This window comes from Rattus norvegicus, chromosome 3, assembly GCF_021556685.1.
Source record: "Rattus norvegicus strain SHRSP/BbbUtx chromosome 3, alternate assembly SHRSP_T2T, whole genome shotgun sequence".
Taxonomy (NCBI): Eukaryota; Metazoa; Chordata; class Mammalia; order Rodentia; family Muridae; genus Rattus; species Rattus norvegicus.
Window position 1 is genome coordinate 89,115,192 of NC_141536.1, and position 121,896 is coordinate 89,237,087.

At 45.1% G+C, this 121,896-nt stretch overlaps 2 protein-coding genes and 2 long non-coding RNA genes across 7 annotated transcripts; 2 read left to right on the top strand and 2 right to left on the bottom strand.

Annotated features, from left to right (window-relative positions):
• The first annotated feature begins 17,392 nt into the window (after nucleotides 1-17,392).
• Nucleotides 17,393-56,508, top strand: Elf5 (E74 like ETS transcription factor 5). 4 transcript variants are annotated; one of them, XM_087653597.1, is made up of 7 exons: nucleotides 17,393-17,480; nucleotides 35,380-35,504; nucleotides 43,590-43,826; nucleotides 47,179-47,229; nucleotides 53,041-53,103; nucleotides 54,449-54,644; nucleotides 55,096-56,508. In XM_087653597.1, exons 1-7 carry the CDS (start codon nucleotides 17,443-17,445, stop codon nucleotides 55,190-55,192), a joined length of 807 nt encoding a protein of 268 aa, XP_087509723.1. In that variant the 5' UTR covers nucleotides 17,393-17,442; the 3' UTR covers nucleotides 55,193-56,508.
• On the bottom strand, nucleotides 33,891-43,779 carry LOC102548892 (uncharacterized). The gene is made up of 4 exons (XR_015684522.1): nucleotides 43,534-43,779; nucleotides 37,259-37,325; nucleotides 36,208-36,334; nucleotides 33,891-35,639 (listed from the first exon to the last, which is right to left on the bottom strand). It is a non-coding gene; the product is annotated as an uncharacterized LOC102548892 (long non-coding RNA).
• A 5,427-nt stretch (nucleotides 56,509-61,935) lies between the features above and the next one.
• Nucleotides 61,936-94,177, bottom strand: Cat (catalase). Its single transcript, NM_012520.2, is given in 13 exon segments — nucleotides 61,936-62,832; nucleotides 63,090-63,173; nucleotides 65,059-65,166; nucleotides 68,026-68,156; nucleotides 70,929-71,067; nucleotides 75,181-75,333; nucleotides 75,824-76,015; nucleotides 78,464-78,589; nucleotides 79,783-79,887; nucleotides 81,331-81,461; nucleotides 82,556-82,666; nucleotides 84,765-84,936; nucleotides 93,980-94,177. Coding segments are annotated over 13 exon segments (1,584 nt in total). The 5' UTR covers nucleotides 94,046-94,177; the 3' UTR covers nucleotides 61,936-62,766.
• Nucleotides 94,178-96,578: 2,401 nt separating this feature from the next.
• On the top strand, nucleotides 96,579-119,818 carry LOC120101609 (uncharacterized). The gene is made up of 5 exons (XR_015684523.1): nucleotides 96,579-96,923; nucleotides 102,732-102,823; nucleotides 113,587-113,701; nucleotides 115,304-115,800; nucleotides 118,839-119,818. It is a non-coding gene; the product is annotated as an uncharacterized LOC120101609 (long non-coding RNA).
• Nucleotides 119,819-121,896: the final 2,078 nt, after the last annotated feature.

Below are 121,896 nucleotides of genomic sequence, written 5' to 3' on the forward strand. Positions count from 1 at the left end.
AGAAATTTGTAGTTCCAGTATGGGGTTCTTAGAAAGTCTCTTCACATTTTCTTCACAATGTAACACTTAATAAGTTCTTATTATATTACAAGAGACCTAGACTGCCTGCTAAGACCAAAAGTTAGAGAAACACGGGCTCCATCCTCAAGGCACTGCAATTACAAAGACAACTGGAGAGAAATGATGGCACTACTCTTGTTTGATGGCCTTTGGTGATGGTGTCTACCAAGCACACTGCTATGGTTGAAATTTTAGATATCTCCCTAATGCAATAGAGATGCCTTAACAGGAGAGATGCCTACACACATTTATTCCCTAATGTATACTCCATCCCAATAGGGAAACAAAGTAGTGTCCCTGGTTTCTCCTAGCCTTGTGGAGAAGGAGTGGGTAGGAAGGGTTAAGTCCTAGGGCATGAACAACTAAATCACCAAACCAGATGCTTAAATCTTATCAGAGCAATGGAAACATGATGAAAACACACAGAATTCAACTCCACCTTCAGGAGAAGCAATGATCAGCAGAGGAAATAGCACGGGAGCCAGTAATTGAGGCATCTATTAAAGACAGTCCCTTGGCCCTGTCCCCATAATGAAGAAGGTAGACTGGAGAAAGGCATGCCAGCCAAGTGCAAAGGAAAGACACTCAAGAACCCAGAGACTCTGGAGCTGCATACAGGGTTCTGAAAGGCTGCCGTATGTATGTGTTTGTGGGAAGGAATGGGAATGGTAGCTGAATCTGGAAAGAAAATCCAGCACATAAATTACTCGAAATGCTTGTCTTAATTTGCTTTCTACAGCTATGATAAAACGCCATGGTCAAAGGCAGGTTGGGAAGAAAAGGATTTACTTGGCTTATATATTCTGATCACTGTCCATCGTAACCGAAGTCAGGGCAGGAACTGGAGGCAGAAACTGAAGCAGAAACCGCGGAGGCTTCTTATGGCTTATTTCCCCTGACTTGCTCAGCCTACTTTTGTATACACCCTGTAGGACCACCTGCCAAGGAATGACACCACCCATTGTGGACTGGGTCCTTTTACATCTATCATTAATCAAGAAAGTGCCCCTTTAGGCCAATCTGGTAGGGGTATTTTTTATTAAAGTTTCATCTTTTCAGATGATGTCAGATTATATCAAGTTGACCTCATCGACTGCCCACCTCCCCAAAACACTAATCAGCACAAAACTTGAATATGATAATGTGGATTCCTGGTTAGGTTTAATAATGTACTTTGTCACACCCATATGTAGTCAATGAGCCAAATCAACTTGCTACACAGGGAAAGAAATCACTGGCATTGTGCAATTCCCATTTGCCAGACTTCGCTGAAAGTGTCCACATGTTACAGCTCATTTAACAGTCTCAAAAGCTCACACACCTAAGGACACCAAGGCAAGGAGAGAGTACAGAGCTTTCCAAAGGACCTACTATGAGACACACATGAAGATTTGAAACCATCAGAACACCTAGATTTTAATCTTGCTTTTTCTCTTATCAACATTATGCACTGGGGACCATACCTTCAATGCATGAGCTACTGGGGGACATTTAAGATCCAAATTGTAACACAAATAAACAAAGATGAGAAGAGATAGGAAGGGGGCTAGGGAGGTAGTTCGGTGGTAATGTGTGGCTGTCTGACATGTCTATTTGTCATGACAAAATATCTGGCATAAACAACTTCAGGGAAGAGAAGTTTACTTTGGCCTCAATGTTTGAGGTAAACTGTGTCCATCAAGGAAGTCACAGGAGCAGGAGGCAGATGGTCACAAGACCTCTACAGAGAGAGACAAGTGAAGGCTGGTGCTCAGCTCCCTTTCTCCTCTTTATTCATCCTGGGACCCCAGACAATAGAATCACAGCACCTAGGGTGAGTCTTCTCTCTTCAGTGAAACACCATTCAGAGGTGTTTCCGTGTCAACCCCAAAGTTCAGCAAATCGAGGAACTGTTACATTTAGCAAGTGTGAGACTATAAGTTGGTACCAAAAATAAAACAAATAAACAAACAAAAAAACAAATGCCACTTGATGCTTAGCTCTTTGGTGCCCTAGAACGGAACTTGGTGAGTTAGAAAGAACTGGAGCTGAGGGTGGGTAGGAAATAGAAGGGAGAGAAGAGAAGCAGAAATCAGTGAAAGGGGAATGAAGTACAGAGGTGGAAGCCACGGACAAAAATCAGAGTCATTGCTTTGGTTCCTCTGGAAGACTGCCTACGCCGAAGTCCGAGGACAGAGGCCCCATCTCCCAAAATAACCTTTGACTGAAACCATAGGCAAGTGGACCAAGGCCAGGATTCCCTGAGCGAGATACAAAGGTAGCAAGTCAAGGGGTCAGGGAATGAGCTGACCAGAAACCAAGCAGGAAACAGAAGTCAAAAACAAGGGCAAAAATGCCTCCTCCACCAGCCAGAGATGACAGCAAGGAGACAGGACCAGGAAGGAAGAGCTCTGAGAGCAGCCCGTGTTGCCCACTGATTGAGCAGCTAATGGGAGTGGAGGATGCTACGTGAGTTTGTCAAAACATCCATATAATCATCTTATCCCTGTGTCTTGAAGTTTCCTGCAGCCTGCAGAATAGTCACTCTAACATCCAGAAACGCGTCCACTGTTGCCTTACTGGCTGTTAAATTTTTCTTCACGAGGGTCAGTGAGATGACTTAGTAGGTCAAGGTGTCTGCTACCGTGCCTAATGATCCTGGCTTAATCCTCAGAACCCATACAGTAAGAGAGAGCCCACTACTGAAAGTTGACCTCTAGTCTCTAGACTGGCACAGTGGAATGTATATGCCCCACACATAAAATAAAATAAATGTAATAAAATTAAAAATAATGTGACTGTTGATAAATAAATGCTATCTTTTTGCTCCCTGACATCTCCATCCCTGGAGCATCCTAGACTGTCCCATAAGCTAGCAATTAAAGGTTGCAGTTCAAGCAGGAAAAGTTCCCGAATCCTCAGGGTAAGTTCTGATTGCTCAACATTACACAAGTAGCATTTATTAAATATTTTGGATATCATCCCTGCTTACAAAAATAATCCTGCAGTTGGGCTTGACATCATGTGAAATTAATGATATAATTACTATATTAGCTTTCCATCCACCCAGTACAGTGAAAATATCTAAGGAGAGGCCAGAAAGGTCAAACTGTGTCTCAAGAATTGAAACTCAACAGAGCAAAATCTTTAGCATGTGCCTTGGCAGAGTTCATGGCTCTTAGCCTCCTTGGGAAAGTCCCATGCTCTACTTAACACCACCTAGCATGAAGACCTACTAAAGCTATGTTACATTCATTGGGGGCCCCTCAGCTAGAGATGGTAGGGCCTCACAGTGGGCTTCCAGCAATGGGAGAGACACTTGGGGTTGTGTTCATTGGAAGAAGCTACTGGCTTTTAGTGAAAACACAATGGACAGTCCCGTGAAGAGAAAAACAGTCCTATCCAAATGTCTATAGTATCAGCCCCAATAAAGAAACATAAGCAACCAATCCTAACAGACAAGCCATTCTGTGAGCTGAGCCACCACCCGCCTGGGTCTTATGCACTGCTTAGAGTTAAACAATTGGTCAGAATTTATCAGGGAAATACCTAAGAATCTAAGCAAAAGAGCATTTATAAACAGGAAGTTATAGAATTCTACTTGGCTGCCCACATGTAGTATAAAACCAAGGATCCTACAACAGAGTCAAGCAAATGGATTCTGTACTCCAAATGTAATACCTGCTAGAGCTCCCTCCCTCTCCCCACCCCCAAATAAAACATACTTACTAAGCACTACAGTAACCCTAGGCAAATGCTGACGATCATAGAGACTGAACCGGCATGCAAAGAGTTAAGTGTGTTTGCTTGCTCCTGTTTTTGTTTTTTTTGTTTTTTTTTCCAATGTGCAATGTACCTCCTAATCCTCGTGGTTTCATTCCTTACCAGCCAGCAAGTATTGTCTGAACCCATACACTCCTCTCTTAAGCTTCCTTTACAGTCCCTCTGCTTCAGAAATAGCAGAGACTAGAGTATTATGTTCACCCTCAACATTCCCCTAAAGTGAAGCAAAGGATCACTTGTCCCTGACCACAGGGCTGAGAGCTGACAAAGTAAATGCACAGCCTAGAATGCTAATCCATCGTTCAGCCAAAACTATAAAATATTTCCCAGCATTAATCCGGATTCCCACAGTAGGACTGTGGGAGCTGGAGTGGCTTAAATTCTGCAGACAAACGGTAGACGGGAGCTGCATAGCTGCTAGGTGGAAGAAAAAGATGACAGATGAAACAACATACATTGGATAGAGGTGATGTCTGGAGGCCGCCCCAAGTCGCTGAGAGGTCGAATCCATGTGGCACTCAGAAGCTGAATCCTCACTCAGCAGTGTCTCCTTTTAAATGCTTAATTTTTTACTGATTTATATAATAGCAGCCACAGGCAGCCGTCCCTGTGTTTCCCTTGTGTGCCAGCACCTGAGTGGTTTTCTTTATCTGCACAGAAGTGGGGTTTATTATCGCCCTCACAGGGCAGATAAGGAAAGTAAGGTAATAATAGGAAGTTCTGCTCCAGCCCAAGACCACACTGCTAGAAAGTGATGGAACAGGTTTCCAGCTTGACCTCTTGTCCACAGAGATTAGCACTCTGCCCTCTGGGAAGGGAGGAAGGTGAGAATCCCTGACTTCCTGGGAGTCCATTGTATCTTGGTCCATGGTTTTTAGAGGCTGTCCCAGAGATGTGGGGGTTGAAAAAGCTACTCCTGAATTATGGAGCGCCATCAAGTCCTTAAGTTCACTGTATCCCAAAATCGCTAACTGAAGGATTAAAAGAGGTGTTCCAGAATTTCAAAGGTAAATGAAGGAGCGGTTTCTCAGAGAAGGTAGCTACTGACAGCTAGAGAAAGAGAATGGATTTTGGAGAAAGTGAGACAAACTCAGGGAAGAACATTGTAAACAGGAAATTGGGTGAAAAGCCTAGCCTCCAACATCACCACTTCCTGCCCAAAGAAAGGAGAGGAAAGAACCACTCTCCTGCCTCCTTGTTCCTACTGCTAAGACTTAAAGGCCAGGTGTCACTCTCCATATGAGGTTGACCAGTGCAGCTCCACACCAAATCTCTGGAGAAATTCTTGTTTCAATTCTAATGCATTAATATCTGGGATGATAGCATAGGTCAGCCTGGGGCTGACCACCATGCTGTAAAGAATTTGGCTCAGGCCAGGAACCCCAAGGGGCCTCGGTAGATGTGTGCAGGTGCTCTGATCAAAAGAAGCTAGGCCTCTGCACCTTTGAATCTAGGTGGTTATACAATTGAAATGTACATAGCTCTGTAGGGGGTCAGCTTACACAGGATCCTTTAATCGCTCCAAGCTGGCACTCAAACCCAATCCACTTATTCATTCGAATTCTAAAATTTCTCCCATGAGAGAGCTTCCTCAGAAATCTCTAAACAAACCCTAGGCTCTGTTCAAGATGAGTCACTGAGACTCTCCAAGGAGCTCCTTTGAGTTGGGCCTGGCCTGTCCTCAGCCAGGAATGCTGAAAGCAGATACAGGGTGAGTGATTATCCTAGACCTAAAACGAGCTAAGAATTGCAGGGGTCAAAGAGAGAAGAGGGTGGAAGTCACACCTGAGGGCGCGTGGGGCATCAAAGGATGGGGTTTTGGAGGTGATTAATAGTAATCAGCAGACAAAACTCCTCAAGGATATTCTCAAGGGGATACAATTAACAATATCCCTATTTCTTCATAGCCCTGAATGTTTCAAATAGATTTACAGACTTCCAAGATTGGTATCCATTATCTTAGTCATGGCTCTTGTGGACAGTAACAGAGATGCAACTCAAATGAGTTGTGAAAAACTGTATATAGGGGAATTATTGGCTCACTCACTGAAGACTGTAAAGGGATTCAGGCATAGCAGGGTCTAGGATCTCAAACAATCAACAGGACTTGGCGCCAGTCATCAGCTCTGCTTTCCTAAATATGGCCTCACTTCTGAGCAGTCTTCTACCACATGGTTCACCCCCAGGAACCCAGCAAAGTCTGTCTGTCCATCCTGTTGATACGAGGTACAACACTGTCATCTATAAAGGTCATATTGGAGAAGCATGCAAATGAACTATCCATCCCCCAAAAGCATCACATATTAAGTAAGTTTCCAGTTTTTTTTGTTAGGCCGTATTTAAAGCTCTCTTTGGTCGCCCATGGCCCACTGGCTGGGTGTTGGACACTTCTCTACCCTCCCAGCTTCAAATCCAAAAGGAAGAGAAATTCTTTATAATTACACCAAGAAAGAGCCCAAGATTACCCTCCTAGTCTGGTAGCTGAAAATTCAAACATCTAAAAAAGTCACCGTTGTCTTGATACAACCAGGATTTCAGGAGAGAGAAAATAGCTCCCAGATCTCAGTGGAGCATGTGTCACTCTACATTGTAAGAAGAGCACGTTGGGGAGGGGACCCATGTTTGCTGTGCCCTGGGAGTAGTACAGCCTCTGGGTGATCGGCAACCACATTCCAGTCTAAAAAGCCTTGCAGTGCTTGCTACTCATTTGATTGGCTTTCCAGTGTTCCTACTGTGCACGGTGGCCAAAGACACACTACAGAGAGCCCTGCACAGTTCCCAGAGGTATTAACCCTGCCTCCTCTGTTGACACATAGCGAGTAAGAAGGGAAAAGCTGTCCTCCAAGTGTTGTCCTATTTCATTCACATGGTCACTCAAGTCACTGTTTGCAGGATGACAAATGAATGGAAAAGGCACCATCTCCAAGATGGGAACAGAGAACTAGAACTCAAGACACAGACTCAGTTTGCAGAAGCTTCAGTCCAACAGGGCAGAACACTTCCATGGAATGGTCGCATCTATGAGGGCAATGGCAAAGAAAGAAAGAAAAACAGTGACTTCGTGAAATTCTTAGGCAAATGGATGGAACTAGAAAATATCATCCTGAGTGAGGTAACCCAATCACAGGAAAACACACATGGTATGCACTCACTGGTAAGTGGATATTAGCCCAAATGCTCGAATTACCCAAGATACAATCCGCAGACCACATGAAGCTCAAGAAGGTGGATGACCAAGGTGTGGATGCTTCAGTCCTTCTTAGAAGGGGGAACACAAATATTCATGGGGGAGGGGGGATATGGAGGTAGAGTTTGGAGCAGAGACTGGAGGAATGGCCATTCAGATCCTGCCCCATTTGGGATCCAGCCCATATACAGCAACCAAACCCAAACAATATTGCTGATGCCAAGAAGTGCATGCTAACAGGAGCCTGATATAGCTGTCTCCTGAGAGGCTCTGCCAGAGCATGACAAATACAGAGGCTGACACTCACAGCCAACCATTGAACTGAGAACGAGGTCCTCATTGGAGGAGGTAGAGAAAGGATTGAAGGAGATGAAGGGGTTTACAACCCCATAAGAACAACAATACCAACCAACCAGAGCTCCCAGGGACTAAACCACCATCCAAGGAGTGCATCATGGACAGACCCATGGATCCAGCTGCATATGTAGCAGAGGATGGCCTTGCTGGGCACCAAAGGGAAGAGAGGCCCTTGGTCCTGCCAAAGCTGGACCCCCCACCCAGTGTAAGGGAAGGTCAGGGTGGGGAGGTGGGAAGGGATGGGTGGATGGGTGGGGGACACCCTCACAGAAGAAGAGGGGAGGGGAATAGGATAGGAGATTTATGGTCAGGAAACAGGGAACGGGGATAACATTTGAAATGTAAATTTTAAAAATCCAATTAAATAAATTATTTGAACAGGTGAAAAAAAAAAGGAAAGAAAGAAACTGCAAAACCTAAAGCAGGGTCCATTTGCCAAGACCAGGGGTTGGGGAAGTCCTGATAGGTGGAAGTCAGAAGATCTGCTGTCACCTTCCTATTAAAATTCTCAGCAGGAGGTCCCGCCTACCCACATATCCTGCCCCTCCTCCTGGCCTTATTCTTCTCCATAGCTGTTTTTCTTTGTTTGCTATAACATGTTTTATGAACTTGTGTTTCCTCGTTGTTTATTTGCCGCTGTCTGAACGTTAGTCTGTGAGAGCTTGTTATTTGTTCAGTGTATGTCCCACCAACAAGGCAAGTAAGTGTCCAACATGATTAGCACCCAAAACTATTTGTTGGAGGGGGGGATGCTGTTCCAGGTGGGGGACTAGTGTGAGCAAAGAAACTGAGGGAACGAAGTATGGAGAATGCAGGAACCAAAAGAAGCCCTGTGTGCTGGGCACCGTTCTAGACATAAAGCTACCTCTGCTGAGAATGGGAAGGTCAGAACGCATCAACAGTCTCCAATCAGTAGCTACTTTGTATAAAAAGGTAGTCAAAACCAATTTGTAAGTATATAACTATCCTAGTTATTTCTCTAAAGTTATAGATTGTCAATATATGCCTGCTGTGAACTAAACATGCTTCTCAAAAAAAAAAAAATTATGCTGAAGCCCTAGCTGCCAGAGTGGTGATATTTAGATTGGAGACTTGAGGTAACTGTATTTATGGGAAGTCATAAGGATGGGACCCTCGAAATGGGATCAGTGCCCTTACAAACAGAGCTCAGAAAATACTCTCCATGCCTACAGCCCTCTCTCATCCATCCATCCATCCATCCTCATCATTTTACTGCTCTCCGAGTCTCCTATGTCTCTACATTAGCCCCCTGCTTCCATCTAGATGATTGTTTTCTAAAGAAGACCATGCCCAAGAATCACCAGGGCCAATCCTCAACATTATCACAGAGAAAGAGATGTCATTCCCATCTCAAAAAGAGAACTCTCGTGGTCTCTCTTTGAGGTATATGCCCCTCGAGGACACCACCAGTCCAGAAAGCTAGAGGACGCTATTTCCTTAGCCCAGAAAAGGGCAGAAAAGTAGCTAGATCAGGGAAAAACATCTGAATGCATGAGTGCGTGCACGCATGCATGCGTGCGTATGAGCATGTGGAGGTCAGCACTTATGTGGCAGTCTGTGGTAGTCAGTTATCTCTTTCTACTGTGTGGATCCCATCTGAATCAAACTGGAGTTGTCAGTCTTGGAGGCGAGTGGCTTTACATACTGAGCCACCTTGCCTGCCCCAGTGGTAACCTTTGTAACAGGAAAATGAATGGTTCCTATCAAAGGAAGTGGGGGGAGTGCTGGATTCTTCCTCTTTACCAAGGACTACTTGTCTCTGGGTCAAAAGATAGAATTAAGGGTTAAGTCTTTTTTGTTGAAAATGGTGATTCCATGGGAACGTTTTCCTGTTCCCTGTGAAATCCACATGCTTCTCAGCTGTCAAGCTCCCGTGAACATGCTACTGCCACTGGGAGACCTGCCTGACTGCCCAAAGCAGACACACTCGTGCTGTCCGCCACTTCCTGTGCAACAAGAGCAGAGCAGTGTGCCCCACTTGTCTTGTCGCATCTCATCATCACACCTTGAAGAGGTGAGTGCTATTATTACCTCTTACACTAATTTGCTAAGGCAGCCATACCCAAGAACCACAAACTGGGTGTCCTAAATTGTAGTAACTTATCCCTTCACAGGCTGAAGTTTAAAAGTCTAAAGTCAAAGTTCCGGCTGCTTGTTCCTTCTGAGGTTGTGATGAAGACTTTGTGCAGCTCCGGGTGCCTGTGGCTCATGGTGCCCATCTCCTTTGTCATCCCATCCTCTCTCCCCTGTCGATATTCTCTATGTCCAACTATTTCTGTTTTACGAAGACACCAATCATTTTGGCTTGGAACTTTCTGACTTGGTCAAAGACCCTGTGTTAGTTACTTTTCTTGTTACCATGACCAAATATCTGTCAAGAAACAACTTAAAACGAGGCTCGTTCTGGCTTTCAGTTCAAGGGGATACCATGTGCCATGGAGAGGAAGTCGTAAGTTGGAGTGTAAGACGGCTATTCACACTGTCCACCGTCAGAGAACAGAACAGGAGCGGGAAGCAGAACATGGAAATGAGACATCAAAGTTCATCCCCAGTGCCTCGATTCCTCCAGCAAAGCTTCTTCTCCTAAAGGTTTCCCAGTGTTCCAAACCAACACCCCCAAACGGGGACCAAGCACATGAACTTATGGGGGACATTTTACAATCAAACCATAGCAGACCCTACTTCCAAATAAAGTCACATTAATAGGAATCAAAGGCTAGAATTTCAACATGTTTTAGGGGATATCCTCAACCTCTATCATCTCCCTTTATTTCCTCACAAGAATAGACTGAGTCTAAAGGAACTCCTGTAACCTGTCAGGGTCACACAGTCAATAAGCAGCCTGGATACTAAGGCCTGGCTCTAGATAACTTTTCTGCTTTTTCCATTGTCCTTCAGAAAACTCAACTCTCTTTAGGACACTCAACAAGATTTTGGCTTTGTTGTTCATGGAGTTCACATATAATTTTGCATCATTGGTCTATACCACAGCATCATTAAGAATGGATGTGGATCACACTTATTTCTGTATCCCTAGGCCCCCAGCAGGGATTTGGTAAATGAATAGTACTTAGACAAACAGAAAGGAACCAAAGCCAGGCCAAAGCTGACCACTGTTCTCTATAGAAAATATAATCTGCGAACCCGAAAAGGCTCATTCTGAAGAGTTAGAAACACCTCCTTTGTCTCTCTGGCTTATTCATACATTCTTTTTACATGGAATGAGTCCCTCCTAGGAGTAGAGCACAATGCTAAGCGGTAAGTATGCAGAGATAGCTCACAGAGCCCACACCCTCCACTCTGAGAGCTTATAACCTGGTCAGCAAGACAGATGAGTCAGTAAATCATTGCAATACAGCATCACGGGGTGCACTTACTTCTCAGGTAAACTTGTTCTAGTGTCAAGAGTCCTCAGAACCGGGGCATTCTAAGATTTGCATGACCTTAAGAGGCAAAGAGATGCTAAGGGCAGGGTATATGGTAAAGCAGCAACTGCTGTTTAGGGCTAGTGTGTGATACAGCAAACTCTCCCTCCTACCGCACACACAAGGGTCTCTGTCTCTTTCTGTCTGTCTCTGTCTCTGTCTCTGTCTGTCTCTCTGTCTCTGTCTGTCTCTGTCTCTCTGTCTGTCTGTCTCTGTCTCTCTGTCTCTCTCTGTCTCTGTCTCTCTCTGTCTCTCTCTGTCTCTGTCTCTCTCTGTCTCTCTGTCTCTCTGTCTTTCTCTGTCTCTGTCTCTCTGTCTCTCTCTGTCTCTGTCTCTCGGTCTCTCTCTGTCTCTCTGTCTCTCTCTGTCTCTGTCTCTCTCTGTCTCTCTGTCTCTCTCTGTCTCTGTCTCTCTGTTTCTCTCTCTGTCTCTTTCTCTGTCTCTGTTTCTCTCTCTGTCTCTCTGTCTCTCTGTTTCTCTCTCTGTCTCTTTCTCTGTCTCTGTTTCTCTCTCTGTCTCTTTCTCTGTCTCTCTCTTTCTCTGTCTCTGTCTCTCTCTGTCTCTCTCTGTTTCTCTCTGTCTCTGTCTATCTCTGTCTCTCTCTCTGTGTGCTCTGTGTGTGTGCTGTGTGTGTGTGTGTGTGTGTGTGTGTGTGTGTGTGTGTGTGTGTGTTTGAGAAACTGCCCTTAGAGCTTAGGCTAAACCATAATACCTCAATGGGTATTAAATCCAGGCAGACTTGGTCTTGATACAGCCTATGCCACTTATTAGCTCTGTGAAGTTAGACAGATGCCTTAGCCTGTGAGTCTTCGACTCCTTATCTCTCAAATGGGATAATGGCCTATTGAACCAGCTGGTAAGTGGATCAAGTGCTACAAGAAGGCAAAGGAAACAACGGAAGCAGGTGACCAGGAAACGTCATGGAAGGGCATCCTGGACATGTCAGACCTGGGTCTGAATTCCAGCTCTACTTTACAACCATCTTGGGAAGATCCTGTACATCACCAAACCTCAGCTTTCTCCTTGTCTGTCATAATCACAGAGGTAGGACAGGTTTTCAATCACCTGGCCCAGTCCCTGGCACATCAATCTGAGTGTTTTCTATTCTACAGGAACCTTTCACTCTCCTATCACTGTTCCCCATCCCATCTTCTTGCCTAGAATTCCTAGCTTAGCGCTGACCATTTCTTTGTCTTCCTCCAGAGTGAGACGTAAATTTACAAATGTAGGTGTACAACTCAGTGACAGAAAGTATATTCACAAGGCGGCAATCCAGCACTGCCGTCTGCCTCTACAACATTTCTAATATTCCAAAATGAGGGGAGAGCCTGCACCTATGAAAAGAACTTCTCACTGCTCCAGCCCACCAATTATCATCCTGTCTTCTGTTTTATGAATCTGGCCGTTGTCAGTATCTCATGTCCAGGGAATTGCCTTGTTTGTGATTTGTCACTAGTGTTTTTCACTTAGCATGGGTTTGTTCATGTTATAGCAAACATCTTAGCTGTCTGTTCTCTTTTTATGCTCAAGCTCACTCTTCCCTCCTTCCTCCACGGCAGATCACCTTCCCACACATGAAGATGTCCTAAGAGAATAGCCAGTGACGGTATAGAAAAGGAACACAGACTGTTTTCCTGGCTGCACAAACGAATGTATATTCTTTCCTATGGGGCATTTGGTAACATCTGGAAAGCCCTCTGAAGTCCCACATGGTCACCTCAGGTTCCTGGGAAAGGATGTGTTCCATACAGGAAATAACTCTGTTGGTACTTCAGCCCATGGGGAAGGGCAGGGCTGAAAAGACAGGCAGTTTCTAATCAATGTGTATTCCCAGCAGCTCCATCACCGCATAGCCATAAATCTACATTACCCTTTGTCTTCTATCTTTCTCTGGATCCGAACTGAAAACAACCTCCTGCTCTCTCATTTGGAACATAAATCTTTCCTTAATCCTATTCATTTGAAAAAGAAAAAGTGTTGTGGGTTTTAAAGCCACTCCCTCAAGCTAATAAGCTTGGCCAGGCTTCCCCTCACCCCTCAGACTCTTGCCCACTACTTGTGAGGCCACTCAGCTTCTGAGGCTCACACTGTACCCTGCACAGTGATGAGGCGCCCTCTCCTGCTGTACCCCAGGGCACTATTAAAAAGACCACGCAACGATGTCCATGACAGTAGAAAGCTGGAAACAACCAAACATCTAACACAAAGAGTATTCAAACAAGTGGCAGTTACATGCAGAGACAAGATAGGAGGGAAGTGTGTGTGTGTGTGTGTGTGTGTGTGTGTGTGTGTGTGTTCATGTGTGTGTGCATGGGAGCACATACATGTGTGTGCATGTAGTGGTCAGAGGTTGAAGAGGTTGATGTCAGGTGTCCTCCTCCATCCCTCCCACGTTATTTCCAACAAGGATTACTGTGTGCCCCTGGCCATCGTGGAACTGTCTTTAGAGACACAGACTGAACTTGACTTCACAGAGATCAGCCTTCCACTTACGCCCTGGTGCTAAGATTAAAGGCGTGCAGCGCTGTACCCAGATGTCTCCACTTTATTCAGTGAGACTGGCTGGCCAGTAAATCCCAACCTCCTGTCTCCTCCTCCTTGGTGCTAGGATCACAAATGGACTCTGGGCTGGACTTGGTGGTGTACACCTTTAATACTAGTACTCCAGAGGCAGAAGCAGGCAGACCTCAAGGCCAGCCTGATCTCTGTAGTGGGACCGCCAGGGCTATCTAGAGAGATCCTGTCTCAAAACACAAGTAAATAAAAACAAATGTGCTTTGGGGACTACAGATCCGAGTGGCTTCAGCTAGCTTTTGGTCTGCATTGTCTACACTGAATACATATTTATTTCTATATTACATTCCTAACAGTGTTATAACAATCATCACAGATCTGTTGCTTTATGATAGATATTTATTATCTCATAGTCTGGACGCCAGAGATCTCCCTATGGACACGCCCTCTCAGAGGACTGGAGGAAGATTCTATCCATGGCCTCTTTTTAAGAAATATAAATGTAGGGTTGGGGATTTAGCTCAGTGGTAGAGCACTTGCCTAGCAAGCACAAGACCCTGGGTTCGGTCCTCAGCTCCAGGAAAAAAAACAAAAACAAAAACAACAACAACAAAAAAGAAATATAAATGTAATAGTTTTAAATCACAATGGATAACATTTGTTAAGGATTAACTGTCCCACATATGATGCTAAGCACCTCAAAAAGATGGAATGGATGTAAAGTATATGATTGCTATTTTTTTTTTTTAATTTTATTTTTCCACTTATTCACTTTACATCCCACTTACTGCCCCCCTCCTGGTCACCCCCAACCACAGTCCTTCCTCCATCCTCCTCCCTTTCTCCTCTGAGCAGGTGGGTTCCCCCCTGGGTATCCCTTCCACATTGATGCTTCAAGTCTCTGAAAGGCTAGACACTTCCTCTTCCACTAAGGCCAGACAAGGCCGCCCAGCTAGAAGAACATACCCTACACAGGCAACAGCTCTTGGGATAAACCCTGCTCCAGTTATTCAGGATTACACGAAGACCAAGCTACACATCTGCTACATATGTGAATGGAGGCCTAGGTCCAGTCTGGGGCCCTTGGGGCTCTCCGAGACTGAACCACCAACCATTGGTGACCAGAGACAGTGGTGCCTCTGCGCTGCCATTCTCCCTTCATCTTCTCTTTTGTGCACTCTGAAATCCTTCTGCTTATTTTACAGGGAGCCATGCTCTGAATCAGGGCCTGCCCCGACTCTTCCGGTAACTCAGGATGAGCCCTTCTCAAGATCCTTTTAAAGTCATCACTCATTGTGGACCATTCGATGGCTTTGGAGAATTAGAACACAGATGTTTCTTTAGGAGAGTAGGTTTTAGCCTACTATATGCAGTAGCCATCAGAAACACCTTTCTGGTCATTACTCGTAGTCTTGTGCACTACTTTAGTTCCAACGCCCAGTGTCTGGCTCCTGTCAGACCCAAAATAAATACTTATTGGAGAGATAAACAAACTCCTCAGAGAAAACACCATGTTCATGTGACATCGTTTTAATTTGCTAGGTTTGTTACTAGTTTTAGGTGTTATTAAAAGGCATTTCCTTCTTGTCTTCTTTCTACCTCTACTCAAATACTCATCCACAAAGCTAAGAAACTAAAAAATTGCCCACAGTACAATGGTTAGAGTGAAAACAGTTCCTGGTTATGTGTTGTCTACCTGAGGCTGAGTGAAGAAGTGTCCCACTCCTGGCCTCTGCTCTGCTCTGCTCTGCTCTGCCTATGCTCACTCCCAAAGCAATGTCTTCTCATCCTCTCTCTTCTGACCTATGAATGAAGCATGGGTAAGCCACGCCCAGGGGCTGGGTATCCCAGATGAGCTGCATTACCTGGACTTCTGCTTAAAAGTCCTTGCATGAGACACAGCACTTAATCCCATTTGAGTTAACAACACTGAACCTCCCCAGTGGCCAGTGTAGAACAGCAAAGACGTGCTCCAATACCTTATCTGATATGTGCACACACGTGTAAATGCATGCACAAAAAAATTGCTGCTCAGTTGTGGCCTCAACACCCTTCTCAACACAAGTATCTCTGGTGCTCAGTCTGCTTGAGCCCGTGAGAGAGTAGCTAGTTCTTCATTTAGCCTTTGGTGGGGCTATCCAGGAGCACAGAAATGTACTGAGTTCCTAATGTGTGCAGCAGGTTACAATCCAAGTGTGGACTCAAGAAATGAGTAAGAAAGGCACAAGACAAAGCCAGGCAGCCTGAGTAAGGGCTCCAAATGGTAATATGGTCAGCATATTGATTGGCCACCCAATACCTAACACTTGTCTTCTATGAGTGAGTCATGAAGCTATCCTACTGGGCATCTTGTTCAAATCGGAACCAGGGTTTCTTGCGGCACAAGCACTGAGGTAACCAAATCAACAACCCCCTGTGTACACTGAAGAAAGGCAACATTTCGTGTGTGAGTTGTTCTCAACTTTCTAAGATACTCAGCTTGGAAGACAGAGTTCAGGTTAGATTTCTATATTCCTACCCATAGCTAGAGATTTGCAACCAGGTATGAATCCGGGAATGAACCAGACAGGGAACCATACCTAGCCTAGGCCTTTCCAAAAGGGAATACATAATTTACCAATAGCCTGGAGATGATTGATGTACAAAGAAGTAATATATAAGCGGATAAGTATTCAGTAGTGGGAAATGCTATGAGAGAACTAAAGTAAAATAGGGATGCAGAGGAGAGAGGAGGCAACCATATTACATGATTCCTAGCAGTACCACTATGCATGGGACTAACAACATGGTCACCTTGATAGGGGGTGACCAGGAAAGGCTACCTTGTGAAAGAAAGAATAGACATGATATATACATCACAATGGAAGGAGTCACTGCCACGTGCGGTTGGCTTCACTCAAGGGCTCTGGGGAACATACATGACTTCTTATGACCATGCCTGAGAAACTAGGGACATGAGGATATGAGGAATTCTGGCCAGCATGCTAGGCCTGCCACAAGTAGGTGATGTGGGAACCACACCGGTGAAAGAGGCACAGCCCTTGGTCTTGATGATGGCAGTGGTACCTCATGGGATTCCCTGGCGTGGATCTGATAGGAACTCTAGCTGTGTAGTATGCTCACTGATGACACGAGAAAAAAAGCTGCCCAAAGAAATGTAGGACGTACTGGACTGAGTAAATTGAAACAGATTCCTTCTCTGAAAGACTTCTCAGAAGCTTTAATAGGCTAATATGTTTTGTGAGTGCCAAGTAGAAATTGTGGGTGGCAGCTTCTACCCACACAGCTGCCCAAGGAAAGTGTTCTTTGAACAGTAGCTGGGGTTGTTACTCCCTGAGTGGGGAGCAAGGGAGGAAACTAGACAGAACCAGAGCAGAATGCATAGTTAAATAAAGTTGGGAAAGGGACAAAGCTGATTGAGAAAGAGAGGCGTATGGGGCATCCCAAAGGCAAGGAGACTTCCATAACTACCTCAGTCCCAGCTGCTGTAGAGTAAGCCTGCCTATGGCCATCCCCAGAGGCCTGGCTTCACCCAAGCTCCAGTGGTAACCTATGAGTCAGCCTCCCTCAGGGCCAAGTTTAGCCCTGACTGTCTGGCTAAAGTGGTTGTCTGACCTCCCTAAGCCTCCACTTACCCTTCTATAAAAATGGGGATGAAAATATTGCCCTCCCTCTCTAGGTGGCACGAGGCTGGATAATTACTATTTGGCAGGGTGCTGAGGTGCTGACAAGCTCTGTCTGACACATTTCTCCTCTGCTCCTTGGGACGCGGAGCCTCGCCTCCCTGGGAGTCCACGGGCCTGTCACAGGTAGCACGCTCAGGCCATAGCAATGTGCATCAGGGAGCAGGCGTCTGTCTAGGGCGCTCTGTCTCTCCCTCTCTTATGAACCTCCAGTGAGAGTCAGAGTCTTGCCTAACCATCGTGCTGACAGCTGGCCACTGTGGAGGAGCCAGCTGCAGGCTGCCATTCCAGGACCCTGCTACACCTGGGAGGCAGCTTAGGGCCGGGCCACCCAGAGGAGGTGCTACCTGCCTGGAAGCAGTCATGCAGTGTCCCTCTCCCTAAGGAGGAGGGGCCCTTGCCCATCCAGCCAGGGCCTTCACAGGACAGGGACATGACATCAGTCCAGCCTGGTGGGACAAATGAACTGAGGTAAGTGTATGTGTCTGTCTGACTGTGCTAAGAGGGGCCTTGAGGGACTGTCACTCTGTGAGCACAGGCAAACTTGTCCCATTCCTTCCCTAGGGAGGAAAAGAAGGGTTCTCCCAATGAATGCTAAGGGAACTCAGTGGCTCTTACAACTCCATGGCCACCCCTAAAGGCTCCTCCTCAGAGAGAGTGTGTGTGGTGGTCTTCTCTGACTAACTCTTCTCCCTCCGGCCTAACAATGGGATTCATTTTGACTGATGTCAACAGGTTGGGAACCATCATGGGGTTAGCAAAGAGGTATAGTACTCAGGACATGATTGCCATAGGGCTAGAGTCCCTTGGAGACAGCTCTGCCAGTGGTTCAAAAATGGAAGGACAGAAAAAGGATCTCTGTTGGGACTTGTGTGACAGTGAAATCTGGACCCACTCAGGTTATCAATGGGATTTTAGGGCTGCGCTCTGCCATGGGCAGGTACCAGTTTCCGTTCCCACGGTTGGCTTTTCCCTGTGATTCTGTGTCTGTGGACACACACCATGTTTCTTTGTACGTGCGTGCCTCCTGCTTGGCCCCAGAGCAATCGCTTCCATTCAGAGAGTGAGCTTCCAATCGCTTCCAATCAGAGAGTGAGCTTCCATTTCCTTCCGTGGCTAAGTCAATGCCGTAAAATGCACATGACAGAGCTGAGACCTAAAAGGGTGTGGATTCAAATATCCGGGCCCTTGCTGTTGTGGGTCCTTTTAAACCCAAGATCTCTTCATTCCTGGAAACTTTAAGGACCAGGGAATGGATTCAATGAGGACACTAGTCTCGTTTAAAATCGGTGGCTGTCTTCGGCCCTAGCATGCTACCAAGTGACCTGTCCCTGTCAAAGGAGCCATGTGAAGAATCCCCGGCATGTCGTTAACCTCGTTCCAACATGTAATTAGCCCAAAAGGCCTCCCCACTGCCTCCATTCAGCATTACATCATAAAGAATTAGATACTTTACTGTTCAGAGGACACCAAGAAGACTTGAAAGAGTTAATTAGGGCTCACTGGAGTCTGTCCCCAAGATCCCGAGACCCAGACATTAAACTGTTTATTTTCAAATGTCAATCTTCAAGTCAACATGTGAGGCTGCTTCCCCCACCGGATGTCTGAGGCTGTCTCTGGCTGTGGAGGTGGGCTAGAGGAAGTAACTCTACTGCGCCTCCTTTTGGTGGGGGCCGTAATCTTCTCAGGAGTCTTAACTGCACAGCTCTGGAAATAATAGGAAGGCTGGAAATCTACTTGCCCTCTTGGTTCCAGGGAATGAATCCACCTAGAGTCATTTATAATCTCTGAGCTAGAGAGAGCCAGCAGTGTGGCCAGAGTTCAAAGGGAGTTCAGCTGTAATCTGGATGTGACCATCTGAACCAATCTAACCATGTAGGCTCTGAGGACATTATTATCACTCAAGTGTAATTACAGATAAAATAGTTTTATTAATCAGCTTCCTAAGGGGACTGCGTTTATCTGATGGCTGGTGTGAGTAATGTGGGCGCTGGGAGGGGGAGGAGTCTATGCCGGAATGGTTGCGTCTGTGTGGAGGATTCGAGGTGTCGGGAGTGACAGATACAGGAGAGAGTGTGGCTGGAGAGCTATCTAGGTGCTCATGGGTCCAGGTGAGAGGAGTCAGTGTGCTCAGGGTAAAAGTGAGTGTCCGTGTTTGCTCAGGCTGGGACAGCTGGCTGTGAGATCACGCCTGCTTTTCCATTACACCTTGCCATGGTCATGACACCCCCCCCCCCACACACACACACAAGATGTCCATATTAGTATGTAGCTGCAGTTACAGGGCCCCAAATTTGTAAATTACACCGACAGGTATAATCTTGGGCCACAACCTGTCAACCAATTTTTTAAATCTTTTCTCCAGACCTTTCTTGGCTATTAAGTATCCCTCATCTTAAATCAGTTTGCCAGTTGTGAAGGATCCCAGAAGGGCAGAGCTCCTCCTGAGCTCCTCGTGTCAGGATTTGACCAGACATCAGTCAACCCCACTCTGTTCTGAGATGGGAACTTTGTGTAGGTCCTGAAGAAATCTTAGTAAGTGTGCTGCCTCTAACTTGGTTAAGCCTCAGTGGTACTGCATAAGGTGGGCAACACTCCGAGACTGGGTTCTCCCAACAGCGAGGCCAAGGGATTCTGGCATCTAAACAGAGCCAGCCTGGTCACCTCTGACCTTCCTTTCCTGTCATTCACAACACTAGGCGCCTGCCGGGACCAGCTTTCTCAACACATGACCTATAGCTCCTGGCCAATCGTACGACTCATCGCTCGGTTTGGCTGGAATGCTTGACTTTAATTATCCCCCCACTCAACTCAAGAGGTCCTTGTGCAAAATCCACCCTCCGGCTTGCACATTGCCCAAAGTGCAGCTGCAACCTGGAATGGACACAGCCCGGGAACCAGAAAAGTCAAATGACTGCTTCCTGTAGGGACAGGTGGCTTCCATCTCCCATGGGCAGGTGCAGAAAGGTGAGCTCCCAGAAGTCCCACCCATGAGACTGTCATAAAGATATAAAGTAGTGACAGCTGGGTTTGGTGTAGCCCAATGGCAAATCTTTTAGTGCTCTATAGTGACCTATGGTGATTAATGGACTCTCTGTGTTCCCAAAAGCGCACAGTGACTACCAGAAGGGGGAAGAAAAACAGGTTAGGTGGAGAAACAAATATTCCTGTTCTGATTAAGTTAAATGAGGACCACTGAGCAAATGTGACCACCTTCTCTTAACCATGACCACATGGGCAGGAGAATGTCTACCCACACTGAAAATGCATATATCTGTGCTCTTCATCTGATCTAGAAGACAGCCAACACTGATTTTATCATGTTGGATAGCAAAGCTGGGGCTATAGGCTAACATCCTTATTACAATAATGGTCTACTGAACATTTAGATGCTAGGCTCAGTGCTTCCGATGCCACGACAGTTCATTCTATTGTAATTATTTTAGATTTATTTTATCTGTATGAGTCTTTTGCATGCATGTAAGTATGTGTACCACATGTGTGGCTGGTGCCATGGAGGTCAGAAGAAGAACTTCTGGTACTGGAGTTAACAGTTGTGAGCCACTGAGGTGGGGACTGGGACCTGAGCCAGGTCCCTCTGTAAAAGCAGCAAGCACTTTTAACTGCTGAGCCATCTCTCCAGGTCCCATTTCCTTCCATTGTCACCCAAACTCCATGAAATAACAATTTCTTTTCAGACGAGAAAACTGAGGTTCAAAGAGATCCAAAAATTTGGCTGCCAAGTTGGTAACACTGAGATCTGAACTCTTAGCCTCAAAGCCTACCGTTCCTTCTATTCCTAGTTTTTCCTTAAGTGCCTTGCCATCTGGCTTCTACTCTCAGCCATGCCTCGGCTGCCTGTCTAACAGTCACACCTCCAGAAAATGATCAGCCCAGCCCAGCCCATATCTCCCTGGCTCCCAGAAGCCAGAGGGGTAGCTGTCCTTCAAAAGGCAACCAAAGCCTACCCACTTGTTTTCACTCACTGAGAAGGAATTAAAACATGGGTCATAGGGAAGAATGCAGGTGACAGTGATGTGTGGGATTCTGAGGACACCTGTCTTTACTTGAACTCTCGTATCTCAGAGATAAAATCCAAAGATGTGGACCCTGGGCTCCTTACTTGGGGTCACCCACACCCCTAACAAGATCTCCCTAGGTTTATGAGTTCAAAATACAAATGTGTCCATATTGAGGGAAACTTGTCTGGTGAGGCCAGTCGACCTCTCAAAGGTAAGGGCCCTCCAGATTTATCAGTAGCAGGAACCCTCAGTCTCCACTTAGGACATAATGACAAACTCTGTGATAAGAAGCCAGAAAACTTCAGGATAGCTTTCTAAAGCAGCTTCCTTCCACAAGTCAGCGCTCCTCACTCAGCCCCTAAACAGAACCAACCATAGGAACTTTCAGAGAACAATTCCTATCCTTAAACTTTAGTTACTTACTTATTCATTTTATGTGAGACAGGATCTCTCTATGTAGCCCAGCCTAACCTCAAACTGGTAATCCACCGCACTCAGCCTCCTGAGTGCAGGTTTGGATCGTGCCATCAGGACAAGACCTTTGAACATTTTAATGGGAAACACATACAATGGAGGGGGAAAAAAATCAGAGATCGGTGAGAAAATAGTACTTCAAAATTGGTAAAAGAAACAACTGAATAAAAAAAAACCCTCCATAATGAGCACCAGTTGGTGCAGGGCACGGGGGTGGGGAAGTGGGGTTTCGGGGGTTTCGGGAGATAACCAGTGGGAGTAGGCCCAGAACCCACACCCACTGTCAGCTTGCTGCCTCGCACCTGTTTTCCCCTAAGACTGATGAAATCTGAGGTTCTTCGATACTGAGGTCTTCTCGTCCTGGCAAGGCCCACCTTTTTGTTCACAGAGGGGTCAGGAGTGAACCCAACACTTCCTGTGCCAGCCCCCTGTGACTCGGAAGTACTGGGGTTAGCCACACCCCTTCCTTCTCTCCTGCTTTGTACTTCCAACCTGAGCTGGTATAAATAAGGTCCCTGTTAAACCCCAGACTGAGCACTATGCTCAGTGGCCTGGGGTCAGAGCTAGGGGATCTTTTAGAGGGAATTCTGGCTCTGCTGTTTAGTCAATGACCTCACACAAAACACAGAGGCTCAGTGAGCCTCAGTTTCCTCTTCCATAAAATACGTATAATAACAGCCCCCACTCCTACGACGGTTAAGCCTGAAGCTTAGTAACAATCCATTTTTGGCAGGTCATCACAGGTCTTCATTGACCAGTCCGAACTTCAAATCCCACTGAGCCTCCCCTTCTCTCACATCTGACAACCCCCAGGTCCAAATTAACTCTGGGATTATACAGTGCCCTCAACTGGCCCTCAAAGGGGGAAAGCTTTTTCTCTAGAAGCCATAACTAGGTCTTGCTCATTTTTATATTAATTTTTTATAAATATGATCATTTACTATATTTTTTGAAGTTTTACCGTGACTACCAAATTTAGACACTGATTCTGAAACCCAGATAAGCCACATATTTAACCTAGTGTCCAAACCCCAAGGTGGTTGTTTAAACTGACAGGCATGATAAAACTCATACTCAGTAACACCTTTCTTAAGTGTTTTTTTTTAATTAGCATACAAGATTTAACAGGTTTCCTCGCGGTATTTTCATTCATACTCAGATTTGGTTGTTCCCGCCTCGGCTCTGTTCCTCTCCTCATTTCCCTGGTTCCTGTCCCCACCCTACCCCCAGGCTCTCCGGCTCCCAGCATTCACTGGTCCACTTTCCTATCCGTTACCCCTCCCACCACATCCCTTAGAAGCCTCCTTTTTTTTTTTTTTTTTTTTCCTCCTCATGGACTCCTTTCTGTTTCCTGGTCTCTGCGAATACTTACTCATTCATATGCACCTATAAAAACTAAAAGCTAAGGGGCTGAAGAGATGGTTCAGCAATCAACATTGGATGCTCTCCTAAAGGACCCACGGTCAATTCCCAGCACCCACACTGGGGCCCAACCATCTGTAACTCCAATTCCAGGGATTCTAACACCCTCTTCTAACCTCTGAAAGCACGAGGAAGGCATGCATGTGATACATGGACATGCACGTAGACAAAATAATCCATGTACATAAAATTAGTAAGTCAATTTAAATCTTTTCATTAAAAACTAAGATCCACCTATGAGAAACAATATACATATTTTCTTTCTGATCCTGGGTTACCTCAAAATAATATTTTCCAGTTCCATGCAAATTTTATAATTCAGTTTTTCTTTACAGCTAAATAAAATTCCATCTATACAACTTTTCATTATCTATTCATCAGTTGATGGACAGCTAGACTCACCATTTTCTTCTTAGCAGCATCTTACCAAAAAATTGGGCTAACTGCTAAAGACAGATCTATACAGATCCAATTACTAATTTCTCCTAGTAGACACTTCCTTCCTCTTCTCTTGACCAAAGACATGCCTCTTTGCATGATGACTGCAGGAGTAGAGCGTTAGACATAGAATCTAGAAGCCACTGTGGTCACATACATCAGCAGACTGCATGTGTGGTCCTTCCCCTTTGACCACTGAGGGAACAGGCTCAAAGCTTTTGCATTGAGGCCAGTGTTGGTGTTGGGGTCCCTGTGGGGAGATGAATCTCTAATGAAAGTGATTATCTGTTGGCAGTCTTTGTTAGGATGCTTCCCAGATCAATTGAGCTCATTGGCCATGCATGGATGGATGGGCCCACTCACCAGCAGGGCTACCAATAGCAGTACCCATACTACCCATACTCAATTGGCAACAGCATGGACCGGCCACAGGGTCACCTCTAACAATACTCTCAGAAAGCAACCCTCATGCCTGCCGGGATACTGATGTTTAAAAAGAAAAGAACTGGGGAAAACTGTCTTCAAGAATGCTTCCTTGGAGAACATCTCAGATCTGTGCCTTTGCACAGCCATTAATGGCTTCAGACTTACCAACCTGAGCCTGAGAGGGAAATCTGCATTGGAAATCTAAACCCTCTACTGACCCAGACAGATAAGCCCTTGGAAAGAGGAGATCAGTGTTTTCCGTACTTTTAATGGGTTTAAAAGAACCAGATTCTGTAGTAAATGTAACCCCATTGGTGGAATGTTCATCCGGCATGCACAAAACCCTGGGTTTCATCCTCAGCACTGCATAAATAAACCAGAGTGCTAGACTCCTATAATCCCAGCATTTGGAAGGTAGAGGTCATCTTTGGCTACAGACTTAGTTCAAAACCATCTTTGGTTGCATGAGATCCTTTCTCGGGGTTGGGGATTTAGCTCAGTGGTAGAGCACTTGCCTAGCAAGTGCAAGGCCCTGGGTTCGGTCCTCAGCTCTGGGGGGAAAAATGAGATCCTTTCTCAAAAACAAAAGCAAAAGCAAAAACTCAAATTCAAGTCAAGCATGGTGGTGCACACCTTTAACCCCAGGTCTTGGGTGTCAAATGCACGTGTGTCTCTGTGAGTTCAAAGCCAGCGTGGTCTACATAGAAAGTTGCAGGACGCTTAGGGCTATATAGCAAAACCCTGCCTCAAAACAGAAAACAAATTCTGTAACATTTGTTGCAGTATTGTTCATCTTCAGGACACCATGGTCAGCCACTGGTTTCACCAGTGTTTGAACTCTACCTCTTCAGTGCTGGAAATATATCAGAGACCCATCGCTCCCAAACCACAGGCAAGAAAGGGAGAGATAGGGGTGAGCCACCTCATTGATCCTCTCAACTGAATTGGGGTTCTTAGGAAGAAGGACACAGGAAAAATCTCAGACTACACAATCAACACACAAATTGTGTGTGTGCTTAGCATATATGCCTAGATGTGCTCAAGTCCATGCTGTGAAGTTTAGAGGGCTTTATACTTGCCTTCAAACATCAGCTCAGAAAGTTGGTGCATCTCAACTCAGAGTCATCTCCCCAAGATTACCATAGGCTGGGGGGGGGCGCTCTGGCAGCATGCTTCACTGAGCTCAGAAGCTAGGAAGTGTCCCCCCCCCCCCCCCCGTGTGGTATCAGGCAAATTACTCCAACTCTCCAAGCTGTTTCCTCATCAGTAAATTTTAGGTGTTGATGATGACACATCCCTCACAAGAGTTATGTAATCATCAAATGACTTAATAGACACGGTATGCTTAGTCTGTCCTGAGCACCTAGGAAATCCACCCAGCAAAGGGCAGCTGTTAGGATTATTCAATATCCTACCTGGGATGGCAAACTCAAAGGTTGGGGGTCTCGATCAACAACTGTGTTTCCCTCCATCCTGATGAAATTTATCCTGTATCAGCAACCACAGATGTGAATGCCTCACAGGTGAAGATATAGATGAAGGTGACACCCCATCTAATGGCTCCCAGGTGCCAGGTGCCAGCAATTTGTCGTCATATATGTCCACTGCCCCCATCAAACATCCAACAAAACACATTTGACAGGAACTAGTTAGAACAGCAGAGCATAGAAAATTAAACATTCTGCACAGAGTCTGTCCTGAAAATAAAGCCAGTATAATGGAGACTGACCCCACAGCCTGGGCATTCACCTGCCTGCCAAAGGCCTCTCCTAATGGTCTGATGATCTAATGATCTAATGATCTATGACTTTTCCCTTTTCAATTCACTTTTGTTTTCTGCCTAGGCTGCCTGGTTGGGCAGGGGAGGTGAGGGAGTGAAAGTGGCAGGTTTCAGGGGATTAGGGAAGTGACCTGGGGAGCAGTTCCTGGAAAAGCAGCAGACACAAGTCTGTTGGGTCCAGTGAAGGCGTGGATGGAGCCCTCCTGCCTTATGCCAGGTAGCATGTCCTTTAAGTCACTTGATTCTGTGTGTAGGAGGGAGGGGGAAGGGAGAAGGAGGAAAAGGGAAGGGGGAGGGGGAAAGGGAGAGGTGTGTGTTAGCTGTCTCCTTTACCCCAAGACCCCCAGAGCTCCATATTCAATGAAGTACACAAAAGAACTTCTTCTACTCTACACAAAGGGAGGAGATGTGCTGTAAAGGACCAGAAGACATGAAAACCCTGAGAGGGAAGCATCCAAAAAGGCCAGTGCTGAGGTCAGAGCAGGGAAGGGAGGCCAAGATGAGACTCTGTTTCTGTGGTGTGTGCTCACATTGGGTAGGCTGCAGTTCAACCCAGAGCTGGCCCAGCCCAGCTAAGTGACATCCACCAAGCACCAGCCCCTCTGTTTCCTTACTTATGAGTCATATCATATGAAAGATGCAGTAAATGGTGGGATTCCTTCCTCCCCTACCCAAAAATCTCCCCCGGGAGCACCCAGAACTGTCAGAACCTAAGAGGCTGGACTGGGGAGGCGAACAGCAGGGACTGCACAGAGCTCGCTCAGTCACTGCTGTCGCCAACCGTTCTCTCAGGCTTCATCTTCATCACCTGAGAAAGGGAGTTAAGTAGCACCCGGGTTGAAGGTCTGCACAGAATTTAATTAATGAAATCGACAGATCAAGCTCACTCAACTGTAGAGTTGTTTCAGGGGCTTCTCAGGCTCACCCAGCCTGCAAATGGCAGAGCAGTAATTGCAGCCTGAGGGGTCTCTCTCCAGAGTCACCTCTCAGCTACAGTGACGCAGCGAAGCTACTGGTTTCAGGAATGCTGCTTTGAGAACCTGGGAGGAAAATAGTGAGAAATCTAAGTAAATTCAGTTCTTCCCCTAACACCCCTAGCCCTGCCCTTCCCAGGTCCACATCTCACCTTCACCAGCAGGAATCTTGAAGCTTTCCGAAGCTTAGTGTTTGAGACCATCCAAACAGCCATACTAATCAAACTAAGATAAAATGTGATGTTTATGCTTATCGGGCAATTTCTCTTTTGTTTTATATTAATCATTCCCTTTTACCTACTGGTCCAGAAACCTGTACTTCCCCAGACGGTCGCCCTATGTTACACACTCCTACTGACATCCGCGTCAGCTGCGGACATTACTTTCCACCCTCGAACTGGGGTCACAGAAAAAAAAATGCAAATTCTCCAAAACTGCTTTTTTTCTCCAAAAATGTATTGCTTTCTAAAATCAGTAGCAGAACAGCGTGTTTTGCTGGGGAACTTTTCCTTGGGAAGACTGTACGTGCGGTTCAGAAATCAGTAACAAGATGGACGAAGCTTGGCGGCAGAGAGAGTCATGTAGGACTATGGGAGTCCCCCAGAAACCAGGCTCAGACGGACAAGTCACAGATATTAAAACTTAAAAAAGAAAAAAAAATCCCTGAGGGCGTCTGAATTCAGTTCTTTCTAAATTCTGGCCATGCGAAGATTCTTCTGTTCGGATGAAACCTTACCAAGAAGATTTAGAGAAAAGCTTCGAGGTTTCTTGAATCCCAGGGGGAAGCATTAGATTAACCCCTCTTCTACACTCATGCCCTTCGCACAGGACACTTTTTAAACTCCTGCCCTAAGGGCTGGACAGATGGTGCTAATGGAGAAAGTACTTACCTCCCAAACACGAGACCTCGAGTTCAATCCCTAGAACCCACAATTAAAGAAAAAGCCAGGTGCAGCAGGGCAGCTCTGCTATCCCAGGACTAGAGAGGCAGAGACAGGAGGATTCTGGGAGTTTGCAACCCAGCTATCATAGCTGAGTCAGGTTCAGCCATAGACTGTGTCAAAAGCAAAGTGGAGAGGCTAGAGAGATGGCTTAAAGTTTGCTGCTCTCACAGAGGACCTAGGTTCAATTCCCAGCACCCACGTGGCAGCTCACAACTCTCTGTAACTCCAGTTCAGGGGACCTGACACCCTCACACACAGGATACAAGTAGGCAGAATACCAGTGTGCATTAAAAAATAAATCATTTTTTAAAAAAAAATGCCTGGTGATACAGGGTCTGTCTCACTGTGTAAATCAGCCTGGCCTCAAACCCACATATATCTGCCTCCTGAGTGCTGGGATAAAAGGCATTGTTACATCCATTTTCTCCTATTGCTGCTGGGAGAATTCTGACCCAGGAAAGCCGGCTCTCCTGACTGAGGTCCCAGAGCCAAGCCAGTGCCTCAACAGTCCACTTATCTTTCCCCAACTATTTTTCCATGATGACACATGACTCCTCACATGAACTGCCTTTTGTTTCTTCACGCCATTCATGTGTTTGGATTTGAGTGTTTGTGCCGGTGCCCAGTGTTCCCAAGAAAACCTAACCAACCAGTCTCTGCTTTCCACTTCAAGCTCAAGAGTCTGCAGTTTGGGCATTTTGGTGTCTCAGCTGCCTGAGACTGAGGGAGGAACAGAACACACGAGAGGGGTTACCAGCACTCCTCCCAGAGCACCGCATCTGTCATCATTTAAATTTGAGAGGTGTCCGAGAGAGTGGGTAGTTCTCAGGGAGTCAACTGAGAGTTTGCAAGCAAAGTCAGGACCCCCGTGTGTGGTTCTGGACACTGGAAGCTGGGGCCACAAGGTCCCTTCATATCTCCATCTGTAAAACGGAGGACACAGGGAAAAGGAGAAAGCAGTCATGAGGCTCCTGCACTCAAACGTGATGCCCTTTGGGCACTTAGAGTGAACAAGCCAAGTAACTGCCCCCTGATCAGAAGGTCCCCACCAGGATCAATAGAAGGAAGGGAATTCTGACTAGCGACCAGCGTGCTTTATGAAGGAAGCATGTAGCATATAAGGACAGACTTCCAGGATTTGCTGACATTCCCAAGTGTGCCTTCCCAGCAGACCAAGGACAGTTTCCATTATTGCATTAATCTGATGAATCCCGGATATGCTCATTAACTTATTCACAGTAACACAGCCAGAAAATGATGGGCTCAGAATTTGATCCCTGAAGCATCTTTCTTCTTTACCACTACTTGGCACGGCTCTTCTTTCACACAGAAAGGGGATGACACTACACACAGAGGTTCAGGACTTGTCCAGCCCAGGCAAAGCTGCAATAAACAGACACCGGGCCTGAATTTCCCTCCAGCTTGCTCCAAGGAGAATGCTCCAGCCAGCCCTCCACTTATCTCCCGGGGGCAAGAATTCTCAGCTTGTTTCCTGGGTCCCCTCGGTGGGTGGTGGGAGCTGGGCACAAAAGCAGGAGAAAGGTAAAGTTTTTGCATGTGAAAACCACCCCCCACCCCCGAGGAGCCGTGTCACACCGTATGTCACCGTCATCAAAGGGGCTGTGCATAAACCTGAAAAACCAAACGGACCTGTCTGTAGGTGTCACTTATATCACAAGGCTACAGGTGCCTTTATTTCTACCGTCCGCTGGTGCTGGGAGCGCGCCTGCCTTCTCTTGCCTTGAAAGCCTTCTGTCTGGACCTAGCCACCACTTGTCTTCACGTAAGCAGCTTTTCTTTGCTCTTTTGAATGAATTGGAAGGGGTGTTGGGGCTCAGAGACTCAACTGGGGCCTGGGACTGAGTGTCTCCAGCTCCCACAGCAGCCCCTCCGTGAGGCAGTCAGAGTGCCTCCTCCTCCGGGGGTGTTTGACTCAGGCTTGACTGCTTGCCGGAGAGATTTTTGTCTCCTCGGGGAAGGTGGCCACCCACCTCTTCGCCGGCCCCCACTTCCCTTGGTTCCACGAAACCAAAGGCAGCTGAGAGAATGTGTACAGGCGCTTAAATCTCTGCCCATCCTTCAGCTGCCTTTAGGAGGGAACCGGATTCTGTACGGATAGCCAGCTCAAGAAAAACCCACCACTTCCCCAAACCCTGACCTCACCTCTCAGATCTTTGGGGGACAAGTTGCCCCTCTTGATACCGAGAACGGTATTCTTACAGTTTGAGGCATTTTTTTAAGGAGGTTGTACAAAATAGTTTAAAGGAATCTCATTTGGCCCTCTCACAACCTCTTGAGACAGAATGCTTAGCCAGAAAAGAAGTGGCTAGGGTTTTTTTCCACTGTATTCTCAAACCTTATCAGTGTGTGCGTGCGGGGAGGGGAGGGGGGGAGTTGTGCGCATTCGCCCCCTACTGGCAGTAACTGGAAACACACGCTCTCCCGCATCTGCGATAAGGTACTAGACTTTAAGACAGAAAGGGGTCCTAGATCATTATGTAGTTGTCTCCATTTTACAGATGGGACAACCAAGACACAAGAAGGCCTGGTAATTTATGGAGATGGCTTTGTGTTGTAGCCCAAAGACTCAGACCCAAACTGTTGCTTGCTCATTCACACGAAAAGTTTAATTCTGCCTTTGTACTCTCGGCAAGGGTCTTTCTATGATTCAAGGTATTTGGGACCGCAGCTTTTACGGACTGATTGCCAAAAGTCTTCAGAACGAGACTCTTTAGCTACTCGACCTATACTCACTGGTTTTATTAAATCCTCGGGACGCTCGGAGTGTGTTAAAATGTTCATTTTAAGGATGAGGTTATCAGAGATGGTTACAGAATAGCAGACCAGGATGGAGGGGGAAAAAAAATCAAAACTTTTAGCATGCCTGCAAGAAAGTCAGAGGTCGCAGCAGGCTAGGCAGTTAGGAACTGTGCCCTCTCTTCGCTTGCTTTGTAAGTACCACAAACAATATTCATTCCTTAGGTCTTTAACCTAAAACTTGTAATCTTCACATTGAAGCCCACAGCTTCCTTCTGTGAGGTTTAAGAAAAAATAGCTAAAAAACAAACAAATGAAGTCCTAAATAAGCTAAAGAAAAATGAAGAATTACTCAATAAGGCATCGGTGAGTTGGTTCCCACAATGTGGTGGTTGCTTTCAGAACAAATACTCAAGTACCCAGCCCACAAGCCTTCCTTTGCTGCAAGTGTTGAAATATCCTCATTGAGCCCTCTGCCGCCGCCCTTCTTAAAGAGCCCCGAAGGTTGGGAAGTTAACACTCCCTGTCCATAAGGCTCTGGACGCAGTGGACATCTGGGTGTCATGGCGTGTTAGAAAAGAAAAGGCATTTCTCAACTCGACCTCACTGCCTAGATGGTAGAATTGTGGAAGGTTTTTCACTGTCTCCCTTTCCTTATTTTGCTCTGGTTTGGCTTTGTTCAAAGATGTTTTGACAGAGAAATAGCCAATGCCATAAACCAACATTCAGGAGACAGAAACATGAAGCTTGCCTCCAGTTTGAGGCTAGCCTGATCTACACTGTAAGTCCGTGCACCAGAGAAGGGGAGGGGAGAAAAGAAGTGGAAAAGAAAGAGGAGAAATGGCCAACGTGTAGATGCTTAATTGGGTAGATATTTGGCCACATGCCCAAAATGACCTTGACGATCTCGGCTAGGGTCAAGGAGGAATTTTCCCCCTCTGACAAATTGGCCAAGGCTGGGTAGTTTGCACCTTCGCCCCACTATAGCCATTATTTTTGCCATTGGTTTGTAAGTGGAAAAGGCCCATGGGCCTGGGTTTTTAGCTGGGTGGACCCTACGTGTACACGTGGTGTGTGAGGCTGCTCTGAAAGGAGATAGAAAGTCGCTGGAGGCTCTCAGTTCCAGGCCTGCTCTGACTCACTCCCAAGGTGCCTATAATCAGCCTTCTCACCAGTAAAAGAGAGCTCATTCGACTCCACCACCTTAGGGTGATCACACCAATCTCTTTCGTACCGATCATGCCTTCCTCATGAGGCGGCCAGGGTGGTAATTAATCTGGGGGAAACTGCTTCCGTCTGTTGTTGGTCTATTGAAAGCCAGGGCATGGGAGTGTAAGGTACCTGGCTCGATTGTCCAGAGGAGCATGAGAGGGAAGGAGGAGGAGGGGACCAGACGGTTTCTGGGGCTCCAGGTTTAATCTGCGGTGGTACTGGTTGTGTTTTGAGTATTCGGCGACTTCACCTAGCCAAGTGCAAATGGTGTCAATGTGTTTGCACGTGTGTACATGTATTGGGTTTGGAAGCATTTGGCTGATCGGTTGAGAAGCTGCAGAAAGTCACAGAGCCAGAGCTGACCTTGAGTCCATCTCTCGGTGTTTTCCTGTCGTGTGTGAAGAACTGAGATCTAGAGAGATGTAAGAGGTGGGATCATTTCTCAAAGTTCAGGGCTCTTTCCATAATGACGAGCCAGAGGATGGCTAGACTAGCAGGCCCAGGAACCTTCTAGTATCCCCCTTTTAGTCCTGTGCAATGCTGGGCCTACCTAGCCCAGTTCTTTTCTGCCTTGTTCTCATTATCACACACACACACACACACACACACACACACACACACACACACACCAGCGCCTTCTGTCACAGCCATACCCATTGAGAACGGCTATGCAAACCCAGACCTGGTCTTTGCATATTGCTGGTCCAGAACCTTCACTGAGAAGAGGTCTCCACACTGATTAGCCACCTACATTTAAAAAGAAAGAAAGAAAAAAAACAGTCAAAATGCTCACTTACTGCAAGCACCTTCCGAGGCCTGGAGAGAAGGGACTGCTGAACACAAAGCCGTCTTTATTCCTGAACATGCACACCTAGTGCATGCTGGCTAAGTAGCTTGGCCCTTTGTGGTGAGCTTAGACTTAATAATGCCTCCTCTTACTACAATAGCAAAGCAAAAACCAAAGAAAGAAATGTTCGCTGTTCTCATAAAAGACGCCCCCCCCTCCACAAAAAAGCAAGAAATAACTGTGGAAGGAAAACAGCATGGTAAATACGGGAGAGAGCCCTCTATGCAAACCTAATGGGTATAATTTTCCATAAACGGAATCATCGCAGTGAACCAGATCCATCATTGTGTGCAGTGCTGAAGAGATTACACATCAAGAGGGTGCGCTAGGTGGAGGTGGGGAGAGGGTTAGAATCCTTAGAGGAGGGGAACACCTTACTGATAAGATCCAGTTCAATTTTACCAAATAAGCTTTTATTAAATACTAAATGTCTTCCCTATGTTAGGCATAGATGAGGAAGGGCAAAGTCAAGGTCAGGGTTAATCTTCGGAGGGTGCCCCGTAGTCTTTGAAGACTTGGAGACTGTGTTCTGTTCTCTTCCACTGGGGCCACCTCTCCTTCCTCCATATGCTGTGAAGGCGACGTCAGTGGTCTTCTTAGTGTCCAGCCCAAAAGGCGTGAGACTCTTTCTGTCCTCTGCTCACACTTAGAAGACTTTTCAGATGTCGAGTTTAGAATAAGCACCACGCACAGTCTTAACCCTCCCTGACATCCACACCCTATATAGACTCAAGACACAAAGCTGGACATTCCATGGGAAAATCAGGGCCCAAACCCTGGAAACTTTGACAACTGATTGATAGGCTCCCAAGTGAGATCTATGGCTATGATAACTGCTGGGCCCATTAACCCTGTCAGGGCATCAAGGAAAGGGCTTCCTAATTGGTACCTGGGGAACATACAGGAGTCTGTGTGTTCCCACAGGAAAGATATCCAAGAATAAGAACAGGAGCTCTAGTTTTTCTTTATTCCCAGGAACAGCTCTTCTGCACACCGAGTGGTGATCATGAGGGTAGATTTGTGAGCATCTCAAAAGATCCCTGTGACTTCTAGTTCCAGTCTATAAATATTCCTGGGATGGCGCTGTACCTTCAGAAAAGCTAACAGACCACATGGGAAACTTAGGGCCTCCCTCCAGTTCAACCCTGCTGTCCATCGGCTGTGTGACCTTGAGCAAGTGACACAGATTCCCTGGGTCTCCATTTCCTTCCCTATCAATGACAGAGTGCATTCTCCAGCCCTGGTGCTACAGGACTAGCAAAGCAGGAGGTAATTCTGCCCAGAGGTTGGCAAATCCCTCAAAGGGCCGGGCAGTAAATATTTTATGATTTGCTGGCCAAAAGACAAAAATCAAGCACGCTAAGTAAACATGTGTTTCAAAATCTAAAAAGATTTCTCGAGTCAGGAAAAAGAAAGAAAGGAACTATGGGCTGGGCTGGCTTCAGGTTGTCAATAACTGGAATTAGGTGGTGCGTTTTTATGTACGCTGAAAGAATATTCACTTTCCATCTATAATAACAGGCTTTAAATATAAAGTTTATATTTAAAGACACATTCATTTTAAAACAAACAAACAAAAAAGAAAGTGACTGTTTAAAATTTTTAATTCATTGTATTTAGAGACGCAAACGGATTCAGTAAAATTACCTTGGTGACTGGCAGTAAGTAAATAAATAAGTAAACAAACAAACAAAACTGCAGTTCAGAGGACACTGTACCAAATGATGGAGAAGCTGTCATGCCTTCCAGTTCTATCTGACAATATCCCTGGACAAAGCATCTCATTTTCACCCTGGTGTTTATCAATGCTATCATTTTGAGCTGCTGTGTCCTTCCTGTGAACCAGGTTTGAACCAGCTTATCTCATTAACTTTATTTCAAGAATTAAAGAAAATGATGTGAACAGATTAAAAATAATTAAAAACCTTCCAAACATGACCCCCCCACACACCGAAATTGCCGAAATACAGAATGAAGCGTAGGACTAGTGTTTGGTTGTATGGGACACAGCGAAGGGGAGGTTGGCAGGGCAGAACACAGCCTTCTGTCCAGTCTCAGCCAGACACCTTTGCTTAAGCTCCCCTCCTATCACCACAAGGTGCTAGGGGAGTGAAGTGCAGCAGTTAGGATCAGGAACTTTCCAAGCTGATCCACTGAGCTGCCATTCGAATTCCATCTCCTGTCGGCTGGGTTGTCTTGGACTTGCTGCCTGGAATCCCAGAGCCCCCCATCCTTCATCCATAAAACAAAACCTTTCCCGGCACCTATTGGAGTGGTTGCTCTAGGGAAAGCTCTAGAGGACTCTTCACACACCTGGAGCAGGGTATACTGGAACATTCAGAATGCTTCAGTGTCAGGAATGTAATAGGGTACACATCCTGCAGACACAGAGCTCCCAGGACGACTCAAGATTGCTCCGGCATATAAATATTGGTGCAGGGTGTCATGCAAATGTTCACCAACGTGTACCTACAAATTTACCTAATAAATTACCCACAGCTGTAACATGCTGTTATATGTGTGTGTATGTGTTCATATGCACATGTCTAATGCACACAAAGCTTTACAACGTCAGTTCAGGACTGGTTTTGCTGGGAAATAAGATTGTGGCAAACACAATCACATGCTAACACATTGGAACTTTCAGAACTGTCCGACTTTAGCATTCTAGATAGAATCACATAGGTCAATGCTTGACTCATTTTCCCAAGAGCACTTTTAAATATTATATGTCAGAGTTCGGAAAGTCAGGCATGAACAGAGAGGAAAAATGTCAAGAAAGAGACAGGATTGTACAATCCAAGTCTCCATCCTCAAATCCCAGCTCTGAAACGTCCTTGTTATGTTTCTTGGGCAACTGTCTCAACTCCTCTGGCTCAGTTTTCTCATAGGAGTAATGGGATAGACAGGATGTGGTGAGGACTATAGAATACCATCTGCGTAAAGCACCTGATGGGAGCTCCTACCTTCTGCCCTTTATTAAAAGATAAGGCTCATTCAGTCAGGAGTTCTACACCATGAAGCTTCTGAAAGCTTGTGCTCTGTATGTCCTCACAGCCTCTCTAATATTCCAGGGTGATGTTGGACTCTGTAACCCATAGCACCTTCCTGCCCAACGCTTCCTTCTGTGACCCCCTGATGTCTTGGACCGATCTGTTCAACAATGAAGAATATTACCCTGCCTTTGAGCATCAGACAGGTATGTGCATATGGGGCTTCCCATTCAAGAGCAGCAGGGCTGGGATCAGGCTGGATGCACGGATCTAGGGCAACCCAGAAATGTCAGCATTCAATGCAAATGCTGGTGGAAAGCCAGGCAGAAGGAAGTACAGACCTGTGCAGAAAGAAGGGCTTTAGAATCCTCTCTCCTACTCTTCCTAGCAAATTCTGCAGCTTGCTTCAAAGTAATGTTTAATAAGCATGGTTCCCTGCCCATCCTAAGACCTCCTCCGCACCCTTCTCTCCCTCTTCTTCTCCCTGTCCCTCCCAGTGCTTAGCTCAGTTTTCTGTACCTAAGCAGTAAGCTTGAGGTCTTATGTAAGTTTCATTACAGAGGCAGGCCAGCTGAGCTTTGCCCCAGAAACCCTCTGAGGCCTCAATGCCTAAGTGAGTGTTTGGGTGACTGCACATACCAGCATCCCTCTCTCTCTCTCTCTCTCTCTCTCTCTCTCTCTCTCTCTCTCTCTCTCAGCTGAAAGACCTATCAGGTTTGTCCAACCTGTGGCCTGCAGTCCACGTGCAGTGAAGGATAATCATAAACGTGCCCCAGAACAAAAGTCATACACACTCTAAGACAGTATGAGATATGCCATTTGCAATATTTTTGTAAGTCAATCGCCCAGTTCTAGAAGTGAACTTGGCAGCTGACAATTCCATGTCACAGTGTTGAATCGAGGATGTACCTGATAGATCCCTGCATTTGGACTTGACTCATCTGAGCACATAGCACAGTTCTCCTGTGGTCCCTCCCAGAAGTACCTGGGTTCTCTGAAAGATGATATAATTCACCTTGCTCCCTCAAACATGAACCTGAAAAGAAGACAATGAAAGCTTCAGGGTGTTCCGTCCTGTTCTCGGTGCCTGCATTTCCAGATGACATTGGGGTGGCAGTCAGGAGACGCCCGCATGCTGTCCTGTCTGCAGGAGCAGTAGCTTCTGCAGTCAACAAGAGTCTAAGCTATGGTTCCATGTGACCTTAAAGTAAAGAGTAGCTTTGACACTGGCTGCCCCAGCTTATCCTCTCGGGCCCCAATCTCCCCTTTGATGGGCAAATGATGAGGCTATAGGCAGGAACCAACAAAATGCAGCTAGGGTAGAAGAAAGTGCAAAAGCTGATGGCTGTGCTAATAATGTTTGTCCAACAGTATGAACGTACGTCATCTCACTGAAGTGTACAATTTTAAAAGATTAAAATCGTTTTTGATTTGGTATGCTTTGCCCCAGTAAAAATATAATCCGTTAACAGAAGGCACTGTCAATGGAATTGACCCTGTAACATAATTCTGTACACCCTCAGATTCTTGGGGAGCAGCCCTCCACAGATTGAGGACTTGGCATTTCTATTAATGTAATGAAAGGTGAGACAATGTTGCTGCCCCAGCGGTGTCTCTGAATCCTGCATCAGGAGACGTCAGAAACATAAAACTTCTCTCACCACCGTTTTAATGAACTAAAGTATCTCCATCAAGAAATGAGGCCAACGAAAATAAAATACCCTCATTTTTTCCTCAATCAGGACATCATCAGCCAGAGAAATGACAGGATCTGAGTTTTCTAAAAACTCTTCTCTACCAGGAATAGAACTGGGGTAGTCAGGATACCCTGGCCACTTCCCCTAAATCATGTCTCCTTGCTGCCTCATAGATCTCCATCTTGAATCACACCTTGTCTAGGGAGTTATCCTAATAAGAACTTCCTGTTGGTATATGCTCAAGTGATGACATTGCCACTCACCAGCCAGTGACATCCAGCAGGCCGTTTGACACATTTTCCTTCACCAAAGTATATCCATTCCCGAAAGCTGGGAGTGTAAAATAAGAGTTAATATTATCAGGCATTTGGACACATGCCTGGCACTTGTCAGATGCTTGCTTCACAGGGACACCTCACAACTCCTAGAGAGGCAGAAAACAGCCATTGCCTTCCTCTCTCCAGTCATCAACCTCGATCTCAGTAGTAACCCTCCCAATCTGGGACTGAGACCAAAGGCAAAGGAAGTGAAGGAGAAGTAAGGTACGCTCCAGACAAGTTTCATCCAGGACAGAGTGGATGTGATGTTCAGCCTAGTAAAATCCAGGTGTTTTCAAACTTTGCGAATGACTTCAGCCGAGAAGGCCTGAGCCTGTGCCCTCAGTGCACTCACCACAAATGAGTCTGCACTGCTCTTTGAAGCAGGACCTCTGCCTGACTGCCCTTGGAAGGGCAGAGTCACAGATTACAAAACACACTGGAATTTTATTAATTCACTTTGGCCTTGACCTCAGCTTTTTCAAAATAAAGAATTGTCAGTTAGATAATTTATTCAGTAGAAACTGTGTACTTCACATATATAATATGGTATGAAATCACACACACACACACACACACACACACATGGATTTTTGAGGTAGGATTTCACTATATAGCCCTAACTGTACTGGAGCTCACTGTGTAGACCAGGCTGGCCTCCAACTTCGACTACCTTCTAAAGAGTTCTGATCTTACCTCTACTTCCTGGAGCTCCACCCTGGATATCCTCCTCACCACCTCTCCCCTAACCTTCAAAATGGCCGACATGTGGTACCTCCTTCACTTTAGGATCTTGCTCATGCTTTTTTCCACAGCAGAGCTTTCTAGACTGAGGAAGCCATAGGGAACTAGTTCCAAGAGAGCCCTCAAGTCTAGTACAGAGTCTGGGAGGCAGTGGAAAAGACTAGGTACTACGGGCTCTCCCCTCTGCACCCTCACCATCGGCCATATTCCTCCACTTTCATTCTGCCTAGCTGTTATTAAGGTTCAGCTGTAGGCAACACCTGCATCACCCGAGTCTAGCCACTGTGCGACTGTATCACAGTCCCTTACCCACTGTGTGACTTTAGAAAGGTTGTCTCCTGAGGCTTCCATTGGTGCCATGATGGAGGATCTTGTCAAACGTGTTGAAAGAGCAGGAAAGAGCACAGCGTTTATTTAGCAGGGTGACTGGTACACAAGAGAACTCAGGAAGTACAACAGCTGTTGGACCAGGTGTGGTGGTAAACACCTTTAATCCCAATGCCAGTGAGGCCGAACCAGGTTGATTTCTGTGAGTTCGAAGTCAAGATGGCCTATAGAGTAAGGCCAGGACAGCCAGAAATATAGTGAGACCCTGTCTCTAGATAGATAGATAGATAGATAGATAGATAGATAGATAGATAGATAGATAGAGGAAAAGAAAGGAAAAAGAGAAAGAAAGAAAAGAGAAGAGGAAACATAACAGCTGTGATTACTCAATGTGAGATTTTACTTCAAGAAGAGCTTTTTAAAAGAATAGTGCCAAGCTATCCTAAGTATTAAAAATCAAAGGGGAAAGCATTTAAATCATACCTGGGCTTTTCTAAGAAAGATTCGTGTGCTGGGCACAGAAACTCAACAGCACATCCATGGGTACGGGCCTAAGAATTCCTAAATCTAAACTGGAGAACAAACACAAATCATTCGAAGACCTAAGCAGAGTCCCGTAGCAGAAGTTGTATCCCAGAGAAATCACTCCTGACCTCTGCTCTGTCTGCCCACTGAGGCCTAAGGGGCAGCCATGGCCATCACAACTCAGGGCCTGGCTCTCTTAGCCTCTCCCTAACTCTCCAAGACACTTTGAAGACCCCTAGCCAGTCTTCCTCTTTTCTCAATCCAGTTTCTTACACTGCTCGTGGTCTGTGTCATTCCAAGGTTAGGACAAGAAGCCAAGAGAGGTTATAGGATGGGGCCAGCCCAGCCACGAGAGGAAACCTGGAAGCCATTTATCACCACAGGACTTCCCCCATAAAGCCCTTCTTTTCTGTGCCAAAGCTGCAAGCGATGGTACCCTACACTACCCGCGTCACTCACCACCTCTCCACGATGTCGCCCTGGGCGAAAAACTTTCCCAACTCCCTATGCTAATAAATCATGCTAATTATGGTCCCAAGTTGTCTAACTTGGGCTTCCTCTAAAGCCGACTGTCTGTCTGTCTCTCCCTTTCCCAGTCCTGAATCTGCTTTATTCTGGTTGTTCCTTAACCTGAGAATGAACACAGAGAGTTGGGCAGCTCCTGTCCAGTATGGTATGAACTTTCTAATCCCGGTGTCCCTACCTGGAGCTACTTCCGGCTCGGGTATTACCTCCCTATTCTGAGGGCCCTGAAGGACATCAGTCCAAAGAACTTAAATACATCCGACTTGATAGCATCATTTGTGAGGGCTCCCCCAGAATCAATGAGAACTCCTCTAGCTCCTCAGTTTTTCTTCCCAAGGCAGAGCTGGCCCTCAAGTGCCCTGACCCACTTCAGACTTCAAAGGAGCTGGCAAGGCCTGCTGCTTAATAGTGGCCTCCGGATTCTGCGTCAAACTCTCCGGACATAGGATGCTGGCTGGCCTCATCTAGGACCCTGGGCAAACAGGCCTTACAGCAAGCCTCTCCCAAAAGTTCAGTGTGCTTTGTAAATGAGAGACAAGACAAGGAAAACACTGTACCTTTCCAGACAATAGGACCCAGTAAGAGAATATAATCTTATATAACTAGTCCCTTGACTATGCCCCTTCCTTCCAAATACTCGAAGGTATTTTTTTCATGTCGTTTGCTGGAAGCACAGGCATTGGTACCTTCACCTCTCCATATTCTTTCTGATTTTCCAGACCTAAGTTATAGACAGACAGACAGACAGACAGACAGACAGACAGACAATAGATGAACATGGATATGTATCAATCTACCTGCCTCCATCCAAATCTTATTTTTGATATGTGCACCCCATATGGTTCTCCAAGACCAGGAAATGTGGCATGATGCAAGATGTCCACATGGTGTCTAATGACCTTACTAATGACCACTGTGACCCTGGAGAGGAACCGTGTAACCTCCCAGAACCTGTTTCCTTACCTTGAGGTAAAGATCATAATCACTGGTGATCTGGTAACACTTACTGAGGACTGGTGGGCTAAGAAGGGGGGATGGGAAGGAGCTCTTTTAGCACTCCTGATTCAGGGTGACCAGAGTTTGACACCTGGGGAGGAGGGTGCTGTGAATCCTTCTGGAACCTTCTTAGAAGGGCACCGGAGGGAAAGATTCTTTGAGAGAGTGTGAGCTGCTGTGGTTCAGGGAGAACAGGAGGAACTCAAGGGTCAGAGGAATGGGGAAAGAAAGCACCTTCAGGCAGAGAGCAGGGAGTGACACAGGAGCAGATAATAGAGGCCCTGGGGCAGGACCCCTCCCTTCCCCTGCCGTGCCACTGACACCTTTCCCCTCACCCTATAGCTGAGACCACAGAAACACTCCCCCACCCAGTCTCTGTGGATTCTCTCCCCTAGTCCTGCCTCCACATCACCGAAAACAGCCATTTCCTCTCAGCTCTGGAGACTGTGAGAAAGGCTTTTGCTAACAGGAAAACCAGCCACTGTGTAGCTGAGCCCGTTGCCTACAAAGCCTGCTCTGTAAGTGAATTCCACCAAGGAGCCAGAGAGCAGGGCACTAGGCCAGCAACACCTTCCTGGTGTCAGAACTGACCTCTCACCTACCACATCTCTAGATCCTTAAGGGGAAGAAACAATGTAGTCTTCCTTCCAAACAAAATAACCATGCTATAGAACAGGAGAGAGGAAAGGAACAGAGACACAGAAAAACCTTTCCATGGAGATAAACGTGCTGTGTGCTACACAGCAGTGCACCGATAGCCATCTCAGTCAGGCCCCAGTGCAGGACCAGCAGCCAAAGAATGTCAAGGATCATAAACAGCTCCCATCAGAATACCAGGAACGTCTAAAGACCTCTTAGGTTTACTCAAGCCAGCAATCAGTAGATGAAAAAGCACAGACAGAACTCAGGAAGGGTCTGTTTTCTCAGGAGACCCTGCTCTCTGCCAGGAACCAGCCAAAAGCCTGATCAGCCAGCTCCAGCCAGCAATGGGGGAATCACAGAAAGGGTACTTGGGTCAAACCATTCCTTCCATGTTTTCAACCACCAGGCAGAGGCTATAACACCAGCACTCACCAGCCTGACAATGCAGGTTCTTTTGTGCATGTGAATGCAAAATTCTGGTTAAAGGGCTGGTGATAAAAATTTTTGCAACACATGTGAGGTCCTGGGCTCAGTTCCAACCCCAACGGGAAAAAAAATGGTAAAAATTTTAAAAATAAAACAAGTCTAGGATTTGGGTACCAAGAGGCTCACCAGCGGGAAGAGATTTCTAGGAGGATTCTGAGGTTTAGAGGGACACTGTTTCTATCTTTATGAAATAGCCCTGTCACACCTATGAGGTAGGACACTGGAAGAATCCAGCAAACCGAAGAATGCCAATCAGGGCGTGACGCCTCAAAGGCTACAAGAGGTATCCCCCAGTGGAGCACAGCTGTCTCATAGCTGGGTTCAGGAGCAGCATAAGCTCATCTAGGCACAGAGGCAGGGGGTGGCAATAGCAATAAAGCCAGTGGCTGTGGTTTGTCCTAAGGAGGTCACGCTCTGTAATCCCCACAGCCTGAGCCAGTGACCTCAGCCTAGCTCTGTTGACTTGCCCCACCCCCATTCTCTTTTGCTCTCTATCTACCTCTCTCTTCGGATGCCATTTCTTTTCTGTGCTGATCCTCCAAGGATGAGCTCAATGAGATGAGAGGAGTGAGGCGTTCAGATCGCAGTTCACATCCCACCTTTGCTGACAGCGGGATCTGAGGGAAATGATTCTCCTCCGATAATCCCTGAGTTCCTCGTCTATCAGGGCACAAAGGCCAAATATGGCTATCCACCATGAATTCTTCCCAGGTGATTTGTAGCATCACACAGCGTAGGTGGATAGCAGTAACATCAATAATATCGTTAAAGCATATGTGAGCTCGTTTAACCTGTAGAACGAGTCTGTGATATGGGTACTATAGACTTCTCGATCTCATGAAGAGAGAAAGTGATGCTCTTACTTATTGGATGGATGGACAAACAGGTTTGTGGGTGGATGGATGGATGGATGGATGGATGGATGGGGGCCTAGTGGGTTGATAAGTGAGTACTTAGATTCGGTGGTGGCTACAAAAATTATTTACATTGGAGCTGGGGATACGGTTCACTGGTAAAGTGTTTGTCTAGGCTGCATAGGTAGCTGTCAGCGATCGCCAAAGAATCTGACCAAGTGCCAGGTAAAACACACACACACACACACACACACACACACACACACACACACACACACACAGGTGCGCACATCTATTCTTATGTCTGCTATTCTATCTATTTCTGCTTGAAACATTGAGACAAGGCTGTTGAACACGTGGACAAGGTGCAACTGGACCTCCCAGTCTACAAGACAGGACAGCACCTACAACTGAGTCCTTTGAAGGAGTAGGTAGTCTGAGCACAGGAAAGGATAGAACTTAAAACACCACCAGGAACACAATCATATCAGTATAGCTATCTCCCCCATGACTTCCCTTAGCTGTTATGGTAGTCCATGCTCTGCCACACTATGAGCGATATCTAACCAGACCAAGACCCTTATAAAAGATGACTGGAGGCTATGCACAATAGGTAGCCATTATAGCGCCTGTCCATTAGTACACACTCGATTTCAGATAGAGTCTAACACAGGGAAGACATCTAACAACTTTTGAATTGATTGGTGATTTCCTAGACACCGGTCTCCTTACATTAACTCCAACTCTATAACAGCCCTGTAGGTCAAACATATCATTCCCATTTTAACAGCTTTGGAATCAGAGGCCTAAATATCTGTGAGCCTTACCCAAAAGACAGGTGGCTAAACCAGGGTTTAAACCAAGGCCTTCAGAACTCCTGAGTTTTTATTCTTGGTATCAGGTAGAGAATCTTTTTGCTTTCTTTCTCTAGTGTACCCATCATATTAAGCACCAGAAAGAGATTTAGTAATTTCCCACCTGCCAATACTCTTTATGGCCCCAACAGTCATTCATAGAATCCCATCTCCCTGGTGGTATCTGCAGAGAAGGTAAGCTGGATCCTTGTCGGTGCATGACAGACCCAGAGCCCTTTCTGAATAGGGAACAAAGAGGCTAACATACCTGGAGTATTCTTTGGGGGAGCCCTTAGTAATCCTTTACTTCTCTGTGCTTTGAAGCAGCCTGTGATTCCTACTGGACATCAGTGCACCCTGAATACTGGACCAAGCGCCATGTCTGGGAATGGCTCCAGTTCTGCTGTGACCAGTACAAGCTCGACGCCAACTGCATCTCCTTCTGTCACTTCAACATCAGCGGTCTGCAGCTGTGCAGCATGACGCAGGAGGAGTTCATTGAGGCAGCCGGCATCTGTGGGGAGTACCTGTACTTCATCCTCCAGAACATTCGCTCACAAGGTCAGTATCAACAAGCCTCAGGAGGAGGTCCTGGGATTGGGACCCAATACCCCATAGGTGCTTCCCTTACCCTGACTCTCATAATCAGTTGGTATCAGTGCTCAGTCAAAACCTCTCCGTAACCAGAGATTCTACCGATCCAGTGTTGAGAGTTTAACCAAAAGAAAAGCAAGAACCAAGAAAGAAAGTTGGGTAGGTTTTTTTAAAAGAAAAGTAAAACTCAAAGCACACATAAGGAAGTCTACGCTGACAGCCTCAAATACGGATGTTCAAACTAATTAAACCTTGAAAGGTGAGGGGGGAAAATGCGTTCTGCTTCATCTGACTAAGCAGAAAGGAAGACAGTGAAATAGACCTTTTCTTTTCCAGCGGAGTCCATAAACTGCCATTCTTAGTACATTCCTTCCGGTCAAGGATCCAATGGCCAGAAGGTGGCGCTAGTAGCGTGGACGCCATGAGCATGCGCTGCTTTCTCAAACTAGTAAACTGTGTCCCAGTGATAAAGCAGCTGGTAAAAGAGGCTTCGTGCCTTTGCTCAGCACACAGGCCTGTTTCCCAGGCAGTCGGGGCAAAGTGAAAACTTGGAAATCAGAAGGACCCACTGTGTTATTGATACGATCTGGGCCCTTATATACAGAAGCCATAGGATTCTTTCTGCCAGAAGCGCCCCCTGTCCAAATCCCCAGTAGCTATGTCAGCTGGGAGGATTGATGACCCTCCCTGGACTTTAAAGGATTTGGTGAATGATTACCTGGCACAACATATAAGTACACCAAGTAGCAGCTATTGTCATTAATATAACCAAGAGGCAAAAGCAAAACAAAACAAACAAACAAAACCAAAGTAGACACATCTATGCTTCTTCACAAAAGAACTTTCGGAAAAGTCAGTTTCTCTTGGAAAGGTTTCTTCGGGAGACAGAGAAAGCAGGATGTTCCCTGCCACTGGAAAACCAAAACCAAACTGACTGCCAGTCCCTGCTTTACAAGGACGCTGTGTGCAAAGAAGAGATTCCTATTGGGGCAAAGAAACCCCAGAGCACCTTCCAGCTCTGGGCATCTACCCCTTCCGTTTGTTTCTCCCATCATGAAGGACTAAGGACAAGAAAGCAGAGAGTGGCAGCCTTGGGCTAGAAGCTGCCCGTGCTTAGCGTGTGCACTCCCTGAATCCGGATAAGGCTGAGTGTGTCACAGCCACTCTGGGAGAAGGAGCCTGGGACTCAATTTAAAACTTCCCAAGAGGCAGGTATGGTTGTACACAGCTTTCAATCCAACACTTAAGAAACAGAGGCAGGCCGGTTGTGGTGGCGCACGCCAGTAGGATTTGCTGAAGGAGGCAGAGGCAGGAGGATCACGAGTTCGAGGCCAGCCTGGGCTACACATTTGGGGTTGGGGATTTAGCTCAGTGGTAGAGCGCTTGCCTAGCAAGCGCAAGGCCCTGGGTTCAGTCCCCAGCTCCGAAAAAAAGAAAAAAGAAAAAAAAAAAAAAAGGAAACAGAGGCAGACAAGTTTCTGTGAATTCAAGGCCAGCCTGATCTGTATAGTAAGTGTTAGGCCAGCAAGGTAACAAGATAGAGTAAGACTCTATCTTTAAAAATAAAAATCTCCCGAGAGGACAATCTTGCTAAAACTTCCAGGGTCATGGAGTGGGCCTTATTCCACCTCAGAAGAAGTCGAGGTTGCATTGCTGCATTGCTACCTTGGCCAAACGCCACATTAACTAAGTTTGTCTCAAGTCCCAAGTGACTCCTGGGCTAAGGGCTTCCACAATGGTCTACTTTCCCAGATAATTTAAGCTCAAAACTGGCTTTAGAGATGTTCTATAGTTAAGAGGACATGTTGCTCTTTTGAAGGACCTAAATTTGACTCTGAGCAGCACCCACATGGGGTTGAGTCCAGCTCCAGGAGATCCAAAGTCCTCTTCTGTCCTACACACACACACACACACACACACACACACACACACACTTTGGTATTTTTGAGACAAGGTCTGACTCTGTAGCTCTGGCTGTCCTGGGACTAACAGAGATCTGCCTGCCTCTGCCTCCTAGGTCCTGGGTTTAAAGGCATGTGACACTATGTAATATCTGACCAATAAGGAATCCCTGAGTGCCACACCAACTCCAACAATGGGACTTTAAGTCACTCTTTACGTCTGAAAAGTATCTCCCTACCAACCTGCTCCATTCTGAAGTTCTCCCTCAATGTTCCTCAGTCTGTGTACATATGCATCGTGACCAGAGTTTACACTCCAGCAGTTTGCCCAGGACACACTGAGCTCACCATTTATTCTAGAGTTATCACCAGTAAAGCTGTCCTTCATTCTGAGGTTTCTCCATTTGAAAAAATATATATTCTGGGTAACTATCTAGCTTATGCCTTGTGTACCTCATAGTCTGGGGCTCTGCAAGAACGGGATAGAGAATAAGGACACTTCAACCAGGGGAGGTTTTAGAAGGGCCTACAGAGCCCAAAGAATCATCTGAATCGGTAGCTGTAGAAAGATTTAAAGGTCTAGAAGCGTGGAGGCACTGGTCATGGGAAGGAAAGGTCAGGGGAAAGACTGGGGTCACAGAATGGCTTCTATAGGGTAGGACAAGAAATATCTTTCATCAGTCCCTACCCTGTTCTACTTGGCCCTTTGGCCAGAGTGTTCCAACTGTGTTAGTAAAGAGATAGTAGTCTTCATGTTGGACAGCAAGTTAAGAAACAGATCATCTACTGACCTGACCTGGAAATATGATCTCAACTCCAGCCTAGCTCAGCATTCTACCAAGTAAGGCACCAACTCGGTCTTCCAAAGAACTGAGCATTCAAGCAGAGCTCTTGCCCTTTGAGCTTCTTATCCCTCTCTTCTCGTTGGCTATCACATCACAGGCATTCTGATCTCCAAGGATTACAGTCCCATGTCAGAAACCACAGGCCCAGGGCCAGAAGGGAGTTGAGTGGGTATTAAAGCTCATACTCCACTAAGACTGACCAATGATCCGGAGAGCCAGTGACTGGCAAAACCATGCAGACCACAGCAGTCCAGCTCAGTTCAGAGCCCAGATTTCTTGGCTCCTAGGCAATATTCACTCTCTCGAGTTCAGTCAGCAGATCTATGGAGCCTTCTGCAATCCCTGGCACCCGTTGTTCTTCTTAGGTAACCTTTGAAAAAGTATGATGCTGTTATATTTGGCTTCAGGGTGGCTTAATAAAGGCCAGATGGTGTCCAAGTTTCCCTCTGGAAAGAAAACAAACCTCAGAGGGGAGAGTCACTTCCCTTCCTCCAAAATCTCCTCTCCTGGTCTGGCCAGACCCCAGGATTGCATGGAATAGTTGGTGAATCTTTCTTTCCCATTTTTCCCCAGGTTATTCCTTTTTCAACGATGCTGAAGAGACTAAGACCGCCATCAAAGATTGTAAGTATGACATTCAAACTGCCCAACACTGTGCCCAGGTTATTACTGGCCACTTGGGCTTGATCCTGATTTAACAACCACACTAGAAGGTTGAAGAACCGAAAGCAAGCCAAGAGAAAGAGTAGAGAGAAATGGGTTAAAAGAGTGTGATGGGGAAAGGGGGTCTGTGGGACAATAATTCATGTCCATGGAGCCCCTGTCCTCCTCAAGACTTTCCCTGTCTATAAAATATCAGGACCCTTCAGGGTTGCAGTGGGTTTAAGAAGCAGTGGCACTTGTACCTGGTAAAGGACCTTGTAGGTGCCCACAGTGAGGATGTGGCAAAGCCAGAGCCCATTAGCCATGGAGCCAATGACTTCCAGCCATCAGAGGCCTTCTAGTTGCTGATATTTCAGAATGATCTGAGCCCATTGATAAACCATTGATAATTAAAGGATGGTGGGGTAGGGGGTCTCAAATGGCCCACAAGCCTAACAATTAGTCCCATTTCATGTCTGGAGATGGAGGCAGGAGAAAGGAACTGTGGAGCTTCTTTTTTTTTTTTTTTAAATTGTGTTCTTTGAGAATTCCATACATGTGTGTGATGTATTTTGATCACATCCACCCCCATACTCCATGTCCCCTCCCAGTTTCATGTCTTTTCTTATCTATAAAACATGATCTTATAATGCATATAATGCATGATTCCAGCTAGTGCTACCAATATGAGTGCAGGGGTGTGGGCCCATCCACTGGAGTGTGGGCCGCCTACCAGCACATGCCACAGTGCAAACATTGAGGTCAGAGAATAACTTTTAGGAGGCAGCTCCTCCTTCCACTGAGGGTTGCAGGGGTCAAACTCAGCTCCTTGAGCTTGCACAGCAAGCACATTTTACTTTCAGAGCCAAGTGGCTGGCCCGGGTTTGGTTTTCTGGGAGGGGGGTTCCCCCCTTTTCCTAAACTCTCAGTCAACTGAGGATTCAGGTTCTTAGACTTCTGATTAATGGAGGTTTTGTGATTTTTGTCTTTTGGTTTGGGGACAATAGTGCAGGAATAGCCCACTTCAGTTGTAAAATGGTTCCCTTCCATCCAGCCCCAAGGATCCTAGCTGGTCCTACCAGAAAGAAGGAAGAAAAGGTTCAAGGAAACAAAGACAAACGCAGGGTCCATATGGTCCTGAGTGTCATTGAGTTTTCCAAAGCAATAGCCACTAGCCATGTGGGCCATTACCTAAGATTAAATAATGTTAAAATTCAGATCCTCAAGAATATTAGTCATGTTTTAAATGCACAGTCACAGCTGGCTAGTGGACACCATATTGGATTGCTGGCATCTCCCATCATGAAAAGTCCTGTGGGCCATTATCAGTGGAGAATGAGTCTGAGTCTGAGAGCTGGACAAGGGCAGACTCATGAGTAGTGGAGTTTGGGTTTCATGCCGAGCATGCTGGGAAGCTACTGAGGGTTGTAAGTGTTGAAAGGGTAAAGTTCACAACCAGATTTGAAGATTTCTTAGACGGTTGTGTCTAGCTGGGAACCTAGGGTGCCGATGCTGGTGGCCCAAACCAGTAATGGAGCAGAAGTGAATAGAAGCTTCTAAAAGTGAGGGTGGTGGGGGAAGGCTTTGGGTAAGAGTGTTTAGAACTCACGGAGATAACCTTTCCTCCGATAGCTGCTGCTCAAGGCTCTGATCCATGTGCCCCGACCCAAATAGGCTCAACTTCTAGACTGAGCCTAGACTTAAGGTTGAGACCACCCAAACAGCAGGCCCCCAACTCTGGTTCCACAGTCAGGACACCTCCTGAGGCCTGGCTCAGGCTTTCCTGCAGCCCCTGGGACCATGTTTCCCCAAACAGAAACTCTAATATAAAACTTGATGGGCACAAGGCAGTAAGAAGTCAGCAATTTGATAGCTTATACAGTAAGCCTGTCCTAGAAAACACAGACCATACAGCCACAGAGTCTGTGACCCATGCAATGTTGCATGGTCCCAGATATCCTGGAAAATGAAACCAGAGACTGCCTTCCAATGCTGATGTGCCAACTAGAGACCACAGCGTAGTCAAAGAGGACAGGACCCCATCCTGGAGGCTTTGATAAAAATTGATAGCTATCATTATGTTTTTAAAGCACTTAGCTCTGTGCCAGGTATAGAGCAGGGAATCCTGGATATATGAACTCACATGTACTCCCCATCTCCATCTGCATCTGAAGAAAACTGGGGAGCAGCAACTTTAGAATAAACACAGACCTGGGACTGATGTGGGCATACACATACGCATGCACACATGCATCGCTACCCCCTGGGCCCTTCTATTTCTTCTTCTCCCCACTCAGTGGAGATCCAAGGTTCCTAGGACTTGTCTAGCTCTGAATCTAACTTGATAGTAATCTATAATGGGGGATCTTCAACTTAGTTCCTACCAAAAACCCAGAAAGCCATGAAGCCATCAAAACTGGCCAAGCAGAAACAGTTCAGCCCTTGATTTCTTTCCTTCTCTCTCCACCTGTCCCCTCCCTCCTCCACCGCAGAAATGTCAGTAGAGATCACACTGTACTCAAGGACAGAGCTTATGGTTTGAGTTCTTGGCTAGTGACTGCTGCCCTTGAGCCTTGGAGTCTCTCTGTGGCGTGCTAGTGCGGGGCTAGGATTTCTGAATGGCCTGACAGTGTGATGAGCAGCAATGAGCTTGATTTTCAAACCCTGTCACCAGAGCTCCATCCTAGCTTCTAGAGGACACCTGATTATAATCTCACGATAATAAACTTAAAAATTTAAGTTTCCAGTATCAAGGACAACCAGGCCTGTCCAAACCTCAGAGACAGCAGTAGGAATATGCCTCCCCTCACGCCACACCAGGTACCCCAGCTACTTGGGTACGGTTGTTATGAGGCTGGTGTCTGCAGACGTGCAGAGCTCCTTCAGGGTACTGCAATGACCCAACAGCTCATCTTAGTGAAGGGTTTGATCAGGCACCTACCTGGAGATAGGCAGTAATGACTTCATCTCCTCTGCCTAGCCTCTACCTCAACCATTATATTAAAGAGAGAGAGGGAGAGGGAGAGGGAGAGGGAGAGGGAGAGGGAGAGAGAGAGAGAGAGAGAGAGAGAGAGAGAGAGAGAGAGAGAGAGAGAGAGAGAGATTTGGAACCTTCTCAACCCATGAGGGACTTCTAAGTCACCTGACCTGGAACAGTAGGAACAGAGTAACCTGACCAGATGGACAATCTTTATGTCTCTTGTGTAATCCCTCTGCTCTGTGCCCCGCCCCCATCACACCAAGTCAACTCCATGTGGAGCTCAAGGGACCACGGAAAGGAAAAGCTTGCCCCTCCCCTGGCTCTCCTTGTAGTCCAGTGAAGACTTCTTATCTGCTCATGGTCAGCAACTCACCTTTGTTTGTTCTCATGGCTCCGCTTGCTTCCCACCTCCCCACCCCCAAAGATCCAGTGACACAATGGGGAAGTCTAGAAATAGGGATAGACACATGGCACAATGAGCCAGTGACCACTGTTCAGACCATTTGAGCTACGTGCTCACTCGGTGCCTACCAAACACCCCCGAGAAGGACATGACCTGGTGGTGAGTGTCAGCTCCGGGATGGAAACACTGTACTCAAGTCCAGCTTCACACCTGTACAAAATTCTTAGCCTCTCTGGGTTTCAAACTCCTCCCTAACAAAATGACAATAATGTTAGCATTGTCCACAGTTGCTAAAGGACTATGATGCAGAGTATGAGGCTTCTAGTAAGCACTGAGCATTTGCTAAAAGGCTCCAGAAGCATAAGCTTTAGTGAGCGAAAGGTGAGATGGGTTTTAAAGGGAGAAGAAGCACGCTATGATTCAAGAAACACATGGGTGATTTTGGACCTCAAGTCATGGGGTGGGGGCTCTAGCACAGGACACGGGTGCTCTAGCCCAGGAGGTGGGCTCAGGGGAGGCTTCTGAAGAGATCCTGTGGGGTGAGAGTCTGCTGAGTAGATGTGGTGAGTGAGGAATGTGCAAACGTCCTGAGGCAGAGGCAAGTCGCAGCCCACTGACACCAACGAACCTGGGATGAGGGAAAGTAGGGGAGTGGAAAGAGACAAGGCTAGAGGGCTGGGTGAGGTCCTCCGCTTCATGTGACAGGCTTCATCCTGGTGACACTACAAGACATTCACTTGGGGAGGGATAGGACACCCTTTCCTCCCAAGGTCACATGTCCAGCCCTTTGTCCCATCAGTACATATCCTAGACTATACGGTCAGCATGACGAGTGTAGTGCAGACAGAGAATAACAGTTATTTAACATCTGCCTTGTGCCTGGGAGGGAATACATAGGTAAAGACAAACCCTGCCCTCTAGTGGACACAGACCGCAATGCGTAGGCACTCAAAGGCAATAAAGACAGGGAAGTAAATGTGAGATCCTGAGTAGAGGCCCAAAGGCAGTATGTGTGATTAGAATTTGCATAGTGGGAGGAAGTCACCCCTAGAAGGTGAGATGAAGTTGTGACTACCCAGACAGTCAAGGAAAGGGCAAAGAGCAGCTGCAAATGCGTCACGGTGGAACGTGCCTGCCTCTTGAGCAAGAGCCCATGTGACTGAAGCAAAGTGAGCCCAGAGCTGGAAGAATAGACAAAGATTTAAGGTGAGGCAGGTCTGGTTCTAAAGTTCTTTTTATAATTCATATGCGTTGAGACAATGCATGTGGGTATCTCAGAATATCAATTAAAGCACAATAATATGTGATTCAATTTAATATTAAATTAATTCTCTCTTCATTCCTGAGTTCTCATCTCTGTTTTCACTGTGTCCCTTCCAATCTGCTCTCCGCACAATCACAAGAGGGATCTTCCTAAACCGTGGGCTGCTGAGATAGGAAGGTATCTCGGTAAGCAGTTTGTGTAGCATGAATGAAGCCTTGGGTTCCAGCCCCAGCACAGCATAAACCAGAAGAGGCAGCACATGCTTGTATTCCCAGCACTTAGTGAAGACGCGGAGGGAGGCAGGGTCAGAGTTCAGGGTCATCCTAAACTACAGTGAGTTCAGCATCAGTGTGAGCTATCTAAAGCCTGTCTCAAAAGAAGGCAGGGAGTGGGAATCTCGGATTTCATTTTAATATAAATTCTCAAACCACCCCCCGCCCCAGGCTCCAAAAACATGGCCTGCCACTGTCTGCAACTTACATGGGTGCAGTAGCTCCTCCCACCCTCACCAGCCACAGGGTGTGCAAGCTTCCTAGGTGCTCTATGATAGAAAGGACTTCATGGTCACTGCCCCTCCACCCAAAACCCTGCTGCTGCTGCTGCTGCTGCTGCTGCTGCTGCTGCTGCTGCTGCTGCTGCTGCTGCTGCTTCTCCTCCTCCTCCTTCTCCTCCTCCTCTCCCTCCTCCCCTTTTCTCCTCCTTCCCCTTTTCCTTCTCCACCTTTCCAGCCCCCCTCCCTCTCTCCTCCTCTCCCTCCCTTCTCCTCCCTCTCCCTCTCTTCCTCTTCTCACTGGTTCACAATGGAACTGTCTCCTCCTGTGAGATCCTCCCTCAGAAAGAAGCCACTTCCTTAGCTCATTCTCCATACAGTGTCATGTATTAATCACGTTTGAAGCAACAGGTGATTTGTCTGTTTCACCTGGGTTTCACCCGGTCACGTGAGCTGGGGCTGTGCCTGTGTCTTCTCTCTTGTATTCCAGCAGGAGCCCAGTATGCACTTACGGCAGGTCCCAGGACTGAGCACATCCCACCCCTCCATCTCCTAACCACCCTAAAGAGCCTCCTGCCACAAAGGCTGGCAGTTAACGTCCATTCTTTGGAGTGCAGCTTGAGGCTCCTCCACTGCCACGGGTCCTTCTATTTCAGATGCTGATTCCAGTTGCTTGAAAACAAGTGGCATCAAGAGTCAAGACTGTCACACCCGAACAAGTAAGCCTAGACACCACTTCCTTTCCCCGAAGCAGTTCACCTTTGAAACTAAGTGTTTGAGTGGGACCAGTCCCTTCCCCAGGGAGGCAGTGGAAGCGTGTCCATGAAGTGTGTCCATATATATGATCAAAATCATGACTTTCACTTGGACATAGAACTTTAAGAATTAAAGAAATGTTCTGACGGTGTTCTATTACTGAAGGAGGGTTTTATTTTTCCTGATCCACCCTGTGGCCTTCTCATTGAAGTACCCAGGGGGAGAGAATAAAGGGAATGTGGGGAATTGAGCGGTCTATGAGCCTTTTGCAGCACCAAGATCTGCCCGGGGCAGAATCTAGCCACTTACAATGCATTAAACCACTAGATCGTCAGCTCACGGTATAACACAGGTACCTTATTACACCTTTGCCACCTACGGCAATGAAAGAGAATCCGGCATTTCCAGATCCAGGAAACCAGGGAGTCATAGCCCAGATGGGTCTTATCTATGCCCTAAAGGCACAAGAAAAATACCAGCTCCCCGTGATAAATGAACTGTAGGGCAGCCATCTTAACGTAACCCATCAGCAAGCTGTGAGCTCCTGAAAAGCCATGGGGCTAGTTGGGTAAATCTGGGTCTCTGCATGGGGATTTTACTAGTAGTTTATCAGAAAACAGACATGTCCCAGCTTGATAAGTCTCCATGCAGAGCACTCCAAGTGATAGTTGTCCCACCCAGCAACATTCTCACAGGTTAATGTTACCTCTCTATCTACATACACATAGATATACATGCCTATAATGTATATGCATATACATCCTTCCCTCCACACGGCCTGTCCACATTTCTCATTTCTTCTTATTTTTTTAAGGTTACAATGACATCATTTCTCCCTTCCCTTTCCTTCTTCCTCTCCATACATTCCTCCCCATTCTTCTTCAAGTCCATGGAATATATATATGTGCATATATATATATATATATATATATTCCTAAATATAACCTGTTCAGTCTGTATAATGTTACTTGTATGTATGTTTTCAGGCCTGGCCATTGGGCACTGGACAACCATTTGGTATCCTCTTCCCTGGGAAGGGACACCTCTCCCACTCCCAACATTACTCAGTCGCCTGTAGTTCTTTGTGTAGGACAGAGGCCTCATGGGCTTTTCCATATCCAGTTTGGCCTGTTCACTGGTGCCTTCTTTGTTCAGCGTATGACCAGGCAATCATGTTGGTGAAACTTTATGGGTATTGCTTCTGATGGATGCTACTAGGAGACACAGTCCCTCTTTAAAAAACAAAACAAAGCAAAACAAAAAGACAGTTTAAGTGAAAGCTAACTTTATTCTGCTTCTTCCTCAAAGGCCTCCAAAGTTCTCACCTGTGGGAATTTGTCAGAGACTTGCTTCTGTCTCCTGAAGAAAACTGTGGCATCTTGGAGTGGGAAGACAGGGAGCAGGGCATCTTCCGAGTGGTTAAGTCAGAAGCCCTGGCAAAGATGTGGGGACAAAGGAAGAAAAACGACAGGATGACGTATGAAAAGTTGAGCCGAGCCCTGAGGTAAGTGAGCAGCGTCAGGTGCCATGAACCTGCAAAGACAAGTTATATAAAATAGCTGGCCAGAGAGAACTGCACTCTTTTCCCAGCTTCCCTCTCCCCCACTTTATATGAAAGGGTTATGAGCTAAACCTCTTCTTAGTTTCAGATGGGATTATGGGTTGTAAAGTGACCCTCCATCCTTTTGGGCCTTGGCATCATTCCCTGGGGGGATCACCCTGAACCCTAGCCACCGTTTGCACAGACACACAAACACATGCTGAACTGACTGTGGAGAGGTGTGGTCTTTAAAGTGTCTGGGAAGGGTTTAAGTGTAAGTTGATAACAGGGTGTGAAAATACCAGGGGAGCCAAAGCCCAAGCTGTCACCTGAGTGGGCAAGGAGTGTTTATATGCTGTTGTTTTCCTGTGTTGCAAACCTTCCCTGGATTTCTTTCTTTTGCTTGCTTTCACAGATACTACTATAAAACGGGAATTTTGGAGCGGGTTGACCGGCGGTTAGTGTACAAATTTGGAAAAAATGCACACGGGTGGCAGGAAGAGAAACTATGATCTACACCGGACACCAGGCTCACTTGATGGATTGCTGTTGTTTGAAACAATCAGATCAAACTAGACATTTGAAAGTCTTCCTTCTCCTCCCCCCTCCTCCCCCCTCCTCCCCCCTCCTCCCCCTTCCCTCCTCCTTCCCCTCCTCCCCCTCCTCCTCTTCAAAACCTACAAACACACTGATAAAATTTCTGGTGTCTCAGCTTACATTTGAATTCAGTTGTTGTCTATTGGGGTGATGGCATCAGCCCTTAAGCAATGGTCTTCATCCCTAGGGGGAGGAAGGGATGGTCTTGTGGCAACTTGGTGGGACATTGTTTTCTTAATGAAGTGTTTGGAGCCAAGGTAGCCAGTGTTATGGGTGCTGTTTCCAAAGAGGGCCCTGTTACGCCGTTAAGGACACATGATCCTCCCATTCCAGAGGTTCTGAACCCTCAACTGAGGCAGCTCACCCGTGGTTAGTTTTTAGGAGAGGGTGAGATGTATGACTTACTTACTTTAGGTTTGAAATTATCACAATTATATTCCATAGAAATTTATAATAAAAATAAAAAGCTAAGCCACTAAACTGGGACCTAATTGGATATAGCCTAAGTTAGTAATAAGTTTCTTAGCCAGATCACCATTTTTGACCACTTAGCCACACCCACTTAATCCATGGCCAATCCTTCTGAACTTAACATGCTTGTAATTAGTCACATTGGGACTGAAACTGTTGCCCCCTTCTCCTCACTGGTGGCTAGTGTCAGATCTATAGAGACCAAGTCAACAGGCATGTGCATTCATTTCTAAATCACTGCTGTGCCTATGATTCAAACTGTCAATGTGTTCAAATAGAATTTATTGATTCTCTCTGAGGCTAAGATGTTAAACCTTTACAGAGCAGAAAATGTCCTGACAAGCCATGACAGGCGAACATGTCAATCTCTTTCCTGATTTGTCCTGATGAATACTCAAACATCCCAACATATTCTCTTCACAAAAATAAGAACAGTGAATTTACATCAATAACTGCTCATGGGTTAAAGTCTGCACTGACATTTCCTCGTCTGCCGTTGGCATACACGCAAGGTGTTAATGACCTGCAACATGGTAGAGTGCCCTGAACCCTAACTTCCCCAGAGCTGGGACTGTCTAGCGACAGGCACTGAATAGCAATGCAGGCTGAAGACCTCCATGTTTAGAGATTAACCTCAAAAGTTAACTTGTTTTTTTTTTTAAATGTGAATTACTGTAACATAATCTATTTTTGGATTCGTGTGTTTTCCAGGTGGACATAGTTTATAAACAATGTGAATAAAATATTTAACATGTTCAAATGTCTGTGTATTGTTCAATTCTGCAGCCTGAGGACCTTTGATGGCTCATTTTAGAAGCTCCCTCCAAAATCTAAGAAATAAGAATTCCAACTGTTACCAAATAGGGCTAATGGGACCAACATAGACTTTTTCTTTTGTAGAGTTATATTATTTAATGTGTATGAGTGTCTTGACTGCAAGTAGATGGACCGAATGCATGCCCGGTGCCCATAGGGGTCAGATTCCCTGGAACTGGTATGGATGGTTGTGAGCAGCCTTGTAGGTGCGTCCAATGGAACTCAGATCCTCTGCACGATCAACCTGTAGTGCTCTTCACTGCTGAGCTGTCTCTCCTGTAGGTTGATGTCATTATGCAGGGAGGCAGATATGATAGAACGAGGCCTCTCATTGGACAAGAAGGAAGGATGGGCGGGAGAAAAGTTTTAGAAAGAGGAGAAGGAGCCCGAGCTGGGAGAACTTGGCAGCAGATATTAAGATTCTTCTCTGTGCATAGATACAGATTATTATGAACATTTTAAAGAGATGGGTGTGTACAGGATTTTGTGCTGTCTAGATGGGCAAATTATATCCTATCAATTGGACCAGAGGTTGTTGTGTGGTGTGTTCTTTCATGTGGTGACTTAATTGAGTTCAAGAGAAGGTATGGTGGCGGGACACACCAAGCCCGCCACAGAACAGGGATGTGCATGCCTGGCGTGGTAACAACCGGCCAAGAGAACTGTGGGTGAAAGGAAAGCAGTGTGGTGAGGGGCCACGCTGGAACAGCCCGTGGACCACCCGGGGCAGGGTACCTGGGGGGCAGCATAGAGCCGCTGAGATACATTAGTGCTAGTTCCTATGGCCCCATGGAGCAGAACTAGTGAGAGAGCGACTTCCCGGTACGCCATCACTGAACGGATCGCTCTGCTTTTCTTTTTTACCACCACACTCTCCGACCCCAATAAATTCATTTTTGTTTTAAGTTCATGGTGTTTGTGTTGTACTTCGCTTCTTTTAAAGTTGTACATTATTTCTTGGTGGGAATTGTCTTATTTAGAAATTAGACACACACACACACACACACACACACACACACACACACACACACACACAACCAACAACAATGAAAACTTCTTTCAGTAAAACCAAACAGATCTGAACCACAGACTTGCAGTCCTTTTTGGCATAAATTTCTTGAAACGGAGCTGAAGCTGCACTTGGGACAGGCACTTGGTCTCCTCTTCCCACCTCTTAGCTGTGATGAGGTCAGCTGTTGTTCATGTTGGTTTTGGCTTTTGATTTTTCCACCATTTTACATTTGGAGCCTGTGCTCTTGGAGCCAAGTACCATGTTAATGGCCTGAAACAAAGCCCCAAGTCAACTGAAAGAAGGGATTATCCAAGGGGTACATGCTAACTGAGAGCTTTCAGACTTCGTCCAACTCATGGCAGAGCCAAGAAGAGGACGAGGGTGAGGCCTGAGGTGGACAGAACAGGCCACAGTGAGCCGTACCACATGGCTAAGAGACGCTTCTCCGCTAACACAAGGCAGCTCACCAAACAACCTAGAGACCGAAATAACCCCTCAGCTGCCTATAAAACTTTAAGTTTACAAAACCATCAGAGCAACCACACTGTCCGTTCTCAGGCTGCCCATGACAACCTGTCAAAGTCAGAGGCTTAAGACAAAAGCAGTGAACAGTGAGTGCTGACAAGGCTGGAGACCAGAAGTCAAGGCACCCCCACAGCCACACTAAATCCATAGGCTCTAGGAACAGAGCCACTGTAAAAGTAGCTTTTATTTGTCTGATTAATTACACTTAATGTAATTGTCATCTCGGAGGCTTTCCACTGCATAAGCTCACCCAGTCTGGTTCTTTCTGAACTCTGGCTGGCTGATTCAATTCAGCTGTTCTGGCCCAAACTCCTCACCAAGCTGACTGATTCAATCTGGCTTCTCTCAGTTTCTCACCTAATTGTTCTACTTGGCCTCAAACTAACTCTGGCAATTTGTTCTAATCTTTTGATTCCTTCTCATTCTCTGGTTTCAATTGCCTCTGCTGACCTGCACTGAGCTTTATGAACTCATGAATGAATTCAACTCCACTGCACTGCACTCACGGCACTGACTCCCAACTCACTGAACTCAAATGACTGACTCCCAGCTCCTTAGCTCTGAACTGCACTGAACCAACTGACTTGAACTCAGAGATCCACATGCCTCTGTCTCCTAAGTGCTGGGATGAAAGGCATGTACACCTGGACCTAAGCTTTTCTTTACCTGCAACTTGTCTATCCCAGGCTGGCCTTGAACTCAGAGATCTGCTTACTTTTGTCTCCTGGGATTAAAGGTGTCTCTGTATTCCAGCCAAAGTAGCCATGTTGCTGGATTAAATTTCTCTACAAGTCACCATCATTTCTGTAGCTCCTGGTGACTACCTTGGCTAGAGGCTACAGAGGTCTAGGCCCGGCTTTTTGCAGACACTGCTGCTTCTCTCCTCTCTACACTGTCACCTGGAGTGCCTGCCTGGATTATCAGGAGGTTCCCACCTTGCAATCCATAACCTAAAGATGTCTGCAAAAACTCTTTGCCAAGGCTGGAGAGATGGCTCAGCGGTTGGGAGCACTGACTGTTCTTTCAGAAGCCCTGAGTTCAATTCCCAGCAACCACATGATGGCGCACGACCATCTGTAATGAGATCTGATGCCCTCTTCTGGTGTGCCAAAAGACAGCTACAGTGTATATGTACATACACACACACACACACACACACACACACACACACACACACACACACACACTAAATGAATAAATATTGGGAAAAAAACCTCTTTGCCAAATAAGGGCACATTCAGTTTCCAGGATGTACGTTTGGGAGTTCCAGCATTCAGCCCACCACACTCTTGGAAGCAGGTGTCCTATGTAAAGATGTAGCCCAGGTTAGACTTCATCTAAGGACAGAAAATGGGATTATATCGTCTAAGGCACTATTCTATGTAAACAATGCCAACGAGAAATAAGAAAAGATCAAAATACCAGACAATACCAAATTTGCTTAATCAGTAGAATGAGAGAAAAACACACTTCCACTAATATGGACCTGCAGTATGGCTTCCCAGCAAGTCATTAGAGTGCTGATATGTGGTGCCTTACGTTTGTTTAAAATTCATTGTAACTTTTAAAATCCGTTCATGTTAACCCTTCCCATCCTTCAAAGCTCAGAGGCTTTTCACCTTTTGTCTCTCTGAGCCTGTGATCCTTTCATGACCTGAGAAGTCAAGAAACAGCCAAACTGTAAAACTTATTTCCAGACCAGAGCAATGGCGTCTGTGGATAAAGGCACTTGCCACAAGCCTGAAAAGCCGAGGCCAATCACTGGGTCCCCTGCAGCAGAAAGAGGACCAATTGTCCTCTGATCTCGACATGTGTACCACATGCACACTTGTACATAGGAGCACATGGGGACACCCACACTCAAAAAAATAAATAAAAAATAAAAAAAACAAGCAAAAGAAAGTAAAAACTGCCTCAGAATGGAAGGGAAGGTGGATGTGGAGAGGGGACAAACAGTGAGAAGGCTCAGTCAAGGGATGGAAGGTCCCAGGGGTGTAGAATGGGAGCAGGGAGAGTCCTCTGGTGGAGTGCTAATCAGTACATTAACTCAGATCCTCTCCACACAGCAAATCTCCTCATTCTACACCCTCTGCCTCACCAGAGAACTACCAGTGGGCATGATGTGAAGGTGGGAGAGGCGCTCCTACAACCCAGATTACATTCCTGATTCCACCAGCACTATGGGTCTCAGCAGAGTAGAGACACGTGACATAGCCATACTAACCAAACTGTCCCCAGGTGACACCAGCCTGGATCCGACCAACCAGGCCCAGGGCCAACACACCACGACTGTTGTTTGAAGCCACTGGACAGCACAGTGACCACGACGGTGTGTGGCCACTGATGTATAGTGTCCCTCTCTACATCCTCCTTAGGTATTCAGCTGTGCAGCTCTTAGGGTGTAACCTCAGCACGCCATAACGAGACAGGAAACAAAACCTAATGAGGGAAGTGAACCTCATCAGTGTCTCTATCTTTAAAAGTCACAAGATGTTGTTGCAAAAATATAAAAAATAAAAAAAGTATAGTTGTCTTTTACCCTGCTAGGTTCAGCACCACAGTGCCCCAAGATATCTGCTAGATGTCTTGGTGGAAACACATCAAACTCCTCGGCGGTGGCCCAGTGTCTCCAGCTACCTCACACTTTCCTACACTCAAACTGTCACATAAAAGAACACACAACACAATAACCTTTGGCCCAATTGATAAGATATAATTGCCCACCTAAACATACAAAGCCCAGTACCATCCATCCCTTAAGAACAATATCGACCTGTAAATACACAGAGCAGAATCTTAACATCACCTGCCATATTGTCCTGCCATGGCTTCTCTCCCTGTCCCTCCTCCTCTTCTTGCTCTCTGTTCCAGTCTTCCTCTTCCTTCAAACTTTTCTCCCGCCCATCCTTCCTTCTCGTCCAATGACAGGCCTCCTTCTATCTTGTACCTGCCTCACCTGTGACATCATCCCACAACAAGACGTTTCCACAGAAAAACAGAAGATACTTCAAAGTATTAGGCCAGCAGTTCTCAACCTATGGGTCGTAACCACTGGAAAGCACGTATTCCTGATTGTCTTAGGAACTCCCAACCATAAATTTATTCTTGTTGCTACTTCCTAACTGTAATTTTGCTACTGAGCGGTATCTCTGTTCCTACGACTATCAAAAACGCGTATTGTCTGATGGTCATGACCCACGGTTGAGAACCACTGTGTTAGACGGAGAGAACATGCTGTAACGCACGGTTGTTAACTGCCAGCTTATGTTAGAAAATAAACTATAAGGCAGAAGAGTAGCTCCTAACTCCCTGACATTATACATATTTCATATACATATTTCTCCTTCCTACCAGCACACAGTGTTCATTTTTTTTTAGAGCTTATCTTACAAACTTACTGTAGAGAACTGTATATGGTAAGTTCCTGCTCCAATAGGGCTCAGCATTGGGTGTAAACAGGTAGACCTACTTCCTGTGTCTACAGGCAGACCAGTCTCATGTCTGCTCAGATACAGGGGGAAGTGGTGGTAAAGGACAGTTTGTTCCTGACAGCCAGGGACCTCAGAGTCCTCTGTAAGAGCAGTGCAAGTTGTTAAGGTGTGAGCTCTTGCTCCAGTCCCTCGGAGGTTTCAGACTCCTGAAAAGCAAGCTAATGAGCAAAGGATATAGGAACTTTCAATTCAGGACATTGACTCGGTGCGCCAGAAGGTCATTCCAAGACGAACACCATGGACAGACAGCACGGAGTCCTCTGGCTGCTGGCACTTTCACTGTTACAGCAGACAAAACTTGTGTTTCACATTATACAGAGTTGAAAGAAATCAAACACCATCCTTCCATGAAGATCATTTTATTGTAAAAATGTAAGCAAATACAAATCACCCTATGTGAAATCACTGTGTATCAGCATAAACATAATTTCAAGGGGAAAAGGAATCCAATCAACTACACAGGAATAAACATTAAGTTTCAACAGTGCTAAAGTTATTTTTGGAAGACATGATCCAAGTATGGTTTTTCTTATAAGGACCTTAGAAAAATAAAAAAAAAATTCTGGGTGGGCCATCTTTATAATCCCTTCATTCATGTGTGTGTGTGTGTGTGTGTGTGTGTGTGTGTGTGTGTGTGTGTGTGCCTATGTGTGTATGTTTGTGTTGTGTGTTCTGTGTGTGTAGTGTATGTGTGTGTTGTGTATGTGTGTTTTAGTGTGTGTGTGTGTGTGTGTGTATAGTGTATGTGTGTTTTGGTGTGTGTGTGTGTGTGTGTGTGTGTGTGTTGTATATATACCAGGCTGTGAGGTAACATAAGACTATAGTAAAATCACCAAGATTTTATCATATATCATATCTAATCAAATCATGTTTCTGGCTAGAAAACCTTTCTTGTAATCATTTTAAATGAATAATCCAAACAGAAGTCCTAAGCAGATCCATGTTTCTGTTAAGTGATTGCTAAGCCCTAATCTTTAATTTCCCCCTCGGGAAATGTCATCAAAAGCATGGCTATCATTCACTCTAGAAGCTTGGATTATCGTTTTAAAGACGTCAGCGTGAGTCTGCGCTTCAGCAGGGGAGACTCCATCCAGCGATGATTACTGGTGAGGCTTGTGCCCTGCTTCATGAGGGATCTCCTCAGTGCAGGCTGAGGAGGCTGAGCACCCGTGCTTTACAGGTTAGCTTTTCCCTTGGCAGCTATGTGAGAGCCGGCCTGTACGTAGGTGTGAATTGCATTCTGGGTCAAAGAAAGAGAACACGAGACCAGCAAGTTAGGCACTTAGGATTTCTCTTAACAACTCAGAAATCAGTTCACCGTGAATGATTTCATATTGTGTGGGGCTAAAATGAAGCGTATGTGTTGTGCAAGTTCCTTAGGGCTCAAAGAAAAGACCTCACAACAGCTGAACTGAGGCAGTAATGGCAGTGGAAACCCAGCTGTATCTGACCCGCCCAGCACGGGCTCCTCTACCAGCCACACCACTCAGGGCTCACCTTAGGCTTCTGGGAGTTGTACTGGTCCAGAAGAGCCTGGACTCGGGCCCCGTAGTCAGGGTGGACGTCAGTGAAATTCTTGACCTGGAGTCAAAGGAAGATACACATTAGCATCTCCTCACCCCTACATTGACTGCCAGTGTCTTGTGCTTGGTTGGGGAGGGGAGGAAGGACATTTCAACAGGTCATTTTGGGTTCTGGGGAAAGACCTGGGGGTCCAGTATAAATTCTTCAGTCTATGGGCTGAGCTGCCTCAGAGAAGCTACTTCACCTATCTGAGTGTCCATGTCCCCCTCTCTAAATGAGCAAGACAATTACACTTATGTGGTCTCATAGAAACACATCTGGTCTTTATCCTCCATCCCTGAAGCCCATGGAATTTACTGCCGTCCGTGTGCCACTGAGATGGTATGGGAAATCCTGGTGAGCTGCAGGACAGAGCTGGGACCAGATACAACGAGCAGAGGATTCGAGGGTGGGACGTCCAATTCCACCCTGAGCCTACAGATGGTGTCCAGTCACGTCATAGCTGATGACCTGATCAGCCATACCTATGTAGGGAGACTTCCATGAAAGCCCTTGTATGACCTGGCTCTCAGAGCCTCCCCGTAGGTGTCGAGAGGCTGGTATGGCTGAGAGACATGAGAACTGGTCGCCCTTCCTTCCCACATCAAGCTCGTGCATCTCATCCATTGGTGAGTTCTGAGATGAGTTCAGGAGAAGGGGGTCCTGTGAGCCATCTTAGCAAATAATAAACTTGGCAGAGGATCCTGTGCACCCTGACAGCAGTCGGAACATGCACGTGCCAGCTATCTCGCTTGAATCTAAAGTGGAAGGGGTTCTTACAGGGTTCACCCCTAAATCCGGTGATGAAGCAAGTTCCAGGGACTCTTGTCACAGCTGAACTGAATTGTAAGAAACTAAATACCACCAAAGGTTCAGGAACTCTTATTGAGGGAGAAAGCAAACAACCAGCGTCTTATGGGGAAGACACACCCGAGTACAACACCTGTACCAGCTGCCAGGAAACAGCTGGCCCCATGGTGGATACCTAAGTAGTCAGTAACCTGTGGGAAAGGACAGACTTGGCACTGCCTCCATTGATATGATGTACAACACTGTCATATGCCAGGCAACTCCATGAAGGATTCCCAGCCACTGGGTGAGCCCCAGCAGACAGGGAAAAGGAGGCAGAGCACCGGGAACAAACAGCCTTTAGAGTTTTGGCATATATGAGGAGTCTGCCAAGGACGCATTGCCTGCTCTCCTCAGGACTGAGAGATAAAACCTGCCTTGCCCATCCCCCAGAGCAGCCACCAGGCTCTTTGCTGGTTCGTGATCTGGGCTCTGTAACATTCCAGGTAGTGGTCCTATGATCAGAGTAGCAGCAACTAACACATGGGGACAGAAAGGGTACTCAGTTCATAATGAATGTTCTGGGACAAACTAAAAATCTAGAAGCCAGAGAGAGGGCTTCAGGTAGCTCAATGAGACACATCCCAGCACCTTGACTCAGCCTGCTTTGGGGGATAGCTGGGTACTCACTCTAGAAAAGAGGCAAATTTCTATCTGTCTGAAGAGTCGTCACAGACTCATGGTGATGAACCTTGGCACAGGCTTCAAACCCGGCATCCTCTGAAAGCTTAAGGGACACGAGAGCAGAGCCACTGCTGACCACCACACACAGAACGGACTACGGCTGAATTAAACAGCACACCCAAGAATTCACTCTAAACTCAGCTGAATTTCTACACACTGGAAAACCAGACAAAAATGAGGGTGTGTGTCAACCAGACAAAACACCGAGACAAGCTAATCGGACTTTGACTGAGAACTGCTACTCTGTCTAAAGTGTCATCTCAGCTCAGGTAACCGAGAAACCGCTTTTTGACGCTAGGGTTCTCCCACACGGCTGCACTGCCTCTACGAGCCAGCAGGTGTCACCCTTCGCTGGCAAAGCCAGACTCACCGCTTTCCTCTGAATGAAAAGCTGAGCATCTTTCAGGTGGTTGGCAATGTTCTCACACAGGCGTTTCCTCTCCTCCTCATTCAACACCTTCGTATAGAATGTCCGCACCTGCTCAGCAACAAGAGGGCAAAAGACAAAACCACCATCTTACCATGAATAAAACACACCCAAGAGTCTACATTTGAAATGCACAATTAAAAATCACCGAAAAATTTTAATGAAAACTGCCATTTGTGTTGAATTAATTTATTTTGAATTCTTTTGTTAGTAATAGCTTATAACCGGTTTTCTTCTCTGTGTATCCGTGCAAGTGTGCATGTGTGTACGTGTGTGTGTGTGTGTGTGTGTGTGTGTGTGTGTGTGTGTGTGTCCAATTTTCTCAGGACTGGTTGCTCCCACTTAGTTGCTTCCAAGGGGTGTGCTCAGTCTGGTGGGCAGTATTTCCAAAATGGCGCACTTTCCTGGTCCTCGGCGCTATGTTGAGACCAGATGTAACTTTCTGCAACCCACAAAACCTACAACTTGAACTTTAACTCCTGGGAGGCATAACCCCTTCACGGGGGAAATATTGGTCACTCTCCCACAGGGCACACACTTCCCGTATAGCTCTACTTGCTACTGTGACTCGCCTTCACTGCGGACGGAAAGGTAGCCTGTTCAGCTGAGTGCAGTACCTTTCCAGAGTATCTGATATAGTCTGTCTATGGAGGGAGGGAGGAGGCAGGCAGGGATGGAGGGAGAGCTGGAGGGGGAGGAGGTAGACAGCCCTCTATGATCCTTTTATATTTATTTATTTACTTAGCATGCACAAGCATGTGCACACATATGCATGCCATGGCACATGTGTAGATGTTAAAGGACAACTTGTGGTATCAGCTCTTTCTTCTATGTGGATTCCAGGGATCAAACTCCGTTTGTTAGGCTTGGCTGAAAGCGCCTTTAACCACTGAGCCGTCTCGTTGCCCTAAAAGGGGTTTCTGGAAGCATTTCCAGTGGTCACTGCAGCCAGCTTCTCACAGGTGCTGACTGTCAATGGTTCAGGGATTCTGTTAGCAGGCTACCTGCGCATACACAACTCTTTCCCTCCAGCTTTTCTGAGCTTTGCCATGAGCCCTTGCTTCATTCTCTTTTATGTGTATGAATGTTTCCCCTGCCTGTATTAGAATACACACCACATGCTTGCCTGTGCCCAGGAGGTCAGACAAGGGTGTCACAGTCCGTGAAACTCAAGTTTCAGATGGTTGTGAGCCACATATGGATGTTGGGAATTGAACCCTGGTCTTCTGCAAGAATAAGAAGTGCTCTTAACCACTGAGCCATCTCTCCGGTCCCTCTTCAAAGCTTTTAATCCGTCTTTCCAATGTTCTTCACAAGAGGATAGGCCTGATATGAACAAGTCCTCTGAGCCAGAGGCCACATGACTCATTTTTAAGGAACTGAACATGAAGCTCCCTCCTTAGGTATCGGTTATAGGACTTTTATTATTGCAACACTGTGCTTTGAACCCATGATACCAGTGTCATGGCTAGTTATAAACATGGTCCTACATAATGATAAAACCTCTCACTAAAATGAGGAAGGCCATAATAAAGCTCACCCAGCAAACCTTCATGTACAAACGACAGTCTCATTCCTAAAGGAGTTGTATAGGCTTGCCTTGTACCTACCATGACCTGATACAAGCAAACCCTTGATTGCCCAGGCTATACTGCAATACATTTGATGTCCCCACACCTCTAAAAATAAAACCTTACTATAAAAGGCTTACCTAAATGGGCTTTCTATACCACAATAAAATAGCGCGCGCGCGCGCACACGCACACACACACACACACTCGCACACCTTTCAAACAAAAACATCTTCACAGTGAATCCATTTATGTATTTATAAACATTTCACTTGGAATCTACATTTTTAAACTGAGAAAATAAAAATATTTTATAAAAATAAAAATTTAAATATCGATTTTATAGACTTCCACTCAGGACTCCAGAGCAACTACCTTCTCTTTCTTTGGCTGGGTGTGGTGGAAGTTACACTGAGCACATCCCAGCCCACACACAGCCTCCCACAGCATCCACTGGAAAAGCCCTCCGGGCAGATAACTGGAAACAGGTGAGCACCTGACCCAGGGCAGCTAGCAGTGGGGTGATCTGGGGTCAGTGAATGAATCTGGGGTAAAAACAGCCATCAGATTCTCTCTCAACTATGACAAAAATAGAGTGAAAGGTGCTCAAAAAGAGAAAAGCTGAGAAGAAAAACATCAGAAAAAGAGAGTGGGTCGGCCAGCCATGGGCGTGGCCAAGAAGCAGCAGAAGTTGGGGGCGGGGGTCAACAAGCAACCAATAGTGGAAAGCAGAAGGGAACACCTGCAGAACAGCAGAGCCAGGTGCCCAGGAGCCCTGAGTGGAACCCCACACCCTCTCGCTGCCAGCTCTGTTCTGCGTTTTCCAGGATTGGGATTCACACCCAAGGCAGGCAAAGAACTGTTTTCCCGGCCCTCAGAGGCTGTCTTGGGTGACCGGGTCCCTGGGAAACGGGCTCCTCTGCCAGGATGTTTATGTCTCATTTGCCCAGTTCTTAGAGTCCCAGGAGATCATTTTCCCCAGCATCACCAACTTCACCATTTCAATAAAGCTGGGCGACCGAGGATGAGTCCCCATGTCTGAAATGGACAGAGTAGCATGACAGCTCTGTGGCTCCAGCCAACGGACACTGATCCGCTGGTAGCACTAAGTCTTCTTTGGATTCAATTCAAGATGCACTAGACAGAAAGTCAGACGTGAGGACATAAGCCTTCAGTCCCAGCACTTGGGAGAGAGAAGTAAGGAAGGTGGTATGTATGAATTCTAGGCCAGCCTGGTCTATATAGTAGCCGAGCTATATAATGAGACTGATGGACTCTGTAATGAGGTCTGACGGGAAAACCAGCCAAGTGCCCACCGAGGAGCTGATAAAGCCATTACCTGAGTGACGTTGTCTTCATTAGCACTGTTGAAGCGCTTCACATCTGCAGAGCACTGGCTATGGTGCTCCAGGGCCGAGCCCTGCTGCTCTGGTGCGCTGAAGCTGTTGGGGTAGTAGTTGGGAGCACCACCTTTAACAGGAAGCAGAGACATTCTTAGGGGACCGACCAGTGCACACGAGTCATCAGTGTGGGAAGGAGCAGGCCCCAAGGTAATGGAACACACACACATTAGGTACAGAAGTGACACACCCCAGGCTGGGAAATGACTCCTCTCTTCCCAGGCCTAACTGCAGGCTCTGTCTACATGCGCACGTGGGCTGCCTCACTCTCAGCCTGAGTGCAAGGGTCTCAAATCCGAGTCAGCACTTCAAAGGTCCCCGTCTACAACACCTCCTGGTGCTTACTGGAAGGTTCTGCAGAGATTTGACGTGGTTGCCACTGAGATCAGGCCCGGAGACAATGTAGTTTCATTTGGATGCAGGCTCCATCTAAACATTGACTCAATTGTGAAGAGCAGCCTAGTTCTGTCCCCTCATTTGCAGACCTAATCTGAAGCTCTGAGAGTTCACGCATCTGAGAGTTGCTGCATTGGGGTGGGGGTGGGGGTCGAGGGGAGAAGAAGCTGCAGCATTTCTGTCAGTTTCCATGAGAAAACGTGACAAAACTCTTCTTCACATGCCTGAAGATTCTGGAACATCTCTACTTAGCTGTTTCTAATGCTCACCCCAATTCTATCTTTACCCTCCCCACTTAGAAAAGAAAAAAAAAATCTGTATTTGTAATATGCTAGTTTTCATTTATCTCGATTTATTGGACAAAATATTGGCAGATATAATTATATATCTTTCATGATTCTGAAATAAAAAATAAGGCTTTTCCTCATCGTGATATTTTTTATTAACTATTATTTACTCTGTGTGTGTGTGTGTGTGTGTGTGTGTTCACACGTGCGCGCAGGTATACTTATACCACAAAATATGTGGACATCAGAGGACAACTTGCGGGAGTCAACTCCCTCCTCCACCCACCATGTGGGGCCCAGGGAATGAACTCACATCTCCGAGCTTGCAGCAGGTACCCTGAACCCTTGGAGCAACCTCACTGCCCACTTGACGTGGTATATTTACTTTCCAGACGGACACTCTGCTTTGGCTGGTAGGAGCATAAGCTTGACTATCAGAGCTCAGGCTGCCTGTACAAACAATGCCTAGGAACATAAGAAGCGGCTAACAGGAAGCAGCCTGTGGCTGGAACACTTCATGGCTCCCTTCCGGAACAGATTATCCACTGTGGATAATTAGGAGATGCCGCCTATCACAGTGATCGAGGCGCCAGGGTGTGTGCAGAGAAAAAACAGCCCCATGCCATTGTGGCAATCAGCCACTCATTTCAGTGGGTAGCCTTGGGGCAGCTGCATCACTATGGCAAGCAAAGACTTCAACAGCTAACTGCCACAATATGGAATTCACCCCTTGAGAGGTTTTTAATTCTATTTTCAAGTACATTCTGACCTTTACCCAAAAGAGGGAGTTGTCCTGGTGGTACTGGTAACTGGAAACAATTAAGCTCTTTCATGAGAATTTCCAGAGCACAGCCCAAATGCGCTCTAAAATCAAGCAGAGGACTTCAACACTGGCCCCAGAGCAACGTTCTCACAAGCGTGCCAGTGGGATGTAAACGTGAAATAATTAACTATAAATGAAACTCAAGATAAACAATGACACCTGTGTCATCCACAGCTGCAATAACAAAAGGACCACTGAAGAAGGAAAAAGAACGTAAGCCCAGAAGACCAGAAAGGCAGGATTCAGACACAGAGTATCTACTACTTCAGATCCATGCCTTGAGTCCTAAGGGAGCAGAAATACTAGACCTACTGGAGTTTGGCAGAAAGCATGCACACTCAGTAAATACCAGGGAGACCTGGGAGTAAGGACAGGACAGTTGAGCACAAAATAGCATATGCAAAACAATTAAATGTGGGAAAATGGCCCCTGAAAAAGCAAGGCAAGGAATACAGAAAGATGCAATTGTCATGGCCTATGGGTTCTAGAACTGTTAAATGGATTTCTGTCCTCTATAGTCCAAGTTGCCTTTAGAGTACGCATGTTCTTTTTTATTGGAGGTGACCCTATAACAGTCCATGTTTGATTTCTGTACAGATAGCAATGGTTTCAAATAGACATCACTGGTCAAACTTCCGCAGAGATCAATTTCTACAGTTATCGCTTAAACACAGGCTCCCGGCATGAGATTAAAAACTAAGATACTCATTAAACTGGAAGATTAAAAGAAACACATCAACCAATCTCTCTGCTTGGCTAACCAGAATTAAGACCTGAGGCTGTCTGTGCATTGGCTTCAGAAGGTAAGATGGGAAAGCCATGCACTTGACAAATGAACCCCTAACACTCAAATGCAGGAGAATGTCATCTTGGTAGATGACTTAGGTAGATTCAACTTGGACAAAAAACACGGAAGAAGAGACCCCCTTGATTTTCTTTCTCTCTTTCTTCCCTTCCAAATTCCAGTCAAAGCCAAGGTCTCAGAAGGGTAAGAGTGACTTGAGGAATTGCACATCCTGTAGCTTAGGCTGGATACACTCCACAGCAGCCATTGTGCTAGGCCCTCCTCCTAGCCTTTTACTTCAGACAGACACCAAGGGCAATGTGAGGAGGGAACTCTCAAGGATGTTTTTAAAATGGACAGAAACCAGGAGAGACCATGGACGGGCAGCTCAAAACTTCCCGACTGAGGATCTGGGTGCTGGCAGTGCCTATAGAGCATGTCACAGCACAGGAAGTCTCACAGTTTGAGGGCCACTGGCCTAGCATCCTTGCCCACCCAGTCCCATGCTCTCTCTGCCTTTACAGGGAAGGAGTCAAATATACCCAGGCCTACCCTGGTTGTCATGCATGCACATGGGGCCATCGCGCTGGTAGTTGGCCACGCGAGCACGGTAGGGACAGTTCACAGGTATCTGCAGATAGTTTGGTCCCAGGCGGTGGCGGTGAGTGTCTGGGTAAGCAAAAAGGCGGCCCTACAGTAATACACAACAGACATTAAGAACAGTCACGTAAGAAATAGGAATTAAACTATGAGCATCATTCTAAAATTCAAAGCACATGAATACCGACCGCATAACCTTGCCTAGCTCTGCTGGGCAGAGTCAAGAGTCTTCCCATTTAGAAAGTGCATCTCCCTAAAGAAGCCACCCCTAATCACCCCTGCCACCTGGCCATCACTTCACATCTGTCCTAGACAACGGTGCCTACCTGCCCCCCAGGACACAGTACTGCCTTGGTGTGATATTTCCCAGTTCACCTCAACAGAATCCTGAAGTAATTCTCCATCTCCCCAGCCTCTACTCCAAGGGAAGACTCGAGCCTTTGCCCTTAAAACAGCACCATTCTCCAAAGCCGTCCGTGTGGAAACTGTTCAGAGACGCACCTCCCACACAGTATGGTGAATTAGACACTCTGTATTCTGAGATTTACTAACAAGCATGGAAAGAAAGCGGTGGTTGGAACCACTGGCCCTCCACGGCCACAGGTAATGAGTCTGAGGCTAACCAGGATATGCAAATCACGCCTCATATTTCCCATTCCCTTTAGCATTCCCTTGGCATTCCCTTTAGCAGGAGGCTCCGCACTGGTCTCACTAACCAATCACTGAGCTCTTCTCAGCATACGAGGCTCACTGCCCTGAGTCCTAGAAAGCCTTCTTTGGTTCCTAATTACAGATAGCAAAACAAAAACAAGGGCTAAAAAATTAGAAAGGAGACTGTGAGAGGGGGAAAAGAGATCGTAGGGAGAAGGAAGAAATAGAGGGGGTAATAGAATAAATGTGACATAAGAGCAGAAGGGATTTAGGGGAGCAGTATGGAGAAGGAAGGGAAGATGGAGGGCAAAGGAAGAATATAAGGGAGGGCAGAGGGGGAAGGGTATATATGCATATATAAACAAAGAATAATATATACATATATGTGTGCGTGTGTGTTAATGAAAACTCATTAATGTGTATGCTAACTTAGATTGATTTAAAAATTTAAAATTGAACTACATTTCTTTCTTTTTTTTTTTTTTTTTTTGGTTCTTTTTTTCGGAGCTGGGGACCGAACCCAGGGCCTTGCGCTTCCTAGGCAAGCGCTCTACCACTGAGCTAAATCCCCAACCCTGAACTACATTTCTCAAATGAGCATTAAAAAGTAAACCTAAGCACGGAGGTAGAGAAGGGGAACACAGCAGTTACTTTGTAACAAACACTCACATCTGCATGCTTAATGCAGTCCCACCGACTCTGCCAACACTGCTGCTCACTAAGCCTTCCCCCACAATCACTCCGAATCACCTAGGTAACGTTTAGATGTCTGGTCATGCAAGTGTGACTGGACCTGAGCAGGCTGTCTCCACTCGCTCCAGAAACCGTGCCCAAGGGCATCGACAGGCAGGCTGTAACAGTCATAGGTAGCTCCTGAATGGCCCGAGGGCATCGACAGGCTATAACAGAGTCTCAGGTAGCTCCCGGATGGAGCGGCTAGCATAGTGGTTCTCAACCTTCCTAATGCTGCAGCCCTTTCACACAGTTCTTCATTTAGTGGTGATGCCCAACCATAAAATTATTCTTGTTGCTACTTCTTAACTGTAATTTTACTACTGTTATGAATTGTAATGTAAATATTGTGTTTTCCAATGGTCTTAGGTGACTCTGTGAAAAGGCCATTGGATCTCAAGGGGGTCGCGACCCACAGGTTGAGAACCAGTGCTCTAGCACCCCACTCTGGTGTACCCCACTCTGGTTTGTTCGCTTTACAGTAAGCTGGAAACCCTAACCCTGTCAATGAGTAGAGGTGACACAGACAGGTCGAGAGATGGGTGCAGTGAGCGCTCACACTGACAGTGACCTGCAGGGAGGCTGTGCCCAAGGCTTTGCCCTTTACACCACTGTTCTACCTGACCAACAGCTCTGCCCCACTCAAGCAACCCGTACAACTTCTTTCCAGATCCCAGCAGACAAATGACCACGTACAGGAGCAAAGAAAGGCCGCACAGCTGCATGGCCAGGCACCCAGTACAGTCTGCTTCCTGCATTACTGTCTGCCTTTCGTGATGCTCTGGTTTACCGCTTTGGATTAAGTTTGAAGATTTATTAATATGACCTGGTTTAAATGTAAACAAAGATGCTGCCCATCCACACAGTAAAGTCACTGCCCAGCTTCAGGGCTCACTCTCCTCAGGAGTAATTACAGTCTTCTTAACGAGCTCTCTGCCCCAGTATTCCCATAAATAATCTTCCTAAGGACCCGTAGATTACAGTCCTCATCCACTCAAACGACCAAACAGCTAACGGAACCCAATAGTCCTTCCCCAGCTGCATGGCTCCTCACAAGCACCACAGAATTAGAATATATGGCTAAATACCAGCCCCGTCCCTGGCTTACATTTGTTTTCCCTCATCGCACAGAATATGGTTGTGGCTGCTTCACCCTGGGCTTCACAGTTTGCTTTACTGTGTGACTGACCCGATATCTGGTCAGGTGTCACCGTGGTCCCAACGAACATGGGTGAAATGGACTCTCAGGAAGACTGTGAGCCATCTTTTATTTTGTATTTTTCAATTCATTTTCTCAACATCAGTATGTATTATGTAGTCTGAGCTCTGGCCGTGGTGACTTCATGACCCGGTGTACCCTGCTATTTCCACAATCGCACAGTTCAGTTCCCTTGAGCCCACCCAGCAGGGAAGGCTGTGGGCAGGCTATACAGCTGGACTTCCTCTATTCCCCAGTACCAACCACGCCGCTAACATGTCTGTCTGCTTTTAGCTTACGCTGGCTACTCCAGTTCCCTTTCTGTCCCTACCTGCAGCTCCTTCCTTTGCCACCATCACTGAGGAGAATTGCTCTCCTTGACAGCTACCAGGCTGTGCTTCTTAAAGCTGGAAAGTCCTTCTATCTTCCCAGAACAGACACTTGCACGATGTCCAACATCTAAAGGCTCCTCTAAGAGTGTTGGTGAACATGTGCACACCCACTCCTCTCATCCAGGACAGAGTGGCTACTATAGTTTAGACATTCTCAACGCAGCACACCTCTGTGCCTGTCCTCATGCCTTCTACTGTCTGTGTCACTTGCTGAATGGAAAATCAGCCTTCACATGCCATCTTGTCCCTAGAACTTTGTGTGACCCCGTCTCACATCTGTCATAGTACTCTCTCTGCCTTATACCATGGTTGTCCAGGGTTTCACAGAACCACACCTAGCAGGGCACTACTCAACTACGGTAAGGACAACTGACTTTCAAAAACAGTATCAGATGTCCCCAGTGCCACAGCAAAGAACCGCAGACACACAGAGAACCTCAGCTTGCTCTCCAAGGAGCCTGACACCTGCCAGGGATCAGAACTTATGTAAGCAGCAACCTTCGACCGCTGTGGTCTGATCTAAGGTCTGATCTTTAACCCCTGCTTAGTGTTCACAGTCTAAACACACAGAAGATTGGTTTGCACAGCAATTATTAAGCCAAATTTTTTTTCCTATTGATTCCTAGTCCAAAGTAGAATTTTCCCTCTTTGACCTTTTGGCACAGCGCCCTAGAGAGCGGTTTAAAGGGTGCTGAATGCCTACTGAGATCACATGATTAAGCCATTCCACTGCCATTAATCAAGTCGGGTTAATGAAGATCATCCACGGAGCCATTTCCAGAGATAGAAAATATCTCTGAAACATCGCTTGGAGCCATTTCCAGAGATAGAAAATATCTCTGAAACATCGCTTGGAATAGGAAATGGGTATGGTATGGTGTCGACGGTTCTAATAATTCATTAATCCTCATAGGTTGATCTAGCCATGCTATTTTTTTATAAAATATGGAGTCATAACTATTATATCTTTTTTCCAAAATCAAGTGTTCACATCTTGAAATGTTGGATATTTTATTGTGGACGTGTTTTATAACTGGTGTAACTAAAGAATGACCATCTAAAGGATGTCTCCTCCAAGTGACCTCACAGGAATTAAGCACCTCAAATAAAATTCAAGCGAAAGGTCTAGTAATTCCTCATAAATGATCATGCCAAGTTACGCACCGTGTGCACATGTATGTGTGTGCACAGTCAGACACCTGCCTCAGAACGTGTCATCTCGCTAGCTTACCTGGAGCATCTTGTCCGGGCTGGGCTCAATGCCAGGGGGCATGTTGCTTGGGTCAAAAGCCATCTGTTCAACTTCAGCAAAATAATTAGCAGGATTTCTGTTTAAGACCAGTTTGCCAACTGGTATAAGAGGGTAGTCCTTGTGAGGCCAAACCTGAAAACAATGTCACATTCATAATTACCAGACAGTCAGCCGGCGGATCTGAAAGGCCCTCATGAAAACACCAACTTTCACATATAATCAAGTCAGTGAAAATAATTCTTAACCCAACAGAAACATGATAAGAATTTCAGGCGATTGCCTTATCATTTTGTAATAGTAAGTAGTAAATATTGACACTGGTGCAGAAACAGTAAATTAGCTTTTCAAAACTTGTCCCCTGCTAATAACACAGGAAGTCTCTAAAGTGACCTCAGGGAGTTCCCCACACAGGAGTGCAGGTGAGGCACTCACTCGCAGGCATAGGTCACGCTGAGTCACCACCGTCAACCGCCGCTTGTCTAGCCTGCTCTTGTCACAGTGGATTCACGGCTATAATTTACATTATTATTAATAGCAGTCGTAGTCGTAGCAGCAGCAACAGCAGCAGCAGGAGGAGTATACAGGAAGATCTTACAAAATAATACAGCTGCTGCTTCCTTACCTTGGTCAGGTCAAATGGATTAAATGGGAAGGTTTCTGCCTCCTTGAAAGTCATGACCTGGATGTAAAAAGTCCAGGATGGGTAATTGCCACTGGCGATGGCATTGAAAAGATCTCGGAGGCCATAATCCGGGTCTTCCTGTGCAAGTCTTCCTGCCTCTTCAACAGGCAAGTTTTTGATGCCCTGGTCAGTCTGCAGAGTGAAAGTAAGAAACTCATATGGAGTTTAGGAAAGAGGTTACAAAATGTAACCAGTACTTCATTGAAGGGTTCTAAGCAACACAGCCCATTTGGGTAACACAATGATATTTTCCTTAAATCATACGTTTATTGTTCAGAATCAACACTAATAAATTTATAGGAAACTATATTTATTTATACCAATTCTTTTCAATGTTAAATTATTCCTCTTTCCCTTTATGTATTCTATATCATTTGAAATTTTATGCTATTACTTTTTAATGAGAAAAAAACTGTCTTAAAAAGATAAATTCTAATCCACTAAAATAAGCAAAAGATAATTCACTTCCTTTTTAACTAATACATTAAAACACCAAAACTATGCATATTAATTGAGAATATTTACCATCCCCTTATAGCAAAACACTGAAATCCTTTCTTCCAGGTTTTTGAGAGATGTAGTGCAGTGGCTGTCTTTAGTCACATACAACAGCTCACTAAACTTGATCCTCCCAGCTGTGACTAAGCCAGCTTCCCACCCCCACCCCCGCCCCTCTGCTCACCCTGGACTCTGAGGACCACCATTTCTAATTCTCAAATCCCACCAATGAAACAGAGCATTCTACATCTGTCTTTCTATGCCTGACTCATTTCACTTAGCACAGTGGTCTACTGTTGCACCCACAGTCACAAAGACGTGGCCTGACTCCTTGCCTCCCTCCCTCCCCCCATTCTTCTGGCTAAACAGAAGTCCACTGCATCACATCTTCTTAATCCACTCACCATATGATGGACACTCTTTAAAAACACAAGAGTGCACATGCCTCTTGGACATCCAGTATCTTTTGACCTGGATATATACCAAGGAATTCTGGAAATAACCTAATTCCCGTTTTTAAAACAGCTCAAAAAAATTCCTAAAACTGTCAGCCCTCTGTCTCTGTTGTCTTGCTTTTGTTTAATTTTAGAAATTATAGAATCAGAGTTCATCAAGCCACCATGAGCTTCACTGTAGCTGCTCTATGCCAATTCTCTCTGAGCAGGCAAAAATCAGCATTCTGCCTTTCCAAGCAGGCCAAACATACTCAAAACCATGATGCCACTTCCCCAGCACTCCCATCTCTAGTCCTGGTCAACTGGCTGAACACACATGTCATGGAAACATTTAGCAAAAGCAACTCTGGAAGGGACCAAAGGGGAAGGCAACTTCAGGGTTTAAAAATGAAGGCCACCATCTGCAGGTCACCCAATATGTTCAATGTTATCCTAACAGTACAAAGCTGTTCTGATTTTAACCAAATCTCTCGTGTTTAGAAGAGAGTACCTATAAATCAGGATAAACAAATGAATGAGTAAATTCATATACTGAGATATATATATATATATATATATATATATATATATATATATATATATATATATATATATCACTCTATCTCAGGATTCTCTGCTGAATAAATTTATAAGCAATCTTTTCACTCAGGCCTGTGGGCAGCTGTAGTTGCATCCCAATTTTACAATGAAAAGCACTTCCAACAATCCATCCAATCTCAGTTATCCAGGACAGTGAAGATCTGAGTTTAGGCTGGCATACCTGCAAGGCTTCTGCCTAGGCTCAGTCAGTATCCCCCACAGTCACTGAGTCTTCCCCTGAGTGACCTTACACAGTTCCCTGTGACAGCTATAAACCCAGAGATCAACTGTTTTCTTAACTCTGATCCAAATTGTAAAGGAGAAATGTCTTCCATTTAATACACCTAAATAGCTTGTTCAAATAAGTATTAAAATATGCCTTTGAGATGTTGTTAAAAGGGAGAGGTACTAAGCCTGGTCATGTGGGCCTGGAAGCCCAGCTTATTCAGATGATGGAGGTAAGAGGATTGCAAGTTCAAGGCCCAGCAGGAATACCAAGGAAGTCCAAGGCTAATCTGTGCACCTCAAAACAGGAAAGGTGCTGGGGATGCAGCAGCTCCGTGGCACAGTACTTCTGAGCACGTGTAACGCCCTGCGTTCAACTCCAGTACCACAGACACAGAAAGAAGGGAGACTTCATTTGTCATTAACCCACCTCCTTCTTCCTAGCTTAGCAACGATATTTAGAAACAGAAGTTTTTTAACCTTCTGATGTGCTTAGGGAATGATGATAACCCTCTTAAGCAAACTGGTAAATATTGCATATTATAATGTAAGCCAAGATCATACCAAAGACAGAAGCCATGTGCCCCAGCCTCACTACATGTAAGGAAAAAACCAACGGCCAACTACACACAGCTCTAATTTGAGCGGCCTGAATTTGTTCTTTAAATTGGTGGCCAACAAAATATTCATGGTGCTGTTCAATTATATCAATTCTGTGTACCTAGGGTGGAAGTGAGAGAAGGGCAGGAGAGACCTCAGGCCTATAGCAGAGGTAGAGAGAGGTATGTAGGAGCCGTGTGCCCTCTGTCCAGACACCCTGTACCTTGTAATGGAACTTGCAGTACACTGCCTCTCCATTCGCATTAACCAGCTTGAAGGTGTGTGAGCCATAGCCATTCATGTGCCGATGTCCATCTGGAATCCCTCGGTCGCTGAACAAGAAAGTAACCTAAGGAAGACAAACGGAAATCCTCCCATTTAAAGGTATCCCACGGTTTTTACATCCATGCATTTCCAGAAAATTCCTTATGGACACAGAACGCACCCTCTAACTTCCATGGGTTATCATGATTTCTCCTATAGAAAATGACAAGGCGTCTGTGAAGGAATGCTAAAGCAAGTCTGGATTCTGTCTCTTTATCTTTTTAACGCGATAGTCTTACTGAGTCTTTGGGAATTTCACATCCTGCACTCATTTCTCGGCCCTTCCATGCCTGCCCCCCACCCTTGAGACCTCCCCCAAAGGAAACAAAAACAAAGTTTAAAAATAGTAGTAATAACTAATTAATAAAAAAAGAAAACTAAAACTACAAGTCCCATGGGGGCTGCCCATACACTGAGTGGAGTATGGTCAAAGTCCCAGTGGCCTGCCCCTTAGAGCTGAGTCCTCCCTCACACTGCATCCCTGACAGCAGCCATCACTGCGGAGACTTCATTTCCTTCTCTTCGATGTCTCCCTTTTTAGGCTGTTACTTTGGGGGCAGGGTGAGAGTAGGGACTGTCACAAAATCCTTCCATGTCCCTCCTTCTCAACTATGTCTCTGCAATCACCAGTGTCACTGCAAAGGCGACTTCCTTGCTCTTCACAGTCAGTCAGAGCTGACTTCCACATGGCTTCTGACGACAGCACAGACCACGAACATGGTCCCTGCCCATAGTAGGACTACAGACCCAGACGAGGCCCTCAGAGGTAGCCCAGACCACAAACAGATAACGCCATGGCCTCAAGTGGCAGTGCAGGCCACTCACATCCACCCAGTCCTCACTGCTGTCATGTCTCCACAGCGCGTGTACCGCTCCGTGTTTTATCTGTCCCACCTCTCCATCACATATTTGTTCATCGTGGTGGTGCCCACCGTGCTCACTGTGCTCACCGTGCCCACTGCCCACCACAGGCGGCCTCTCAAACTTTATTTTAATAGCTAAGGCTTTCTCACTGCTTTCCTCTCGCTTCCCTACAGCCCGGCTTGACCCCCGACTAGACTTTATTCCTAACTCTTGGTGATCAAAAAAATCTGAAGAAGCACCCCAAAAAGACAGAAGCCAAATCCAATAAAACAACCCAAGCATGAGAGCACATTACAAGGCCTCCTCAGCAATGCCAGGATCCCAGGCGACTTAATAGTGAAGAAGGGGTCTCACCTGATGGAGAGACTCTGGACAAAGACTCCAGAAGTCCCAGACCATGTCAGGGTCCTTCAGGTGAGTTTGTGGGTTTCTCTTCTGGCTATGGATAAAGGATGGAAACTAAATGGGGGAGAGGGGAGAGAAAACAAAAATAAAAATCCCAAAGCTAAGAATTATGTATGTTTATATCATATACTACTGTCTATGGCTTCCTTATGAATTATAATTCTAGTCAACACAATTCCATAAACTTAGATTGCTAAACTTTCAAATGAAATTAATTCAATACGTACAACCAATTCTTTGGATTCTCTAGTGTCAAATGCACTCAGAGCTGAAGTATCTCTTTAAACACTACCACCACCAAACACACACACACACACACACACACACACACACACACATACATACTATACACACACACCATATACCACACACACATACATAACACACACACACTCACACACCACACACATACACTCACACACACACACTCACACAAACACACACATACACACACACAGACACACACACACATACACCTACCACATACATACATACTATACACACACACCTACCACATACATACATACATACATACATACTATATACACACACACCTTATGCCACACACACACACACTCACAGAAACAAACACATACATAACACACACACACACACACACACACACACACACACACACACACAGAAATATCCTTTATTGTCCTCACTAATCCTCCAGGTTCTGCAATGGAAGCTGGATCGTGGATTGTTCCCACCAGGTCAGTGACTCTTGACATGACAAATCTAAGGCTAATGGCAATTATCATTTGCTCTTACAGAGACACACTAAATTCTGGGGAAAAAAATTTAAAGGGTGTGGTGGTTTGAATAGGTTTGGCCCCCAAAGATCCATGTGTTTGAATGCTTGGCCCATAGGGAGTGGCCTTTTTGGAGACTGTGTGGCCTTACTGAAGGAAGTGTATCACTCTGGGTGGGCTTTGAAGTCTCTACTCTCAAGCTCTGTCCAATATGGAACAGTCTCCTCCTGGCTGCCTTCAGACCGAGATGTAGACTCTCAGCTCTCCAGCGCTGAGTCTCAATGCCATGCTTCCCGCCATGATAATGGACTGAACCTCTGCAACTGTTAGCCAGACCCAATGAAACGTTTTCCTCAATAAGAGTTGCCTTGGTCATGGTATCTCTTCACAGCAATAAAACCCTAAGATGGGGCTGCAGAGATGGTTCAGCGGTTAAGAGCACTGACTGCTCTTCCAGAGGTCCTGAGTTCAACTCCCAGCAACCACATGGTGGCTCACAACCATCTGTTATGAGATCTGATGCCCTCTTTTGGTGTGTCTGAAGAGAGCAACGGTGTACTCACATAAAAAATAAATAAATCTTAGAAAAAAAATAAAAAACAAAGCCCTACGACAAAGGGCAACCCAAAAAATATCTACATTCTCTTTTCTCCAGGGCTTATACTCAAATGCCAATCACTAAAGAAAACTGGACATCAATACAATCAACAACACTTAGGGAACCAAACAGCCCATCACCTACCAACATGGCATCCCTGATGAAGAAAATAGGGGTGTTGTTTCCCACAAGGTCCCAGTTACCATCTTCAGTGTAGAATTTCACTGCAAACCCACGAGGGTCACGAACTGTGTCAGCTGAGCCTGACTCTCCAGCTGGAAGAGCCAAACGGAAGAATGAGTCACACCCAAGTGCACCGCAGCCACGAAGCCATAAACCATAGAAAAACATAGCATGTGCCATCATCAATCCACTTCCTGCAGAAGTAGATTCCTGGAATCCCAGAATCCCTAGAAGCAGGTTAGGTATTTAAATGTCTGTGCAATTTAACTACGGCCTACCTACTAACTGGGTCTAGAAATCAGACAACAGAATGCAGTGAGAGTGATAAGATATATATATATATATATATATATATATATATATATATATATATATATATATATATATATCAACAACTGACAAGATTATCCACTGAAACAGGTAATTAAGAAAATGATTACTAAGACTGGAGTAATAAAGCGTGAGTTGTGTGGGCTGGAGAGATGACTCAGCAGTTAAGAGCGCTGGCTGCTCTTAAGCAGAATTAAGACTCAGGTTCAATCCCCAACACCCACACAGCAGCTCACACCATGTAACTCCACTTCCAGAGAGTCTGAGACCCTCTCCTGTCCTCTGATGACACCAGGCATCCACACGGTATACAGGTATGTATGCAGGCAAAACATCCAAACACATAAAATAAAAATGATAAAAATTTTAAGAGTGAACTGACATAAAGTTAGTATTAAGAAATTAGTTAAGGCATAGGTTTACTCTTTATCTCACTCATTTTTACATAGTATGGTTTGTGTGCTTGTTTAAACACAGAGCACAGCAGAGAAGACTAATCTATATGTTAGAATACACACACACACACACACACATATATATATATATATAATAAGTTAGTTACCTATGCTAAGTTGCTCTAGACTTAATTCTCAGCAAAAAGCAGTTGTTAGAACTCCACTTCATACTTCTCTTTGAGACAATCGCTTATAGAGTTCTTTCTAAACGTCAGAAAACGGCAGTAGTAGCCCCTCCATGGTTCAACAGACAGAGCAGTAAGTAACTTCCGGAATGTCTCCAGATATTTTCTATACAATAAAACAGGCTACAATTTCCTATTTTCTTAGTATGCTTTTCTTGAGAGTTTGTAAGTGTGGGTTGAAGGGACCAAAGGAGGCATGCAAACAGACTGACTTACCGACTGTGGAGAATCGGACAGCAATAGGAGTCCTCTTCCCAATATGCTCAAACACCTTTGCCTTGGAGTATCTGGTAATATCGTGGGTGACCTCAAAGTATCCAAAAGCACCTAATGAGCGAGACAGAAACTCTCAGCACAGGTCCATCATTCAGGCTTCAGGCCCTCAACAGGCGCCTGTGACGAGAGAAACGGAACAGGCGCCCAGCACCAGCCTTCCGGGATCTTCCACGACCATGGGGGAGAAGATGTCAGGAACCAGAGGCAAAGCCCTATTGTCAACGAGTGCCACGCGGTGGGAGCCAAGACGGGATGGGGCTGGGAGCTTTGGGTGACCAAAGACAAAGGACCTCAGAGGGCCTTGAGGTAGAGGCAGGGGCCAGGGGCCAAGGAACGGCAGGGAAGGAGTCAGGGGCTGAAAGAACAGCTGCAAACAACAAGTGCCAACAGAGAAGACAAAACAATGGGAAGTAACTTCTCTAGAAGGCAGAGATGAAGTCAGGAAGGCTGAACAGAACACAGAAGCAAGCTAAGGAGAAAATGCTTCATCCTTTCCACGCGCTATTCCTCGTTCGTTTGTTTGTTCGTTTGCTTGTTTGTTTGTAGACAGTGTTTCTCTGTGTAGCCCTGGATATCCTGAAATTCTCTATGTTAAACAGGCTGGCCTCAAACTCAGAGATCCACTTGCCTTTGACTCCTGTGCGCTGGGATTAAAGGTGTGCACTGCCACCCGCCACCGCCTGGCTGCTAATCTTTTTCTTGCTGGGCCTTTCTTTTAAACGTCAATGTCATCTTTTACATCCACCATAAAAGAAGATAAAAGTTTACAGAAGCAGACAAAAGAGAAGGAGAATTCACCACAAACCCACCACTCCAACATAAGAATGCTCTATTTCTCCGTTCATTTCAGTGTTTATCCCAAAAGAGCCCTTTTTAAGGAAGCTGCCGCTGTGTGTTTCTCTATCTGTGCTTTCACTTTCCTAAGCTACATAACATAAAAGGTAATGAAAGCTTACTAATGAGTATGTGTGGTGCTGGAGCGTGAACCCTAGGCTTGCTAGGTAAGCACTCTAGTACTGAGCCTGATTTATTGAGACAGGATATTACAGCTTAGCACAGGCTGGCCTGGAAACTGTGTCTCTCTCTGCCTCTGCTTCCCAAGTGCTGAAATTACAGGCATGTGCCAACACACCACACCTGGCTGGAAAGTTACTATTTGTGTGTGTGTGTGTGTGTGTGTGTGTGTGTGTGTGTGTGTGTGTGTGTACTACATGAGCATGCACATGTGAGTATATGCATGTGCATGTGAGTGTGAAGGTCAGAGGGGAAACTGGATGTCCTTGATTGCTTTCCATTTTTATTGATTGATTGATTCAGATCTTTTACCAAAACTGAAGTTCATTGATCTGACTAGGCTGGCTAACAGAGAGCTCCCATTCACTCCCCTCCCCCAACACCCTCCCCCCAGTGCAGAGGTTACAGTCCATTATAGTGTGCCAGCTCTTTTCACATGTGGGTGCTGGAGGTAGAAACCCAGGTCATCACAGCTGTACAGGACACACTTTAAGAATTGAGCTATCTCCCCAGCTCTCAAAAGTCGGGTCTTTGGAAACTGTTTTGGAGCAGGACAGATGACTCAGCAGCTGAGAGCACTGGCTGCTCTTCTACAGGACCCAGCTTTAACATCCAACACACACGTGGCGGCACAGAATGTCTGTAACTCTAGTTCCAGGGGATTCGATGCCGTCTTCCAGCCTCCTCAGCACTAGTTTCACATGTGGTGCTCAGGCAAAACACCCTTACACATTAAATGAATGAATATTTTTAATTTTTTATACACAATGTATAACAAAAATACATAAAAATATTTACATATTATATGTTGTTATATTACTTTTGTCTGTTATATATGTTATATAATATATAACTTGTGTATTATTTATATTATTACTTATATTATAATTATAGCATACATATTATAATATATGCAAACAAATGGTATAATAATTAATATATGATTCTATAATTAATATATGTCATTATAATGATACATAAGAATATAAAAACCTAGGCTATTGTTCTATTAACAAACAATTTTCCTTTCTTCCAAGAAAGGAGATTGGGGTTTTACCAAAAGGAAATTTTGAGGTTGTCGGATGTTTGGGAAGCCTTAGACAGGTTAGGTGTGAGGGACACAGATGGCGCTCACCTGCTCCCTTTGCATGTACCACTCTCTCAGGAATCCGCTCTCTGTCAAAGTGTGCCATCTCGTCGGTGAAAACCACATCTTGAACGAGGAGGGGCCCTCGGGGCCCCGCAGTCATGATATTAAGTTTATCTCCTATTGGGTTCCCGCCTCCGGTGGTCAGGACATCGGGTTTCTACATGAACACGAAGGGAAAAGTAGAGGAGTCAGCACAGCTGAACCCTTCCCTAACACCATCATACCTGGCAATGTTTACACCTTCCTCTTCCTGTGTGAAATATTAAATCTGCTCTCAGAAATCCTCAACAGAAATTCCCAAGACACTTGTTCTGGAAGCAGAGGTGACTATTCTGACTAAGTTCAACTGCTCCTAGAGATGGGCGCTGGATTCCACATGTGAGCTTCTAGATAGGTACCTACACCCAAAAGGGAATATATGTGCTTGACACCCAACGTCAAAACTAACAGCAAGCAGTTGGTCTTCAAAGAATCCACGCCAGCCGGTGTTTCCTGGGGGCTGGTTTGTCGTGCAGTGGGACTTTCAGACACAGTAATCTCAGGACACTGTGACAGGGACATCCAGAGGCAGCGCGCGCTGTGGACAGACGCTCATTTCTCTCAAGCACGCCTGGCATCTCTTCGCAACTTAAAAACAAACAAACAAAATGCCTTTCCTTTGGCTAAAACCAATTGTTTCTGGTAAGATGGATTATATTACTGATGTGCTATACATGGGAGAGCGCTGGGGGGGAAATAACCTGGGAATTTATAAAACTCATAAACAAGACTCTCACAAGTGCTCTACCACTTGACCAAATTTCCTAAATCATTAACAGATTTCCTCGCATGGCCTCAAGGTCATACAATTTTCCTCCAAAATAAACATGATAGAAAAGGCTTCAAGAGGCTGCAGTTCAAAAGAGAGTCCAGGGGGCAAAGACTGAAAAAGAAGACTGCCCAGCTTCAGGGGATGTTCAGGGCAGCGTTGGACAGAGGGCTGACGCAGGACTCATCAGCAATATATGGTCATACATGAAACACTACAGTAGAAGCAGGTCTTATCCAATGGTCAAGCACTTTTCTCCTGTGTGTAAGGCTCTGGGTCAGATCCCTCACCCTGACAATTACTGTAGTGAAGATCAGGATCCCACCACGAATAAAGATTTGCTAACTACAATGAGTTGGTGGGACTAGAGAATAGACCACATGAGTACAATCTCATCATCGGACCAATGTTAGGAGTTCAACGTAATGGGTTATGCACATGTCCAGAGGGTGTGTGTGTGTGTGTGTGTGTGTGTATGTGTGTGTGTGTGTGTGTGTGTGTGTGAGCACATATGTGAGTCAGGTGCACACACGTAAGCATATGGAAGCTCAAAGTTGCTTTAAGCATCTTCTCTGATTGTTCATTTTATTTACTGTGGCAGGTCTCAGGTCTCTCAGTTGAACCCAGATCTCACTGACCAACAAGTGTAGCTAGCCAGATTGCCCCAGGGAGTCTGTCTCTGCCTCCTGTGACTATAGATGGCTGCCTTATCTGCCCAGCTTTTACATTGATTCTGAGGATCTCAACCCTGGTCCTCATGACAAACATTTACCCACTGAGCCATCTCTCAGGCCCTTAGGTAACTTTGGACAGAGGATGAATGTCCAACAGGATTATCTCCAACTTGTAACATTGTAACAGTTATACAATGTTTCTAGTATAATTTTTAACTTAGCAAAACATCACTTTAAAAACAATTTTTTTTAACTTTTTAAAACTGACGTTCCCTAAGTCCTTTTCCTATTTGTGCACACACAGAGAGAGATACACACATGAACACACACACACAGGTCAGAGGACAACTTGTGGGATTCGGTTTTCTCCTTTTACCATGTGGATCCTAGGAATCAAACTTGGTTGTCCAGATGGGACAAGGACCTTTACCTGCTGACTCATCAAACCAGCCCCAGAAGCAAACATTCTTTAAATGAGCTTTTTAAAAGACATATTTTTTGCTACTGGACAATTTTAAGAGCTAGCTCTGAAAAGGTAGCATTTGTAGTGGCTCTCAACATGATATCTGGCCAATAGCTACTTACTGCAACTAGCTGTCCACCCATGCCTCTCCCGAAACACTTCCTGCTACAACCATGGTATTTCCAAGCCACCAAATAGCTCAGTGGGTAAAGACACTTGCTGCCAAGTCTGACAACTGTGTTCATTCCCTAGGACCCATGAGGTGGAAGGAAAGACTCCTGAAAGTTGACCTCTGACTCCCACAGACATAAAAACAAACAAACAAACAAACAAATAATACTTTAAAGAACGTCTTCCTATTTTCTATATGGAAAACCAAAGCAAAAGGAAGCAAATGGAGAACCGCTCTCTACCAGAGACCCCACAGCCACCACACTTGGCTGAGACCCCATCAGTACATGGCAGAAACCTCATCAGAGAAGCTGTTTCTAGCAAAAGATAACAGAGACCCACAACTGGAAAACATGCAGAGTGAGACTTTGAAATGCTGTCTTCATCAAACCCCTCGCCTCTATGCGGGACCTATGCAGAAGAGGAGGAAGGAAGACTGTAAGAGCTGGGGGTGCTGGGAAATCCCAAGGCTGCAGTATTTCCAGAAGAAACAGGGCAGATCCACACAGAACAAACTAGTGTACTGAGTGTCTCCACAGAACTGTAACTGCTACTCCACCTACAGCCTTTATGGCCTGAACACGGACTCTCTAAAGAACTCTGCCATTTATTTTGGAATAACTGAGAGAATCACAATACTTGCCTAGGTGTTTTCAACAGAGCCAAAATAAAATTGTATAAAGTAAGAGAGGGTGACTATATAAATTACTGTGAAACAATATTCTGCAGCTGTCAGGATCAGTAAACAAGGGTAGCAGTGGTCCACGGTTGAACATCCATTTGTCAGACAGATGTTCTTACAGAGGATTCTCTGTGGAAGCTCACAGTAGCCTTTGTGTGGGTTGGGGTTAAGCCGACTCTTCTGTGTGATTCTTACCAAACAAATATGCATGAGGTCCCCTCCTTCACAATCTCTGGGCTTCATTACGACTTTCAGTTGCCGTCACAAAGGTTTGAAACAAGCAGCTCCATTTTTATTCTGACGCTACCCAGAGGCCTTATGCTAAGATCGCACGGAGTCATGGCACAACTCTAAATATCTGACAAGCCAATAAAGAACTGCTAACCCTTGGTGCTAAAAATGTGTAGATCGGGAGGGTCAAGGACAGAAGGAGATAGCAAGGGATTCCAAGAGAACCAGTGGACTATTGTTAATTTCAGGAGAAAAAAAATTTCTCTGGAGAACAATTATGTCAGGTTACACACTCACCAAACCAGGGTTCCAAGGACAGGTTAAATATAGTCATTCAGTTACACACATGAGAAGGTTTTGTCAAGCAAGGCACGCTATCTTATTTGTATGTGAGTAAACAGGTCTCGGTAGTTGCTAACGCATCTCAAGTATTCACTTTTACTGCTTCATAACCAAAACACAGCTGCTAGTTTTCAGTGATTAAAAACATTTAGAATAATCCTATATAAAGATCAAACCTACCAAGAGCACGAAACAGCAACAGCAAAAGAGTATTCTCTCATGAAACCAGATCAAAATTTTGTTAGCACCATGTCTGGTCTAGTACGAGTTTTCAAAAGGGAGAGAAAAGGGGGAGAATCTGGACAGAGAGGCTTAAAACCTGAAGGTCATCTACAAATGAAAAAAGATTCTTTTTCTTTTTTATTAGAAGCTGAAAGATGTGGGTACTTTAAAAAAAAAGAGGAAACTAATAACAAAAATGGTAACTGTGGGTATATATTTTCTGATTTACACTTTACAGTCAGCTCCTGCTTTCTAACCTGGAGAGAAAACATAGAACAGCCTAGACCTTGGCTAAAACAACGACTTAGAAAAATGTGATTCCTTCGGGCCGTGTCTCTCCTGCTGACACACCATGACATAGCAGTTCGGCCTCTCCTGCTAGCCTGAAACCTGAAAGCTCACTCTTGTTAATTCAGCTTCCCCCACTCCATTCCTCTCCTGTCCCTCACATTGACAGCGTGCCAATGGCGTGCTCATTATCAGGGTTAACCTCAAAAACGTATGTGCTCTTATAGAAAATTCACTGGCAAGACAGGCAGGCTAAGAGCAGGTAACTCGGGGACAGAAGAGTCAGGACTCTAACGTTCAGATTCTCCAGTGAGCAGAGGTGACATTAAACCTGGGAATCCCAAAGGAAGAGCCCATATGGTCTGAGCAGCGGGTGACAAAACTCCTATTGAATCAACTCTTCAATATATTTTGAGAGGAAGAGGGGTTTTTCAGGTGGGCCTACGTCAGGCCTGCAAAGACACTGGATTCAATACTCAATAATCAATGTTCACAAAGCTCCTAGTTCAGTTATCAGCAACATCTGACCACAAGAAGACTCCATTTTGTAAATTGCTCTCACAATGATCAACACTCTGGTTCCAATCCATCCAGCTTGGGCTGGACATCTGGTTCTTAGGAGAGGAGATAACAGAATGGGCACACTTCCACCATTTACAGCTCCCGTAAAAGTAAAAAGAAAAAAAAGGATATTTTAATGTCATAAAAATATAACTAAGTCTTTAAAAAGAGATTGTGTCTGTTAACTCATCACATGAAGAGAAAATACATTGACGGCTTTCCAGGAAATATGAAGTGTGTACCTTAGACCACACGATAATGTGACTTCCTAGACACAGAGGTAGACCGCATTTCCCAGATTCCCCTATGCTTAGCCTATAACAGAGGTCTACCTAACTGGAAGTGAACCTGATCCCAAATCTTCCCAAATACCTTTTCCATACACTTAACATTTCTGTGGCTGAACACTGATGCCTTAAGTACTTTAGAGGGATTGTTACTTACCTAGAAATACTTATTTTTATGTGTGGGTTACTGTCTTGTCTACATGGGTGTATAGGCACTATGAGAGGTACAGTGTCCTCAGAGGCCAGAATCGAGTGTCAGATCCCTGTGACTGGAATTACAGGCCATTTTGAGCCACCACGTGGGTGCTGGTAACCCAGGTCCTGTGTCAGAGAAGCAAGTGCTCTTAACTACTGAGCCAGCCCCCTGCTTCAAGTACTTAGAACCTTGTGCTAATCAGCCAGGAGCTTCCTTCAGCTGAGGCCCTCGGTGACAAAACACGCCTGTCTCTTTCACCCTCAAACAACTCTGACCCATACAGAAAAGGAAGAAATTCCTGACGTGCTTGTGCCGTCTTGTATGTTGGACACTGTGATTACAGCGTTTAGCCCGCACAGGACAGAATGTAAAATAAGGGTCATGAATCAATGGCGAAAGACAAACAAGGCAAGTTCAGAAAAGGACGAAAGAAACACCAACAGGTTACACTGGGGCTGATACTCAGCAGGCATCTGAGAGGATGCTCAACATCTCCGGTCCATTACTGCAGAGCAGATTAAAACCGCAGAGAGCAATGACTGACTAAGGTCTGCCAAGACCAAAGCTGACAGGAAGCGGGGCACCCGGAGCTTCCACATTGGTGGACGTGTAAAATGGTTCAGCCACTCTGGAAGACGACTACGAAGTTTGCTCCTAAAACAGTCACTGGCCCTATAACCCAGTAAATCCTACAATCCCAGTAGTTTGGGGTTTTGTCTTATTTATTAGGACAGGAGTCTTGCCATGAACCTCAGGCTGACTTCAAACTGGTGTCCATCTTCCTCATCCTTAGGACTAGAGGTGTGTGCCAGCACATCCAGCTAGAAAGCTAGGAAAATCAAAATGTGGGTGCAGAAAATGACTGGTATAAGAGTTTTCTTTCATATCAGGCTGGAGAGATTGCTCAGCGGTTAAGAGCACTGACTGCTCTTCCAGAGGTCCTGAGTTCAATTTCCAGCAGCCACATGGTGGCTCACAACCATCTGTAATGGGATCCAAGGCCGCCCTCTTCTGATGTGTCTGAAGCAGCTACAGTGTACTTATATATAATAAATAAATCTTTAAAAAATAAATAAATAGCTCTCCTCCAGTCAAGCAAGATGCCCAAAGGAAAGAAAGCCAAGGGGAAGAACGTGACCCCAGCCCCCAACGTCATCAAGAAACAGGAGGCCAAAAAGGGTGGTCAATCCTTTGTTTGAGAAAAGGCCCAAGAACTGCGGCATTGGGCAGGACATCCAGCCCAAAAGAGATCTCACATGCTTCGTCAAATGGTCCCGCTACATCAGGCTGCAGTGGCAGAGCCATCCTCTATAAGCGGCTCAAAGTACCTCCTGCCATCAACCAGATCACCCAGGCCCTGGGCAGGCAAACAGCGACTCAGCTGCTTAAGCTTGCCCACAAGTACAGGCCAGAGACAAAGCAGGAGAAGAAGCAGAGGCTGCTGGCCCACGCTGAGAAGAAAGCTGTTGGCAAAGGGGACGTCCCAACTAAGAGACCACCTGTCCTCCGAGCAGGGGTCAATACAGGCACCACCTTGGTGGAAAACAAGAAGGCTCAGCTGGTGGTGATTGCCGATGACGTAGACCCCATTGAGCTGGTGGTTTTCCTGCCTGCCCTTTGTCGAAAGATGGGGGTGCCCTACTGCATCATCAAGGGGAAGGCCAGGCTGGGGCGCCTGGTCCACAGGAAGACGTGCACCACTGTTGCCTTCACACAGGTGAACTTGGAAGACAAGGGTGCTCTGGCTAAGCTGGTGGAAGCTATTAGGACCAATTACAATGACAGATATGACGAGATCCGCTGTCACTGGGGAGGCAATGTCCTGGGTCCTAAGTCTGTGGCTCATATTGCCAATCTGGAAAAGGCAAAGGCTAAAGAACTCGCCACTAAACTGAGTTAAATGTACACTAAGTTTTCTGTACATAAATATAATTACAACATTTTTTTAAAAATTAAATAAATTTGTAAAAGTTTTCATATCAACTTTATTCATAATAATCCAAACTTGGAATCCAGGTGCCCAGCAATGATACAAACAGTGGTCTAACCTCATCACCAAGTCCTACATTCAAGTGTGGAGAAGCCCTCACTGCTGACACACAGCACAGTGACTAGCTGGAAAGCATTTTTACTCAACAACAACAGAAAGAGCTTTGAACTAAAACCCATAAATCAAGGGTTAAAACATTAAGAACAATGATTTCCGGTGGAAACACTGAAGTGTGTGTGTGTGTGTGTGTGTGTGTCACAGAGCACCCTCAGGTGTCAGCCCTCACCTTCCACTCTGTCTATGGGGTCTTTCTACTGTGTACACCAGCTGAGCTGGCCTGTTCCCATAAAGGAACACTGGGACTCCAAGGCACACGTTACCATGGCAGGGTTTACATGGATTGTGGAGATTCAAACTCATACCCTCCCACTTTAACAGAAAGTCCCTTACCGTTGAGCCATCTCCTCAGTATGGCCTCAGATATCTTGATAGGGGCTTAGGATGCCATTGTCTATGTGTGTATTAAACCTTGTTGAGCAGAACGCATAAATCTACATGTTTCACTATATGTAACTATTACTGTACCCTGCACATGTGCACTGTACTCTCCATTCACATCCCTGAAGTGTTCAGGTATAAAGTATACTGTTGAAGAGATACACTTAAAAAAAAATCAGGGATAGGGAGATGGATAATCTTATAAAAGAGGTAATTGTACACTGCAGAAAGTGGAACAAGTGTGTACAGCAGTTCTTTTCAGTGTTTGTGAATTCTTGACATTTTTCATAATCAAGTATTTCAGCTTATCTAGGCTACGTAACACATGAGAATTTCCTTCCAGAAGGGGGATTCTCTTCCTAGAAATGTTTATACAGAGTAGCATGAATTGAGGAAGAAACATCGGCATCACCAGCAATAGGTGACATACAGGGAGCAGGGAAATGGTATGGAAGAAGGACAAGCTGGTCTCAAAATAAACGGGACACCTTTAAGAACACGTGTATTTTGTTTTCTAAAAATCTCACTACTCGGCCCAAGTGTTACTCAGTTCACAAATATTTGTGACAGCCAGCCAGCATGCAGCAGGCTTCAGCAACTACTGGGTACCCAACAGGTCCTGGCTCTGAGGAGCTCAGTTCTAATCTTGACTCTACCACTAACTAGCTGTATGTCCTTGATTACGACTCTATGCCTCTCTGGGTCACTTGAAGAACTTAACAGACCTAGCTGTAAATAATGAAGGGCAACGGGGCCAAGAGCTTAGAAAAGAATTTCAGCATTTGAAATCATTTCAAACTCGGTCCATGAACACTAAACACTGATCTCCCAGTTCACCCACACGAGCAGGGTTTTAAGGAAGAAAGAGCAAGGGGGAAAGTCTCCCTCACACCCACCCCAACCCCTGCCCTATTAACCAGAAGCCATGGTACCGTGCAGGATCATTTGCTCCAACTTTTCTAAGATGCCCGGGGCCAGGAACATCCCTGCCAAGTCTGCTGAAATCCCCACTATCTTTGAGGACACTGTTACAGTGTCATCTGCTTGGGATGTCTTGCAGCCAAACCCCGGCATTCATCTACACTCCACAGCTAGTCTGCAATTGGATCTAAATGGTAATCATCTGTTTACACATCTTGCCTCTCAGTGTTGACTCTAAACTTCACCAGGGTGTGGTCTTATCTCACAGGAATATGTGTATACCTCGTCCAGCCCAAACGGCACATACAGGCACTCAAAGTTCTGTGAATCAAACCGATGATTACTGTCTAAAGTCATTGCCAGTTCTAAAATATCAGGTCTGACGCTCCCCTCAGTGGAAATGAAATAATGGTTGTAAAAATGCTTTTATTTAATCGTTGAATGTTGTGAGTTCTGCCTGTCGCCATGAATGATGCTGAAGGCACAGGCTCGTGTACTTCCCCAACAGCAATGCGTACAGATCTAAGATTTCACAAACATAAAGCAGGAGCTGGCTCCAACTTCCTGGCTCACAGCTCTCTGCCTCTTTACCCAGGCGGCTCCACGTCTCCCTCAAGCTGTGACCTATGTCCCAGCTGGCACAAATGCCAAACTCGGAGCCATCCACCCGGCCCCTGCTGCTAGCGACAAGTCCTGCAGGCCTGCAGCCCCATCCCCTCTCCGCAGAATGGAACGGTCCGTGGGACAAAAAGCAGCCACCCGAGTGCAGCCAGTGGTGCAGCCCCAGCACAGGCTACCCAGGGGGAACCCGCGCCGTTACTCGCCGCCTCCCAAGTTCTCGTGAGGCTCTGAGGAACACTGGATACCTGAGGGGCCCGCTGCTCCTTCCACTGCTTCATCTGGTCGCTGGCTGGGTCCCGGCTGTCCGCCATGGTGTAGGATTGCGGAGCTGCAGAGCTGCAGAACGTGAGGCAAGAGGGCCGGACGAGCACGGTCTCCACCCGGGGTAGGCAATCGCGTCAGTCAGGCCCGCTGGAGTGGTGACTTCAGGCTCTGCCAATCAGCACCACCCCCCACCTCTCGGGACGGCCGCCTCCTGATTGGCCACTGAAACTCTAGAAGGGACAGGATTGGAAGGAGGGTGGGGCGAGCAGTGGGCTCCGGGAGGTGGACCCCGGGATGGGAAGAGGCTGGGGAGATGGGTGGGGACCGAAAGGCGGTGCTCTCTGACCTCTGAGAGTCACAGTTCGGGGACCAATTCCTCTGTGCAACGTTTTCTCACTTTGCTTATTTATTTGGTACTAATTGGTGGGTAGTTCTTTTTCTAACTTCTCTCACTCAGATTATCATTTACCAAGCTGTATACCAATAATTTATTGTAAAAACGCTCAGGAACTGTTTAATCTTCCTACAGATCTGTACGGATTTCCTCCTCTGTGAGAGGGGAAATCTGACTTGTCACTTGGCCCACTGTGCCAAAGTGGCCTGTATTAACTGCAGTAACAGACTCCTCCATTTTCTCCCCTGACACTGGAGAATAATAGAAAGCTCTTTGTCTTTGGGGAGAGGGGGATCTGTGAAGGGTCTGAGGATGTGGCTCGGAAGGTTGAGTGTCTAGCATGCAGAAAGCCCCGAGTTTAGCCGCCAGGACCATATAAACTGTGCGGTGGCGCAGGCCGTTACTCCCAGCCCTCCGGAGGTAGAAGCTAAGGTTCAGAAATCAAAGGTCATCTTCAGCTTCATGGCTCCTTTGAGACCAGACTGGGATATGAAACTCCGATTCAAAAAAATAAAAAAAGCTAGAAAGTAAAACATTTACTAATGTTTGTAAATATTTGGTGACTTTGTCGCTTATTTTTCATTTTAATCAATAGGTTAAAGATTTTCTATCAGTTGCTAGAAATTATCTTTAAACACCTTGATGCTGTCATTTTCAAAATAAACCTTCTCAACTTTCACCTTGATTATGGGCTGTGGGCACGTGACTGAGGACACTCCAAAACTTGTTCTTGATTTGACAAAGATGTGGTAACAGAGATTGGTAAAATTGTAAGTTTTGCAATCCCTTGGGAAAACAGTCACAAATTCATCTAATCAATGTTATTTTTTTCTACATTGTTCTTAACACAATTGTAAAATTTCATTCATTGGGCCATTTGTTTTGGTGTCTTTTGCTAATCTACATCTACACTGTCCCTAGAATGTGAAGCCCATAAAGGCAGTGACAGTCATGTCTAAAATCCCATGGGACCAGCAAAATGGATCAGTGGAGAAAGTCACTTACTGCCTGAGACCTAGGACCCAAAGTTTAATCCTCAGGACCCATGAGGTAGAAGAAAAGTACCAACTATCAAATGTCTTCACACACACACACACACACACACACACACACACACACACACACACGTTCATGCACATGGCTGGACGTGTCTTGTTTGACTCAGTGGTAGAGTATTCACTTAGCATATGTGGAGCCGCACCACAAAAAGAAAACATAAATAAAAATAAGAAAATATGGAGCTAGCAAGATGGCTCAGTGGATAGGAGAACTCTGTGCCAAGCCTGACAACCTGAATTTAATACCCAGGTCCCACGTGGTGGAGAAAACTGACTCCGAAAAGCTTGCCCCCCCCCACACACACACACACACGCACACACACACACACGCACACACACACACACAGTTAATTCAGTAATTAAGTGTAACACCAATTTTAAGTTAGAACTCCGTGAGTACTTCCTGTATGCCAGGGACTGTTCGACTATCAGGGTGTTTTTTTACCATATTTGCTTAGTTGACCCAGCAACACTGTAAGTTATATACTGATACTGCGATTGTTAAGCGGCCCGGGAAGCTGAGGTATAGGACAGTAAATAAAGAACTCGCTCAAAGTCGCACAATTACAGACAGACACAATCAAAACTCCAGTCCTATCCACTCATGGCCAGAGCCTGCTGCTTGTCTAGCAGGTCAGTGTTGAGAGGAGCAGAGCAGACCTTTTCCTCCGTAGCTAGAATACACCTGAGCAAGGCAAACAGAAGCCCCAGTCATGTGCTCTCCTTCCTTCTTTGTGTGGACGAGTCTTGTCTGACTTGGGGCTCTTTCTTTCTTCCCCGTTTCTGTTACTGTTGCCTTAGATTCCTAAAGAGTTATTTCCACGGGAACAAAAAGAACGGAGAAACCAGGCAGGCTCTGATCTTGTCCTGTCTTGCGTTTTAAAATAAGGTGTGTGTGCTCACAACAGCGGCGATGAATTTATACTGGCTACCTAAGCAGAATGCCTACCCATCCTTTTCAGGATTGCAAACCAATCACAGTTTAAGTGGAGACAACTATAAATATCCCCTATCGCTTCAAGTAGTTGAAACCTGATCCCCGATTCCTCAAGGTAATTCCAAGCCCTGAGTTCGGCAGACCACCTCCTTACTGTTTTATTCATACAAACATGAGTATTCTGTTGGCAGTGAATAGAGTTGCTGTTTCGGAAATGCTGTTCTCTGACTGCTCAGAGCTCAGTGAAGTAAAATACACCGGCACAAACCATCGTGTTATTGATCCTGATATCGGGATATCTAAAGCCCAGGCTAAAGAGAAGAGATTAGCTATTCAGGGGATCGCTATGGATAACACGTCCCTCTTGGATAGCAGAAGTAAAGAAAGGAGAAGTGTGTGTACGCCTTGGATGATGGGGGCGATGGTGCCCCAGGAACAGCCTCGCCATCCAGCTATTTACTCAGGTCCACCCGCTCTTCAAGAAACAGAGTCTTCTCCACATTTCCATTTACGTCTCTTCACCGGGGCTATAAGAGGTAAGCTGAGGAAGTGGAGAGGCAGCAGAAAGCACAATAGAAAAGAGAATTACTTCGTTTTATAAAGAGCCTTGGCCGTAAGGGGAGGGTGCAGATGCCTCCCCAACACTGTCAATAGTCCACCATGGATCAGGCCTGAGCAGCTAGAGATGAAGACAAAATTCTAATTCTAAAGAAGTTAGTTTTCTGTATGGCCGTGGCTTGTAGCCCCGCCTGTTTCACCTCTGCCTCCCCGCTTTAGCACTAAAGAGAGCCCAGGTTTACCTTGGTGACTACTTATGGGCACAGATCCTGAGGCACGAGGACCCATGTGCCCGTACTCTCCGTTCATCATGTACCATGCATGCAACTCACCCAGTATTGGAGAAAGGGGAAACACAGACACCAGAGGCAAACTTGTTTCTATGACTTCTTTTTTAACATGTAAGCATACATGTAAGGCTTACAAACTATAGACTTATATATCCCTCCCCCCAAAAAAATCACAGATGGTATTAAATGTCCTTTTCACCAATGTTTTATCTCTTACACATACGTGAGGGTGAAAGAGGCTTAAAATGGAGTATGTGGAACATGTAACTGCTTTGCTATGCTTCTCCTAATTCTGTTTGTTTGTCTGTTTGTTTGTTTTTGTTTTTAAAACACGTTCTCATGTATTCTGCGCTGACCTCTAATTCTCTGCATAGCTGAAGATGACAGTGAACCTCTGATATTCGTGCCTCTCATAGCAGCTGCTTTCCTGTTGCTGGGATAAAACACCATGACCAGAAGCAACTTTCAGAAGACATTTATTTTGACTTACTGTTCCAGAGGGATAAGAGTCAATGATGTAGGGGTTAGGGAACACCGGTGAGGAGCAGGCATTTTGAGACAGGAGCAGAAAACTGAGTTATCACATCAGGAAAGAGAGAGAGAGAGAGAGAGAGAGGGGGGGGGGGGAGAACTAGCTGCGGGATGCAGCCACATATTCTCGAAACCCACCCCCAAGGACACACTTCCTCCCGCAAGGCCCAGCCTCCTCAGTCTCCCCCAGACACCACCACCAACCGGGGACCAAGTGTTCAAACACAGGAGCCTGTGCAGGGTATTTCTTATTCCAAGCACTACCCTCTGCCTCTGCAGGACTGGGGTTTCCAGGTGTGCGTTAGGATGCTTGGTCTGCGCAGCACTGGGGATGGCTTTGCCCACCCTGGGTAAGCATTCTACCAACTGAACCATGTCTTCATCATCCCCGTGTCCTGCTTTCTCACTCAGCATTCCAGAATAAAGTTTTTTCCCCCAATTCATTTCTATATCTTCTGAAAATAAACCTCAAAGAAACGAAAGCAAATCCAGGAAGTAACTACTCTGTTATTGTAGAAAAATTAATGCTCGGAGTAAGGGGACGAGCAAGTGAAGAAACCTACTTTGCAGATTGTGTAAATTTGGTTCAAACCATTTGAACGTGTTAAGGCTCCTGCAACATTTTACCTGATGCTCTCTGGGAGCTGAGCAACGCTCATACCTACTGGCACTCAGTAATAAGATTTGGTAATAAGATTAAAAGGTGGGTAGGTACATTCTAGACGTTTTCTAAGTCACACATTGTATTAGATACTTCAGAATGTAGCCAGGTGTGGCACATGACTTCAGTCCTATCACCACTAAAGAGGTACAGGTAGGATGATATAGAGTCCTGGGCTACTTGAGACCCTGTTTCAAAACCAACCAGAATCGAATAGAGTTACATATTGTATTGAATTCCTCAGAACAGTCTCTCGTATTACATTCAGCCACCACCATAGCCATACAGAAGTCACACAACCTGCAGCCATGTCCTAGGCTTTTGTCTGTGAGGAAAGACCAACAGAGATAAAGTGGACACTCGGCACGGCAGCGAGTGTGTGATAGGAACGGGCAAATGCAGGCATACCCAGGAAAGCCACTAGCCTGAGCATGAGAGGAGAGAAGAGAAAGCCACTGTTGAATCATGAAGAGCTGCCAGGTACAACACCAAGCACTGAGGTTATGGTTCACCCGGCGTGGAGATCTGAAATGGTTTCTTCCATATTTCCTTGACTTCATTATCGGTGTATTGTGGTGTCTCATGGACTGGGAAAGCAAGCAGACATCTTTCCATAACTGAGGTGCATCCTTGTTGGATTTGCCAGGACACCGGCCTCTGTGTTTAACTTTGGCTCTGTCACCTTCTGCTTAGTCACTGTCCCTCCTGTCAGCTGCCATCCTGAACTGCTGAGTAAGAGAATAGCCGGGATGGTGTGCCTGGCTTAGAGTTGGTTTTTTGGTTGGTTGGTTGGTTGGTTGGCTGATCCTCCCCAGCCCCACACACCCACACCCCACACCCCATACCCCCGCTGTCTGAGGTATTTTGATTGATGCTCCTGTTTGTGCTGTAAAGTGGTGTACCTGTGCATGGCCCTGGGTTGAACTCTAGATGCAGAAACCAGACAAACCTGACAAAATATCACTGGCAAATCAACACACTGAGAGAACAGGGTATAACTCAGTGGGAATTGTTGCCTGCAAATGCTGGAGTAAAACCCCAGTGTTGGTTGGGTGGAGAACTCAACATGAGTGAGGTATCTATGAAAACATAAACAGTTGGTTATAAAAACAAAGGTCCTGTGTGAAGCCATTGGTCATAGCTTGTCTGTGGGAGAACAGGTATCTCTGTCCTTTATTTCCATACATTCAGGCCAACGGGGCTTTGAGAAGCAACCCCACATTAGCATCAGAGCACTTGGTGTGGGATCTAACCATGGCTGTTTACAAAGTTCATGATCTCAGGCAAGTCATGTAGTCCTCATAGGTGTGTAGGTGTGCATTGCAGGCAAGAAGCAACCTTTTTGTTCTGTTTTGTGTACAATGTGTGTGAGCACAGGCATGTGAGCATGGTGGCTCTGTGTGTGTGTGTGTGTGTGTGTGTGTGTGTGTGTGTGTGTGTGTGTGTGTGTGTAGGTGTATTGGGGTGTGGGTGCATGTACTCATGCCTGTACATATGGAGGTTGGAGGACTGTTTTTCTCCCCTTTATTTCTTTTAAGATATGGTCTTTCCTGGACCCCAAACCATTTCCTAAGGTGGACCAGCAAGCTCCCAGGATCCTCGTGTCTCTGCCTCCCAAGGCTGGTGTTACAGGGAAGAGCAGTCATGTCCTACATTTTATATAAGTGCTGGGGATTTTAACTCAGGTCCTTATGCTTGAGCAAGCTTCCTTATGTATCAAGCCAATGTGCCAGCTTATTCAAGATGAGATCTCTCACTGGCCTGGAACTCTTTAAATAACCCCCAGGCATCTGTCTGTCTCTGCCTCCCCAGCACTGGGATTGCAAGCCTGTGCCTCCACACTTGGCTTCTTAAAACATGGTTCTGGGCAGCTGGAGAGATGGCTCAGTGGTTAAGAGCACTGACTGCTCTTCCAGAGGTCCTGAGTTCAATTCCCAGTAACCACATGGTGGCTCACAACCATCTATAATGGGATCCGATGCCCTCTTCTTGTGTGTCTGAAGAGAGAGAGTGACAGTGTACTTACATACATTTAATTAATTTATTTATTTATTAATTAAATTTCAATCTGATGGTTCTTAATGGTTCTGGGGATTGAACTCAGGTCTTCATGCTTCCAAGGCAAGCACTTTACTGGCTGAGCTATATTACTGCCTCAGCCAAGGTACTTAGTCTAAACTTCCATTTAAGGGAAGCTCAAAACATCTTCTACATTAGTTATAACTAATGGTGGTTAGGCAGCTCTGCCAGGTCCAAGACATCCATCTCTTAGTCCAAGGTTCAGATTACATGCTCATAATTGCACGCCAACCACTGGGATCATGGTCAAAGGCACAAATACCTAGTCATTTGCAGAGCCCAACCTGGAAACTACACACTTCATTTCTGCTTACATCCTTCCCACTGGCCAGAATGTAGGAAACTTGAACATGTTCTCACTGGCTAATCACGTGTTAAGCAAAACTGAAACATTTTATTGTAAAAAAGATATTGGGAGTCAGCTGGCAACATCGGTCACATTGACCTACTGGAACTATTGTGAACACTAGTGGGGGAAATACTTAAGAGAATCAGTTGTGAGTATTCTCAGTTCCAAGAAGTTTCATTGCTCTTTATCCTATGTCTTTTATAGGCTATTTCTACCCTTTAGAAAATCTAGCCAGTTTTGTGTTAGGATATTATCATTAAGAGACTGCCTCTGGCCATTGCATGCACAGCTACAAAGTCACATTGTAATGAACTATCTCTGTGCCAATCTAAACTTGGTCCCACACCACATATTTTCCTTTAAGAGCAGTCTGTAACAAAAATTTATATTGCTCCTACCATGACCAGCTCCAGGGGTTCTGTAGTATTGACCTAATTAATTATGAGTCTAATGATCTTCATCTCCCAAAGTCACCCAGACAATTAGCGATGAGGTCAGAATTTAGACAAGGCTGAGGCCCTGGAGATAAAATCACAACTCTTACGTTGCTCTGCCTGCAACAAAGTAGACAGGCAGTCCTAAGGTGAGCTTCCTCTATACTTAGAATACTCCTAACACATTGTGCCACCTTCTGCCCACCTAGGACCTAGCTTTGTAGGAGCCATGTTTTCTACTCACGATAGAGGAAGATTATAGGATAAAGGCATCGAAATGAAGCATGAAACGTGGTAGTGGATGTATTTGTGAGAGTCAGTGAGGTTGTGGAATCCACACCACATGTAAGAGGGGACATGAGAGGAGCCAGACAAGACAGTCTTGCTAAGCAGAAGGAATTGAGGTAAGAATTCTCCAGCCAGCCTTCCTACAGCCAAGAGCAGGTGCTGACTTGGACTTCTACGGTGGTAGAATGACTTTTCCCTGAGAAAACGTGTTCGTGAAAAGACTCCATTTCTACCAGGTAAGAGGATCTGCTGACCCACTTCTCTGAAGCTCCTAATCCAGAACTGACATAAACAAATTCAATTCTGAGACTTTGTGACATGAAGCAATCGTCTCCTAATTGTGCCAAATGTCAAAAGCAGTTGCCTCATGAAAACAAAGGTCAATTATGGTGGTTAAAAAAAAAAAAAAGAAGAAGACATAACGTCTGCAGACTCAAATGGGTCAGAGCTAATGTGTATGTGTATGACTGGACACATACAAAGATAGCAGGTAAACATCCAAAAATCTAGATCAAAGGTGAACAGAAGTTTACTTGCTTGTCCTGCTTAGGTTTGATCCCTTTGCAATCTTAGTATTAGATCAAAGTAGAAATGCACCCCCTAAAATGTAAATATATTCCTTGAGGTGTTCATTTACCAGCGTTTTCTCAGACAGTACCTTAACAATAAAGTATTTGGCAACTGACCGAGAAGCAGAATGGGGTCCAAAGAATACCATATATAGGGTAGGGCTTCAAAAGTGGAACTCCTGCTTCACCCATATCACGTCTGAACTTGCACCTGAAACGTTTTCACAGAACCGTGTCAAGAGATAAAGAGAGAACTTTAAAAAGCAGGAAGGTATAAACACAGTCAGGTGGGCAACACTAAGAAACGGCTGTAAGATTCCCTTAAACTGTCTATGTATTATGAGATTCCACACGTTAATACTAAGAAAACTCCAAGGTTCCCCTAACAGTGAGCACTCTAAGCCTATTCTATATCATTGTTCTGAGGAAAGAAATCACTCAACAATTAACATATGCTTCTGGCTTTCTCATTGCTGTATGATCAGTCATGTGTTTAGTAAATAAATATCTGCTACTGTCGTCCTTACACACCCTGATTTTATCCACCTTTGGTGGTATTTAGAACATGTCCCTATCTTGCTGCAGGCTCACACTGTTAAGCTGAGAGATTACTCTGTCATTCTGTGGATCCTGAGAACCCAAGTCTTGACTCGTGGAGTTGGTCATGTACGGAAAAGGTACTCTGCCTTGTACCAACACATACTTCTCAAACATGCGCTCCTGCTATCTGAGTGTCTGTAGCAACAGTCAGTCATGGAGTAAACCTTGATAAAGTATCATGATGTTCAAAAAAAGACAGGCCACTGCTGCCCACAACAAACAGAAGGTGCCCATACTGGCTAGTTTTGTGTCAACTTGACACAAGCTAGAGTCATCAGAGAAAAAGGAACCACAGTTGAGAATGTGCCTCTATGAGATCCAGTTGTAAGGTATTTTCTCAATTAGTGATCAGTGGGGCAGGGCACAGCTCTTTGTGGGTGGCGCCATCCCTGGACTGGTTGTCCTGTGTTCTGTAAGAAAACAGGCTGAGCAAGCCATGAGGAGCAAGCCAGAAAGCAGCACTCCTCCATGACCTCTGTATCGCTCCTGCCTCCAGATCCCTACCCTGTTTGAGTTCTTGTCCTGACTTCATTTGGTGATGAACAGCAATATGAAAGTGTAAGCTAAATAAACCCTTTTCCTTCCTAACTTGCTTTTTAATCATGATGTTTCATCAGAGTAATAGAAACCCTAAGACAGTGCCCAAAGTACCATACACCAAGTCTCTCATTGCCACATTGAATCCCCTGGAGAACATCAAGGTTGGAAGCATGACTCAGCAGTGTGGATCTCAGGGTACAGGATCTGGGAATTCAGCAAGACACATGGTCAAAAGCCTTGCATTGGGCAGACAAGCAAAGAGGAAGTGTGTGCTTGGTTACCAGCAAAAGCACATCCTCTCCTATTATATCCCTTGAGTGTGTTGTTGGGGGAGTACCTCTCTCCAACATATCAGCATGACAGTCTCATGACCTAAATGTTAAAAAAAATATGTAACCATCAGAAATTATATATACCATAAAAAAGATAGTCTGTCAGCCCATAAGTTGTATGACCAAAGCCAAGTTATTCTTTGCTTCTCTTTCAAGATGTATATTTTAAAATATAGAAACAAGAAAAAAGAGGAAGAAGAAGAGGAAGGAAAATTAAGAGTTGAAGAGCCCTCTCTACCTTGTGCCTGATGGCCCAAACCCTCTACTCCCAGCCATTTTGCTAACCTTTGCACCTGTGAATGGCTATACATAGGAAATGACAGACAGCAACAGCATCATTGCAGCATTTGTGCACACCCTCCTTTCCTCCAGAGCACTAGAAGTTTATGAGCACAGAGCAAGGCAGACTGAGCCATAACTTACATGCAGACTTTAGAGAAAGCTGAAATGTTGATAGAGACTAGATCTCAGCACTAGTCTGAGGCAAGCACTGGGAGTCGGGGACTAGGAGGACCATGATGCACCAGAGCAGAGCCCAGGGAATGGAAGAAAACACAGGGCTTGAGATCACTTCAGGAGGAGCCCAGCTCTTCAGGGGCAGAGGAGACTTCAAGAGCCCACACTGCTCTACTGGGAAAGTGGTTTTTGCCTGTGAAGAGGCATAAAGGGACAACACCCTCTTAGAACAATAGTTGTCTAGGAAACAGCACAACTAAACACCATATAGCATTCTATCACAACCGCATCTACGGAGTTTCAGCTGGTTGGAACCATGACTTTGAGTGACCCCTGTTTGCCAAAACCTCAAGTCTAACTGAAACTTGTTTCCCAGTCAATGACCCGTAATACCTGTTTTGACTAACATACAGCCCTGTGGATGCCTCTCTTCCTATGCACAGTGCTAGAGTTTTGTTTTATTTTGCTTTGCTTTGGTTTGTCTTGAGGTACTAGGATGGAACCCAGGGTCTGGTCTCAGTGAGCACTCCATCATCGAATTGTATCTCCAGCCCTCTCCATGTTTTTAAATCCTTAATTTGTGACAGTTAAGTTTTGGCTCTTGTTCAACAAAAACCTTAACTTTTTTTTTCAAGTGCTGAGGCTCCTCCATGTATAGTCAAAGGTAAGGGATAATTTCACGTCATTCCTTTAGGAGCTAAAGGTCACTCTGGCCCCAGAAAGACTTATAAAACCAACAAACTTCTGGAGAGATAAGCTAGCACTTCCTAGTGTCAAGTGGCGAGGGAGGACAACTTCAAGGACATAGATACAGAGCTATGGTCATGTCACTCCTGGAATCAAAGCTGCTGTTCCTGGGACCTACTATACCCCAGCACCTTGGAGTCACCGTTTACAACAGCAGTGGGAAGAAAGGAAAACCTGGTGTACTAAAGCTGTCAGCATGGCTCTTCCCATGGAGCCCAGGTCAATGTGCCAGTGGCATTTTCAAGCTCTGCCATCTTTTCTAACAGACTGCACTACTGTTGCCATGACAACTGCCAGTTCATTTTATTTAGTTTCCAGTGTATCCACAATCATCAGCTGCCCCACCTGGAGTTTATCTCCTGGTCACTGCTGATATGTCCATCATTTGGAAGACCAACCACCCCTATTTGCCTGGAACCAAGTGGTTTCTTGGGTCATGAGACTTTCATGGGCTTCCCCATTGCTCCAAGGAAACAAGGATATTTAGCCTCTCTCTCTCTCTCTCTCTCTCTCTCTCTCTCTCTCTCTCTCTCTCTCTCTCTCTCTCTCTCTCTCTAAGACAGGATTTCTCTGTGTAGCCTTAGCTGTCCTGGAACTCACTCTGTAGATGAGGCTGTCCTTGAACTTGGGAATCTGCCTGCCATTGCCTCTCTAATGCTGGGATTAAAGTTCTGCACAACGGCCACCCAGCTGGATGTTTGTTTATTCTGGCACCATAGCTGCAAAACCTGCCACTAGCTTCTGTCTTGGAATCCAAGATAGGCATGGCGCCCGGATTGCTGGTTCATGCCTGTGATCTAGCAGTCAGGGAGATATTGATTTAAGGTTACATAGAAAGACTATCTTTTAAAAAGGTGGGGGAGCAAAGCACCCTTCTATTTCAATAAGGAGTGCTACGCAAATTTATTCTTTGCCTTCAGTATTCTGCTTAACCTGGGGGAAACAGTTCCAGAACTATGCATCCTTACAACACCACAGTGCCTTGCCTAAGTCTGTTTACTTCTTCACACAGATATGTAGTCTTTAAGCCAAGTCTGATCATATCACTAAGCCCCACTCTTCATATTCTACGTGGTATAAATAACTGTAAATTTCCCAACAAAGATATATCAATATAACATGCACAATTCTCAGTTTTTTCCCTTAAAAATCTGATGCATTATGCTAAAAAGGGGAGGATATTTTCAAAGAGACGGAAAAATCTTTAGAGTAGAAATCTCTTAATCTCACTAAAAAGATTTCTTCTAAGAGTCAAAATGCAGCCAGGCATTGTAACTGTTTTTTTTTTCAAAACCTATTTTTAATGAAGGTTCTTAAATGCTTTAACCTCCCTTCTAGCCCACCACCCACCAGAGGTAGTGGAAAAGAAAGGATGTCGGGCAAGTGGGACTGTTTAGGGATGGTTCTTTGGACTAACTCCCATCTGTGTTGTCAGGAAGTCAGCAGCTCGGTTCACTAGAAAGCACCTCATAAAATATCAGCAGTCCAGTTCAGTAGAGTTGGGTCAGCAGCAGCAGTGGCATGACCTAGCAGGAACAGCCAGGCCTCAGCCTCTGTGCACAACAGCAGGAGGGCCCAGGAGGAAATGCCAAGTAAAGCTCTCAGCTGTGCCTCTGTCAGTGAAGAAAGATCGGTGAAGATGAGAAACCAACAAGTCTTACACAGCTTGGAGGCAAGCCAAGCTCAGCCTCCATCACTGTCTGTCGAGTCCCATTTATACCCTCTAAACCTTACATGTCCTCCAGGGACCTTGATTCAGCAAGTGTCTTGCCTCAGCACGTGCATCTACCTCAGCTGATATCACTCCCTCCAGCCTATTTTTAAAAGAGAAAAATTCTCAACCAGATTATAGAGCTGATTACAGAGCTAAATTATAAGGTTTTAATTTATGATTGTTAACTTTATGATTATGCATAAGATGTACATTTAGTTGTAGCTGTATTTGAATTTTGATCTCCCCCCCCCCCAGGCTCAGTGATGTGCTTCGATTCCCTGTCATAATGTAGGACAGCTACAGCTAATAGAAGTTCCCTGGGAACCACAAGATCATGATATAAACAACCAATATTTGGCGCTATTCTGATTTTCTCAGCTAGAATGTTCGGTAAACTGTGGGGTTGAATATACTTTGGACTTTGATGTTTTCAACTTAGCTGGATTTGATAGGAGAGAACCCTGCAATGAATTAAAAAGCATCTACACGTGGCTATTAAGGACACCCAAAACTTTAAAACCGTGGAATATAGAATGGACTTATAATTGATAAAGCTCTCACCATATCTGTCTCTCCAAAGCCCTTTTTAGATATGCCACATTTTTCAGTGGCTAAGGGACACCCTCCAGAAAGTACAGCAGAAGTAACCAAAGTAATCCACCGAAGAGATATTTCTGATAAGAAAGAGGACTCTTTATCTCTGTCCTCCAAAATACATGAGCTCTGGAGTGGTGGCTACTGTGTCAGTTCTTGTGTTCTTTCTGAACTAAGTTTAAGTTATCTTTGTTGTATCTGCCTGCTCCCTGGGTTGACATAATTGAGTGATCAAACACCTTTTAGGAGAGTCAGGTATGTGATGGGCACCAACAACACCAGCATTAGAGAAGAAAGCAAGAGGGTCATAGTAAGTTTCAGGCTAGCCCCAGGCCACAAAGGCAGACCCTGTCTCAAAAGCAGAAAACAAACAACCACCATTTAGCAGAATTCATCTACCAATACAGAGTGTTGGCCCAATCCCTTTGAAAGGACTGAACATCATGGGGGAATTCTTTGTCCAAGTTAGAGTAACTTGATAATGCTTAGGCTAATAAAAGTGAAAGTACCCCATGTCAGCAAAGAATCACATTCAGTCTCACACTGGAAAGGGGAAGCTATAGGACAGAGCTTGTTCACAGTAAAAGGTGGCATTGTAAACTGTTATATGTAGGGGCTGGAGGAGGCAGAAAATGCCTTGTGGACAAAAGCTGACAAACTTCCAACTGGCTGGATGACCAAATCAGTATCATTGCAGGACAAGAACCCTGGACCTCTAGCTGCACACCCAGTAGGTTGCAAGTTCTGAGCGTAGTGGAGGCAACTTTAAATATGCTTGCCCTGGTAGAGTCAGCATTGAGAAAAGGAGGAAAGAAACTTCCACTCCAGATGAATATGCAAAGAAAACTTCAGAACATGGATGGGTTTCATGGCTCATATATGAAATCCCAGCACTCAGAAGTGAATCTAAAGTCAGCCTGGGCTGTATAGAAAAAAGTTTAGGGCATGAAGAATAGCAAGATCTAAGTAACAAAATCAATCACAGAAAATTAATTAAATGCTTTTGAAATACAGTTGTAAACTGCTCTTGAAAATTATTTTAAAGAGAGTATGTTTAAGAACCTCAAGAAAGAAATGAAGCAATAGCATACTTTAAAGAATATTAGAAAGATAGAAAAACCATATTAAATTAAGAACCACCAGATTAAAAAATAAACAACTTAACATCCTGTAAATAAAAAAATACAGCTATATGAGGTTTACAAAATTGATGAACTACATATGCAAGCCATCCTCTTTGCGTGGCACTGTCAATGGAGACTTATGCATGGCAGAGCCACGTCCTAACTTTGTACAGTCTTATGACAAGTGAACACAGTTCTGATATGCACAGGTTCAGTTAACATGGCACCGTGCATTCCAACAAAAACAAACTCAAGGTCAGAATTAATGAATTTTGCAAGTTATACAAAGACATATTAAATTAATAACCAAAAATTAAGAAAAATAAACAACTTACATCCTGTAAATAAAAAATACAGCTATAAAAGGTGAAAACAAGGGCTGAAAAGATGGTTCAGTGGTTAAGGGGGTATACTGCTCTTATAGAGGACTCAAATTCAATTCTCAGTGCCTATGCTGGGTAGCTTATAACCATCTGCAACTTCAGATCCAGGGCATCCAACACTCTCTTCTGGCCTCCATACCCATACTCACGTTCACGTACACCCAGAAATATTTACATACAACATAATTAAAATAAAATAAATCTTTTTAAAAATAAACTATTAATGAGAAATTAGGAGAAATGAAGATTAGATTAGTGGAGAGAGATACAATAAATGTATTAGGGTCTCCAGAAGGAAATACTGACATAAAACTTTTAGATTATTGTCTTAGAGTTTTATTGCTGTGAACAGACACTGTGGTCATTGCAAGTTTTATAAAGGACAACATTTAATTGGACTGGCTTCCAGGTACAGAGGTTCAGTCCATTATTATCAAGGCAGGAACATGGCAGCATCCAGGCAGGCATGGCATAAGAGGAGCTGAGAGTTCTACATCTTCATCTGAAGGAAGCCAGGAACAGACTGGGCATCCTCAGGCAACTAGGAGGAGGGTCTCCAAGCCTAGCCCACAGTGACACACTTCTTCCAGCAAGGCCATACCCTCTAATAGTACTACTCCCTGGGCTGAGTATATGCAAACCATCACAATTATAAAGCATATATTATGTAGAGAGAGGTGTTGGGTTTGGAGTAGAAGTTGAGAAAACATACTTTAGACACAGAAGCTTAGAGTGAAAGCTATATTTTCTAAGCATTCAGAGAGGCAGCCAGTTTGGAATCTGAACTGCATCCCCAGAGGGAAATTGTACAACATTTTAAAAAGATGGGAACACAAAGCAAGGGGGACCTGGGAGCTTCAATGTCATCCAATTGTATTTTGACATTATGGTTTAAGCAAGGAAGTATCCATTGGAGACTGAACTGTATCCAGGGCACCTGATTTCAAGGCCCTTAATTCTCCTAGATTTTAGGTCCAGAACTCAGAGTAATAGGGGGACAAGAGAATAAGTTAGCTACATGTAGTTCACTGGGAAATAACAGACAATTTGCTTATATATTTTTATAGCTTATGCACCTTGATTTAGATAACAATTTCTATATTCTTTACCAGTTAACAGACAGTTCAGAAAACATTTGGAGAAGTGGGAAACATGTTTGTTCCTAGGCCTGGAACTTGTTTGACCTTGCCAATAAGATGGAGAAGTTGGCCCTGAGATGGCTGGACTCAGACAACTGTTTACAATAGAAGCTGTTCAGCTATAGGAAAGTCTCCAGTTCCTCTAGGGCCTGGGACCTTGAATTTAGTTTCTCCCTATGATTAAATGGAATCTGAAAATAAAATGATAGTACTTAGAATAATTTATTTTGCTTGTTCCCAACAGAATGATATATAAAAATAAGATCAACCATGACACAATATAGCAAAGCTATAGAACAAAAGGATTTAAAGAAGAAAAATGTAAAAGCTAACAAAATGCAAAGATAATGACATGATTTAAAATATCCTAATGGCAGACTCCCCTTCTCAGCAGAATATACTCAAAGACCATAGAGGAGTGTCTTCTAGCATTAAAGGAGGAGAGCAACATGAGTTTTTATACCCAGCTAAACAACGCCGCCATAATAGAGACATTTAAAACCTGATGAGTGCTTAATGAGCGAACAATTTGGGGGTATACTTTAGCAAAAGACTGGGTGGGGGAAGAATACACAAAGAGGAATGTAATAAACAAGAAATTAAGCCTATGAAAAGGACTTCAACAGGACTCTTCAGATAGCTTGACATGTGTCCCCTAACAACCAGGAACATAGAGCAATAGATGTCTAATTCTCAGTAGAATACTAACGCAATTTAGGGCAACATAGTAGAGACTATTTGAAACACAACACACTTACTTTCCACACAGAACTAAAGAGCTTGGTCCTAGCAATTCTAGAGGAATTGGAAATAATACAAAGGGAACAAGAATCACAGGAATTCAGCAGAGATTTCTTAATTACTCCATGAAAGTGCTAATGAGAAAGATTTGTGCAGAGAATCTGAAACAATTTTATAATAGTTCTGATCAAGAACTTTTCTATACTCAGTTCATTTCCTTTCTCTTTATTTCAAAGAAAAGTTCAGTAAGAGCAACTACTAGGCAGAAAAAGAGGATGTCAGCAAAGAGAGAAGTATCTGATTATGTATTCCCTCCCTGGAGTACACATTCTGGCCTGTAGAAGGTCTTAAGTGGAAGGATAGAGAAAACACAAACACCACAGGGAACTGAACTTAGAACTTCATGTGACCACTGTTTATTTTATTATCTGTCAGCATTGACTGACTTCCAGTTTTCATCAAAAAGTAGGAAAGAGTCCATCTCCATTGAGGAAGTTTAATAAGAGATAAACATGAAGTTGCTTCTGATACACCAGTTACAAGAATTTCAATCAAAAGTTGTAACCAGAGATCTAAAATAAGCCAGTAGGACCCATCCTTGCTTATGAACACTATCCATGTATCAATGAACCTTAATCAACTTATACCAGAGGAACTTCTCCTACTTCACATCTCATTTCTCCCAAAGGGGAGGAAATCCTTTTTCCCATAGTTCATCCTGGCTTTCTTTTCCAGAATGAATAATGATGATCTAATCCACCTTCCCCTCCCCATGGGGAGTATAATCTGCCTAGTGAGCCACATAAGCAAGTGATGCCTATAATGAATCTCCTCAATTGGTTAGTGAAACTTCTGATCTTCATAGAAAGAAAGCATCCTTGAGTCTACCCATGTTGAGCTTGAATACTTTCTTTGAATACTACCAGATCTTTGCTACATACTTTTCTCCAATAAAAAACAGTTTGGTGACAATATGACTCCTAGTATGACTTCATCTGAGATCTAATCTAGGTTTTGCTTAATCTTTTGTCAGTTTAGACAAGAAGATATTAGCTCCTTGATACAGTATTCACATTCAAGATTTAAGGCAAACAATGTGTCTACAAGAGGCATACTATACCCAGGATATGAAATACCTCAAGTTATTTCTCTCACTCACAAACTTCAAGCATCAGTTGCATAAGAGAAGATTTCTCCACAAATCAAGAAGTTCTTCAGCAGACATTAGCTTAGATGACCTACATTCTGAGTCACTTCTGACACCATGTGCCTGTAGGTACAATCAGATACCATGGGATAGGATCTCCATCCTTCAGCACTACCCTCTTCACATGCTAACTATGAGTGACAGGTTGCTTTAACCCATGCTTCTGACCAACTGGCTATGAGTTGCTACTACCTCCTCAGGTCTAATCTTCAGGTCTTATCTGCTGAGTGGCTCACATAACCTGGGGGAACCCTTACAGTGCTGACTGGTTAAAAGGATTACAGACAAGACAAACCAAGAACCAGATGGAGGAGTTGAAAGCATCAAGTTTTGCTCTGCCACTTGAGTAAAGGCTACTGTAGATAATACAAAGGAGCAGAAGTCAGTCATGAAGAGGCAATTTCTATTATAAAATGGTCCTTCATGATGTCAGGCTAGATAGATGGTGAGTCATTGCTTTGCCGCCATCTAAGTGCAGTACATTTATGGAAACATGTGACTTTCCCTAATCTCTTCCATGACTTCCTAATTGCTGCCTCCTACGCTCCTCACCTTTCTCTGCCTTCCTCTGTGTCCCTTCCTTAATTCTCACTTCTCTATAATGTCTTGAATATGTTCCAATTTCTGATCGAAACAGTCACATAACCAAATGTCAGTCTCCATCATTTCTGAGCTGGCCCCAAGTAAGAAGTGCCCCAAGATCAAATAAAAGAGAAATGAAATGGTAAGGCATTCAGGTATTTTTGCAAAGTCATGGTGACTCTGAACCCGAGTTACAAGCATTACAATTAAAATCCAGCTGTAAAACATGTATTGCAACAGTGCATTGTGAGACATGATAATGTAGAGTAAACCCACAGGCTGAGGCATTAGGGCAATGGGTTTGAAGCCAGCCTGGGCTACAGACAGCCCTTGTTTCTAACAAAACAAGCAAAGAAGACCGAGCAGAGACTGCCCATGACAGGAAACAGAGGGGGCGGTGGAGGAGCAGGGAGAAACTGGGCAGTTTTATTGATGAGCATCAGAAGCATGACTGGCCAACTTTGAGACTGAGATATGGTACTCACAAACATTATTTAAAACTAACCCCATCAGCTACCTGCTTGAGGCTGAAACAATATGTTCCCCAAAAATGCTGTATGAACTCTCAGTTTCCCTAACAAGATGGAGCTGAAACTTGGTTGCTAAATGCAATGGTTAGTATTAATTGTCAACTTGATACAATCTAGAATCACTTGGTAAGAGAGTCTCGGTAAGAAATTGTCTAGATCAGCTTGGCCTGCGGACATGTCTGTGGAAGATTATCTTGATTTCATTAAGTGGTTGGGGGGAGATCCAACCACGTGAGTGGCACCATTTCCTAGGCAGAGATCCTGGCTTGTGTAAGAGTGGAAAAAGCAAGTATTGAGCACATACACTTTCTGGAATGCTCTGGACTGTAGATGTGACCAGCTGTTTCAAGTTGCAAACATCTACTCTTCCCAGAAATGGTGGGCTATTCCCTGGAACTGTGGACCAAATTAAACCCTTTCTCCAGTCAGTGTGAGGCCTGTGCATGGATCAATTGCTGCACAGGCGCAGGTCAAGCTTAGATTATGTCACACAGAACAACTGTATATTTTCTGATTGCTCTTCCAGATCCAATAAAATCTCTACCTTTCTCCATGCTAAAATAGGTTCTGGGAGTCTTCATTTTAACTGTACATTTGTAGTTATATGTTTTGAAGTTTAAATTACAAAATGGCTAAATCAAACTAGCACATGCAGTACTCTGTGTTTTAGTTGGTTTCCCACTGCCAACTGAGAAAAAGAAATGCACATCCTTAATAGAACTGGAAAATGACAGAAGGCTTTTCGTCTCAGAGCCCGCCTCCAGTGACATACTCCTAGCAAGGTCATGTGGGAGTCTCTACAAACTCCAGCCAGGAGAGTAGCAATCCACATGAAGCAAGAAGGAAATCCAGTTCAACACAACTCAGTAGGTGCTGATAGTTCAAACTGCTATAGTCTGTCAGTGGGCAGTTCATTTAGGCATATTTAAGTACATATCATTTTGGAAGAACAGTTTTCTGGTAACAATTATCTCAATCCTGAGTGGAAAAATAAAACAGAAGAAGGACATGATGACTATTAAAATGTGGAGGTTTTTTTTATTCTAGATAAAAGAGAGAAAACAAATAAAGGTGAGAATTCAGGCTGAACATGGCTGGCAGACTAAGCCAGACCATGAGAGAAGAGATGGGGAGGGAGAGCAAGAGAAGAGCTCCCAACCAAGATAGCCTGGACTAAGAGGGCAAGAGAGCAGTATAGCCAAAATGGCTGAGTTATATAGGCATCAGGCTGGAGGACGCCTAGTCCGTAAGGGGGAGAGGTTTAGGATAGGAAGTGAGAAGCGGGGAGGGGGGCAGTGGTGGAGGACAAATACTGAGTGATGCTGGGAGAGCTGGGAAGAGTCGCAGACGATGAGGAGCACTAGGAGAGCTGGCCAGCATCTGCTTTGATATATTAAAAGGTACCTCAGCTATTTGTCCCAGGACCTAACAAATCCTATCTACACAATAGAACTTAAGTTGTGACTACATCAAAACTAGCTCTTCCATAAAGATGGGTTTTCTATCTTAAGGGTCTAGGGGAGGATCTGGTGTGGTCTCAGTCACATAGATATAGCGTAGAAGCCATCGAGCTATAAAGTGCAGGTGGCACCTCTAAGAATGGATTCTATTGACTGAGAAAGAAAACTAAAGATTAAGGTCTGAGGAGGATGAGTCTGGGATAAACAATCGTCAGAGCGCAGTAGGGCTTCAGATGCGGTCTAGCCCTATAGATGCCATAGATCACAGTGCTACTTATGACATCCACTCCTAGGCTTCTGGGTAGAAAATAGGTATACATCTCCTCCATTGAGGAGAGAGCCGTGCATGTTTAATATTCCCAGTTTCCATAGTTTATCTGTGAGCACAAGGACCTTGTGCCCTCTGTAGACCATACTTCCTAAACCTACCCAGACAGCACTAGCAACTGGGGGCCAACTGTTCAAATAAATACGCATGTGGGAGATATCAAACTACCACAATCCCTTACCTCTCCTCAAACACTATACGTTGTTCCTTCATCATAATTCTCTCAATGATCTCTTCAATGCTGTTTTCTGTTAGGCTCCTGACTGATATAAATTGTACAAAACAAAATAATGAGATACATTTTGAAAGGAAGTTTCTAGAAATAGTGTATGGCCATGCCTCATACAATTCTATGGTTAGGGCGGCAATTCTCAAACTCTAGACCTTAGAACTTATTTAAACATTTTTTAAAATTATGGGAATCACAAAGGGCTTTCTTTGGTTAATGTTTGACATTAAATATCTCTCCATCCATCTATCCATCCATCCACCTAGTATGTGTACATGTGCATATAATTAGAATTGACAACTAAGAAATTTTAAGTATGCAATTATTTGTTTCATAGTAAGATAACACACTCATTGTTAATGTAAGTTATATATTTTTATGAAGAGGAACTACACTTTTTAATGCTACTGAGATTATACTAATAATACTTGCTTTACATTTTTTTTGCGAGGGCCTTCATTGTCTGGTACAACGAAAGACAGAGTCCCGTCTCAGCCTCACGTTCCTTCTCTTGCACTATCACGTCAGGGAACTTTGGAGAACTCTACACATGGGTGTGAAAAAGAATAAGAAGGCAGATAACAGCTGACCAGTGAGATAGCTTTGGTGTTGTTGAGGCTATAAGGGAGTCTCAACAGTATTTTCCAAATCATACTTTGGAAATCAAATTTTTGGAACAGACTAATGGGCCCTGGCTTAGAAGTTACGATCCTTGGATTTTCGACAACTCTGCTGCCTCCTAGCAATTCAATCTTGAGGAAGTGATTTCCACGTGACTAAGTGAGATCTGAACAGGAGAACTGAAGACCCGAGGAATATTGCTCACACTAATTCTTTGTTCATCTGTGAGCTGGTGCCAAGGGAGATAGATGATCGCTGCCTTTGAGTCACTGTGGAAGTTAATCTATGGGATGTCAAAATGATTCACCTGCATGCTACCTTCTAAAGGTGGGTATTAGGAAAACAAAGAAGGAAAAAAATGCAATGTCATTAACTATGATTCATGTGATTGAGAAGTTAACGTGAATACTGGATTGTTCAACCTCTGCATTGCCAAACATTGTACAAAGATGGGATGCAGTCTTTATGAGGCATTTTAGGCTTCCTAAGATAATTACAACAGCAATTTCCAGCTTTTCATTAGCTAGGAGTGCATGGCCAACTTGAAGGATACTAAGTATAAATGTTTTGAGATCAAGACAAGAAAAGCAATAGTAGACAAAAGAATCTTATTAAATACTAAATAGATTTCATACATTTTAAGAACCAAATTTAGGGGGTGGGGAACACTTCCATTCTTGTTTAATGTCTGCTTGGAACGGAGGGCAGGAATAGCAGTTGTAAGTCTCCCCACCCTTTCTGGGACGGGTCCAGCCCATAGAGCAGCTTTGTTCCAGAACATCCAGTTAAACTGGATCTCTGGGGGCGAGTTCTGCCAACCTGAGAGCAGTCTGTATCTACTGAACAAATCATTCTTTGTTGATATTGAGGTAGGGGTTGAGCTGTCACTGGTGACAGGTGATGGTGACAGTGGGAGATGTCAAGAACAGGTCAGGATCCCCTGAAAAGGTCAATTGCACAATAGACATGCTCTCTATTTAGACAAAAGCCTCTGTTTAGTTTATGGAGCTTGCAGAAGGCTCAGCTGGGTATAGTGCAACGTGATCCAACCTACGAACGTAAATCCGGAGTGTCCAAACCTTCACCCCATGCTCACCATCAATTAAGCTATCATTGAAGATTTTTACCTTCCTTTCTGCTTTCCTCAAATATGTATTGGCTATTAACTTATAGATTCACAGCTTAACGTTTTAGGTAGATATATCTCTGAAGGGAAGGAATCAAACTCTGCCGATCCCCCATTGTTCCACAAACTATTACTGGGTATTGACACAAACAGGCACCCAATGTCCGATAAGACAGTCGTGATCTTTGCTCCATAGACTGTGCACTCCAGTCTACCCCCAGTTAGCAGTTGCCCAGTTCCAGGAGTTAGTCAATCAACTGCCCCAAGGGTTACTCACTGGATTTGAGGAAACCACCCAATCCCCTCTTTATGTTATCAATTGCAGGCCACGTACAGCTCTATGGTAGAACTCAAGATTCACTTTTATGAAGTCCCAGGTTCAATCCCCAGCACCCAAAATGAAAACAACTCTGAAGAGACTTTGCTATGCATTTGGGTTCAAAGTTGGTTGGAGACATAGGTCTCAAACCCTGCTCATTGCCCTCTCAGACCTTTGCTCTTCGATGACACTCTGGGATCCTCCCCCTCAAAACCCAACTTCCCATTTAGGGTGCTTATATCTGCTGACACACATAGGAATAAGAGTGATCACTCCTAAAAAAGAAATACTTGGTTTGTCTGGAATTCCTCCCAACTGCTGGAATAGAGTTGTGACATAAATCTGGTTTTCATGAAACTTTATTTTTAAAGCCAAAGTCCAACAGAAAACTGGACACATGGGAAGTATTTCGATCAATAATGTTGATTGATGGATAAAATTAAAAGGCAAATATTAAGTAATGGCATCAATCAACAGAATGGAACCTTCATGAAAGTTTACCTTTCATAATTATAAAATATTATTTCCTATTAGTTTCTTGAATTAATAAAGGAACTTCATACGACCTTTGGACTAGAGGTTTTAAAAACATTCTAGACTGAGGAAATTATGAAATGCATTTGGAAATACAAAGAGAAACTGAACTTGGCTGGGTTTCCCTATTCCCTTCAGGTATCCAGTGAATTTAACAGCCTTTAACTTATTGTACTTAGCAGAAGAAATCGATTTAGATGACAATTACCTAGTACCACCATACTAGTTGTCTCAAAAAGATTTGATTTTATTTATTTTTAGTATTATTTATTTACTTACTTACTTTTTTTTTTAAGGTAGAGTCCTAGTGTATGGCTCTGGCTGTCCTGGTACTCAGTCTGTTAACCAGCCTGGCCTCAAACCATAGAGATTTGCCTGCCTCTGCCTCCTGAGTGCTGGGATTAAAGATATGCACCACCCTGCCTGGCACAAGATAATCTCTTTTTAAAAGACTCAGAAAAAGATCGCATGATCAGGAGAAATTCAGGCAACAGCAGGAAAGAAGAAGGAAAGACACACCTGAGTGGTGAGGAAAGAGGAAGGGAGATGGAAAGAAGGTAAGGGGAGAGGAAGGAAAGACCTACAACATGTATGACATTGAAAGACATAGTTTACACATTTTCTCTCAGCCCTCAGTGGGGAGGACCCTAGCACCATTTCTCTATTTATATTAAACTGAAGTTCCATTTGTCACTCGCCTAAGATCACGTGACCAGGATGTACCAGGTGCGGCATGTGAAGCCTTTTGTCTAATTCTCACAACAGCTAGGACATGAATGCGAGTCCCGACTTCAAAGTTAAAAAGTTGCCCCAGACCTGGGCATGGTGGCAAGTGCCTGTAAGCCCAGCATTCAAGAGGGAGGCTGAAGTAGATTAGGAGTCCGTGGCTGTTTTGGGCTTCAAAATCAAGGTCAGTCATCTTGGACTATTGGAGACTCTACCTTAAAGCAAGAAGGAAGAGAAAGGAACTGAAGCAAAAGGGGAGAAAATGAAGGAAAGAGGAAGGAAATAAGGAGGGAGGGGGAGGGAGGGAGGGAGAAGACTGGGACCAGGAAGGGGAAGGAAGGAGGGAGGGAAAGAAACAAGGAGAGGAGGGGAGAAGGGAGGAGAGCTGACGTGGAAAGGTAAGTCATTTTGCCTTACAGAGACAGTTCACATCTAGCACTTCAGTAAGTGTGCAGCCCTGCTTTTCCCATCCTGGAGTAGCTCAGGCAGGCTCTGAGGTTCTGCAGACCCACCCTTAGATGCCGCATATCCTCTCAAGGACTTTTGAATGTTGCATTTTTATTGTTTTGAAGGTGATACTTAGAAACCATGTGGGGATAGCTAGTGAATGTGATGATGTTTCAATGCAGGCATTTGTGTTTCTATTTATATACATTTCAGGCGGCGGTGTCTACTTGGCCTGAGATGGACTGGCAAACCCGTTTGGCTACTGTGGGACTGGCATACCCTCTTATCAAAATGACAACCACTCTCCCACATTTGTACCCAGAGAATTTTTTGTCTGGTTGGGTTTGGTTGTTACTGCTTGTTCATTGCTATCCATGAAACCATTCTCCCCTGTTGTGGAGATCATAAACAAAAGGTACCAGGGTAGTAGACATGTTAAGACAACTGTGGCACATTTATAGGAAAAAGACTTTGATGACTTTCTTGGCTCAGAATGAGGAATTTTTCCTGACTCTTCCTTAAAGAACAAATAAAAATTTCGCATGATGTGTATGTTAATTTTGAGTGACTGGGCCAAGTACAGGTTATGCTAACACTAGAGACTTTTAAGTCACCTTTGGCAACACCCCTGAATACCTTCACTTGACCTGAAAATGTCGTGCAGAGAAGTCATTTTTTTATGGCACTTCAATCATATGGCGGCTTAGTACCTGCTATGGTCTCAGCAGAAGAAGGCAAGCTGACATCTGGTACAAAGGAAATTTCACCATCATTTAGGCAGAGGAAACTTCTGAGTAGCCACATGATGTAAATTAGTAAGATGAAGTGAACTCGAATAACATAATTACCCAATACATATAAATCCTACTAAAGCTTTCTTCACTTTACAGAACCACCAAATTTTGTCAATCAATTAACTGAAATTTATTATGTTTTAGAATACATTTTGGAACATGGAATTTGTTTCATAGTAGACATCCTCTACTTTCCCCCAAGCATCCATTTAGTCTGCTGGTAGGAGCATCGTGCTTTGTGTTTGAAAGCCCGAACGCTCCACTGTGTAGCCCATGTGACTGGTGTGGTCTTCCGGATGGAACAGAACATTGCCATCATTGCAGAAAGCCCTGCTAGATACCACTGATCCAAGACAATATAGAGAAATATTAATTAAAGTACTTTATAAAGTTTAAAGCACTTGTTTTTTATGTGTGGTTTGTGTGCTTTGTATATTCTTATTCACATACGGAACACCCAGCGTTATCTCTGAGCATTTCCCTAAATTGTTCTCTTAATTTTTTGAACTCAGAGCTCCAAACTACGCAGCCAGCATATAGGTACTTGCCGCCAGCGTGTAGGTGGCTCCCAAGCTGTCCTATCTTTTACTGGAGTAAAAATTCTTCTACAGAAGGATCCAAATTCCAGGCCTCGAATTTGCATGACAAGCATTTTATCCTCAGAGCTATCTCCCCAAACCCTTCAAAGCATTTCTAGAGAAACTCTGTGGTGGCCCCTCTGTCAACTTGACTGGATTTAGAAACACAGAGAAGACACACCTCTGGGCGTGCTTTGAGGTTCTTCTCAGAAGGTGGGAAGACACACCCTGCCTGTGTATGGTTTCACCAGCTGGGCTGGTGTCCTAGACTAAGCACTAACATATCTCTCTCTCTCTCTCTCTCTCTCTCTCTCTCTCTCTCTCTCTCTCTCTCTCTCTCTCTTTCTCTCTCTCTCTCTCTCTCTGCTCCCAGACTGTGAAAACACTGCAAGCAGCTGCCTTATCCTCTCTACCCGCCTTCCCTACTACGAGACATGCTGGGTTCCTTCACAAACTGAAATCCCTTCCCAGCTGGGAAGACGACTCAGTAAAGTGATGACCTTGCACACAGGAAGATCTTAATTCAGTGTCCAGAATCCATAAGAATAGCCAGGCATAGTGGCAGACTTGTAGTGCCAACACTGAGCACATGGTGACCAAAGGATCTCTGGGGCTTACTGTCCAGCTAGCCTAGCCTAATATCTGAGTTTCAGGCAGGTGAGAGACCCTGTCTCTAAAACCAAACAAATGAAAAATTGAAAAATCCTATGCTGCTGATGTGCCTACCATGCCAGGGTCAGCAGCAATGGAGATAGGAGGATCCCCTTGGTTGGCCAGACCATCAGTCTAGACCATCAGTCTAGCCAAAGACTCAGGGAGATACCTACCTCCAAAAAATAGACAGAACTGAAAAAGATACCTGACATTGACCTCTGGCCTTCATATGTACATGCACATACACACACACACACACACACACACACACACACACACACACACACACACACACAAATAAGTAAACCTGCCCCCTCAAACTGCATATATTATCTGAAAAAAACTTGCAAATAAAAAATACTACACACTGAAATTAATCAGATCTGAAAATCTATACATCTTAAAGAACTTCCATATCAAGTTGCTCTTGTCAGGTCTTCAGTCACAGAAATAGCCAAAATAACATACCCTCAACATTTGCAGTTATAAGAAAGGAGAGATTTTTCTACAAATAGCTTGAGTTCTCATAGACAATAGCAAACTTTGAGAAAATCGTTGGTGTTTTAATAATAAAATGATTGTCACTTAATTATTACTTAATCTCTCCTTCCTGCCTTTTAAAAGGGAGTTATAGACTCGTTTAAAATAAATATGCCATTATGTAATTTCTCCACTCTAGTGCCTTTGAGCCTTTCCTGGTTGCTCAATGAGAACTTAGAAAAGTCTAAACACACTTAACTGGAGGACAAAGCTGTGGCTGTGACCAAAGCTTTGCCCTCAGGAGTTACATAGGGTTGACTTTGGATTGCCGAATGGATTAGGGGGATTAGAGACTTTAATGGTTAAAGTTGCAGGGTTCTATTCCAGAGCTTCTGATTCTAGAGTTGTGAGAACAGTTCTTTCTTGTTATTCCAGCTCTCTCACCACACTTGAATAGCTGAACTCAAGAACAGATGTCCCTGGATAGCTAGGGGTAGCTGTGTAAGGAATGAAATGACCCTAAAGGTCTCTCCCATAGAGTCAAGCAACACCACTCAATACCAACGGCATTCATTCCCTAAGAACAGAGATCCCTTCTCTCATACACTCTGCTTATGCTCATTTAACACATTCTAAAGACTAAGAATCATTTGATTCTATACTATACAAAGAAGTTATTGTGCCAAATGTGTTTTAAAATAGTATGTGTAGAAACGCAATTAGAAAAACTATAGGAGAAAAATAGACATTTGAGATCCAGAAGAT

Bases quoted from the DNA above. Each gene is read 5' to 3' on its own strand.
- Elf5 (XM_087653597.1), top strand. From the start codon at position 17,443: ATGACATCAGTCCAGCCTGGTGGGACAAATGAACTGAG. The intron at 53,104-54,448 runs GTAAGCCTAGAC...TCTTCCTCAAAG, and splicing joins AGACTGTCACACCCGAACAA to GCCTCCAAAGTTCTCACCTG. The intron at 54,645-55,095 runs GTAAGTGAGCAG...TTGCTTTCACAG, and splicing joins AAGTTGAGCCGAGCCCTGAG to ATACTACTATAAAACGGGAA.